Source organism: Nelumbo nucifera, chromosome 7, assembly GCF_055504915.1.
Source record: "Nelumbo nucifera cultivar China Antique chromosome 7, China Antique-T2T, whole genome shotgun sequence".
Lineage (NCBI taxonomy): Eukaryota > Viridiplantae > Streptophyta > Magnoliopsida > Proteales > Nelumbonaceae > Nelumbo > Nelumbo nucifera.
This window is the reverse complement of record NC_142655.1, coordinates 48715930-48838565: the sequence shown is the minus strand read 5'-3', so window position 1 is coordinate 48838565 and position 122636 is coordinate 48715930. Positions and strand designations below refer to the sequence as shown.

Genomic DNA, 122636 nt, shown 5'->3' with positions numbered 1-122636 from the left:
AGCCAAGGAATCATACTTCTCTCTGTGTAATAATGCCTAGATTTCAGACTCCAAAGCGACTAATCATCTTACAAATGACCTGAATCGACTCAATGTTAACTCAGAATATCAGGCTGCTGATCAAATTTCCATAGGTGATGGGTCAGGTTTGGGTATTTCTCACACTGGACATTCTTGTATTATCTCTTCTATTTGATCTCTATTAATATTGTGTGACATCTTACAAGTTCCTTCCACACATAAGCACTTGGTCTTTGTTTCAAAATTCACCAAGGATAATAATTGCTTCTTTGAATTTAACCTTGATTATTTCCTTGTGAAGGATTGACGAACGGGACAAATAATGCTTGGCGACATGAATGAGCATGGCCTATATATATCAACTACGAGACTCACCGTGATCTGCCTTTATTGGAGAATGAGCTTCCCTTGATGTTTGGCACAAACGCCTGGATTATCCCTCTACAACCCTTGTTAAGCATATTGTTAATGAGAATAAATTATTAGTTTCTACAAACAAATTCCCTCTCCTTCCCCCTTACCTATGGCAACTGTTAACACACATCCTGTGATCATTCATGCCAAAGCCGGAATCGTTAAACCAAACCCCAAGCATGCTCTCACGGTCTAAGCCGGCGGTCTGTATGACCGCCACTATAGTGATACCTGAAGAGGCGGTCTATGTACATTGGGTTCGGGAACAGACGTGGCGGAGGGCGGTTTTAAAATTAAACCGGTCTAATACAATCACGCGGACGCGAGGAGTCCAAATTTTTTCCCCGCGCAAAGGCAATCTGGTTCTAGCTAAGTTTTTGACGAAGAATCTTATAGAGGGAGAAACATTGATCAAATGGGGAATGAGAAGGAAATCTAGGTTATAAGTGCCATACGACTCTAAACTAGCATTTACCTTTGTTCATTGTTCACCTGAGAAGGGGAAGATTTCTTTTGATTTGGAGATATTCAAGCCAGCATCGGCCCTTCTTCGTTCGAGCAAGAGAAGAGAAGGTACTTCTATATAAACCCATGATGGCTAATTGTATTTTGGAAGTAGGAGGTCGACAGGTATAAGGGATTCTGAATAGGAAGGTCGAACGGTTTTGGAGAGGCAAACCATTTAACTACTTTTTGCTTTCCTGCGTGCAATGCATATTTGTGCTTAAATTAGTTTTTTTTTTTGGCATTCTTAGGGTTTTAGAACTCTGCGTTGTGTGGTTTCTGCAAATCATATATTTTCTTTCATGGTTGATAGTGGCCTGGCATAATGTCTCAAGTCTATGTTGGGAACTTAGATCCCAGAGTTACCGAAGGAGAACTCAAAGATGAATTTCGAGATTATGGTGTTATTAGGAGGTATGGTTTTTATTTTTAAAGGTTTAATATGTTATTATGATAAAGATGATCGTTTCTTGCTTATTTTTAAAGGTTCTACTCATGTAGAACATGATTCATCAGTATCGGTTTTAAAAACCATGCTTAATTGTTTCTATCAAGGTTTTTGAACTGTCGTTGACCCAAACGGTTGGACCGTTCAGCCCGGAAACCGTTCAGGCAACTAGTTCCGTTTTACTTAAAACCCGCTTTTGGTAAAAAATATTGAAAAAGTCAACAAACTGTTGAACCGAGCGGTCGAACTAGGCGGTCAAATCTTTGAACAAGCAATCGATTCATAATTTTTGGATTTTTAATTAATTTTTGATGTTTTTCGATTATTATTCAATATTTTTTGATTGGCACGCCCTACTAGATCATGATTAGGAGGAGTTAGGGTATATCCATCAATTGATGAGAAGGGAGGGGAAGTTCAATATTAAAGTTAAAATTAAAAATGATCAATCGGGGATAAAATTTATCCTCCATCCCTGATCCCCTACGGGGATGGGTTCCTCATTCATTGTTATTCAGTATTTTTTGCAATAAAATATAATTAATTTGTTTTTTTATTATTTTTAGTATTTTAATTAAGCTTTAGGTTTTTCAGAATTTTTTGATTTTTAATTAATTATTGATGTTTTTTCATTATTGTTTAGTAATTTTTGCATATGAATATTTTCCAATAATTTTTGATTGGCACGCCTTACTAGATCATGATTAGGGGGTGCAAGTTAGGGTTGTCAATTGGGTCTAGTTGGAATCGAAATCAACTCGATAAGAAAATTTAAGAACCTATAATTGAATTGGGCTTGACAAGCTTTGTAATTTTTAGACCTATAACCGAACTTATCGGTTCTTGGGACAATTGGCTCTAATAATGTATTAGGACTTGAAACCAACCCAAATCGATTTTTTGTCCATCGGGTTGTACTTGACCCATTGACAGCCCTAATGCAAGTTAGGCTAGGTTATGTCAAGTATAGATAAACCAAACCCAACCTGGGTTGTGAAACACTCAACCATAACATTAACCCAACTCGAAAGCTTCAAATTAGGTTAGGTTCCTACTTTTTAACTCTAACTTTAACTTAAATATTAGCCTAATGGCCCTACTCCAACCCTTCTCAATTTTTTCAAGTTGCAGGCCTAGTCATGCACCTAAATTGAACACTCACCCCTAATGAACAAACTAGTTAATTAATTAATAATTACCAATAAAATAAAAATTATAACATAATAGAAAACATTATTAATTAATTAATTAAAATAATATTTAACATTTAATTAATTAATAATTGTTATTGTTGCTTTATCTACTATTTTTCTTCTTTTTTATAACCAACCAATCAAATGTAAATATTTCCACCTATTTATTTATCTATCATTACTACAATTAATGTATAAGTATTTTAATTATAATTAATTATAATATGGATATATTTAAAATTTTTAATATTCAAAATAATTTTAACTAAAATGAGAGTATACTTAATATTTGAATATAAATTTCTAATATTAATGAATAAACTAATAAAATAAATAATTAATTATTTCAAAAACATTAGTTATACTTTAGTCGAAGTAATAAAAAAGGCAAGCAAGAAAAATCTTATGCGGCGAGGCGCCGACCTACTTGGAGGACTTAATTCGGCCTCCACAAGCATCTTTTCAAACAAATATTCCTCCGTAGACAACTAGAGATCGACCAAGAAATATATCTCCTCTCGCTGCTCCGAGCTGAGCTTGTCCACAGGGTCCTTAATACAGGTCCTCCAATGAGTAGGAAAAGGCTACCCCTCTTTGGCAGAGACAGTAAAATACCTCCTTTTTCAAGTCGAGACCTTGTTCGGGTAATCGTGGAGGATTTTGTACCCAAATCGGAAGGAGATATAATAACTCCACTTGTCCTCTTGGAAGAGGGCAACGGAATTCTTCTTGATCCCGCAAAGCGAATTGAAGACGTCTAATTCTAAAGGCAAGCCAAAGTTGTGGAAGACTGAGATGGTTCCTATGATGGTTCGAATAAAGTTTGGGTGCAACTGATCTCCGGTGACGATGAAAACTTAATGACCTCAACAAAGAAACGATGAAGCGGGAGACGAAGCCCAGCCACGAGCTGCTCCTCAAAGATAGTGATCTCATTGTGGTCGTGCTGCCAAGGATGTTGCCCCAAGGGAATTGAGTAACCAAGGTTCTCGGGAAGATTGTATTTGAGGACCAAGGCCTGAAGTCTTTCGGGAGATAGAGTTGAAGGGTCGAACTTGTCTGGACCCCAGGATTTCTTGGCACTTTTCTCTAGCCTAGACGATTTTTTAAGTGGCCTGGAAGAAGACGCCTTCCCACTAGATTGCATTCTCGAAGGGCCACCTCGATCGGACTGGGATCAGTAGGACGCACCAAGGAAGTCACCTCGGTGGTGCCGACCTCATGTTCCTGGGCTGAGGTGGTAACCTTGGCCAGACCGGACTTGTGCTCACTAGCCGAGGAAGAGCTAGCTGAAGAGGTTTCCTCGGTTTAAGTAGACTCACTATCACTAAGGGAAAAACTAAAATCACTCATGTTGAAACAAAGGAGCAGACTGAAGCAAGGAGAACTTACCCCAAAGAGAAAGCAACCCCATGGAGAAAAGAAAGTGACTTTAGACACAAAGGTGGACACCACTGAACTAGACACCAAGGTGCGAGCTCGAGACACAACAACTCCAAGTACAAGCAACAAAATGGGACCTCCAAGGCCCCTATTTATAATCGGAATAACCGATATTGGACGGTCCAGATCTGAAGCATCCAACGGTTCTCGTTCAAAACCGGTTGCGCACACCTCAAGATGAAAATAGTTGAGTGCGTGTTTTGACGTCCGCGGAGTTTTGGAATTTGCATGACGTCCGCACATTCCTAACACGCGATCTACGCTTACAGTCGGACCGGGTGGGTCGCTTACAGTTGCACCATTATATTGATATTTTAAGCATTGCATTTACAGTTGAAACATCATATTTAAGTATCAAATATAACAATTTGTATTGAGAAGCTCAAACATTTCAGTTAGAAAAAATCTCTCACATGAAAATAATAATTTTACCAAATACAACAGTTTTTTTTTTGTCAATTAACAAATACAACATAAATAAATAAGGAAAAGTTTCCGACTAGTACTCTGTACTTTGGGCCTAGTGCTAATTTGGTACTTAAACTTTAAAATGCGATAATTTAGTATCCGAACTTTCAAAATATGTCAATTTAGTACTTATCGTTAACCAGCCGCTAAGTGACATTTAAAAATATACAAATGCCCTTTGAGTGTCATTTAATTTTCTTTATCAACCATCCAAACAATGATAAAAAAAAAAGAACAGTCCCAAATCCTTTCATCTTCTATTCAAGAAAGTTGGGGTTACCAAAATGATGTAACCCCAACTTTCTTGAATAGAAGAGACAAGTATTTGGGATTGTTAATTTTTTGTCAATGTTTAGATGGTTGATAAAGAGAATTAGATGATACTTGAAGGTATTTCTATCTTTTCAAATGCCACGGCTAATTAACAATTGGTTAATGATAAGTACTGAATTAACACGTTTTGGAAGTTTGAGTACTAAATTGTCACATTTTAAAGTTTGGGAAACAAAGTGATTTGTAGTGGCCACGAGTCGAGGTTCTCACGAGCTATTCGACTCGTCTCGTGAAAAGCTCAACTTGGCTTGATTTAAATTGAGCTTCGAGTCAAGCTCGAGCCTGTTATATAGGCTCGTTTGTTAATCGAGCTGAGCTTGAGCCCAGCAAAGCTCAACTCATGAGGCTTGCGAGCCTAATATAATAAATAAATAATTTTTTATTATATACATACATATATACATATACATATACATATACATATACATATACATATACATATACATATACATATATATATATATAGAATAAATAATTTTTATTATATAGTAATATTTTATATATAATATTTTTATTTTTAAGTATAATGGTAATCACTTGAACTAAGCCGAACTCAAACTTACGATCTTTAAACCGAATTAAACTCGAGCTCAAATCTCTAATTCGAATCTAACTCGAAATCGAACTCAAACCTAACACAGTTTCTACGAGCCGAGCTAGCCAAATATTCGGCTCGGCTCGAATCCACGCCAGTAGTGTAGTGTGAGGTTAGTAATCGGGAATTATCATAAGCGATTTTGCTATTTTACATTTGTTTGGAAACCAATGTTTAGGTAATCTGTGTATAAATATCCAGGGGAGCTTCCGTTTGGGCAACACAGGGGAGAGCGAGAGATGTGGGTGGGCGAGGGCGAGGCGGGCGACGAAAGAAAAGGAGTGAGCGAAGGGGCTCGAAGCGGCAAAAGAGAACATGTGGAGAAGAAAACAGAGGCTTTTCACAGTCTCTCTGAGGGGATCGTGATGGTGATTTTATAGTTTTCAATCTGAATCAAAGAATCGATTGCTGCTCGTCCCTTGCACTTCTTATTTTTTCCTCTCTCTTTCTCTCTGCTCTTTCTTTCTCGCTCTCCTCCGGCCTGATGATGATTTGAACTCCGTTTCTGAAGGTCAACTGGTAGATATCTAATTTCTTTTCCTTGTTCCGTTTCAAATCGTTTTGGATATTTCTCTCTATTTGCATTTTGCCTTTTCTTTCTTCTTTATATGGATTTATTGCGAGATTTGCATAATAGAAACCATGATTTTTCGGTTCTTCAAACCCTAGTTTGCTTACTCGATGTCAATGGGTTTTCGTTTGTGTTTTGATAAATACAAGGGCAAAAGAAGGGCAGTTTGTAAGGCAAACAATTTTCTTTGTAAGAGATTGATTAAAAATAATAAAATACAACCCGCAAAAAGTCACTATCTGTTGAGCCTGGGACTTGGCCAAATAATTAGTATAACCAATCGGATTTTTTTTGTATCTAACCAATCAGTTCAGGTTTATTAATACAATTTCTATCGATTAGCATAAATGCAAGCATTGAAACCATTAAGTTTGTTGATTCAAAGAATTTGATTCCAACATTTCAAGAGGAAGTAGCCAACTGCACCAAGGTCTCTCTGCTGCCATCAAAGTTGGGGGTTTGCATGGATTATCGATGGTAATTTTATCGGAAATTTGGGGTACCCAACCTATATCAACCCTAATAGAACCTGGTTATCAAGACCTTAAAGTTTGGGACTTCAACTAAAGTAAGTGTTTCAAAACCGGATTGGACTTTATCAAAACCATGTCTCATGCATGGTTAATTTGTTGCTTTTAACCTCAATTGTCTAGGATTCAGGTTTTGCAAAAACAAAAGGTGGATTAATGGTAATAAGCTAATCTAGTCTGATAAGTTTTTGTATATAAGCCTACATCACTATGAAATCTATCAAGCTTTAGTACATAGTTAAATTCTAAAAAATCTATACAACTAGACGGGTTCCATATTTTTATCATTTTATTTCATAAGCTTGAATACTAGAACAACCAAGCATACTCATACCCAAATAATGTTACTATTATTTGGTTGTGGTTGCACAACTAACGAAGAACGGTGTTGTCTTTGGGGCATTCCTACCCGGTGTTGGGTATCCCCCATTGTATTGGTCTACCCATATAAAAGCGCTCATCTGATCCCCTCTCAGTGGACAACGGAAAAACCACCGTCCATAGTTATTTTTAGTCATGACCATATGCAATGGCATTTCTCCCTTTTCACATGAGCATATTGGCAAAAAAACTCCCTCCATATAGTTTTATATGGCAATTGTAAAAACAAGTATCATGAATAAACTAAAGGGTAACATAAAAGTGGAATGAACAATTGCAATGTGTACAAGTCCTACAATGTAAGCTAATGTCTTGTTATCAAATTAGACCAGTGCATAATAAACGTACGAAATAAAAACAAATTGAACACAATCCACACTAGACTGTAAATATGCTAGTGTGGCATTTGATATCTCTTCCATAGCTCATTGACAATCTGATCTCGCACTAAGTTGATTTGTGAGTTGCTACTAGAAGCATGTTCACTATTGTGCCAACCATCACCACCATTTACTTCATCATCTTCATTGTCGACTATTTGTTCCCTGGCCCATATGTTTAGATGTACATCCTTATGTGCCTTTCTCCTGATGAAGTTATAAGTAATGAATAGAGGATATAATATATAGAATATATTTTTATATTTTTAAATACAATTATATAAAATTTATATATTAAAATTAATAAATACTATAATAATTGGTTTCATATTTTAATCGAATCAGATGGGGTCAAATTTGAATCCAATCCGACTATTCTTTTGATGTAGATTGTAACATCCGAATCATTTGAGTCTGAGATAATCAGATCGGATGTTAGATCAAGCCTTGGATTTTCAAGTATTACTGACAAACCTAATTTGAACTACTCGTGACTCCTCCTCCGACCACTGTTGCATCACATTATCAATAGTAACTAGTAAGTATTCATCCTTTGTTTATTCTCATGCTATATTACTCTTCTCTATTTGAACCACTGGCCACTGCTACTCATGTTTATTAATTAATATTAATATTATTTTATTAATTATTAAGTTTTAAATATTATTTTTATTAATATTAATTGTTATTGATATTATTAATTATTATTTAAATATTATTAAAATTGTTGTTAATATTATCAATTATCATTAATATTACTACTTGTTTTTAATTAATATTAATATCATTATTTGTTATTTAATATTATTAATTATTACTAATATTATTTTTATTAACTATTAAAATCCTTAGCAATTTACTAATATTTTTCTATTGTGTATATTACAAAAAATAATATATTGTTTTTTAATGATTAACGACATAGATTATCTCAAGTGTTGTAGTTGAGATGCATGGAATCAAATGCAATGTGCATACTGAAATATGCCACACCTTGTAGAACACTCATGGAAGTGTGGTGTGGATCAATCCACACATTTTTGTCCATGGTGTAGAACAACTACCTTGTTGGAGTGTGGTTTGTTTTCATCTACACTACACCCATGGTGTAGATGAAAACACACTAACCAATTTCTCATCTACGCTATAGAACATCCCCTAAGTGGATTAGGTTTCTGGTGTCCTGCTCTTTGAAAGATCAAATGGAGATGAGAGAATTTTTTTTGTTTCAAACATTTTTTATTTTTAGATTGCATTAACTGATTAATGGGATTGATTTAATGAGTTAATGTCCTTCCCATTATAGTCACCAATGTTTTCAAACCGTAGTTGACCCAAACGGTTGGATATGCATAATTAAAAAGAGAACACGAGAAAACCATGGCCGGACTGAGTCGATACTAAGAACTTACAAGAGTTTGTTTGGAAAATCAGCTCTGTTGGTTCCTTCCCTTCCAAATTCCAAGCTCAACAAAGGAAAAGAAAAACTACAAACTAATTACAGTGTGAAGTATAACCGGACTTACCTGAAGATATATCGGCCTAGACGTTGACGCAATGAGACACAACTTTCGATCATAGATTCTATTGAGCCTTATCGTATGAACCAGCCTTATCGCATGAGCCTTATCGTATATGAGCTGTATTTTAGGAGTCAGTGATTAGGTTCCTAATTGTAATTGTAATTCTTCCTAATGGTTAGCCGACTTCCTCGCAAGGGAACTTCATATATATGTATCTTGTAATCGTTGGGTGTAATACAGAAGCAGAGAAGGGTTCTCCATTATCTTTCTCCTTCGTCTGAAAGTTTTGCACATGGTATCAGAGCCCGGTTCAGGCTCTGGTTGATTGATAATGGCGGATGGAAAAGAGAAGAAGAATGAAGGTGAGGGCGGAAGCAAGAAGGTAGTTTCACCATACTACTTGACTGCCAACGACAACCCGGGTAATATAATTACCCAACTTCAACTGAAAGGAGACAATTACGAAGAATGGGCTCGAGCAATGCGGATGGTGCTTCGAGTCAAGAAGAAGATTGGCTTTATCGATGGGTCTATATCTCAGCCCGTAGATGATTCACCAGAATTGGAAGACTGGTGGACTGTAAACTCCATGCTGGTTTCATGGATCCTCAACACGTTAGAGCCAACCTGTGTTCTACAATCACGTATATGGAGGTTGTGAAAGACCTGTGGGATGACATCAAAGAGCGGTTTTTAGTGGGCAATGGGCCGAGAATACAGCAACTCAAAGCAGATCTTGCGAACAGCAAATAGGCTGGTCTCCCAATCGTGACTTATTATGGCAAACTGAAACAAATATGGGAAGAACTCGCTAATTATGAACAAATTCCGACATGCATTTGTGCAGGCTGCAACTACAACATCGCTGCGAAGCTGGGGAGGAGACAAGAAGAAGAAAGAGACCATCAATTTCTGATGGGCTTGGACGACGCAGTATATGGAACAATGCGTTCCAATATTCTGGGCACCGATCCGCTGCCAAACTTGAACAAAGCCTATGCCATGGTGATACAAGAAGAGCGCCTAAGAGCCATGACCCGTGGCAAAGAAGAAAAAAGGGAGGCGATGAGTTTTGCTGTGCAGACGCAAGTTGGAACAAAAAGAACGGGACATGACACAAAAGAAAAATTTGGAGTGTGCACGAACTGCGGACGAATAGGACATGAAGCTGAGAGTTGTTTTCAACTCATCGGCTACCCGGACTGGTGGGGAGACCAGCCGAGATCTACTGGAGGTGGGAAAACACGAGGCTGAGGAACACAAGGCAAAATTGGTCGTGGATGTGGAGGCGTACAAAGGGCAAATGCTGCACAAGCGGTAGGGCAAACTTTTGAACCAATCCACGTGATAGAGGGAGATCGTGCAACATTCAGTGGATTGACTAATGAACAATGGTCCACTTTTCTTAATCTCTTGAATTCTTGCAAACCCAGCACAAATGAGAATTTGACAGGTATGAATTGGATAATTGACACAGGAGCTTCACACCATATGACCGGGAACTTGAACCACCTGCATGATACCGAGACCGTGACTGGTTGTCCGGTTGGATTGCCCGATGGAAAGTGTGTCATGGCAATAAAGAAAGGGACAGTCATTTTAAATAAGCACATGAAGCTTACTAATGTGCTTTACGTTCCTCGTTTGAATTGTAACCTGATATCTGTGTCGCAATTACTAGAGGAGTCAAATTGTAACATCCAATTCAATAATAAGTTTTGTGTTGTACAGGACCGCACTTCGAGGATGGTGATTGGTGTGGGTGAACTACGCAGAGGGCTCTACTACTTCAAGGGTGCGTGCTCAAGCAAGGTTCACAAGGCAAAGGTTGAAGCTTCATATGAGTTATGGCACAAGAGAATGGGTCATCCCTCCGAAAAAGTAATTAAATTTCTTCCTGATTTGAACATTAGATGTGGTAGTGGAAATAGGATTTGTGGTGTTTGTTCAAAAGCCAAACAGACAAGAGGTACGTTCGATTCTAGTGAAAATAATGCTAAAGGAATTTTCAACTTGATTCATTGTGATTTATGGTGTCCGTACTCAGTACGGGCGTTTTGTGGTGCCACGTATTTTTTGACTATTGTTGATGACTTCTCAAGAGCCGTTTGGATTTTCTTACTTAATGACAAAAGTGAAGTGGGCAAAACTTTGCGAAATTTCTTCGCTATGGTTAAACGCCAATATGATAAATTGGTAAAGATAGTTAGAAGTGACAATGGTATTGAGTTTATATGCTTGAAAGAATATTTTTCTGAGCAATGTATAATACATCAGACCTCATGTGTTGAAACACCGCAATAGAATGGACGTGTCGAGAGAAAACATAGACATATACTGAATGTTGCCAGAGCTCTTAGATTTCAGGCTAATCTCCCTATTGAGTTTTGGGGAGAGTGTGTTATGGCGGTCGGTTATCTGATCAACAGGACCCCTTCCACTCTTCTTTTGGGAAAATCACTGTATGAGATGTTATATGGGCAGAAACCTAGCTACAAGCATATATGAACGCTTGGGTGTTTGTGTTATGCACAGAGCCTAAATCGTACCAGGGATAAGGTTTGCTAGTAGAGCCAGACGTTGTGTCTTTGTGGGATACCCCTTTGGCAAGAAGGGGTGGAGAGTTTATAACTTGGAGAAAAATGAATACTTTGTTTCTAGGGATGTGGTGTTTTCAGAAACTGAATTTCCATATGTTGTTGATGGAGAAAAAGTCGAACACAATGATAGTCACCTTGATTATACCCAGGTGGAGACTGAAGTGTATGACGAGGAAGATTGTGAAAGTAAAAGAGGAAGGGGTGATAGTACTAATGAGGTCATGGATAGCAATGGGGACAGTTGTGAAAATGATGTAAGGGGGGGTTCCATGGTAGAAACGAATGCAGGGAGTGAGCAACTTGGACGAGGTCATAGAGTGAAGCATCCTTCCACTAGTCTCAAGGATTACGTCATACACACAACATGGTGTTCGAACCAAAGTCTGAGCTCTTCTGCTAGTTCATCTCACCAATCTCACTCCTCAGGTACTCCCTATCCTATAACATGTTATGTGAATTGTGATAAATTTTCTTTGACATCGCTCTTTCTTAGTAGCTGTCACAGCTAGTCATGAGCCACAGGGTTATTTAGAGGCTGTCAAGGACTCTCGTTGGAGAGAGGCAATGAGAAAGAAAATTGAAGCTTTAGAAAATAATAGAACCTAGACAGTGGAGGACTTGCCACCAGGGAAAAAGGCTCATACGATAAGGCTGGTTCATACGATAAGGCTGGCTCATACGATAAGGTTGGTTCATACGATAAGGCTCAATAGATTCCGAGTTCGAATGGTGGAGTTGGGCACACTTTATCTTGAGAAGCTGGAGAACAAAGATAGGAGATCTCAAGGCAAACTTTGATCTCGGATTATTCATCCTCAGATAATAGCTGCCTTGGAATAGTTCCGACGGGAGGTTGACGGAGGTAGGACAAGTTTCTAGTCACAAGGATAGCAACTCAAGTGATGACTACAACGACTCTGCCCTATCTGGCCGGTGGAAACAATGACAAGTAGGGCAACTATGTCCGGTGGTGACAAAGTGCGAGAGGTCAAATAGTGAGAGAAATAATAGGCGAGAGGGGGAATGAAAAAGAGGATAGAGAAGAAGGAGAGAGAGGGAGAGGAAGAATGACATCACTACCATTGGTTCGGTGGTGACAGAGAGGGTGACAACTATGGGAAGGAGCGAAAGGAGAAAAAAAAATGAATAATAAAAGATAGAAGGGAGAGAGAGGGAGAGAGGTCGGTGGTGGGTTCCCTACCACTTCCGGTTTTGTATGCGGATGAGATCTGCCGCTTCTTGCAGCTAGGGGTGAATTCGAGCCAAGCCTAGCTGAATAGTACGATGCTCGAGCTCAGCTCGCCAAGTTCGAGCTAGAACCTTAAGTGTAAGCTAGAGCTCGGCTCAAGTTCGAGCTCGACTTGAGAAAAATATTTTATAAAAATAAAAATTATATATAAAAAATATTTCATTTGATATTAAAAAAATTAAGAATATAATTATAATATTTTTATTATATATTATTTTCTATAATTTTATTTTATGTATATATATATATATATATATATATATATATTCGAGCTCGATTCCCGAGCCTCACGAGTCAAGCTCTATTAGGCTCAAGCTCGGCTCGTGGCCACCCCTACGTTGCAACAACAATGATGAAAACAAGAACAAGAGGGGAAATGGTGGAAAGAGAAGAAGAAAAAGAAGGAAGAGAGATCGGCGATAAGAGGTCGGAGAGGAGATCGTCGTTAAGTTCAAGGCGGAAATGGAACAAAGAAAGGGAAAAGGGTGAAGAAGAGCAAATAGGGGAATCTAGGGTTGAAACTTTATGGGAGGGTATTTTGATGTATCCGGAGTTTAATGTCTGATTGGTTCGAATGTGTTAAGATGAAGGGGATTTGGGTTTCGAGTGTTTAGGCTAACAAGAGGCAACAAAATGGAACCTTTACTTAACGAGGGAATTTTGGGTTGAAATTTCATGGGTAGGTGTTTTGAGAGGTCTTGGGTCTAATGGTTGTGTCTGATCTAATGGTTGAGGTGTAAGTGGGGGTTGATCAGGGCCATCAGATAGGTATCAAACAAGTTTAGCGATGGATCTGAGGGCTCTTGGGGTGAAATTTGGGTTTTTTGGATTTTTGGGGTGTTTTGGGGAGATTGGAAGGGTCTGATCAGACGTTTGGGTGAGTTAAAGGTTAGGCGGGGAATTGAGCAAAAATCGGGTACTGACATCCGATCCTATAATCAACTTTTTATGCCAAGAAAAAGGCAATTCATTCAAAAGTTAGTTCAGTGTACAATCCTAGAGAAATGAAGTAAGAAATTAGGAACTATGGACCAGGTATAAAAAAAATGAAATGTTAAAAGCTTTCTTGGCCATGGTGTCTGCCACTTGGTTTCCCAAATGCTTGATTTAAGGCCAAATCTTCTATCTCCACAGATGAACAAAGAGGGAAGGCGATGGAACGAGCTACGATGAGTGAACCCCAATGATCTCTTGCTATTAGACCAACCCTGGATTTGGTAGAAGATGTTGCTCCATCAAAATTTATCTTAATATGTAGGGAAGAGGTCATACCTAGATCTAAAGAGAAGGAGACAAACCAACATCTGTACTAGGGGTTTGGTCTTGAGCCTCAAATTCAAATTGTTTTCAAGATCTAAAAATGAAGAGAGAAGGTTGTTTGCAATGGTAAACAGATTGAGAGATTTTTTGTTGAAGATCACCTCACACTATGCTTTCTAGATTTGCCAGTAGGGTTGGCAATCTTGACCCTAACCCATTTGACCCACCCAACCCACCCAATCTATTGGTGGGTCAATATGGGTTAAGTAACCCATTAGGGTCAGTAGAAAAGGGTTAGGGTGGGTTGGGTTGAGGGTACCCATTAGGGTCATGATGGGTTGGGTCGCACAGGTTGGGTCAAAGTCAACTCTATCTATACTCACCAAATCTAAAAAATTATAAGTTGTAGTGATTCAATTTCAAACTCGTGCCTCCTACCATGGCCTCATCTCATTAGACTTCCAAATCACCATGCCACATTTCATTTTGAGATTAAAAGTGAAATTAAATAGATTTTATTCTTTCGTGTTCACATGCAATTTGACAAAAAGTACTTTTACATAAAAACACTTTTACAAAAGTACATTTACGAAAGTACTTTTCCAAAAATAGTTTTACACGAATGCATTTTACGAGAGTACTTTCCGAGAACACTTTTATGAAGGCATAAAAGTGCTTTTACAAAAGTACTTTTACACAAAAGCACTTTTATTAAAGTACTGAAAGCATAAAAGAACTTTTATAAAAGTACTTTTACGAATGCACTTTTATGAAAGTACAAAAGCACTTTTATAAAAGTTTTTTTTGAAAGTACTTTTATGAAAGCATTTTTATAGAAGTATTTTTGTAGAAGTACTTTCATAAAAATACTTTTGCGAGAGCACTTTTATAAAAGTCTTGCATTTTTTGCATTTTATGTATTTTCTACACTTTTTTTGCAAATTTTTTGTATTGTTCTGCATTTTTTACAATTTTTTGGTGTTTTTCTACATAATTTTTGCATTCTTTGGTGTTTTTCATGCATTCCCTACAATTTTCTTGTATTTTTTGCATATTTTCTGATTTTTTTCTACAGAAGTTCTGAATTTTATGTAATTGTTTTAGTTTTTTTGTATTTTTTTGTGTTTTTCTACATTTTTTAGGTTTTTTTTTTGCATTTTCTGCATTTATCTGCAATTTTTGCATTTTCGAGTATACGGGTTGACCTAACTCATTTTTGTCACATGGCAATCTTGAGAGAGATTATTCTCTCAAAATTTATTATTTTGGGTATATAGGTCATCTCAACCCGTTTTTGTATTTATAAGTGAATGTATGATTTAGTATGGGTGAGGGTGATTAAGGGTCAATATGAATGGAACAGAGTGGGTTAGGGTTAGGGTGGGTTATAACCCTTTAACAATGATTGATGATGGATCATGGTGGGTTGGTGGGTCAATATAGGTAGATTGGTATTCCACCCTAACTCAACCCAATCCAATCCACCCATGCCACCCCTATCTGGATTAGAGAATTTGGGGAAATGACGAATGATAGTCACAAGTCCCACTCACTTTCTTATTGTGAAGAGTGACATTCATGAGAGTTCAATTGAGATAAAACTATAAATGGTGATCGTGTAAAGGGATAGCTATTTCTATTAAGAACCCATTTGAGAATTGGGACGGCTTCAGCTTTGATTGATCTGCACTAATTGAACTAGCAAAACTAATTTCAAGGGAGTTATTAGATGAATTATCACATATTGAACTCATTGCCGTAATAGCCATTACTGAGAATATGAGAACGGTCGGCGTATCTGCATTTCTTCTTGGGACTATCATTCACGAACCCATCAGAGCAATTGGATGTGCTGGCTTCCTCTGCAGATTCATCAAGGTCGAAAGCATGTCGAGGGACGGCCTTATTGCTAGGAATCTTGTTGGATCCTGTCCCGAATTTGTAGAAGAGCTCGCACTGAGGATGCAGCATCGAGGTTTTTGCAGCTGGAGATTTTCACATCAACCAGTGTTTTTCGAAGCATGCCAGCCGCAAATTCCTCATTCCCATCTCTGTGATGTTATTGCATCCTTGAACCTCGAATTTGGCCAGCCTTGGGCAGCCATGAGAGATGGCCAGCAAACCAGAGTCAGTGTAATCACTGGTGTTCTTCAAGGAACAAAGACTCCAGCCCAGTACGGAGTGCAATGCCGTCATAGACCGATCAAGCCGATTGATCAGTAAGCAAGAGATTGAAAGGCTAACGCAGGCAGAAGAAAGAGCGAGAAGCAGAGAAGGTTGGTTTGATGTTGAGTGAGCAATCCAAGTGTACGCGTCAAGTTCCCCCGACCCCGACGGCGACGATTACACTTTCACTTCAGTTCTCGAGGCCTGTACCAGTCTCGTTGGTGTAGTAGATGGCTGTAAAATGCATGCCGTGGTTGCCAAAGCTGCGTTTCAATTCAAAGCTAGTTCAGACTTGTCGGAGGGCATTTGAATGGTTGATAAAGAAAACTAGATGATAGACATTTGTGTCTTTTGGTCTATTTAATGACCGGTCAACGGTAGGTACTAAGTTGGCTCGCTTTGAAAGTTTAGGTACTGGATTGACATCTTATGAGTCATGACTGAACCAAAGTGCGATTAGGTCCAAAGCACAGGGTACTAATATGTAATTTTCCTTACATATAAAATATTAAAATAATAAAATCCTAAAATTCAGAAAAAAAAATTAAATACTGCTTACTCGGTTGCCAATTCGGTATCCAACTTGATTTCAATTAATGAAACTTCTAAACCTCTCAAATTGTTAACTTGAAACTCTTGAGCAAATCAAATTGTTAACTTGAAACACTTGGCAAATCTTCTCCGTGTTGACACTTTAAATAAAGAAAATTAGGGACTATGAATTAAGAAACTAAGAGAGTAGGAGAAAATATGTGAGTATATGTGGAGTATGAGAGTTTATGCAATGAGAATTAGGAATGTAAGAGTATTTATAAGAGTTGTAAATTCAATTAATCAAAAGTTACTTTGGTCTTTCAAAAGTTAATTAATCACTTTACCAATATGTCCTCCCAAACTAATTGCTATATAGTTGTTTTTTTCTTGCAGTTGTTATATAATTGTTGGGAGAACATTCAAGTCATTTTTTGCCCCAAGGTAAAGTACACAAATAGTTTATAACTATTGGGGGTTATTTTTGTAAATTTTCCCTAAAAGTTGAAAATAGCCATTAGGGTCCCCAATGGCTATATTCCTCAGGTAGGATGACACGTGTAGGTTTCATGCCAACTTGGCATGCGAGCAGTACTGTGCTAGCCCGACATGGGCTAATTTCCAGTGGCGTGTCATGCAGGCCCATTGGCCTCAAAACTCAACACCCAGCATGGCCCAATGTTTTGGATAGCAGTGGCAATTGGGTGGGTTGAGTTGGGTTGAGTTTGGTTTGGGCTGAGCTTCAACCCAACCCATCTAACCTGCCAACCTATGAAAAGCTTACATGTTTACTCTGGTACTATGAAAAAATCAAAATGAGAAAATATTTAATAATGTCACTTCCCCCTATTATTCTTAGAAAGAGGTTGGAATACGTTTTTCTTTGGAAGAACCCATGCTTGGATGCTATATTGATTAATTTGATGCCTCTTGTATTAATGGTTTATGTTCTGTTCATATGGGGTTCGATTATGATATGGAAAAGATATTGTATAGGAAAAACAATTGATCAATAAATTGAAATCATAAATATGGTAGCAAATAAGGTGTTATTTATCAAAATTCATGGGTGGATTTTGATCGGTCAAAACTCTTTCCATATCATATCTTTTCTGCATCATAGATTTTTTGGTTTATCTGTTGCTTGTGTGGCTAGGGACCACGAGTCAAATTCATGACTTGAAAATATATAATATTGGTACAACTACGGAGATCAGATTGGCACCCCACATGCACATCTCAATGTGCATTGAGAACATCTCCCATATTTGTCATTGGGAGATGATGAAGGGGAATTTGGCCTGACCTCGCAATCACCCGACGCGTGGCGAAAACAAGTAACTCGGGACAGTAGAGCACCCGAAGCGAGCACCGAAAGCAAGTCCAAGCTCACTACTGAGCCCGAACTCCACCAGACCGCTCTAAAAGGAGCCCGAGCTCCCTACCAAGAGTCCGAGCTCCCTACGGGGAGTCCGAGCTCCCTATTAAGAACCCAAGCTCCCTATTGAGAATCCGAGCTCCCTACTGAACCCGAGCTCCCTGCAAGGAGCACGAACTATATTAGGCCCCAAGCCTCACAAAGTTGACCCGAGCTGGCCCATGGCAGCTCGGAACTCCCCAAACCGAACTCAAGACATCTCGCTCGCCACTCCAACACTTCGCTTCCGAAACACCAGGCTGACCAAACGTACTTGACACCAAGGACGTCCGTATCCAAGGGCGACGCACCTAACTGATTTGGGATCTGACGCCTGACAGCCGCACTTCAAACGGCCTCCTGCTACCGCCACCTGCCACCGTCGTTACTAGCCGCAGAGACGGCTCCGACAAAAGGAACAGTGGCGGTTCTGTCCGGCCAGAGGAAATGACATCCGAACTGGCAGGAGTTCAGAAGTAATCATGCCCAATCTGACGGAAGCCTGGAAGTGAGTGCGCGAGGTGGTTATAAAAGGCTCATACCGCCCAGGAACGAGGTATGCTAACTTTTGCACTATCTGGTCTATCTTGCCTTTGAAAGACTCTAACTTGAGCTTCAGAGCCCTTACGCCGGGTTCTCCCCGGAGCTTCTCTTCTCCCTCCGTTTCAGGTCCCTACCACCCAGTTCAGAGGCAAGATCGTTGACAGCTAAGATCGGCCAGATTGTGCATCATCAAGAGATGTTCCTATTACACGGCTGGGAAGTGTTGTGGGGCACCAATCTGATTTCACAACTACGATCGTTTTAACTGAAGCCTAAGTCACCTGGGTAGCCACAATCTTACTTTGAATTTCAGTAATAAATACACTACCATCAAAGGTGACTCTAAGCTGGTGATTGACTATTTAGACCCCCACGCAAGGTTTAAAATTTCGTAATATATCAACCCGTATCAGCCGATACGTATCGTTTCCATAAGAAACCGATACACGGAACATGTAAAATTCATGTGTTCCATTTCTTTTTGTATGTATTGGCCGGTACAGGCCCGTATCGGGCTGTTTCGGATCTGTACCGGTCGATACGGGCCCGTATTGGGCCGTATTGGATCTGTACCCACCGATACAATCCCAAAACAGGCCGATACAAACCTTGTTAGTGTAAAAACTACAAATATTAACAATAGCAAGACTCAAACCTTGGTCACCAGATTTTAATGCACATAATTTCACCACTAAACCAATCCAATTTGTTTGTTGTAATTACATGCATTTTTAGTTTTAAGTCGATTGTTTTTCTTTTCTTAGTGGTGCTTATTAATAAATACTGAAATTAATTATTAAAATTTATATATTAAGTTAATTATATCAATCATTTGAAAATTGATGTATATACATTCATATTTTAGTTTTTTTGTTTTTTTTCACATTTTAGTTATTTCATCATTTTTCAATGACTACTAATTATGTATCGATATCACATTTTATATAAAGGTTAAATTATGATTTTTTACATTTAAATGATTTATTTACAATTATATAAAACTTATAAGCATTGTTAATAACATATTTTTTATGATTTATTTGAATTTCTTAACATATTTATGTGTGTATATTGATTTTTCGTCTATATCTATGTGTATCCAAAATGTATCCCGATACATCTATTAAAACTGTCTTTCTGATACTTTAAACTTTGCCACCACAGAGATTCAAGCCGATTATTGATAACTGTAGAGCCTTATTCGAAATGATGGAGGGTGATGACTGATGAGTACCGTCATGTCTATCTTGAAGCCAACAAGGCTATGGATGGTAAGCTAATAGTGCCAACTCCTGTTGATGTTACTAACCTCCCTTAGACCCTTAAACTCTTAAAAAAGCTTGCGTGTTTACAAGTTCAGCTCTCAGAAGGACGTTTGCATATTTCCTGGAATGAGCGAAGATGAACTACAGTTTCCTTTGACTTATTAGAGAAGACAAATCCATTAGTAAACAAGAATTTGATAGAACCATATATAGCAAATGTAATAAACCAAAGTGGGAATTTTGTTCATTCAGTTTAAAATTAAATCAAATTGAGGCACTACTAGCATTCTAACAAAGCTTAAATATCATGTATCTTGTCTTATCTCATCGATTGACAGGGGAGGCTAGTATCTTTCACCTTTTTTGGGTGATAGTGATAGGTAATAGGTGGAGATCATCAAGAACAAATTTGAAATAGTAGCTATATTTGTTTCAAACCTTCCCTGCAAAATGACCATAAATTTTCTCAAAACAAAATGTTTCACAACTGATTCTAGTACCATGGGCTTATGGAAGAGCTTTGTATCTATCTACACCTGCCATGTGCCATGTTGCAACCTAAAACAAAAAGGCATCTGTGCCATTTCATAATTCATTACTTAACACTTTAAGTTAAAGATACATGCCATGCAGAGCGTGGATAAAAATTCCTGCTATAGCTTATAAGTAGAACTAGACTACTATAGATATTGCATGCATCAGGTGTCTAAAATTCAATTAATGAAGTCTTTTTAAGGAGCAACCTAACCATGGGTCTTGGCCTTCTGAATGTTCAACATGCAGCCAGGTATGGGGTCACATCTTAAATCGGGTTTTAAAATTCCCTTGAATAAAATAGAAATGAATGATGACGGTTCATTCATTAAGAAAGCAACTACTGTCTTACCCAAGAATATATTTGATCCATTTACCCAAAAAAAAAAGAATATATTTGATCCGGCCAATACCATGCAAGTAAAAAGATTCGAAAAGCATTGATGAATGATGAACACTGAAATTAGAACGTTGGATGCTAATTAACCCATAGAATAATAATAATCCATATTAAGAGGGTAGCACAGAGCTTGGTGACAAATGACAACTGACACATACTCTCTAGCCCGATCCCGATGTCAAGGTGGAAACAAATTTTACCCCTAATCCAAATCATGTATCCTTATATAGCCTTCAACAATTTCCAATTGTTGTACGTCGGCTCTCTTTTCTCCTTTTTCTCATACATTGCAAATAAGCTGTGTATGTTGCTGGATTTGCAGCAGCCCATGAAATGTGTAAGCAATGAGGTAAAAGATATTTATACCAGCAGGGCTCAAGGCTCATTCCTTAATTGGAGTTCTTCATTAGATACGCTACAATACATCCCAAAGTCGCACCGGCAGCAACCTGTAACCATATAAAGAGAAGTAAGATCTCCTCAACTGAAAAAGAACCACCAGAGTGGAAAATATTGGCATTGTATTCAGGAACTCAGAGAGGCAGGAATAGGAGGGGTAATCAGGAACTCAGAAAGGAAGATGATGGCATTGTATCCAGGACAGGTTGGCATGGGAAATTCTCTTATGGCTGAACTGTTGGCCTTGCTGCAGGGGCTCAGATTAGCTAAACAGTTGGGCCTTTGATCGATTGAGGTACAAGGGGATTCAAAAGTAGTTATCTCTTGGGCAAATACAAACAAGCATATCCCATGGATTTGCTGACTCTCTTGCTAAGCAAGGAGTTACAAGACAACACCTGTTTTGGGCTTCTATGTAACATGGGTATAAGGAAAGGGTTTGTCTACTTTATATTCATGTTGTACTAAGCCCCACTGTCACTATTTTTTATTTAATGAATTAGAATTAAATTTCTGCTGATCCAAAAAAAAAGAACCACCAGAGAGTGATGCCATCTTTCTTGCATATATGTTCCTGCTGGTGTAAATGAAATGAAGTGGTGCCCAACCTCTGAACATGGATTCCCAGAGTAAAGACATGGAGGGACATTTATATTCCCCTAATTGGAGTTTGAGTCTGAGAGCAGCCACTCGGTGCAAAAAAATGTCTAAGGTTAGGGCAGTATCCAGTCTACCCCTTCCAAGATGATAGCTGGGATTGACATTGGATAATGGCCTACACACACAAATAGTATGGCTGTATGCATGTATATGTATATGGGTAAATCTGGGTATGATACCGGAAGAGCTTTGATGAACCAACAAGAATTGGATGTTTGAAATCTTCTGTGTTAATGCTAATTGGATGTAATATATAATGTTCATTTAGACTATAAGAAACATGGAAACAACAATAATTGAAAAAGAAGTGACATCTGAAAACAATGAGTTAGGAAAATATTAAATCTGTGTGTGTGTCTGTGTCTGAGTCTATCTTAGTTGCAAGAATGATTTTTTACACACTGAAGGGGCTAGAAGAGCTAAGGGTAGACCAAAAAGGCACATGGGTACAAGTAAGAAATGATTTAAGCACTAATAAATTTAACAGTGGATGCGGCTTTAAATAGAATGGATTGTTGAAACAGGATTCATGTAGCCAACCCCATATAGTTGGGACGATGTTTATTATGAGCAACTCAGCCCAACCATGAGCATTCATATGCCAAATTTAACCAAAGAAACAGATATTATCAAGTTGGAAAATTCTGAAATTTGGTTATCAAAAATCTATGCATTAAATAGCTGATTGGAGAAAACATATGCAACATCTGAAGGTAAATGAGAAGAAGAATTCATACAAATGAATATTCAATTATCTGAAAATAGCACATATAATCAAATGCAAATCTGTGCCACTAACCTGAAGTGGAGTATGACCAAGTGAATCACGCAAAGGCCTAGCATTAGACAATGGGTGTTCAGGAGGAAATTCACACACTATTTGGTTCAGCAACTGCAATGAGCACCAAATACAACAAAAAGATGAAAGAATATACAAGTGCATAAATTCAAATTACCATGTTAGTTTAGCTATAGTTAATTCAGTAACATCCACTGAACATGTTTCAGCCCACAACTCAAAACAAAAGATGTCCAAACACAATTTAACCACAAACTGGGCAACCACCTAAAGATTGCAATGAATATTGATATTCCAACCACATATCATGAATGGCAAAGCTTTTTTTCTTTTTTTTTTTGAGAAATAGTAAACAAATTTCATTAAATAAAAAATAGGAACATGAGTGGATGTACAACACAGAGGGGAATCCCCAAAAGCTTACACAAAACCTCCAAAAGAGCACCAAATTTAGTTAAGCCATATGCAATAGGATTTAGCTCCCTCAGAATCCAGATCAGGTTTGCATTTAAACAATCCAGAGAGTCCCTAGCCTCTGCCAAAAAAATGACTCAATCTCCATGGTGCACCCTCCTTGTCCCTTGGCCATTTTATGGTATTTGCTGAATCCCCTGCAATAGTTAAGTTCTGAAAACCCAAGTTTCTCACTACTCTAATTCCTGTTAGAGAAGCCAACACTTCGGTCTTCGTAGAGTCAGCAAAGCCTATTGGACCCATAGTTGTCAAGGTGACGCCTAGGCAACAAGGCACCCTTGGAGGCTCGCCTCGCCCAATCGCCAAGCAGTTTTGCAATACTGTGTAATAAAATACTTTTATATTGTTATTTTTTTGAGATTATAATTAACCAATAGGTAAGGGAAGAACATAAAATTTTGTCTAATCAACACATTTCTTCTTCTTCTTCTTCTTCTTCTTCTTATGAAAATTATGGATGTTATTAAAGAAAGTTGGTTACGGAACCTAGTGAACTACCCTAGGATATGTCATTTTTACTTCAAAAAATCCATCGCCTAGGCGACAAGGCGCCCCCCTGTCGCCTAGCCTCGCCTTGGGCCCTTGGCACCTTGAAAACTATGATTAGACCACTGTAAACCCAGCAGACATTACCCCTTTCATCCCTTATAATGCCTCCAATGCCAGCAGCCAACTACTGCTAAATCAGGATTACCTGAAGCGCTTCCATCAAAGTTTAGAGTTGCCATTCCTTCACAGCTAAATACTGGCCCTCTCAAGACAGTTTGAGAAAGTGTGGGAGGAACAGAAAAGTATGAGCACTTCTGCTAAGGCCATTAACTGAGAAACCTCTGAACAAATCAAAATTAACATCCCATAGATTGCAAAGGTAAGTAATATAAGAAATTAACTCTTCAAGGAGCGGGTCTTGTTGTCAAGAAGGTGCTTATTTCTTTCCTCCCAAATTCCCCACATCATTGCATGCAAAACAGTTTTCCGGTAAATTTTACCTCTTTTTCTTAAGCCTCTTCCTTGCTACTGTTGTATAAAATCCAGAATATGCTCTGGAACAACCCAACTGTAACTCCTACCAAAATTGGAGCTTTTTGTTGAGAGGTGTACAATGGGAAGATCAACACTGTGGACATACTACAGAAAAGGAGACCCCCCCCCATTATGCTTATCCCCACGCTGGTGCTGGTGTACTCTATGTAAATCCAATGAAGAGAATTGTTACCACTTACTAACATCCTGTCCTTTTGCTGCAGATATATGGGATTGGCTTTTCTCTTTGTTAGGTTGCAGGTGGTCCTTGCTAATGGAGGTAGGCAAGCTTTTTGACCTTTCTACCTTTGCCAATGGAGGTCCTTGCCAATGGCAAAGTTTTATCTTTTACACTTTCAACTAACATGGTTGAGCCATAAACATAATACTTTAACCAATGGTATCAGATTCTGATTTTGCATTGCATATGCCAGAGATGTTTATCGTTACATGAATGCTATGAAGGCAATGGTTGACATGAGAAATTGCTAAAACCTATGTTGACCATATGCAGTTCAGCAAAATAGATAAAGAAGAAAACAGTCAGAAATTAATGAAGAAACCAAAAATAATGATATTGTTCAGAACTTCAGATTGAATGTCGAACCAATACTGCACCACTCTATACAATTTTTAAGTACAGTAAATGACCTTTCTTTTTTATCAGCACAGTATATGACCTTTTCGCCTAGAAAAAACAACCATCAGCCTGATAACAAGTCAAAAAGGTTATATAGAGGGTCCCAAGATAAGGGCATGTTTCAAACTAGTTGCATGGAACCATGTTTAGGTCATTTATCAATGACCCTAGGAGCAAACTGTGAGAATAAGCAGCAGACCTCCAGCAGACACTTAAACAACCTCAGCAACAGCAGTGGCTGGATTCCAACCTTGCTTCCAGGATTTAATGGTACCTTATTAGATTCTGTTGCCCCACCATTACATGGTGTGATTGTAAAATATCAGGCTGTCAAGTGTGAGGACGTGGGTTCAAGTCTGAGAGTGGTCACTTTGTGCAAAAAAAAAAAAAATGGCAAAGGTTAAGACCATAAATCCCATATCCAGTCCACCCCTCCCAAGACCCAAGATAGCTGGGACCCACATTGGGTAATAGCCATTTTTTAATGAGGTTTCGTTGTCTCCACCAGATCCAACAGAGTCCAACCTTGCTTCAAGGATTTAATATAAGTAATACCCCAATTAAATTGTGTTCTCCCTACCAAATAAGCAAGCACATATAACATAGGATCCCAAGCCCCCAACCCCTCAAATCTTAGTCCCCTCTCATCCCAAACCAATCATTTAAGACTTATGTTATATTCTAACATAAGCTTTTATACCAAGAAAATTCAGGGTGGAACCATCTTATTTTTGGAAGAGAGTAGACAAAGTGGAAGAGAACATCATAGTTCACCTATAGAAATTCCATAATAGGACATCTGTTGGGGTACCAACTAACCCACAATACATGTCATCCCTTAAAAAAAATAAAAATTTGGTTTTACTAAAGCCACATAAGATGGTCAGTTCAGGTTAAAGGATAATAATCTTCACTCCAGGCGATAAAACAATGAAGAATAGAAATATCTTTGTCACATCATCTTCTTATCCCCAGCCTATGGTTACAAAGAAATCCATAATTTGAGATGCATGGCTATGTGGACCAGATGAACTTGAGATTAAATAGTTCTGTCCTGTATTTTCATGTTAAATACTGAATCTAGGGGTGCAATTTGTGTCGGGTTAGGGTGGGAACTTGTTAAATTTTCAATGGGCCCAAACCCTAACTCAAGCCTGATGTAAAGGAAATTCCTCAAGTCAAGCAACCTGACTTGCAGCCCTAATTGAACCATTTGGTTAAACAGTGGGCAAACTTCTTGTGGAAGGTGGTTACTATTATAACTCAAAAAAAAGGTAGTTACTATTATACAACTTTTAATACTACTAAATTCTTAAAAAGTTTCAGCTACAACAATACTGACTAATGACTTGTAGACATATTTAGGTACATTTAATTAAACAGTGGGCAATCTCTGAACAAGAAACTTAAAAGAAAATATTCATAATATTAAAACAAGACACGTTTTACAATTGATAACAGGTGAAAAATTTTATTTAATAAGGAAAAACAAACTAAACTTTAAAGAAAAAGAGCGAGCGAAAAGGATGGCTAGCTCACCTGTAATGTTTTAAAAAGAAGAGCAGATTGAGTGGTTGAAAGAGGTTCAACCAAAACTGAACCTCTTCCTGGTCCAGTATAGATGAATTGAACCTTGTAAACCAGAGTTGAGAACTGTTAGAGCCAGAGTGGTTGAATTTTCAGTTAACTGACCAGCACAGTTTGTAAAACATTTTTCACCCAAAACAAAACCCTGAATCATTCAATTGAATGTTTTCAAACCGCTGTTGACCCAGACGGTCGGACTGTTTGGCTCGGGAACTGTCTAGGCAACCAGTTACGTTTTACCCCAAACTCGGTCCCTGGCTAAAAACCGTTGAATTGGTCAATGACCCATTGACCCGGGCAGTCGAACCGTCAACCCGTTCAATGGTTTTTGGCCTTTTATTTTAATTTTTTTGTCAGAATGGGCCGTCCATTTGAACTGGACGGTTGAACCATCAGCCCAGAAACCAGTGGCCAAAACAGTTCCGGTTCCGGGTTGTTTTTTAAAACATTGATTCAATTACATGATTTAGATCTTGTTGGTTAGACAGGTGCTTAACCAAGGTTCATCTATCAAAAAGAGGTGGCCAAGGCTTAGAGGATAGTAACTATCCGTTTCTTCACTGCTCTATCTCGGCTAAGATCTGGAACCACTACTTTTCAGCTCTGGGTCTTGCCTGGGTTATGCCCGTTTCTGTGAAGGAGTTGTTGAGGTGTTGGGACTTGGGAGTTACATGGTCTGTCAAAGCTTGCTAGAAGTCTGTGGGGGTCTATTCCAGCTGCTGTGATCAGTACTATTTGGGTAGAAAGAAATAAAGACTTTTCCACAGCATTTCCAGAGATCCAGAAGAACTTATTGCCTTTTCTTTTGGAAAATTGCTCTCTTGGGTCTCGACTGTAAAGGGAATTTAGATCTCTCATCTTGGAGTTGTAAATCAACATTGGGTATATAATTAAGTAGGTTGTTTCTGTTTCTTCCCTCCCTCTCTACAAAATAAAGGAAACCGAGGATTGGTTTGACTTAGAACAGGGGACAAACTTGACTCTGAAAGGTTGGAAGCTCAGCTACTCTGCAAAAAGAGGAAACCGCGATTTCACTCTTCAGGCATTCAAGTTTCTTTCGAGATGATCAATCCCACACTCCCAGTTAAGGCATTGAGGTTACTCCAAGATGGTATATTGTACCCATCCTAACAACCCCAAACCGCTCAAGCTAAAACTAAAGGACAAACAGTGTTTCCGCAACCAAAGAGGCTGTGGAAGACTGGAGGCACAGAAAGCAGGTAATCATTACAATATGCTCTACATTTCAGCTGTTATTGGCTTCTCATTGCAAATATTTTGGTTAGAGTTGGTTAAAAGAAGACATTGAGGTCTACAGTGACCTAACAACCAGATGCGAGCATAATCCTATGATATCACAAACTGCAACTGGGTATGTTGCCTCATTAAATATCATTCTGGTAGAAGCTTCAATAAGAATATTGTTGTTAATTTGCTACCAATCAAATCACTGGTCGTTTCACTTGCTAATGTTCTGGATAGGGATTCTTGTACATCGATTTTCCTTATATATAAGTGCCATCTTGCCGATATTTGGAAACAGGACCAGGATGAATGGTTGGGCTTAGTTGAAACTTTGGTGGCTCTGTAACATGCTGGTTATAAGAAATTAATTGCTTTAAACTGTACTGGATTGGACTCAAGTTACCATGTTTCATGCAAGGGAAACCCTATAACTAACGATTGGATTCCTGTTTCCCTTTTTGCTTCCTAATGTCATTTATCAGGCTGCTTCAAATACAGCACATAAAAATATTCCCCCAGCCTCAACTCATCCCATCATGTGTAGGTCTCGTCCTCAGCTTCTCTGTCATCTTCTACTATGAAGTTATGAATTCCCCAAAATGGTAATTCTAGATTTCTGGTTTAATCTATTAAGAGAGTTTAGGCATTTACATTGTTTTGTTATTTAAGGCTTCTTAATTGTATTGTCTTTTGTCCTTTGGACTCATCCATTGGGTTTATTTATATTATAGAAGGTGAAGTTTAGAGGAAAAGTTTTATTTTGGATAATATCCTTATTCTTCTTAGAATTGTACCTATGCTTTTTCCTGGCCTGTTGGGTTCTGTTGTTTTTTGGAAACATAAGGGGAGCTTAGAAGAGAGTTTCTTTTTAGTTAGAAATTAATCTAATATGGATGAAGCTAATATAATATGATATTTGATACAAAATTTATGTTTTCTGTTTGGCTTTTAATCATCTCCAAAAACTATCAGGCCCCTAAGTATCTCTAGATTCAATGTTCTTTTTTGGTATTAGGTGCTACACATTAGAGTGGAAGAGGTGGCCAGATCAAAGTAGGTTGCATATGAGACCCACTAGCCAGTGAGAGCTTGTAGTTCCACAGATTTGATCCCGTGCCTACTAGGAGGTGCCAAGTGACCATCTGGATGATTGAATCATTGGTTCCTTTCACTATTCAAATGAATACATTTTTGTTAGTTCCATCACTGACGTTCTATTTGTGTTAGACAGTTTTGTATGCCCTTAGCTTCAATCAGAATGATGTACTTTATGAGTTTATTGTAAATGAATAAAAGTGCATATTTGATTCATGTTCCCTTGGTATGTTTCTGTGTAATACCCTTAAACTGGACACTTAATGAGACTCGTGTTAGTTTAGAATGTTCACAGCCAGTGGATCGGTCTAGGGAGACTCATCCTGACAAGGCTGACACTGTGATGCCACCAAGTCGGTTGGGGTGGCCTGTCTCAGCTGCCAGGGTGAGACCTTAGGCACATACAGTGTAGGATTAATTGAATCTATGAACTGGACCAGATTTCCAGTATTGCCCTGGACCTTGGAGATTGATGGGCAAAACTGGAAAGTTACACCCGACTCCTAGACTCAATTATGATACTGCACTAGGTGTCGGATTGGGCTGTCTTTGATGTACCAATCAATGAGATCCTTAGAGGGGTCAAAACCTGGGTATGTTGGGACAGTCCGAGAATTCATCTAAGTGGGTGATCATAGTGACAGGATCAGCCCCTTTGTCGGACAAAGGTAATGATCGGGGATGCACTCTCACTGATGGAAACCAAGACTGCCGGCAGCCGATTTCAACCGTTGAGATTTGTTTTGCAAAGTATATTTTATATGAGATATAAAAGTATATACATTATGGTTTCTAAATTGTTTGCATGAAGGTTTTAATTCCCGGGATCCATATAAGCAGAGAGTGCAACACTGTTCCTTGCAGCCGAGGGAGAGGTCCTCTCTTGTCGAGCAGTGTATGATCATTATGGGTTGAGAGGTTAAGTGTAAGACCATTGAGGATAATGCCTGATGGGCTAATCTTGCATCTGCCCACAGTCCCTGGGTGTTACAAGGTGGCTTGGCCCAGGGACCACTTAGGGTAAGTGTTGGGCCCATAGAGCCCATTTGATGGGTTTCAGGGGGTGCACTGTCCTTAACAGTGTATTCGGCCAGGCCTTGTAACAAAGGCTGGGCCGAACCCATGTGGCTGATGTGTAGATCAATGCTTGGGTCCCACGCCATACAAGGAAGCCCAACTGGGCAACAGTTAGGAAGGTTAAATGAGCACATAAGCTTAATGGGCCTAAGCCTAAAGCCCATTTCGAACTGGGCTATTTATTTAGTTAATAATGGGGCGAATTCTGAGATGGATTAGCAAATAGGATAGGGTAAGACCCTATCCACTCAGAGAATCCAGATCTAAATGTGATTCAGATCTAGAAACCTCCTAATGAGATTAGGAGAAAGTTAATCTAATCTGCAGATAAGATAAGGGTTTATCCTTATCACCTGAAGAGAAGGCTGATCCAAATATGATTTGGATAAGCAGCTCCTAATGGGATTAGGAGCTGATCCTTTAGGTTAACAAAAAGAGGGGGTGGCAGCCTTTAGATGGATGAGATATTCAGATTCTCTTCAGTGCTGAAATCAAGAAGGAAGAATTAAGCATCCTTGCAGAATTCTTTCTTGTCGCCTCCCTGTTCTTGCCGCCCTGTTTTGCCAGTTCGATCTCCAGTTGTGGGAGAAGTCAAGATTTGATCTTGACATCAGTTCTTGGAGGAAGAATTGATAGGAAGTTGTGCTCACGTGCCATCCTGCTGTTTCTTGCGAATGACAGAGTTCTTGGAGAAGAACACTACTGATTCTGCTCCATCCTGCACTGCGCCATCTTCGGTGTGAGCAGTCTTTGGATCCTTCCTTGGGCGTGAACACATTCGTTGGGGGATACCGTTTCTCCGTATCAGGTATAATCCTCTCCTACTTTTGGTTCAGATCTGGTTCAGTTTATGGTTCAAGAATGATCATTGAAAATATGATTTTCTAAATAGGGAATGCGATTCCCAGTTAAAGGGAGAGAAAAATTTTTGAAATTCACCCCCTTATTCCGCAATCTTTGGGCGTCCATACGATGGATCTCTCATCCCTTTAGTGGTATCAAAGCCATGGTTCAAATCTTGAACCAATTTGTTTCAGATCTGAACCTGCGCAAATGGGCAGAAGGTGTTCTACCCGATTTGCACAGATATGGGTTTTGGGAAATTTGTTCCCAAAATTAATGGGCGAATAATCTGAAATTAATTTTACATAAATCTTATTATTATTTAGAACTGTTCTTTATGATTTTCTTGATTTATGGGTTGTTCGTACAAGAGGAGATCGAATTCTTGGTTTGCGCAGGGAACCTGCGATTTTGCAGTTCTTGAATTGTTTTGTTACATTTGGTCTGTAAATAATTTTTTTTATTTTCTAGACTCAATGTATAGGTATTCGATCTGATGTAATTATTAATAGAAATAGGATTTCTATTTATTTTATTTTGGATCAAAGATGGCGGCACAGAAAAGGAGATTTCGCAAATGGGAGAACTGCAATCTATTTGCAGTTTGTGAAACTGCAAACTGTGATCTAACCTCTGTTTTGCAGGGTGGATTGTGCGAACAACCCTGATTGACTGATTCTTGATTTTATTTTATCAGTATTTAATTTCAAATTATTTTCTTGAATTAAAGATTTAATTAAAGATCAAACCCTAGACCCATTCGAACCAAGATTGGTTCAAATTGTTTGGACCGAATCTAGGGTTTAATCAAGGCTGAAAGTCAGCCCTAATTTTCCCACTAATGGGCCTGAGGATTGATGTTTAATTAAATGGTTAATTCGGCCCAACCTGTAAAGGCCCAGTTTTAAAAGGTTAAAACTGCTAAAAGCCCACTTAACATTTAAAGCTATATGGGCTGAACCATTCGACCCATATACCTAGATAATATTAATGGTTAATATTATGGATTTAAAATGGGCTTCAAATGGGCCTTACAGATGATTAATTGATTGGATCAATTTATCCCTGCATGTGATGTATGGATGGATGTGTGATGTGCTACGTACATGGGCCATAAGCACTTGGCCCATGCTCAATCGACAGTGGCTCTTGCGCACACCATGGCTGAATGCACAGCATTGCCATGGTGTCCTTTTTGGTCATTGGATGACCTCCCTCAGTGGTGGGCCCCACACCTCATCAAGAGGTTACGTGCGGAACCCTAGCCGATTTAGGCCCACCGAAATCTGGCTTTATGAAAGTCGGTGGGAGCCACTTTGGTTTGACCTAAAATTAGAACTAGGGCGTAATTAACTGTTCCCTCCAGCTAATACGAGTGCATGTGATAGGGAGATTCATATGATGAACTTTCTAAAGGCCTTCCATCATTAGCATGAGGATGGGTCCTTCAGTAACGAGGAAACGCACCAAAAATGGGCTATCCATTTGCTGTTGGGCTTGTCTAAATGTTTCATAAGATGATAGGGGCGTCATAGAACGATGCGGGAGGGGCTTCACCAGAAAATGGGAACTCTCTCACGGTACCTTGGCGTTCACGAATATGATGGGTAAGCACTCACTGGACAGAAAGGTTTACCTGAGAATGGCTCTGAACCTTGTCTGATAGAGGCCAAAGGGAAAACTCATATGATGAGTGGATATGATCCTTCACAAAAAGGTGGTGGGGTTTTGCAGTTGAAACAGTTGACTCCACGCACCCTATGTGATTTCCCACATTTCCAGAGACGACCCGTAGTCTCCGTCACTGAGAAAGGAGGGAAATCTCATAGATGAATAAATGGAAATGGAACGTAAATTAAAATCCATATCTATGAAATGAACATGAATCAAATTAGGTTGTGGACTGATGTTTGCTCTTTTATCAAAAAATGGCAAACGGATAATTTGCAAAATTGCTTGATGACAAGAAGTTGAAGGGCCCAAACTATGCCGACTGGTACAGGAACCTTATGCTGGTCCTAGCTTCTGAAAAGCTAGACAAAGTGGCAAAGAATCCTGCCCCGGAGCGTCCGGGTGATAGGGCTTCTGAGGCCCGAAGGAGAGACTATCAGGAATGGGAGGAGAAAAACTCCCTTGCCTGGTGTTACATCATTGCCTCCTTAGACAACCCAATACAAAGGCAGTTCGATCAGATCGAACTTGCCAATGACATATTGGACAGTCTCAAGACAATGTATGAAGAGCAGAATCGTTCTACTCAGTTCATGACCGCACAAATGTCCAAGGGCCAACAAGTTCACGACCATTGTCTTCGGATGATGGGTTACATCAACGAACTGGAGGCTCTTGGATTCGGGCTGGACCTTGCAACCTAGATAGATGCTATCCTTAATTCTTTGCCTCCTTCCTTTAATCCGTTCATTATGAACTATAACATGAACAAGCTGAATGTCAGCTTGCAAGAGCTCAGCAATATGTTGCAAAGAGCTGAAGAACTTATTAGAAAGGATGGGCCTGTAGCTATGCTTGTTGAAGCTAGCAAGACAAGCAAGAGAAAGAGGAAGGCAAAGAAGCCTCAGAAGAAAGCCACCAAGGGCAAGAAGCAGAAGAAAGACAAAATATCGAATGCCTGTCACTTCTGCAAGAAGACCAGCCACTGGAAAAGGAACTGTCCTACCTACCTGGAATCCAAGAAAGGTAATTTTGAAACTTGTGTTATAGAAACCAATTTATTGGTAGTTTCTGCGTCCTGGTGTATTGACTCCGGGGCTTCAACTCGTGCATGTAACTCACTGCAGGGGTTCAAGGTAAGCAGAAGGCTGAGTGAAGGAGAAGTCATACTCTACTTGGGGACTAATGCAACTGTTGCAGTCGCAGCCATAGGAACCGTAGAGTTATTTTTTAGAGAAGGAACGATTGTACTGAAAGATTGTCTTTATGTACAAAATTTAAGGAGAAATTTGATTTCTGTTTCAAAACTGTGTGCAGATGGTTATTCTGTCTTCTTTAGTAATACGATTACTATTAAAAGAAACAACTGATTCATCGCATACGGGGAACTGGAGAACGGTCTCTATGTTCTACATCCTTCTCTAGAAACTAACATAACCGAAACTATGTCGGCTGAAATCCCCAAGAAGAAAGCCCGTGATACAGTCAATCTCACGTGTCTGTGGCATTACCGACTTGGCCACATCGATGTTGACCGAATCACAAGGTTGGTAAAGGATGGTCCTTTGGATTTTCTAACTATAGAAGATCTTCCCACCTGTGAGCCTTGCCTACAAGGTAAGATGACGAAACGGCCATTTAACGGTAAGCCTGAAAGATGTACAGGCACACTTGACCTAATACATACTGATGTATGTGGTCCCCTGAGTGTTAGGACACGGAACCAACACGTGTATTTCATCACCTTCACAGATGGTTTTTCACGATATGGTTACGTGTACCTAATGAGACACAAGTCTGAATCCTTTGAAAAGTTTAAAGAGTTTAGACAAGAGGTCGAGAAACAGTTAGGGAGAGAAATTAAAGCCCTTCGATCAGATCGAGGTGGCGAGTATCTCTCTGACGAATTCAGGGACTACTTAAAGGACAATGGGATAGTATCACAATTAGCTCCTCCTGCTACACCACAACTTAACGGTGTTTCAGAGAGGAGGAATAGGACCTTATTGGATATGGTCCGGTCACTTCTCATACACTCAGAGTTACCCACATCCTTTTGGGGTTACGCATTAGAGACTGCGATCTACGTGTTGAATCGGGTTCCAACCAAATCGGTTCCGAATACTCCATATGAACTTTGGACCGGAAAGAAACTAAGTGTTAGACACTTGAAGATTTGGGGTTGTCCAGCACACGTTAAAAGAACGAGTGCAAACAAGTTGGAATCCAAGACCAGTTGTTGCCTATTTGTAGGCTACTCAAAAGGCTCTGTAGGTTACCTACTCTATGACCCAAGTGAGCAGAAAGTGTTTTGCAGTCGAAATGCACAATTCTTGGAAACCGATTATATCCTGGACACCCATCGTCAGGAAGTTGTTCTTGATGAGGAGAGCTCAGGAGTAGTGGGAGATGTCCCACAAGTTCCAGGTAGTGACCAACCTAGAAGATTCACTCGGGTATCCAGGCCACCAGTCCGTTATGGTTATGACTAGGATAGTTACCTGGTGGAAACCTTGACTAGTGAGGAGGATCACGTGACTAATGCGGAAGCTATGTTGGACATAGATTCCCAGAAGTGGGTGGAGGCCATGAGAGCAGAGATGGACTCAATGGAGACCAATGGAGTCTGGACTCTAATAGATCCGCCCTCCGGGGTAAAAGCAATCGGTTGCAAATGGATTTACAAGAGGAAGAAGGGCCCCGATGGTAAGGTTGAGACCTTCAAAGCTCGTCTGATGGCGAAAGGGTACACTCAGAAAGAGGGCATCGATTATGAGGAAACCTTTTCGCCTGTGGCCATGCTTAAATCCATTAGGATCCTGCTAGCTATAGCAGCATACCATGATTATGAGATTTGGCAAATGGATGTCAAAACTGCATTCCTGAATGAAGATCTTACTGAAGATATCTATATGCAGCAGCCGCAAGGCTTCATTGCTGCAGGTCAGGAAAACATTGTATGTAAACTTAACAGATCCATTTATGGACTTAAAGCAAGCTTCTAGAAGTTGGAACATCCGTTTTGACTTTGTTGTCAAATCGTTTGACTTCGAGCAGAATCCGGATGAACCCTGTGTCTACAGGAAGTACAGTGGAGATAAGGTTACCTTCTTGGTTCTGTATGTAGATGACATTCTCCTCATTGGGAATGATGTAAGAATGTTAACTACGGTGAAAGTATGGCTTTCACAGCAATTCTCCATGAAAGATCTTGGAGAAGCCTCCTATATACTGGGTCTTCAACTCTATAGAGATAGATCGAAACGGATAATAGGATTATCCCAATCTGCTACAAAATAGTCAAAAGATACAGCATGGAAAACTCCAAGAAAGGAAACGTTCCTTTTAGGCACGAAGTCACTCTCTCCAAGAAGATGTCTCCCAAGATTTCTGAGGAGATTGATGGCATGAAAGACGTCCCTTATGCCTCTGCCGTAGGGAGCATCATGTATGCCATGCTGTGCACTCGTCCTGACATTGCTCAAGCAGTGAGTGTAGTAAGCAGATTTCAGGCCAACCCAAGGCAGGAGCATTGGACTGCTGTGAAAAACATACTTAAGTACCTTCGAAGGACAAAAGAGTTTTGTCTAGTATTCAATGGTAGCTCACTACAGATCCAAGGGTATACAGATGTCGATTTCCAGTTGGATCCAAATGATAGAAAGTCTACATCTGGATATGTTTTCACGATAGGATCGCGTGTTGTTTGCTAGAAAAGCAACAAACAGGGGTCCACTGCAGACTCCACGACCGAGGCCGAGTACATTGCCGCAAGTGAGGCTGCCAAAGAAGCCGTGTGGATGAAGTTCGTTCACGAGCTGGGAGTAGTTCCGTCCAACACATCACCCATCCCATTGTTGTGTGACAACAATGGAACCATTGCTCAGGCTAAGGAGCCACGAGCCCACTCGAAGTCGAAGCACATCGAGAGGAAATACCACGTACTGCGAGAGATTGTTGGTAGAGGGGACATCCTGATTCAGAAAGTAGCGTCAGCGGAAAATGTAGCAGACCCATTGACAAAGCCACTATCACAGAAAGTGTTTGAGAAACATGTGAAAAGCATGGGACTCCGGCTAGTACCTGATTGGACCTAAGTGCAAGTTGGAGCTGTTAGACAGTTTTGTATGCCCTTAGCTTCAATCAAAATGATGTACTTTATGAGTTTATTGTAAATGAATAAAAGTGCATATTTGATTCATGTTCCCTTGGTATGTTTCTGTGTAATACCCTTAAACTGGACACTTAATGAGACTCGTGTTAGTTTAGAATGTTCACAGCCAGTGGATCGGTCTGGAGAGACCCATCCTGACAAGGCTAACACTATGGTGCCACCAAGTCGGTTGGGGTGGCTTGTCTCAGCTGCCAGGGTGAGACCCTAAGCACATATAGTGTAGAATTAATTGAATCTATGAACTGGACCAGATTTCCAGTATTGCCCTGGACCTTGGAGATTGATGGGCAAAACTGGAAAGTTACACCCGACTCCTAGACTCAATTATGATACTGCACTAGGTGTCGGATTGGGCTATCTTTGATGTACCAATCAGTGAGATCCTTAGCGGGGGTCAAAACCTGGGTATGTTGGGACAGTCCGAGAATTCATCTGAGTGGGTGATCATAGTGACAGGATCAGCCCCTTTGTCGGACAAAGGTAATGATCGGGGATGCACTCTCACTGATGGAAACCAAGACTGCCAGCAACCGATTTCAACCGTTGAGATTTGTTTTGCAAAGTATATTTTATATGAGATATAAAAGTATATACATTATGGTTACTAAATTGTTTGCATGAAGGTTTTAATTCCCGGGATCCATATAAGCAGAGAATGCAACATTGTTCCTTGCAGCCGAGGGAGAGGTCATCTCTTGTCGAGCAGTGTATGATCATTATGGGTTGAGAGGTTAAGTGTAAGACCATTGAGAATAATGCCTGATGGGCTAATCTTGCATCTGCCCACAGTCCCTGGGTGTTACAAGGTGGCTTGGCCCAGAGACCACTTAGGGTAAGTGTTGGGCGCATAGAACCCATTTGATGGGTTTCAGGGGGTGCACTGTCCTTAACAGTGTATTCGGCCAGGCCTTGTAACAAAGGCTGGGCCGAACCCATGTGGCTGATGTATAGATCAATGCTTGGGTCCCACGCCATACAAGGAAGCCCAACTGGGCAACATAAGCTTAATGGGCCTAAGCCTAAAGCCCATTTCGAACTGGGCTATTTATTTAGTTAATAATGGGGCGAATTCTGAGATGGATTAGCAAATAGGATAGGGTAAGACCCTATCCACTCAGAGAGTCCAGATCTAATGTGATTCAGATCTAAAAACCTCCTAATGAGATTAAGAGAAAGCTAATCTAATCTGTAGATAAGATAAGGGTTTATCCTTATCACCTGAAGAGAAGGCTGATCCAAATATGATTTGAATAAGCAGCTCCTAATGGGATTAGGAGCTGATCCTTTAGGTTAACAAAAGGAGGGGGCGGCAGCCTTTAGATGGATGAGATATTCAGATCCTCTTCAGTGCTGAAATCAAGAAGGAAGAATTAAGCATCCTTGCAGAATTCTTTCTTGCCGCCTCCCTGTTCTTGCCGCCCTGTTTGAAATCAAGATTTGATCTTGACATCAGTTCTTGGAGGAAGAATTGATAGGAAGTTGTGCTCACGTGCCATCCTGCTATTTTTTGCGAAGGACAGAGTTCTTCGAGAAGAACACTGTTGATTCTGCTCCATCCTGCACTGCGCCATCTCAGTGGGAGCAGTCTTTGGATCCTTCCTTGGGCGTGAACACCTTCGTTGGGGGATACCGTTTCTCCGTATCAGGTATAATCATCTCCTACTCCTTTTGGTTCAGATCTGGTTCAATTTATGGTTCAAGAATGATCCTTGAAAATATGATTTTCTAAATAGGGAATGCGATTCCTAGTTGAAGGGAGAGAAAAATTTTTGAAATTCGCCCCCTTATTCCGCAATCTTTGGGCGTCCATACAATGGATCTCTCATCCCTTCAATTTGTCCACTCTATGCCAATCTATGGGATTATTTTTTTTTAGATGCGTCATCTATGGGATTACTTTTTCCCTCCTTGCTTTGTTTGCAAGTCTATGAGATATTGGTATTGTTCTTTCCATTTACACATATGATATTACCATAATTTTGAGGCTGCTGAAGTATTGTATCTAACGAAGACTTTTCATACAAGCATACTTCCTGTTGATTGTATGGGGCTTGCATGCTGCATGAAGGTGATGTATTACTGCACTTTCAGCACCTTGAGTTACTTTGGTATTGATCTTGTTATCTTGCTACAAATATTTTCTTTGATGATTCAAGTATGAGGCTTTGCTATTCATCTCACTTTTCTTGCTTTGTATTATTCTTATTTAGATTTAGATTTTGGATATATATACATATCCCCAAAAATGTCTTTAGCTGAGTAATTATTGAATAAGTATTAAAGAACAAAATTTGTAATAAATGAGTTTGGTAAATAATGAGAATAGCTACTAATTGTAGCTATTTTGCAACAATTGAATAAGTGTTACTAAAACTAAATGCACTCACAAAAAATCAGTGAGTGCATTTAGTTGAAATTTGTGTGTATTGTGTGTAGATCTCAACTTCTCAAGTGGGATTTGTTGTGTTATTCCTTGTAATAAATGGATATAATTTTGGAAATATCTTTTACAATCCTTTGTAAAACTTAGTTGAGGATCTAAATCTTTGAGGTTCTACTATAGTTTTTGGCAGTTGATTCTCAAAGCTGGCCTTTTCCACTCATAATTTTTGTTTATGTATATTTTGTGAAATAAATGAAAAGAAGATTACAGTTCTTGCAAACCTAAAGTTTCCATTTATAGGTGTTATGTTTTTATTTTCTGATAGCTAGTTTTTTCCATTTATAATTTTTGTTTATTTACTTTGAACAAAATCCAAAGATGCTTTTAGTTCTTGCAACCAGAGAAGAAGCTCCTTACTTTTTGTCATTATTCTTATTCTTCAATATTTCCTTTTAAATTTTCTATAATGTTCTTACTACTGAAATTTGCGTAACCATTATTTTAATTTACTTTTTTCTTAAGGGATATTTCCAATAACAGGATTAGTGACTCCATCCTTTCTTCCCTTGGTGACTTGAAGTATTTTGTAAACCTACGAGTTCCGCCAGTACTCTATGATCTAGAATATTCTTATTCTACCTCAGGAATTTGCTTAACGATCATCTTGTTTTACATTTTTTCTTCAGGGATATTAGTGGTTCCATTCCTTCTTCTATTGGTGATTTTGAATATCTACTAAAACTGTGAGTTCTACCATATGGTGAATCTCTTTCTGCAAAAAATAAATAAATGCTTTATATAATATCGGCTTTTTCCCTGAAAAGAAATTTAAGCAAGATTCATTTATCTAGATTCATCCCCATTTCAATCAAATTGTCCTGTATTTAGTTGAGATTTTTCATATATCTTAAAAGTAAATTATAGTGGCCATTTGAGTGATGCATAGGCTGAGTGAACTTAAATTAAGTTCAATGAGTGTTCCCTTGAGGATAGTTTCAGGTGTTGAAGGCATTGTTAGGTTGTTCCACAAACAATTAGTTGTTTCCCTTTATGGCTACAAAAAACTTAATGTGAAAAAATCAGTCGGGAGAAAGTTCTGACAGTAGTATGGAGACTTTCAGGATCAAATGTGTCAGTTGTCCAAACAACACTGAATCAAAGCTTAATCCAAAATGCACATGAGAAGATAGATTTATTTTGTATTTTTTTTGTTTGATCAATAATAGATTTATTTTGTATTATTTGATGCATAGGATAAATTGATGAATCCAAAATTGTTATGTGAGATCAAAATAAAATGTAATTACCCAGTGAAGAACCTAAAACGGTGTGGTTTTGAATCTACCCATGGACCCAATGTATGGTGCATACTATCTCAACATTGCATGAAGATATGAATTTGATTTGGAGAACTGAAAACCCCCTCCCCCAAACATAAGGAAAAAGAAAGTATAAGTAATAATGGTAGAAATAATTATTACAATGATGACAACAACAAAATTCACAAATAAAAGTAAAGATTCTTTAGAACGAAAAATCAAGAAGCATATCTCTAAAATTTACACCGAATGAGTGTATGACTGTATGTAAAACTAAAAATTAGGTTCTCAACCTCAATGTGTATTATGTATTTTGTAGGTTTTCAAGACTGAATAGCAGTCTTGACCACTAAGAGATTTCAGGTTCGATGAAAAGAGAAAGTGAAGAAGAAGTAGAAGAAAGAGTGGTGAAAGAGCAGTAGAACACAGATTTTGAGGAGAAGAACAGAATGTCAATATTCTGCCGCCGCCAATTTAAGTTAATATATATATATAGGTTATGCTAATTACATGAAAGGACATATCTGCCCTTGGTGTTTACATCACAACTGCTAACAAATAACAAACAATATAAAACTGAAACTAGAAATAACAGAATAGCAAAATAACCACAGCTGTGACTAAATACATTCTACCCTACGAACAGAGTGGGACCACAGCTGTAGGGCCCACATCAATGTTCTCTACATATTTACTTGGAACTAGGTAAGTTATTCAAAACTCTTATTATTTATTTCTGAAAGTCAGATGCAAGTTGCTATAGTCACTTTTTCCATATTTTTCTTTTTTGAGAAAATGGTAACTTTCATAGAAGAAAAAAAGGGAAGGATGTAAAAATCAGAAAGGCTAGACAACAGAAGAACAAAAGCCCTTTCAAGAAATAGGTAGTCTTACTTCAGCTTGCCGACCAGCATGAAGTCTAACTCCAGTCGCATCATACATCACCTGTAGAAATTCCACAACAATTTTAATCCTGAAAAGATATCTAAGATATCTTTTATCAATCAAAAAAGAAAACATATCTAAGATAAATGCATAATTACAATAGAAGATGCTTATCCAAGAAAGGAATTAAAATCAGAGATAGCAGAAACAATTTTTTTTATATCTTTGGAAGGTCTACACAACGGGGGTAATCCATCCTCCAACCCAGGTGCAGGCGGGATTCAATCCCAAGTCTCCGCTACGACCAATAGGAGACCTTACCAACCTGCTGGTTGGCACCTCGCAAGATAGCAGAAACAAATTATGAGATCATAAAGGGAGTAAAGGTATTTAGAAATTACAATCACATAATGAATGTAATAAAGCAATTGCTTTATGGAATAGATCAGACATGAATCCAATCCATAAGTACTTTTTCTGTTGGCATTGTTGTATTCCTAGTACTAATTAGAAATAGAAGTTCATTGATCAAAATTGTTGGAAAAAGGCTCTAAATGCACTAGATTAAATATGGATTGAGCAAAAGAAGGAAATGTCTTTTTTTTTATAAATGAGTAAGATTTTATTAAACCAGCAAATAAGAGTTACCGGCAACCCATGGAAAGGCACGAGGTGCAACCTTTCCTTTAAAACTAGTTACAGAATTATAAAAGAAATTTCCTATACTTAATTACCAAAGTATAGGAAATTTCCAAGGTTTAATTGTTAATAAATGGTTAAAATAGTTTCAAAACCTTAACAAAATCCATGAAAAAAGATTGCAAACAACATCAATAAGAAAATGGAAAAGAAAATATTAGAAAACAAGAATTCATTTGAAATTGACCTAAACTTAATTACTTATTTTAATGAACTTGTTTTTTTAAAAAAAAAAGGATTCTAAATGCACTTGTGACAGGGAAATAGGCAATAATCAATAAAACAACAATCATATCCAAATAAAAGAATGAAGAAAACCCAATTAATAGGTACATACAACAGATGCCAAAACCACTGCAATAGCAAATGCTGATCCTCCTGTCCCGTCCTGTAAAGCAATAGCCATTGCAAGAGCTGTCACAGTTGCTGAGTGTGATGATGGCATTCCACCTGACCCAAGCAATCTTCTAGAATCCCACCTCTTCTCCTTGAACCTGCACATCTAGGTGAAATGTTTTGGAAAAATTAAGCCAGTAATTCATAAAGAAATATAGTATACTAGGAAATTCTTACAAGTTTTCACACAATAGACAAGCAGATCACTTTCTAAAAAAGAAATTTATGTTTTTCTATCCATGAAAGAAAGAAACTAAAGACCAAGCGGCATAATAACAATCTAACTGACTGCATTTTTTATGATTGACAAGCACTATTTACTCAAGATTCCAAACTTTCCAGCCATGCTTTCATCTTTCACTTTCTCCCTTCAACATTCTAATACAGGCTTTCCTTCAATAAAAAGCAACAAGTACAGACAAATGGTTATAGCTCATTAACATAGGATGATACAAGGAACTGCTTCTTCTTAAGAATTAAGACCAACTTCGGATGCATAATATAATGAACTTAGAATATCCATGATTCAGAAGAAAAAATCCCATAACCAAGGCTTTTTTGTCATACTTTCTCATTGATTGAAACACAACAACAGTGACACCAAGCATTCCCTTTGGTATAGGTCCAATTAACCATACAACCTAAAAACTAGATGGTAAGGAAACACAAGCATAGATTTAAATAAAAATTAAAAAATCAAAAAATAATAGAGATAGGGTTAATTATGAAAGATAATACAAACCAGGTGGTGAAAAGCTTCAGAAATTGGGCAAGAGCGAAGGCTAACAATGCAGAGAGGAGTGGAAGATTCGAGGGGAGAAGAGAAGGTGGAGATGTCACCGACCGGGAGTTGGATGACGCATCGGCGGCGGTGATCACCTCATCCATATCCGCCACTAGCAAATCAATCAAAAGGATTCAAACAATTGATCATTACTCACTAAGAAGAAGAAAAACAACTTTGTACAAATGAAAAATAGACCTTGTGAAGTCTTTAATATGATTGGTTAAAATTTTGATTACTGTGAGTATCGGGAAATAGCTCACTTGGGCTGATAAAGAGTCGCCACCCATCATTGAATTGAGTTGGAGGTGATGGGCCCTCCGGAGATTATAGAAAATTCATTTGGTCCAATAGCAACTCCATATGCAAGGCACTGGTTTATCCAATCTGAGTAAGACTTGGATGAGAGATGGAAAGGGTTAGGCACCCCTCTCCCATTTCAAATAGGTGGGGTCCATAGGGGAGGCTCCCAAAGCAAATAAGCACGCAATGATGGAAATTACCAAACACGAATATTGCATAATTAGATAACAGAGATCATTTAACAGAAGATAAAAAATAAAGTCTAATTAATGTTAAGAGAACATATAAGAACAAGAATTATTTCATTTAAACTAAAAAGGAAAAAAAAACACATAATGATAATGATACATGCAAATTAAAGCTAGGAACCATTAGCTAAAAAAATAGATTACTAACAGCACTACATAACCATTATTGAATGGCAGGACAGATCATCCCGAAGCCTACGAAATAGGTTATCTAAAAGCACATAAGAAACTCTTTATGAGAGAGAACAGAACAGATAAATGAATTACTTACTAACATGAATCGAGATTACCACAATAAATTTCGATGATAAACACCAAATCAAGGTTATTTGGTGATATGGGAGAACAACAACTAATAGCCTGATACGAACTGCTTAATGATCTAAGGAAGAAAAATCTTTGACTGATACTAAGATGATAACATGAAGCCTTTTATTTGAAGAGAATGAAGAGGAAAAAGAAAAAAAAAAAAAAAAAAAAAAAGAACAAAACAAGCTTACTAACATAGATTAAAATCAACTAAAAGATAAGTTGAAGAGCGTCCTAAAAAGTGAAACCTAGATGGTGTCATGAAACAAATAAGATGAGCAGGAATACTTTGATTTAAACATAATTATCATAAGAAATGACACTCTAGAATGATTCTACAAGACAATATTAGAATTCCAGCATTATTTTAACAGATGAGGATTAATACCCTAGACACCTCATGCGATAGAAACAGGGTCCATAGGGTCAGAACTCAGAAACATCCTAGAACGTAAAATGCATGCAGCAAGCTTACCTTTCAGACCAATAGGCCATATAACAGCACAGCATAACCAGGGGAAATGACACACTGAACCACTCAATTCCAGAAAATGTCAGGTTCAAATCACTTGACAGAGCAATACAAAGACAGATAAATGATCAAATATCAGAAGAAAGCAAAAAATCATCACACAGCCTGTATAACAGGATTCATTTTGCAATACGAAAATGGTTGAACACCCTTGGCATTAGCATTGATGGATATTACAATTTAAGAAAATCATGGCATAACGCAACAACCATGGTAAGATGAGGATTCGTGGCATGGACATGATACAATAAACAAAGCAAAAAAAAGACAAAAAAAAATAAAAAAGAATTAATAGAGACATCAATTAACTAAGCGACCCAATCATTCTTCTTACCTCCACCAATTCGAAATATGAATTGGTAACTTAAACAGAAACTAAAACGTTAAGCAAGAACAAATTGCCGTAACCAAACATTACAAAGAAAACCGAGGCAACGATATCACGACGACCCGAACTAAGATCATAGCAAGGACAGCACAATAACTCAAAGGAGGAGCATACCTCCTTATTATGTAACCTTGGAATCAATGGCTGAGTGTAGATGGTAATATGAGCACAGTGAACCGAGCTAATGAAGATTATCGAAGAGATTACCGTCGCTGATGTATCCTACCAGGAACTCCCAAAATTCAGGTCTCGTTTCAAAGGAAGAGCCAAGAAGAGAGGATTCGAACCGTCCAATTGGTGGCGATAGTGCGGACTCAGTTCAGCAATGGCGAAGATGCTCTGTTTTCACACTTATTGCATCAGCAAGTAGGGAGGAGAGCGAAAAGAAAAGGAGGGCAAAACGAGGAAAGAGAAGGTGAGGGAGGAATAGAGAGAGGAAAGGAGGGTGACGATTCAGATCTGGTTTGTGGAAAAGAAACAGGGAATGGGGATTTGAAGAAGAGAATAAAGATTGAAGGAAAGAATAAAAATGGGAAAGCAGAAAAAAAAAAAAAAACGAAGGAAAAGGAGGGAGAAAAGGTCAGGTTTTAGGGGATTTCCGCCGCTGCTGGTCGTATCCGGACAATGAAATGAAGAAGACGCTACCGTGATGGGTTTTTTATTCCACCCAATTCATTACAATGTGGGCCTATCAGAAAAAAAAATTATTACATCGGGAGGAATTAATTAATCGGGGCGGGTTTGGGATAAATCCGGCATTGTCGAGGCCGCCTTGAATATATATATATTAATTATGAAATGTTAGATTGATTCATTTGACCTATAAAGTTAAAATGGTTTCATTTCTTAAAGTTTGTATTTTATTTATATCATTCATAAAAATAACTCTTATTTATTTTAATTATTTTTTAAGATATGTGAAAAATTGTTCTATAATTTATTTGACTATTTGACTAAAAAGGTTAAACCACTAAGCCACCCCTTAATTGTATATTCAAAATTCATCATTAATAAAATTACATATATTTTATCATATATATATTTTTTAATATGACAGGTATATGATAGATATATAATAGGGAAAATTTCCAATTAGTACCATGTACTTTGGGTTTAGTGCCACTTTGGTCCTCGAACTTTAAAACGATGACAATTCAATATCTAAACTTTCAAAATGTGCCAATTTAATACCTATCGTTAACTAATATGTTAACTAACTCTTAAAGTGGCATTTGAAAAGGCACAAATGTCCTTCGAGTATCATCTAATTTTCTTTATCAACCATTAAAACGTTGATAAAAAATAGTCAATCCCAAATATTTGTCTCTTCTATTCAAGAAAGTTGAGGTCACCAGAATGCCCATTAAGATGTGACCCCAACTTTCTTGAATAGAAGATGTATTAATTTGGGATTATTCATTTTTTTGTCAACAATGGTTGATAAAGAGGATTAGATGACACTCGAAGGGCATTTGTCCTTTTTAAATGCCACTTAATGGCTAGTTAACAGGTTGATTAACAATAGGTACTAGATTGGCACATTTTGAAAGTATGGGTACTGAATTATTCCGTTTTAAAGTTTGGAGACCAAAATGGAACTAGACCCAAAGTACAAGTACTAATTGGGAATTTTCCCTATATAATAATAAAATGTGTCTAATTTTGTTACCAATTTCTTTTATTTCTATATTTTTTGTATCTTTTATATTTCTAAATGTTTATTATTTATTTATGACATCCTGAAATTATCCATTTGATCCATATGGTTGAACTGCTTACCCACCACCTAGATAGAACATATGGTTTCATTTCTAGGTTTATTTTAAAAATATAAAATTCCATTTCTATTGATGTTATTGTGTATAGATTTATTAATGGAATTTATTGATGAAAAAGAGGTTTTCAAAAAAATGATAAGAAATAAAAGTAACTTAAATGTTGAATTCAATGAGATGGAGAATGAGATTTATTCAATGCCTTAAATATGAGACTTAGAGGTAATTGAATGTACATAATAGTATTATTTTAAGGGTAAATTGTAGATTAGTACCCTATACTCTGGGGCTAGTCTCACTTTAGTACTCAAAATTTAAAACATGACAATGCAATACCTGAACTCCTAAAAACTACTAGTTAGGCCCCACCATAAGCATTTTGTCAATATCTAACGCACATGATATCACATGTTATTTGGAACATTTTAAAAATCCAAAATTACCCCTTAAAAGAAGACACTATTCATTGTATTCTTCCTTGAGATTAAACCAGAGCAATGATGAACAAAGTCCCAAATAGGGGTGGATTTGAGCCGAGATCAGCCAAATATTTGGCTATCAACCTCAATTCGCCAAAAAGCCATGAGGCTCGAGCTCTATTTCAATTCAAGCTAGAGAGTCGAGCTTCTTATAAAATTAAAAAATTATAAATATAAAAATATTTTTTTATTATATATATATATATATATGCTCGATTAGGCTTGTGAGCTTTACAAGCAGAGCTATATTAGAAAATGACTTTATATGTTGAACTTGAGTTTGGCTTAAAGCTCGGTTTATACCAAGTCAGATCGAGCTTTTTTCATGAGTTGATCAAAAATAGCTCGTGAAAGGCTCAATTTGTTTCCACCCTTAGTCCCAAATCCACCATTGGTTAGAACCATTACCTGAAATATGTTTTTCCATGGATTTTAATATTCTTTTTTAGCTCTTGTCATTTTCAAATAAATAAATTTATTAAAAAACAAAAAACAGAATTTACTCATAAATCATAAAGACCAATTATAAGGCTCTACTTTTGCAAGAGGAATAAAAAATAAAAAATAAACGCTCAAATAGGCAAAGAACTATCAATCAAGAAGAAGGAAAATATTTAGAATGAGGGAGGGGTTATTTGTTCTTGTAGCTAGAAGGACCGGTGTTGGAAAGAACCTTGTCATTTGCAACATGTTGTTGCAAATGAAATTCTCAAATACCACACAAACTGTTGGAATGATCAATAGTGGTGCAGCTCAGAGGGAAGAAGCAGAAAGCCCCATGAAAGGAGTAAATCTGTTAATAGCTACCCCTGGGAGGCTTCTTGACCATCTTCAAAATACCAAAGTATACCATCAACGTATACCATTTCTAATTGAGGTTTGTCCCAATTGGAATAACCATTATTCTAATTTACTAATTTTACTTATTTACTTAAAATAGTAACTTTATTAGTAAATTATTAAATAATTTTACTAACTTTCTATTTCTATTCTAGTAATTTAAGTAATTTATGATAACTTTATTAGTTTACTAATTTTCTAACTTAGTAATTTATAGTAACCTTACTGATTTATTAATGTTCTAATTTACTAATTTAATAATGTACTATTTACCATAAATTTTACTAATTATTAACATTTTACTAATATACTAACTTCTAGCAATTTAAGTAATTATTAATGTTATTGTTAACTAACTTTACTAAGTAATTAATTTTAAGAAATTCACTAGTTTAAGTAATTTTCTAATTCAATAATTTAAGTAGATTAAGTAATTTAGTAATTTAAGTAATTTTCTAATTTAAACTTTATTGGTTCACTTACGTCAAACAAATTTATATATCTAATACATTAAGCTTAATGTATCAATCCGAGTAATTAAGAAATTTACTAATTATAATTAATAAATGTTCACCTTTGTTATTTAAGTAAATCAATGATTAGCTAAATTTAGTAGTTCATATATATCTAAATTATTTAATTTCTAGCAGAGTTTTTCTTTTCCTCCACCTTCACGTACCTGGGTTTTAGGTAAGTTTCCCTTCCAGATCAGGATTTGCGTGGAGAGAGAGAGAGAGATTTAGTTTAGAAAAACTTTTAGTTGGTGAGAAAGTCTGAAACGTGAGTGGTTTAATGTAGGTATTATGTGACTTTTTGATTTGAAGTGAAGCAAACTTTGAGGATGACATGAGGCGGATTATTAAAATCCTACCAAAGAGTAAATCATAGGAGGGACATCATTAATAAACTTCAGATTGGAATCTACATAACATCTATAGCTCCTCTTGTAAATGTGTTCATCTAAACCGATCTAATGGTTAAAAGAGGCAATTCGTGTGAATGTCCTTGGAATTTCATATGTTGGATGTATGGGCCTAAAGGAAGAAGGAATTGCCTAGTTTGCAAAAGGTTGGATTCATCAACGAAGCAATCACCTGATAAGGACAAAAATAGATGAATATTCCCCGCACCAAGGAAGGAAGGAAGGAAAGAATAGGTGGGTGCAAGGGTAAAGCAGATTCATACGATGAATCACGAATCATGGATCATTCCCATGTGCAACCGATTTTCAATTAAGAGCTTTGGTGGGTCCCATAACTTTAACTTCTTTTAATTCTGTGGATGTCAGAACGACTATATGCTACCATTCCGATCAGGTGGGGTTATAAGAAGTTTAATGGTAGTAAGAAAATGAGCTAAAGTTCTGAAACCATGTTTTGTGCGATGGATTCTATGCATGAAATCAAACAAAAACAAATGGAAAGATTTGATACCAAAAATGCTTCAAAACGAGTTCAACCATGATACTTGTACCTGAACGACATGATACTGAATATTAGTCAAAGCCCTTTTGATATCATGTCTTTTCGACAGCATAGTTTTCCTTGAAACAAAAGGCTGTAATCAGCAAAACCAAGTGTAAAGCAAATAAAGAAATAAATAACTTCAATTAGTGATAAAACAATACATCAGTATTAAAAATAGACTGATTCACCTTGTAAAATATAAAATATGATTGAATGAAAAATAAACCTTGTGAAGTTTTTAACGTGATTAGATTACAATGCATCAAGTATTCAAAATATACCATAGTTTTGAAAAACAAAATCATATATATTGGCGATCATCCCTCAGACACTCCGTTTTCTAACACTTTCCCTCTGTTTTGGTAGGTAAGATGGAAACCAGTCCAACAATCAAACTGTAATCACATGACTGCACTTGCAAGTTGCAACTACAAGTAACGTTCAGTTAAGTTGGAAGATCAATCCCAATTTCACATGTACACTTGAAGAAGCAAGTATCATTACCCGCCACTGATTGTGAAAAGCTTGAAAACCGTATTGAATTTTGTACTGCAACATCGCAACAGTAATATCATTCATATCGTTTTCCCAATTTCATTGATGTGTGCTGTACATGCTAATTTGGCCCAATACACTGTTCAATGATCTATTTCCTCCACACTTGAAAAGAATACACAAGCTCGCCTCAAAAGTCAAAACCAGTGAGGTAAGGGCAAGGTTACCTGCTCCCTACCTTAACATTTTGCTTGTCTAGGATAACATTCAAGATTCTACCTGGAACATATATTCTCTTTTTGATTGTCTTTTCAACCAAATATTTAGAGAGCTTCTCATCTAATGATGCCAATCTGAAAGCTTCCTCTTCCGAACATCCCTCCTCAACCTTTATGGTACCCCTTGTCTTGCCATTTATCTGAACTGGTAGGACTATTGTTGATTCCTTCAAGTATTCAGGGTTGGCCTGTGATTCAGACGATTTAATCAGAAGGTTGTAAAGAATTCCCCAGGAGAATAAAGACTTTTGCAGGTAAATCTCCCAGTCATGGAATGTCAACGAAGCAAGCAACAGAATTTCAGAATAACTCCAATTTAGAATACTCGTCAAGCTTCAAATTAGGCATTCAAAATATGAAAGAATAATACGTAGGAAGGAATAATAGAATGAACTAGCAGTAACACATGTTTTACATTACACTGAAGATTCAACTGGAAGCCAAAATTATCGGAAAAAAATAAGCAACATCTGGACCCCAAGTAATTCCTCCATTCTCATATATCTAATCATCTAACTAGATGACATTCCACCTCATCTTTAAAAGAAACCTAAATACTACCAAGATCCCAGTTTTAACAGCTAGAGTGTATAATGGAACACAACACAATATTTTTTAATGAAATTCAGATACATGCAACAGCTCATAGCATAAATACCCTAGTTATCAGAATCAAAAGGATCTACATTAGTTAACACAAAATACCCTGTTCTTTTTTCCCCCCAAGTACCCAATCCACAGAAACTTTTGATCATGAATAACAGGAAAATATATTAGTGCTTAACTACATTCTCTGGTCATGTTCAAAGACACTAGTTTTTAACCCACCAAGCTCATCCAATGCAAATGTGAACAATCATACCTCAATTATATTCCAGCATAACTCACAGAATAACTTGAAAAGGAAAAATAATACTTAATCTTTCATCTAGTTAATAGAAAAATTTATAATTCACAAATAAGACACTAGAAATATATATATAGTATCCATTTATTCTGCATGTGTGAATGATTCAATTAACACTAGTTCAGTCCTAGGTCTGAGATAAGTAAGAAGGAAAGAAAGAAAGAAGAAGAAGAAGAAGAAGAAGAAGAAGAAGAAGAAGAGAGAAGAGAGGAGAAAATGAAAGGGTTCGGTCTGAGAAGAGGAAAAGTCCATCCCTCCCAGCTCCCACCTTATATTTATACTCTTTGCATTAGACTACAAAAGACAAATCTTTCCCTCATTAAATATGGGACACAACTTAAACCCAGACAAAATAGACAACTCATCCTTAATTAAATAGACAAATGACCAAACTACCCTTGTATTGTCGATTCTAACACTCCCCCTCGAGCTGGAGAGTATATATCATATAGTCCCAACTTGTTACATATGTAATCCACTCTTCCCCGACTCAACCCTTTTGTAAACAAATCTGCCCACTAGTTTCCTAAACTCACATGAACTGTATTTATCACTCCACTGATCACTTTTTCTCTTACAAAATGGCAGTCAACTTCAATATGCTTTGTTCTCTCGTGAAAGATTGGATTAGAAGAAATGTGGATTGCAGCTTGGTTATTACAATACAACCTCATAGGTCTGTCAATTGAGAACCCCATCTCCTGCAAAAGATTTTTCAGCCACTAGTTCACATGTAGTATGAGCCATGGCCCTGAATTCAGCTTCAACACTACTTCTGGCTACTGCAGTTTGTTTCTTGCTTTTCCAAGTCACTAGATTGCCACCAATGAAAGTACAATGCCCTGTAGTGGATCTCTTGCCGGACACAAATCCTGTCCAATCAGGCATTTGCGTACCCCTCTATCTCAAGAGTTCCTCCACTCTTGTATAACAGTCCACGACCTGGAGCTCCCTTTAAGTACAAAACAATTCTTGGAACTGCCTCCCAATGTGGACCTCGAGAATGTTGCATAAACTGACTCACCATACTTATTGAAAATGATATATTTGGCCAAGTAATAATCAAGTAGTTCAATTTACCCACCAACCTCCTGTACCTTCTAGGATCATCAAACTCTTCACTTGCATCAATGCTCAACTTGACATTTGGTTCCATGGGTGTTTCAGCTGGTTTGGCACCCAACAACATTGTTTCTTCAAGTAAATCAAGGACATACTTTCTTTGACACAAGTTAACACTATGTCTTGACCTTGCAACTTTTTTTGTTTGATAGATAAGATTCAATTGATTTCATTAGAAGCAAATGATAAATAGTTCGTTGCAAGCATCCCAATATGAGGTGCAAGGTGTAGCCTCACTCATTGATACAAAAACAACATAAAGTTACAATTGGGCCCAGTACAATTGTTCCCTAGTTACCCCTTGTTTAGCTAGAGAATCAACAAAAGCATTTGCCTCCCTCCCCACCCACTGTATTGTTACCTCCATCTGCTGAGTTAACCATTTGAATTTCTTCAGTTCATTTCTGTAAGCCTAGATCACTGAATCCGGGTTTTTTTAGCCAACACACCACCACCTTGGAGTCCCCTTCTATTACCAAATTTTCCAATCCTAACTCTCTTGCAATCTGTACACCTTGTAGGGCTGTGCACAATTCTGCCTTTAAGGAGTCTCCATTCCCCACTGGTCCTGAGAAGAGTGCTCTTAAGTTTCCTTCATTGTCTCTGATAACCCCTCCTATTCTAGCTGGGCCAGGGTTGCCTTGACTACTCCCATCAAAGTTTAATTTGAGAAATCCTTCGATGGGAGGAGCCCATGCCAACCTTGCCTTAATCTTCTGCATTGAGCTAGAAGCCACTAAAGGTCAATTCCTCCAAATATCATCAAATGTGAAATTTTTGAATAGTTCCATTATTTGTAGCTAGTGTATGTCCCTAGTCATTACACACTCCACAATTTGTCATTTGCTCCTTTCTTTCTCTTGGAAGATTCTGGCATTTCTCTCTTCCCACAAGGTCCACACCACTGCTACTCTAGTGTACCTCCACATTACTCTTCCCCTCTTCTTCGGTAACACAAAGGTAGATAGGTCAAACAGCATTTTTATCTCCATTGGCATATTCCACCTACATCCAAACAAAGAGAAAAACCAATCCCATATATCTGTAGCAAATGAACAGGAAATTGGTAAATGGTAACAAGATTCACCATCAGATTCGCAATAGAGTGCACCAATTTGGGGAAATACACAGAAAAGGCCTCTTCTTTTGCAAATAATCCTGAGTGTTAATTTTCCCAAGAGCCACTTCCCAATAGAAGGCTTGAATTTTAGGGGGAATCAATAGAAACCAGACTTCTTTCCAAGGAAAGGGCAAAGAGGAAGAGGATTGACAAAGAGCTTTAAAAAAGGAGGAACAAGAAAAGGAACCTTTAGAGCTTGAGAACCAAATTCTTCTATTTAGACAAGAAAGCTCTAAGCAAACACTATCAAGGAGAAGGAGAAGCTCTGACAAACAAGTTGCTTCCTCATCCCTCAAACCCCTACAAAATCCGAGATCCCAATTAAGACTCAAAGGCAAAGAAGGAAGAACCAAAAAATTTGAAATGACCTTATTTTTATACAACGAAATAGAATACAAAGAAGGAAAAACCTCCTTTAAAGGCCGATCACCAAACTAAGTGTCTTCCCAGAAACGAATTAAATTCCCTGAGCCAACATCATACCTGATGTACCTGAGAAACTAAGGGAGGAGTCTATGAATTGCTTTCCAAGGTGCTATCAAGGTAGCCCTACGCGATACACCAGCGTCCCAGCCATTCTCCAATCTACCATGTATACTTGCCACTACTTCAACCCACAAATTCTCTCTCAAGAGGATATCTCCATAACCATTTCCCTAACAGAACTATATTCTTCTTCCTTACATTCCTTAGACCTAAACCACCTTCTTCCTTTCTTTTACACACGACCTCCCATTTTATTAAGTGGTCCTTTCTAGTCTCTCCTGGCTCTCAAAGGAAATCCCTCATAATTTTTTCTAATTTCTTTTCTTCTCTTGGTGGAATCCTAAAGATAGAGAGAAAGTAGATGGGTAGGTTAGCCAGAGTTGATTTTATCAGCGTGATCCTACCTCCCAAAGAGATGTAACTTCTCTTCCAAGCAGCCAATCTCCTTTTACATCTTTCTATAATTGGGTTCCAAAACCTACTTTCCTTCGGGTTAACACCTAGGGCTCAATTTTTACTCCCAAAAAATATTTCTATTTGCCCAAATCTTTTGTTTAGAAGTGACCATGTAGAAAGTTCTTCAACCTGTCAATCTCATTGCTATCACTACCAGTTATGACAATTTCATCCACATACACCACTAACAAAATCTTCCCAGCTTCTGATTCATAACTAAACACAGAATGGTCTACCTGGCACTGTTTCATGCCAAAGTTCTTCACTACTTCACTGAATCTACCAAACCACGCACGTGAATATTGTTTTAACCCATAAATCACCTTCTTAAGTCTGCAAACTTTATCATCCTCCCCCTTAGCAACAAATCTTGGTGGTTGCTCCATATATACCTCCCCAACAAGATTACCATGTAAGAAGGCATTCTTGATGTCAAGCTGAAGAGGGGCCAATCATACATTGTTGCTAAAGAAATCAACACCGTACTAAACCAATCTTAGCCACAGGAGAGAATGTCTCCATATAGTCAACAACATACAACTGAGAATAGCCTTTGGCCACTAACCTGACTTTCAACTGTTCCACACTGCCAATGTTTTAAAAGGCTAAAGGCGTAGTTGAGGCATAATGGCCCAAAAAGGTGAGGCATAAGCCTCAAGGCATTACAAGGCGTAACCCTCAAAGTTTAAGAGATTGATGAAAATAACATATAATATGCCAAATTAAAATGATAGAAAATACACATATCCATAAACTATAAGTTTATAACCAATAAGTTTCAACATTTAAGCATCAAATAAAATATTAACTAATCAACTTACAATTATAAACATTTCACACATATCCATATTATTAATATTAATATTATTATTAAAAAGAAAAAAATCCATTAGTAGAAGAAATATGAAAAATAACAAACTTGGGACATTACATTTAGTTGACAAACAAAAGTTAAAACTAGGTTTAGAAGAGAGAAAGCAAGAGGAGAAGTGTCGAGATGTGTGTTCTTGTTATTATTCACACCCTCGGAAAGAGTACAAGGAAGAGAAAAAGTTCCAAAAACACCCCTATCTAAGCAATCTCAACACTCCCCCTCAAGCTGAGCATATATGTCAATCATGCCCAACTTGTCAGTTCTTAGCAAACTTTGGATGGTGGACACCTTTAGTAAGGCAATCAGCCAGTTGGCCTTCCAACCTTACAAAAGGAAGGCAAATCTCTCCGCTAGCAACATTTTCTTTAATGAAGAGTCTATCTACCTCAATATGCTTCGTATGATCATGTTGGACAGGATTGTGAGCAATATTTATGGCTGCTTGATTGTCACAATATAGTCTCATTGGGATATTTGCTTGGATGCCCATCTCGGTCAATAAGGTCTTCAACCAGAGTAATTCAAACACTCCATGAGCCATTGCCCTGTACCCTGCCTCAACACTAGAACGAGCAACCATAGATTGTTTCTTACTTCTCCATGAAACCACATTGCCTCCTTATAAGGTACAATAACCAGATGTAGATCTTTTATCATCAATATACCCTGCCCAATCAGCATCTGTGTAAGCCTCAATCTTTAGATGGACGTGATTGGAATACAACATCCCTTTACCAAGGCATCCTTTCAGGTAGGCTAAAATTCTGTTAATTGCCTGCATATGAGATGTCCTAGGTTCATGCATATATTGGCTAACCACTCCAACAACATAGGATATGTTAAGTCTAGTCAAGCAGAGACACAGAAGGCGGCCTACCAATCTCTGATATATCCCCTTGTTTGGAAGAACTTCTCCTTCATTGGAACTCAACTTGTGGTTAGGATCAATTGGAGTTTTTGTAGGCTTACATCCTAATTTCCCAACTTCATGAAGCAAATCAAATACATACTTCCTTTGTGACAAAAAAATTCCCTTCTTGGATCTTGCAACTTCGATGCCAAGAAAATATCGGAGATCACCAAGGTCCTTAATCTCAAATTCAGAAGTGAGGAAGAACTTTAATTGAGAGATACCTGTGATATCATCACCTATCACAACAATGTCATCAAAATATACTATCAACATTGTTACTCTACCATCAACTATTCTAATGAATAAGGTGTGGTTAGCCTGAGATTGAGCAAACCTAATTTTTAAGATAGCATTTCTAAACTTGTCAAACCAAGCTCTCGGGGACTGTTTGAGCCCATACAAGGACTTCTTCAGGCGGCAGACTTTTTCATCACTACTAGGAAAGCTTACCCCATGTGGTAAGTCCATACACTTCCTCTTGTAAGTCCCCATTAAGGAAGGCATTCTTTACATCAATTTGATATAAAGGCCAAGAGTAATGGGCAATAAGAAACAGGATCACATGAATAGAGCTCATTTTAGCAACTGAAACAAAGGTTTCTAGATAATTAATGCCATAAGTTTGAGTGTATCTTTTGGCTACAAGTCGAGCTTTGTACCTCTCAATCGAGCCATCTGCCTTGTACTTAATAGTATAAACCCACTTACACCCAACAAGAATCTTATCTTTAGGGCAAGGAACAACCTTCCAAGTCTAGTTCTTTATTAGGGCCTTCATTTCTTGGTTCATAGCTTCCTTCCAATGAGGGGACTGCATTGCCTCTGTAAAACTACGAGCGATGGAAACAATAGAGATTGAAGAAATGTACGCACAATAGGAAGGTGAGAAAACATCATAAGACACATAGTTAGTAATAGGATACTTGCTACATGTCCTCATCCCTTTTTGAATGGCAATAGGAAGATCAAGGTCAGAATCAATAATAGTTGTCAGGAGCTTCAAGATTACCTAAGTCTGGGGAATCAAATTGTGATGGGCATTTTGCTTCAGGAGCCACCCTCTTACTACGCCTAATGAAAAAACTGTTGCCAGGACCGAGGTCGACACACAAGAGTAGGAGGAGGAGGAGGAGAAGGAGAAGGAATACCATCGCTACAAGGAAGAGAGGGAGGAATAAAGGTAGAAACAGGAAGGGAGAAGGGAGTCCGATGTTCACTCGCATTCTCCCCCTGAAGAGAAGGACGGGATGACTGGAAAAAGGAAGAGGACTCCAAAAAGGTAATATCTTTAGAGACATCTCTTGCCAAATAAAGCATTAAAGCATCTATAGCCTTTTTGGACTGGTGAGTAACCAAGGAATACACATTTAACTGATTTAGGATCAAACTTACGCTGGAAGGGACTCATATATGAACAAAACAAACACAACAAAAGATCTTGAGAGGTAGATTAAAAGGAGGTTCATCGGGGAAGAGAAGTTGATGAGGAGAATGAAGGTTTAGGACCCTTGACCGGAGTCTGTTAATAAGATACACAGCTGTCTCAACAACATCACCCCAGAAACGAGTGGGAACATGAGTTTGAAACAGTAGACCATGAGAAACTTCAACGGCATGCCTGTTCTTCCTTTCACCCACCCCATTTTGTTGTGGAGTATGACTACATGAACTGTGGTGAATAATACACCCATCTTCAAAAAATCTATGCAACTGATGTTCAAAGTATTCTTTGGCATTGTTAGATCTTATAATCTTCATTCTTTTATCAAACTGTATCTCTACCATATTCATGAAGTTTTGAACAATCATAGGAACTTCATCCCGACTTTTCATCAAGTAGAGCCATGTATACCGATTGTAGTCATCAATGAAGAGGATGAAATATTTACACCCACCCATGCAAGGGATAGTATATGGGCTCCAAACATCGGTATGGATCAAATGTAAAGTAACATTATTTCTTTTACTGCTTGCAAAATATGCGGTTCTACATTGTTTAGACAGATGACAAACTTCACATTCAAAATTCAACTTGGGCACAGAGTCAAACAAGTTTGGAAACAAAAGTTTTATCAAATTGAAAGACATGACCAAGATGACAATGCCATAATTTCAAAAGATTCATTTTTCCATTTGAACAAAACTCAGTCTGGCTTGACAATCCATGCTCGGAAGGTCCATTAAAGAGGTAGACTCCATTAACTTCATGCCCACTTCCAATCATCTTCCCCATGCTCAAGTCCTGAAAAACACAATGGGTAGGAAAAAGTCACTAAGCAATTATGGGATTTCGTGAGAGAACTAATAGACAACAAATTTTTATGTAGTTGGGGCACATGAAGAACAAATCCAAGAGAAAGGTTATGAGTAAGTTTGACTTCGCCCTGACTCGAGATAGGGGTCTGAGATCCATCAGCAACAACAATCTTGTCCTTTCCTGGGGTTAACTTATATGAGATAAAATGTGAGGGTATACCAGTCATATGGGCACTGGCCCCAGAGTCTACAATCCATGGGCTAAAAGATGTGGAACAAGCAAATGCAGTACCTGGTTTGGCATATGAACTAGATGGATTACTAGGTCCAGAACCAGATGAGGAGGATGTACCACCATTTTCCAACTACAACAATATGTTCCTAAGTTCGTCCATTACATCAGAGGAGTCAAGCACATCAAAAGGTTGAGCACCATTACCAATTGTAGCTAAGTGAGCATTGCCCTTCTTCCCGGTTTTGTACTTTTCCGGCCTTTAAATGAGGATTGAGTTTCCAACACCTTTTCTTAGTGTATCTTGGCTTCTTGCAATAATTACAAATAACATCCTCAACTTTCTCAGTAATAAGGTGTTTGCTATTATTTTGCTTGGGTCATGATGACATAAAAGCAGAGTGATCAATCATAGGAGGTTGCATCATGGTGATCCTTCGACTTTCTTCCCCTTGTTCAAGGGAGTAAGCGGAAGCAAGAGAGACAATGCCAACACTAAGAATGTGTTGCCTGGTAAAATCAAACTCTGGATTTAAGCCAACTAAGAAACCAAACTCTATTCTCCTCTATGTACTTCCGATATTGCTCACCATCTTCAAGGTCCTTCCATACGAGCGCTTTCAAGTGATCCATTTCTTCCCAAATAGATTGTAGAGAAGAGAAATACATAGCCACAGATCACTCCCCTTGATGCATACTACAAGCTTCCCTCCAAAGCTGGTACACTCTAGCTGTATTGTTAACTTGGGAATAAGTGGCAACAACTCTATCCCAAATATCCTTGGTCATTGGAAGAAACTTATAGTTTCGGGCAATATGAGGTTGCATTGAGCAAATCAGCCATGACATAACAAGGGAGTTATCCTATTCCCACTTTGCAAATTTCGGGTCTTCAAGATTTGGCTTTGCCTCCTTTCCTGTAATGAATCCCAGTTTACCTCTCTCAGTAATGGTAAGTTTAGCAGATTGAGACCACTCTAAAAAATTGGTTCCATCAAGTTTAATTGTAGTTATCATCCCACTAGCAATATCTGCACTTCCCGGTGACACACTAGAAACCATTTGAACATCCTTAGATGATTCCATATTCCTATTCCCACTTTGCAAATTTCGGGTTTTCAAGATTTGGCCTCACCTCCTTCCCTGTGATGAATCCCAATTTACCTCATGGAATCTTCGAATGAGGGCAAGAGTCATACCAAAATTCCTCTAAAATCAAGGCGAATGAAACCATGTAAGTTTCATTGACTACCGTCGACACCTATACGGACTACTGACGTCATCCGACGGTGATCTAACGTCGGCAGTTCATCTCGTGAGAGAGGATTAGCAAGAGAGGTACTCCCAAGTTCCCTTACCTGCTCTAATACCAAGTTGACAGACAATAGTTAAAACTAGGGTTTAGAAGAGAGAAAGCAAGAGGAGAAAAATCTTTATACTTTGAAAATAGTAAATTACAAGGAAGCCCCTACTTGGGCGCCCAAATACAAAAAGAATACAAGGAAGAGAAAAAGTTCCAAAAAACCCCTATCTAAGCAATCTCAACACATTTAGAATAATAAGAAAATCCTCGATTTATCCAAAAGAAACTAAGAACTTGATTAGTCCTTTTTGCACTGAACTCTCTTAAAGCACTAAAAAAAGCTAATAGAATTTGGTTTGTCATATTAGTTTTTCCTTTTTTTACTTTTTTATTTGGCCTATAATTATTGAAGTGTTTTTTCTATATGTTTAAATTATAAAATGTATATATTTTTTGCATTAAATCACTCATATTTGAGGCTTGCGCCTTTTTACGCCTCAAGCTACAACCTCACACCTTGAGACCACTCTTCCGTTCATCCATGGCATTTTGTTGTGAGTTATAAAAACAAGAAGTTTAATGAATTACCCCGAGGTGCTCTAAATATTGCTGAAATGGTGTTGAGGTGTATTCTTTTGCATTATCCAAGTGAAAAATCTTAACATGAATAACAAATTGGGTATGAATTTCAGCATAAAACTTTTGGAAAATAGAGAACAATTGACTTCTGTCTTTCATAAGATAAATCTTAACATGAACACCAAGTTGGGTACAAATTTCAGCATAAAACTTTTGGAAAATAGAGGACAATTGACTTCTGTCTTTCATAAGATAAATCTTAATGTGAACACCAAATTGGCTACGTATGACATTACTTTATTTGGACCCGAAACACCTGAATGAACAAATGAAAAATGACTCAAAACATGACTATCAACTCTAGGACTAAAAGGGGCTCTATGGTGTTTCCTAATCTGACACGACTCACAATCCAACGATGAAAGATGGCTTAAAGACGGAATTAGTAACTTCAGGGCCTTGAGCGACAGATGACCAAAGGGACTCTATGGTGCCACTAGAGAGCAGTAAGAGATGACTAAAAGAGCTACTTTCAGACCACCATCATCAAGGTAATACAATCCACCTACCTCATGCCCTCCACCAATCTTCATCCTCATCTTGAGATCCTAAAACATAGAAGAAGAGGGATAAAAGGTTATAGAACAATTAAATGACTTGGTTAATCTACTAATAGACATGAGGTTAAAGGGAAATTTGGGTACATATAAGATAGAGGATAAAGATAAAGAGGTGAGATCAACATCACCAATACCACAAATGAGAGAGGTAGAACCATTACTAAGGGTAATTGTTTGGGACGTGGAAGACTGAGAAAGAGAAGAAAACACACATGGAGTCCCAATCATATGATCAGAGGCTCTAGAGTCAATGATCAGAGGCTTTAGATGCCAAGCAAGCCATACCTGAATGTACAAGAGTAATTGTGTTATGTTGAGAGGATGTCTGAAAAAACTTCTCATACTCCTCATGTGGGACACTCACCATTTCCTTCCCATAAGCACTTGTAGATGTGGAGGGTGTCTGATCAGCCTGTTGGTTCTCACTAACTATACCACCACCACTAGTCATAGCATGATTGGCCCAAGTGTTGGATGGACCATGTAAGTCGTAACAGAAGTTAACAGTATGCCCCTCTAATCCACAATATGTTCACCTCCTAGGACCAGTATTCCATCCTCTACCACGATCTCCATTGCGACCACCAGTACGATTGAACATAGGACCACCTCGGATCACTGGAAATCCAAGGCCACCTCCACCACCTCTATTTCCACGACCTCCCCCTCTCGCTACCGCAAAACTAGACCTGTTCGAGAGAGTGGAATGCTCCATAGGTTCAATAGAAATCCTTCAAAGACAGGCAAACACCTTGTCAAGAGAGGGAAGAGTAGATTTGCCTAATATTTGTGCTCGAACAGGTTCATATTCAGATTTTAAACCCACTAAAAACCTTGTCACAACAAGTTGTTCTCGTTGTTACTGCTGAATTTTGACATCCAGAGTCAAAAGGTGATATACATTAAGCTCATTATGGAGATTTCTCATGTTTGCATAGTACTCTTCTAAACTCTGATTTCCCTGTTTTAGGTTAAAGTACTCCTGATAAAGTTGGTACACTGTAGTGTTATCTTGGGCAAAATAAAGTTTCTTAGAATGATCCCAGATCTCCTTAGTTGTATCTAAGAACATAAAATTCACACTAATTTTAGGCTCCATGCTATTCCACAACTATGTTGCAATTTGTGCATCCTCTTATTCCCACACACTAAACCCTGGAGAGTCAGAAGAGGGTTTCTCCTCCCTTACATATTTCACCATCTTCTTGGCTCTTGTTAACAGCTGTTATATTTCTTATGTATAGTACCGCAGGGGTACTATTGTACTTTTACTCTTTTATTTTAGTTGTTGTCGCCCTAGTATATATATTAAAAAAGCTGCGCCGCCAGCAGTATCTTTTGCTCTCAGTTCTCTGTTCTCTCTTCTCTCTCTCTCTTCTCTCTTCTTCCATTCTTCTCTCCTGCATAACATGGTATCAGAGCGGGACTATCAGATTTTTTTTTTCTGGTCGTGTGCCAAGGTAGAACCTGTACTAGGTCTTCCGATTGGATGTGAGGTGATCAACACCTCTTTCTTTCCTTTTTTGTGGGGTCAACTGATCCCTATGAAACTGTAGGTCGTGAGGACTTTTTTGTGTGTTGCAACAACTTTTATGGTGAACTGAGGGTCAGAAAGTGACCAATACCTCTTGTGTGCCGCAACAACAGCTTTTATGGTGAACTGAAGGTCAGAAAGTGACCAGTACTTGCTGTAACAGCAGTCCTGTTGATGCGTAGGTCAAGACATGACATGTATGTACTGTGGAAACACTTGTGTTGAGCTTGTAAGTCAAGGGATGACCTGTTAGTGCTGTAACAACACCTGTGTTTTTACAAAAGGTGTGTTTCTAAAGATTTTTTTTTTTTTTCGTTCCCCCTTAGTGTTGAATTTCTTTAAGGCTGTGTACCCCATTTAAGAGTTGTTTTTGAATCTGAAATCATGAGTGGTGAAGATTCTGCTACATCCGGTGTTTCCTCAATGCTGAATGGAATGAGTGGGGGTGTGGACCTATCCTTTCCCATGGCTGTTATTCCTCTTGATGGTTTAAATTATTTAGAGTAGTGGTCAAGAGGGATCAAGCTGTACATCACTGCAAGGGGAAAGATAGGTTATATTAATGGGAGAATCAAAGAACCACATTTTGGGAGTGTTGAATATGACAGATGGAACCAGGAAAACAGCATGGTCATGTCTTGGCGTTTAGTTTCTATGCAACCTCAAATAAGAAGGAATTTCATGTGGGCTGAAACGGCAAATGAGATCTGGGAACAAGCAAAATCAACATATTCGGAACTGCAACACTATGCAAAAATCTACCAGCTATAGACAAAATCGTCTACTTGTAAACAGGGGGAGAGGTGTCTATCTATGTACTACTCAGACTTGAGCTCTGTCTGGAAGGAGTTAGATCATTATCAGAGTGTGGATTGGAAGTGTGATGAAGATGCAAAACTGTACAAAAAACTCGTCTCCCAACAGAGTGTTTGCTTTCTTACATGGTTTGAACCCTACATATGAATCTATTAGAGTCCAGATCCTACGTAGCAAGGATCTTCCATCAGTTCAGGAAGTTTATGCTCTTGTACAATCAAAAGAAAGCAGAAGGAATTTGATGAACAGTTCTAGAGGAGATGCAGTTGTGTTGGCAGCAAAAGGGAGTGTTACTACCGGTGGGGAAAATACTTCTAAGAAGGGGGATCTTCAGAAAAAGATGGATGACAAGGACAAATTGTGATGTACTCATTGCCAAAAACCCCGACACACCCGAGACACATGCTGGGATCTTCATGGGAAGCTGAAATGGGCTCAAAATCTGAATAAGATGCAAGATTCAGATATGAATAAAAAGTCAGGACAACAAGGTACAAGAAAACACACTATGACAAACATGGCTACTTAGGATAATTAGCCCCCCATTCATACTGTGACTCAGACACATCCATCTGGATCTGACCCAAGGGAGGATATTATAAATTCCTTCCGTGTTCATTTAGAGCTCTATGGTAGAGCAATTAGTCAGATGGATGCTCCTCCCCCAACTTCATTTGCGTCTACATCAGGTAACTCTGCCACAACTTTCCATGTTGCTTCTCATAACCCTGACACTCCCTGGATCATTGATTCCGGAGCGTCAAAACACATGACTAGTACGTCCTCTTACTTTTAAACCTTTCACCTTCTTTCTGGAAGAGACAAGGTGAGACTAGCTGAAGGATCATACACTACCATAGCTGGTCAAGGAACCATTTCTCTCCCTCTCGACCTTACCATCTCTGATGTTTTACATGTTCCAAAATTTCCCATTAATTTGTTCTCTGTTAGTAGTATTACTAATTCCTTAAACTGCTCAGTGACCTTTTTCCCTTCTTACCGTGTGATTCAGGATCTGGCCTCGGGGAGGACGATTGGTAGAGTATGTATGGTTGATGGACTTTACATGCTAGAGAATAAGGCTGGTCTTCAAGTCACAGAGTCTAAGAGTCAGTCCTGTAAGAGTCAAGTTTATTTATGGCATTGTCGTCATGGTCATATATCTTTTGAATCTTTGAAAGTGGTGTTTCCAGAATTGTTTAAGTCAGTGCCCGTTTCAGATTTCTCTTATCAAATTTGTCAATTGAGTAAGCAGTGTAGAACTCATTTTCTTTCAAAAAATAATAAATCTGAATTTCCTTTTCACATTGTTCATTCTGATGTGTGGGGCCCTGTTACTTTACCATCTAAGAGTGGCTACAAGTATTTTATTACCATTATCGATGATTATTCTAGATATACATGGGTATATCCCATGCAGACCAGGGATGAAGTACCAAAAATTATCCAAGATTTTCAGCAGATGGTCTTCACCCAATTTCAAACTGAAATCCAAATTTTTCAGTCAGATAATGCCAAAGAGTATTTTCATAGTGATCTCACGGAATTTTTTGCTTCAGGTGGTTCACTTCACCGTAACTCTTGTACCCGAACACCACAACAAAATAGTGTTGCTGAAAGAAAGAACCAACACCTCCTTGAAGTGGCTCGAGGTTTACTACTCCATATGAATGTCCCAAAACGCTTTTGGCTTGAGGTTGTCCTTTGTGCTACCTACCTCATCAACCGTATGCCCTCTCGTTGGTTAGAGTGCAAAACCCCACATCAGCTTCACTTTCCTAAGGCCCCCCTTCTTCCCATTCCTCCTCGTGTGTTTGGTTATCGTTGCTTTGTCCAAAATTTGTCACCCACTCAAGGAAAATTGGACCCTCGTGCTATTCCTTGCATATTCCTTGGGTACTCCTTTACTTAGAAGGGATACGGTTGTTTGTATCCTATTTCTTGGAAATTCTATGTTTCCATGGATGTCTCTTTCTTTGAGAGTGAGCCTTTTTTCCCTGTTTCTCCTTAGGGGGAGAGTAGGAATGAGGAGAAACTGGTTCAGCTCCCTCCTCTTCCTGATCCTCCTTTTCGTGTCTTCTTCCGTCGTCACAAAGGCCAACCAAATTCAAGAGCTGTGGAGAATCCAGAAGCTGTACCTCTAATGCCATTAAACACTTCAAGGGCGGATCATACTCACTCAGGTATCTTGGTTCCCATTGATGTCCCTGACCCCATTGCAATTGATACCTCTGTTGCTAATGACCTTGACCTTCCTATTACTCACAGGAAAGGTGTTAGATCGTGCACCACTAAACACCCCATTTCCCACTTTGTTTCCTATGAAAACATTTCACCCTCTTTTCGAGCCTTCCTCACATCCATTGACAGTGTCCCTATCCCTAAGAATGTGGCAGAAGCTCTTTCAGTACCTGAATGGACAGATGCTATGAAGGAAGAAATTAATGCCCTTCATAAAAATGGCACATGGGAACTTGTAGATCTTCCTAAGGGAAAGGATCCAGTTGGATGTAAATGGGTGTTCATGGTCAAACATAGGGCTGATGGCACGGTGGGGAGGTATAAAGCTCGTTTAGTGGCAAAGGGGTTTACACAAGTGTACGAAGTTGATTATGCAGAGACTTTTGCACCCATTGCCAAGATGAACTCCACTAGAGTTTTATTCTCTCTTGCTGCTAATGTTGACTGGGATCTACATCAGCTTGATATCAAGAATGCATTCTTAAATGGTGACCTTGAAGAGGAAGTTTACATGATACAACCCCCTGGTTTTCAGGATCGAGGCAATGAACAAAAGGTGTGTAGGTTGAAGAAGTCTTTATACGGGCTGAAACAATCATCGAGAGCCTGTTTCAACAGATTCCATGCAGCGGTTCAGCAGAAAGGATACAAGCAATGCCAATCTGATCACACATTGTTTGTGAAAAGAGGAGAAGGTAAAATTGTTGCTTTGATGGTATATGTTTATGATATAATTATCACTGGCGACTGGAAGGATGAAATCTAAAAGTTGAAGAGTTTTCTTGCCACACAGTTTGAAGTAAAGGATCTAGGTCCTCTAAGATACTTCCTAGGAATTGAAGTTGCCCGCTCAAAAAGAGGTATCTTCATTTCCCAAATGAAGTATGTCCTAGATTTACTCCAGGATACAGGAAAAATGGGAGTGAAGCCAGTTGATTCCCCTATTGATCCTAACCATAAATTAGGTGACAGCCAAGGTGAACCTATCAAGGATGTGAAACAGTTTCAGAGACTTATAGGGAGATTGTTATATCTTTCTATGACCTGCCCAGACATTGCTTATGCAGTTGGTGTCCTTAGCTAGTTCATGCATGCCCCTATGACCACTTATCTTGAAGTAGCAGAAAGAATCCTCCGATACCTTAAAAGGTTTCCAGGTGCTGGCTTGTTGTTTCAAAGGCACGGACATTTGAAAGTTGAAGTGTATACTGATGCAGATTGGGCAGGATCCCTAAATTACAGAAAGTCAACTAGTAGCTACTGTACCTTCATAGGAGGAAATCTAGTTACCTGGAGAAGCAAAAAGCAAAGTGTGGTAGCTAGATCCAGTGCTGAAGCTGAATATGTGGATAAAGAATCTGTTGAGTGAGTTGGGTTTTCCAGTGGACAGACCTATGACCCTATTATGTGATAACAAAGCAGCCATAAACATTGTTGCTAACCCTGTGCTACATGACAGAACTAAACACATCGAAGTCGACAAACATTTTATCAGATAGAAGGTTATCACAGGGGAAGTGTGTACTCCCTATGTCAACTCTGAGGATCAACTTGCAGACATCTTTACAAAATGACTACACCACTCACGACATCATGATTTATGTGACAAGTTGGGCATGATTGACATCTATGTCCCAACTTGAGGGGGAGTGTTAACAGCTGTTATTTTTCCTATGTATAGTACCACAGGGGTACTATTGTACTTTTACTCTTTTTATTTTAGTTGTTGTCACCCTAGGATATGTATTAAAAAAGTTGCACCGCCAGCAGTATCTTTTTCTCTCAGTTCTCTCTTTTCTCTTCTCTCTTCTTCTCTCTCTCTCTTTTCTCTCTTCTTCCATTCTTCTCTCCTGCATAACAGCTCTCAAGAACACTTCCACTGATTTAGGCCATGGCACATAGTTCTCATCATTTAATTTGATAGAGGTCATTTGAACATTCAGGTAATCGGGGGAAATGATAACACTGGTTTTATTATCACTACCCTTTTCAGTTGTTGCCAATATAACAAAATCACCACACACCAAAAGAAGATTCAACTACAAGAGACAAGGTCACCCTTCACTATTCAGCACTAGACCACACACCACACAATAAAACACTGTTGTTACAACACTGCTGCTGTCATAGGTTCAGCACCAGAAACCCTACTGTTACCACACATATTCAGACATAAAAAGAGAGAAAAACAGTCCATACGCATACCTATCAATCAGCACTGCCACTTGGATGAAATCCAGTCCAAAAGAGGGAGAACACACTACATTATCAGTTGACTAGAGAGTTCTGTCCACACCTGTCCACAACCAGCCCTCTTCGAGTCATCGATTAGAGGGTTTCTAGCAAACCACCACCACAGCAATTGGAGGCATAATTACCTCCAAGAAGGAAAAGCGACCACTCCTTTTTGGTCCCTTATTGATCCTCCAATTAGTTTGGGAGTTATTTCAACAGGAAGTTCTGATATGGTGATCCAAGGATGAAGGAAAGAAATTAAGTTCTAGACTGATTTTCTAGTGCTCTAATACCATGTGAAAGATTCAATTAACACTAGTTCAGTCCTAGGTCTGAGATAAGAAGAAGAAGAAGAAGAAGAAGAAGAAGAAGAAGAAGAAGAAGAAGAAGAAAGGGTTCGGTCTGAGAAGAGGAAAAGTCCATCCCTTTCAACTGACCCACCTTATATTTATACTCCTTGCATTAGACTACAAAAGACAAATATGCCCCTCATTAAGTATGGGACACACAATTTAAACCCAGACAAAATAGACAACTCATCCTTAATTAAATAGACAAATGACCAAACTACCCTTCTACTGTTGATTCTAACAGCATGCATGCCACATACCTCAGGAAAACCTTCATACACCAATGAGTTCAAGTGTCCAAGCCGAAACCAAAGCTCCTCTGCCATGTGTGGCGCATAAGGTGAAAGCAACAAAACAAATGCTTCAATTATTGACTTTGGATGCTTATCCCACTAGAAACATTAAACATAGAAGGTTTGGTTAGATAATATGCCAAGAACAACTCAAGTTGGATACAGAAATAATAGTAAACAAAAAAAATACCATCTAGGCCAGACTAATGCAATAATGTACAAAAATAACATCACATTAAGAAAAACACAGCAAAAAATAAAAAGAAAAACCTAATGGCAACTTATAAGAGACAAAAAAGTGGGAGCTCTTTTTCTTGGTGGCTTTTTTTTATTGGGGGGGGGGGGGGAAGGATTAGAAAACATAAGAGAAAATCCCAACTGCCAAAACCTCAACCAGTAGAAACCAAAACTTCAAATGGGTATTCACAACACCATTGCTTGATAAACCAAAACATCATAGGAGATTACATCCCTATGGCATCAGAGATGAGATTCTGTGATGCCTTAAACAGATAAATAACACAGTTAATCTGTTTATATGGGTATATGCATGTATGATGGGACTGTTACATTATCGAGCTTGGGTTAGGGTGGTTGCTTAACTCCTCAACTCAGGCATCATCAACTCCTCAGCCAGATGTTTATCTCTTTGGTCAAGCAGATCCTAGTATCAAAAAAAGCGAGCAATACCCATCCTTGAAGTCAGGATGGGTCAGTTATTTGGTACAAGTTGAGCCAACATGAGTAGCAAGTGAAGCTCCCTAGAAATCATAACATGTACAGCCAGGTAGCAAGCTCTTAAGGTTGTGAAGGAAGACCTTATATGCTGCATTAATGAATTCCATCATTGCAGAAATTCCAGTGTTGAATCTCATTCCTTCAATTTCATCTGTTACCTGCAAATAAAATTAGGTCATTAAGAAAGATAGTTACAATGCTCCTAAGAAAATATAAAAACAAGACACGCAGGAATAACTGCAACACATATATACACAAAACACATTATATGAGGATAGCCTTTTTTTTCTTTTCTTTTCATTCATTCTTTTTTTTTTCCACTGGTAACTGGTAAATAGTAGCCATTGACTTTGACCTGACAGAATCCAAAGGACCAAAACCTGCCACCCAAAAGAGCCCATCCTATACAAAAGGACCAAGATATACCCCTACTTGCTGACAGACCTTAAAACAAAAATTTTGACAACATTACCACAGATACTACTAACCATCAAGAAGAAGCATGGCCACCATCAACCATGAAATCTCAACCTGTTCCTTTCTCAAGTAAAAACCCCTAAATTACATTTCAATAGACCTAGAACCCCAACCAAAAAGCATTAACAATTTAACATGGAACAATTTTCTTATTATTCTGCTATAAAAAAATCCTACCACTAGAACCCACACCTTTCCCCTTTCCCCCACAGAACAGTCCTTGTTGATTTTACACTGAGGAACAAACCTGATAAGTAGTGATTTTATCCTATCTACCTGCCAAACCCAGGTCCCTTCACCATAGACTTATTCACCTCCTCCTCCAACAATCTATTCCAAACAAATGAAGAAATCATAACATGCTAACCACAAAGGGCCCACCACAAAGAAGGAGAGCATAGTATATGATGCTATAGGTCTAGCAGCACTGCTTTGAGAACGAATATTATCACTAACAAAAAAAATTGAGTTGGCATTAAGATAATGAAAGAAAACTAACACCAATAACTACATCAAGTTCAGAAAAGAGTAACCTTCTCAATGCATTTGTTGAGAGTGCGAAGCTGTTCCAAAGTAGGTTCATCATCAGTTGCCACCGTTCCATCTCGGAATGATCCATCAGGCAAAGGTGAACCAACAACTAACCTCCAAGTCCTCCCTAGAAATCGATGGACACCTTCAATACCACTGGTACTCCATGTTTTTGAATCTCTACAAAAGCGAATGTGTCAGAGAGCCATAAGAGAAAACAGATCCAATTTGTGCTCTAACTCTGAAATCTCCAGAGAGAAGAGCTAAAAGGTGCAAATGATCAGCGAAATAAGTACATGATGAAATGTAAACCTCAATTTCACTACCTTAGTGGTCCCATAAACATTTCATATAAGCGAAGAGAATCTGCACCATATTCAGCAACAACATCATCGGGATTGATGACATTTCCCCTACTTTTGCTCATTTTGTGAGCCCGTGCAATCAGACGAATGTTTGGGTTATCTTTCAGCACAAAGTAATCACCAGACTTCATTACCTACAAAAGGGGAAACGGTGTCTCTTAAGCAAATAAATAACATGATACTGTCATAGAAAAGTATGATTTATCCTATTTCAAGAGTTGAAGGGACTATTGCAGAAACAAATGACATACTATGCAGGTAGGCAAACAAACCTTGTCTTCTGGAACTCTTTCTTGCTGAAGCTCACCTAGAACATCAGTAGAGTCTGCAGATATTAGCTTCCCTTCTAGGTCTCTGTATGCTGTGTACTCAACCTGTTAATTTAGATCATCAGAATTTTTCTTATGGATCTTATGGATTACATCACTTCACATGGGAAAGAAACTCTACTTACTTCCCCAAGTATTAGCCCCTGATTTATGAGGCACTGGAAGGGTTCTTTCGTTGAAACAACACCAATGTCATAAAGCACCTGAAACCGAAAAAGGCCAATAAAGTCTTAAAAGAATTACACAAGCAAATATCAAGATTCAATATCCAGTTAATTAATACAAAAGCTTTTGTCATATCCTAGAAAAGGAAAGATTAGATGACTAATTAGGTATGACAACAAGAATAGTGGATCAAGATCAATTATTAAGCATCCTGATTTCTCAAAAGAAACCAAAATAAACTATTGGACAAAAGAAGAGAATCAAACAGAAAAGAGAATTAAAAGAGAAGCAGATTATAATTAGTTTATCAAGAAGCACTAGGTTGTAGTATGGAATAGTTCTTATAAAGATAATATTGTGCTAGGTTCTGAATATTTCTAACCAAAATGGAACAATTTGAGCTTGGGTTGAGGAATCACCAGCAATATATAATTCTCTATGAGATTGTGAGTTCCTGTCAATAGTGCATTCCCATGTACCATGCTTCTACATGACCAAATAACTGTTTCTTGGAGAATTAATTACACAACATTGTTTAAAGTTGCTTATGAATCATAAAAGGCAATGCATATGACTACTTTTTTTTATGGGAAACTATTGAGCTTTATTTGATTATGTATAAATATTTAAACTGATATAACTACTGAAGCTCATCATCATCATCCATGCCTTATCCCAACTATATGGGGTCGGCTACATGAATCCAGTTTTGCCAATCCGTTCATTTTCTAGCAAGAAGATGTTAAGAGCGGGGAAAGGCTTAGAACATTCAGCATGCATCTAAAACACCCATGATTTATGTTGCGTAAAAACCTAGAAATACGGATTTGGATAGTGCAAAGAAAATGAAGTAAAAGAGAGATAAAGAGAACCAAAACAGAGCACACACACATTTACGTGGTTCGGCTTATTGCCTATGTCCATTGGCGATGGAGGAGCAGAATCAACTAAAGAAAACTGACAATGGAGGATACAATAGTTGAGCAACTTCTTCTCTCTCAGAAAATCCTAAACCCCAATACACCTATGCTCTCACTCTCTAACTTGCTCAGTTGTTCTCTATCTTCTTTTTTCTTTTTTTTTTTTGGATCAATAACTGAAATTCATTAATTCATTAATAAATCATAAAAAGAAGATGCAAATAAGGAGGAGATAAACTCTCTTAACTCCCCCAGAGTGAAGCAAGAAAATGGATTACAATATAGCCCAGAGATTAGTTTTTCTTCCCACCCCTTGTTTAGCTAAAGCAACAGTCATGGAGTTGGAATCCCTCTTTACTCAATTCAGCTTGATATCCATTCCTTGTGTCAAATGTCTAAATTTCCTTTTTTTATTGATGTAACCCCACCGTCCCCTCTCCTCCTCTTTTTGAAGCCAGCCAATAACCAGCTTAGAATCCCCTTCAATTAGTAACTTAGAAAGGTTAAGCTCTTTGGCTCTCTTGGCTCCTTCCAACACTGCAAGGATTTCTGCCCTTAACGAGACCCCAACACCAATGGGCGCAGAGAAAAGAGCCATGATATTGCCATCCTCATCCCTGAACACACCTCAATACCTGAGGGCCGGGGGTTTCCTACACTACTACCATCAAAATTTAGCTTGATGAATCTATTACTAGGGGGAGACCAAGTAGGCATAACTAACTCCTTAAATGGCTCAGAATCAGCCACTTCTCTCCACTTCCTTCTCAAATCAACCACTGGAATTCCATAAAAAATTTTCAAAGTTTTCACCCAATGGATCACCCTAACTAACTCCTTGCTCTCTATCTTCTTGTGCAAGACAAAAATTACATAATAAAGAAAGCCCTAACAACATAACGTATTCGGGATGGACCCATAAACTGAAAATGGATCGGGTCCATACCGCCAGTTGTCTCCACTTCCACCACAGACCACTATGAAATTTTGCCTCAGGGTTTTTCCCCACAAATGCAGGTTGGGCCATGGAGCAGGCTGCAACAAGAATTCAAGGCATGACTCAACAATTTATCATATTGCCTTATATCTAGTAAGTGAAAGGACCAGAGGATAATTATTAGGAATGAGCTTGAGGAGTGGCATGAATGTAAATGAATTTTATATCTTCTTCTCAAAATTCTAATCCTGCAGAGACTATGAGGGGAAAAGTTCCATTCTCTATTTTTTCTAGTGTATGCAAGTATGGTATTGAAATCTGGACACTAATATTACACACTTGTAGTGCCTACCTATACGCTAATGATCTCAGTGGCAAAATCACAAAAGACATAAGTAATCAAGATAAATACTATGTCCTAGCCCCTGAACATAAGCCAAGATGGATTTATAAAACAAACCTTGTGCCAGAACCTCGCATAAAGTAAGTGAAGGACAGAGTGTTCAGCACCGCCAACATAAACATCAACTGGGCTCCAATACCTGCATATGAAAATAATAATGAAATGGTTTACACATCAATATAATAGGATGTGCTTCTACTTCAAATATTTGACAAACAGAACACCATGTTGACCATTCAAGGAAAATAATACAATAATGGAATGTGTGAGTAATAGTTAGTCTTACTTTTCTTTTGTCTTATCAACCAATGCGTCAGAATTCTTTGGATCCATAAATCTCAAATAGTACCTGAAAGCATATATATAAAAATGTAAAACTTCACAAGGCACTTCATGGCTCAGCATTCTACATTTAACGAACATCAAAGAAGAATAAATCTTATATCACTATAGGATGTGAAAATTTTGAATAGTACCTGAAAGCATTCTACATTTAATGAACAAGCATCAGAACATAAAAAATAAGGTAAAGTTACTCTTGCAAGTATGACCAAGAAACACATAGTGCGAGACTATGTTAGCCGGATACAGAAAGAACACAGCTGGATATATTACTGAAAAAATTGAAGCATTCAACATGATAAAGCATCCCTGTATAGGTATCTGGGTATCATATGAAGATGTTAGTTGTGTGGGAAAAGAATTGCTTAATGACAAAAAAAAAAAAGATCCAATTGGTCACAAAAGAGAGAAGACAGAGGAAGGAGAAAATGTTGTCAGGCTCAATTTGGAAGGCTCAAAAAATCTGTGGGCATGATCAAAATACATGGGCTGAGCCCTTCCACTGTGCTCAACTTTTAAGCTCATGAAATCTAGCAAGCAATGTGGCACTGATATCTCCAAGGTCCTTTCCACAGGAATCCCAAGTAATTGCATTATCAAAGTCTCCTTCCAAAAACTAGGCTCATCATGATGCCTAGCAAATGATGAGAGCAAGTTCTTCATCTTTGTTAATATTCATCTAGATCTTCAAAGAAATTATAATTTTTCTTCATTATCTTCGAAGTAATTCACATGGACCCAAGTCAAGCAGATTTCACATTCAGTTCAACAATATTCCCATTGCATATCACTATCATCACCATTTGCACGTGCAGTTATGACAGCAACCAGATCCAATTTCACAATAAAGATGGGAAAAGATTGCATGGAAACAACAAAGATAGGACATTCCAATATATGGTAGATAATGTGAACAAGCTTCTTGACAGTATGGCCGGCCAGAAATAAGAGGAAGAGAAGAGAAGAGAAGAAGAAGAGAGAAGGGAGAAGAGAAGAGAAGGGATTTGCAATGTAACAGTGCTGGCAGCGCCAGCTTTTATTATAATATATATAGGGCGGCAGAAATAAGAAGGGAAAAGACCCTTGTGCCCCTACTATAAGTGAGTACAATAACAGACATAACAGAAGTGAAAAAATAGAAATAAAAAACACTTTAACTAGCCAAACAGACCCTAACACCAACAACTAAATTATTTCAACACTCCCCCTCAAGTTGGAGCATAGATGTCAATCATGCCCAACTTGTCACACAAATCTTTGTGCCGCACATGATGAAGACCTTTGGTGAAGATATCTGCAAGTTGTTCTTCTGAGCTGACATATGGAGTACACACTTCTCCAATTTCAAGTTTCTCTCTAATAAAATGCTTATCCACTTCAATGTGTTTCGTCCTATCATGCAGGACTGGATTAGCAGCAATATTGATGGCAGCTTTATTGTCACAGTAGAGTGACATAGGATTGCTCACTACAAAACCCAGTTCACCTAACAGATTTCTTATCCACATGATTTCAGCAACCCCATGAGCCATCGCTCTATACTCTGCTTCAACACTAGATTTAGCCACCACACTTTGTTTTTTACTTCTCCATGTGACCAGGTTTCCTCCTACAAAGGCACAATACCCACTGGTAGACTTTCGGTCATTGGCTGCTCCTGCCCAATCTGCATCAGTATATACTTCCACCTTTAAGTGACCATGTTTCTAGAACAACAAACCAGCTCCGGGAAACTTCTTGAGGTATCTCAAGATCATCTCTGCAGCTTCAAAGTGAGTTGTCCTAGGGTTGTGCATGAATTGACTAAGGACACCCATTGCATAGGCAATATCAGGCCTGGTCATAGACAAATACAAAAGTCTCCCCACGAGTCTCTGGAACTTCTTCACATCTTTCAAAAACTCTCCCTGACTGTCTCCCAGATGATGATTAGATTCAATTGGTGAATCAATTGGTTTTACCCCCAACTTGCCTATATCTTCTAGTAGATCTAGTACATATTTCTGTTTGGGAAATAAAGATGCCCTTGTGAAAGCGGGCAACTTCAATTCCAAGGAAATAACGTAAGGGGCCTAGATCTTTCACCTCAAATTGAGTGGCTAAGAATTTTTTTAGTCTCCGTATTTCAGCCTCCCAATCTCCTGTGATCACTATGTCATCCACATACACAATAAGAGCTGCAATTCTCCCTTCACCTCTTTTCACAAATAGAGTGTGATCTGACTGGCATTGTTTGAACCCCATCTGTTGAACTGCTAAATGGAACTTACTAAACCAAGCCCGAGGTGATTGTTTCAACCCATATAAAGATTCTTTTAACCTGCACACCTTTTGTTCACTGCCTTTGGCACAGAACCCTGGAGGTTGGGTCATGTACACTTCCTCTTCCAAGTCACATTCAAGAAAGCATTTTTTATGTCCAATTGGTGAAGTTCCCAGTCAAGATTTGCTACCAATGAAAGAAGAATCCTGATAAAGTTCATCTTGGCTACTGGAGCAAAAATCTCTGCATAGTCCACTCCATATACCTATGTAAAACCTCTTGCTACCAGTCTAGCCTTGTATCTTTCAACGGTTCCATCAGCCTTGTGCTTCACTGTGAACACCCACTTGCAACCCACTGGTTCCTTCCCTTCAAGAAGATCCACCAACTCCCAAGTGCCATTTTTGTGTAAAGCATCAATTTCTTCCTGCATTGCATTTGTCCATTCAGGTTTAGACAAAGCTTCTGCTACATTCTTAGGGACGGGGACACTGTCCACAGAAGAGAGGAATGCACGGTATGAAGGTGAAACATGATCATAGGACACAAAATTAAAGATAGGATGATTAGTGGTACAAGACCTAACACCCTTTCTCTTAGCAATAGGAATATTAAGATCATTGATGACAGGTGAATCAACATTTAGAGGAACAGACACATCAATAGGAGCAAGTGTACCTAGCTGATGAGACGGATCTGCCTCAGGTGAATCCAATGATGTTGGTTGCATAGTGTTAGGTTCCACGGCTCTTGAACTTTGCTGGCTTTTATGGCGATGATGAAAAACCCGGAATGGAGGAGGATTGGGTAAAGGAGGTAGTTGAGTTTGAGTCACCTGTTTCTCCTCAACCCTACTCTCCCCCTAAGGAGAAACCGAGAAAAAAGGTTGATTCTCAAAGAATGAGACATCAATGGAGACATAGTACTTGCGAGAGGTAGGATCATAGCAACGATACCCCTTTTGAGATAAAGGGTAACCAAGAAAAACACAAGGAATAGCCCGAGGATCGAGCTTACCTCGAGTAGGGGACAGGTTATGGACAAAACAACGACACCCAAAAACACGCATCGGAATGGTGGACAACAGAGCTGTAGGAAACAAAAGCTGATGTAGGGCCTTATACTCTAGTAGCCGAGAGGGCATGCGATTGATGATATATGTAGCACACAAGACTGCATTCATCCAAAAACGTTTTGGTACATTCATATGAATTAATAAGCCGAGAGCTACTTCGAGAAGGTGGCGGTTCTTCCGTTCAGCCACACCATTTTGTTGGGGTGTCTTGGCACAAGAGCTTCGCTGAAGTGACCCACTCAAAGCAAAAAACTCCGTAAGATCACTATGGAAGTATTCCTTCGCATTATCTGACTGGAAGATATGGATTTTTGTTTGGAACTGAGTGAACACCATGCGTTGAAAATCTTTCACAATTTTTGGCACTTCATCTCGAGATCGCATAGGGTAAACCCAGGTGTATCTAGAATAATCATCAATCAAGGTAATGAAGTACTTATAGCCAACCTCAGTAGGTAGAGTAACAGGGCCCCAAACATCAGAATAAACAATATGAAATGGAAATTCAGATCTTTTATTTCGCAAAGGTAAAGAACTTCTACAATGCTTACTCAATTGACATGTCTGACACTATAACTGACTCACTGACAAGGACTCAAACAACTTTGGAAACATAACTTTTAATGACTCAAAAGACAGATGACCTAGACGACTATGCCATAAATAGGCTTGACTCTCACTTGACAGAGTCATGGACTCTATAGCCACAAGACCAGCTTTATTCTCCAACACGTAGAGACCATCCACCATGCTTCCTTTACCAATCGTTTTCCCTGAGGCCAAATCCTGAAACACACATGAAGACGGAAAAAAAGTGACCGAGCAGTTCAAGGAGTGAGTTAGACTACTAATGGACAGCAAATTAATAGGTAATTCCGGAACATGTAGTACATTAGGAAGGGTAAGGCCAAGTGGGAGAGGTATGGTACCTCGGCCAACTATGGTAGAAAAAGAACCATTAGCTAGTCTTACCTTATCTCTCCCAGAGAGAAGATTATATGTTTGAAACAAATTTGACTTACCGGTCATGTGGTTTGAGGCTCCGGAATCAATAATCCAAGGAGAATCAGTGGTATGAGATGACAGATGGAAGGCAGTGGCAGCATTACCTGATGTAGACGCAAACGAGGTAGAGGGAGTAGGACCAGAATCCATCTGGCGGAGAGTCCTACCATACAATTCCAAATGTTCACGAAAGGAGTTGATAATATCTTCCTTAGGGTCAGAACTGGGATGCCTCTCCTGAGTTACCAAAGGACTAGTCTCTGTCGACGCCATATTAGCTGAGTTATACTTTTTCTGATTCTGCTGGCCTGGTTTCTTGTCCTGATCAGGTGTTGACTTCTTACCCAAATCCTGTGCCCACTTAGGTTTTCCATGGAGATCTCAACATGTATCTCTCGTGTGTCGTATCTTCTAGCAGTGAGTGCACCAAAGTTTGGTCTTATCATCTGTTTTTTTTCTGAGAGTCGCCCTTTTTAAAACCACCTCCGACATTTGTATCTGAATTTCCCCGGATAGCTAGGGCAACCAACTCCCCTTCTACACCATTCATCACACTTCTACTCTCTTCTGACTGCACCAAGGCATACACCTCCTGAACTGACGACAAGTCTTTACTACCCAAGATTTGCACCCTGATGGACTCATACGAAGGATTCAGCCCTAGGAGGAAGGCAAAGACTCGTTGCTGAGATACAAGTGACTTATATACCTTTGCATCTTCATCACACTTCCAGTTCACATTCTGATAGTGATCAAGCTCTTTCCATATCGATGTCAAATCAGAATAGTACATCAAGAGACTCCTCTCCCCCTGCTTGCAAGTAGAGGATTCAGCTTGCAGTTGATATATCTTGGCATAGTGTCTCTGCTCTGAATAGGTGGACTTCGCTTGTTCCCATATCTCACAAGCAGTTTCAGCCCACATAAAAGTCTTTCTTACTTGTGGTAGCATGGAAACCAAGAGCCAAGACATCATCATACTATTCTCTTGGTTCCACCTATCATATTCAGCACTTCCGTACTTTGGTTCCTTCACTCTCCCATTGATGTATCCTATTTTCCCCCTAGCAGTGATGTAGAGTTTTATTCCCCTAGACCACTCAATGTAGTTCAGACCATCAAAGGGAATAACAACCATGGGAAAACTCATATCCATTCCCCACTCACTCCATTGTGGCTCCCTAAAATCTCTGAAATAGCAGAATTCTCAGACGACATGGTCAAAACAGATAATCAATCCCAAACACCAGACTTAGGACCCCTCCTTACTCCACAAAAAAAATGCTCCACTCAGTCCACACCCACACACTTGGTTTTGAAAACAGGCTGAGCACAAACAGTACCAATTTCAGGACAAAATAGAGGCAATATTCGGCAGATTTCAGACCTTTACGGTTTTAACAGTCCCAACCTACCAGCCTTCCAGAATGTCTAAAACCATTAATCAGCAAGAGAGATCCTTATCACTTATAATCAAGTCAAACTATTGAGATGACAGGTCATCCTTGACCTACAGTCGTCTTAACACATGAACAGGATCACACGATCCAAAGATAACAGAGGTATAAAGATCCGACAGCATTCAGCAGCCCAGGTTCATTTGGGTTTTTACTTGGTACACGACCAAGGAGGGTAAAGAAGAGAAAACGGAAGAACTGTACCAGTTGTAGAGTTGTTTTCCTCAGTCCAGACTCAGATCTCTGTTCCGCCCAGATTCAGCAAGTCTGTTCGATCTGCTCTCTCAGTCAGTATTCCTGCTCTGATACCATCTTGACAGTATGGCCGGCCAGAAATAAGAGGAAGAGAAGAGAAGAGAAGAAGAAGAGAGAAGGGAGAAGAGAAGAGAAGGGATTTGCAATGTAACAGTGCTGGCGGCGCCAGATTTTATTATAATATATATAGGGCGGCAGAAATAAGAAGGGAAAAGACCCTTGTGCCCCTGCTATAAGTGAGCACAATAACAGACATAACAGAAGCGAAAAAAATAGAAATAAAAAACACTTTAACTAGCCAAAAAGACCCTAACACCAACAACTAAATTATTTCAACAAAGCTCATACAAGAAATAACAAAAAAATCTTTGCTGAAGAAGATGCTTTACAACTTACAAATAGCTTTAAACATATAATAGTGTACACGAAGTAAGAAACATGCATAGAATATGTGATCAAAGTTATTTTAATAGCTATTTTTCATTTCAGTTCACCTTATCCAAGTGTCGACTTAGGGGCTATTCACCAATATTAATGATTTTGTAGTGTTACATGGACTCTTCTAAATGAATATGTCCACATCAAACATGTGTCAGATTCTGAAACTACATGGATTCTTGTGGGAAATGTTTTAAAAATCGACATGGAACAGAATCTCTTTGGCCTCTAGTTTCTGGGTCATCAGTTCAATTGTTTGGGTCAGACAGTTCAACCCATTGCATCTTAAATAAGGTGATAAAAATATATATTTAAAAAGATAAAGTAGCTGAACTGACAGAAGGTATGATTCCTTATTTCTTTTTGATTATTAAAGACACTGAGGTTTCAAACATTTCTCAAAGACAATGAAAGTAAATCAAGGTTTGAAAAGTTTGAAGATCGTTTGCAGTTGTTTTTGAACATCATTCCTGGTGGTCAACCTTCAGTTCTTGCTGGTTATTTTTTTTTCTGATCAGCAAGGAAAGATTAATTTTATTAATTAAAGATAGAAATGGATACAGAACACAAAAAACAGAAAAACACAATCAATATTGCAGAATGTGTTACAATAATGCCCAGAAAAGTTGCTTCCTGCCCTTGTTTATCTAGCAAGTCAGCCATCCCATTTGCAGTCCCCTTCTGATCCATGTGAAAGAAGCATTTGGTTCCCTTGCTAAGCTTTCAATCTCTCGCAGGGAATGTCTATAAATCCAAGGAACATTACCCGTGGCGTTAGACCAAGAGATCACCAGATTTGAGTACCCTTCAACCTCAGAGTTTTTAAAATCTGCTTGTTTGTGTAGTTTTAACCCCTGAAGAAGTGCTAGTAGCTCAGCCTTTATTGAGTCGCCAACCCCTATAGGCCTTGAATGCATTGCCAACACTTTGTTTGCTGAGTCTCTGAACACACCGCCCATGCCTGCCAATCCCAGGTTTCCTATGGAACTCCCATCAAAATTCAGCTTTAATTTGTTTGGAGCTGGGGGCTTCCATTCCATCCCCATCTTTTCTTGCTGGTTGTTCTCCAAGAAGAAGACATGTAGAGTTGCAAATTTGCATTTGCATGTTGTTAGTCGCCAATAGCGGCTATTTTTTGGTCACTGAAGCCAAAGAGATTGTTGCCATAGCATAAGGTAAGAATCTCTATTCCCGTCACTCCGTCAGGCTGTCTCGACCTCTAAGTTGCAGGGTTGCAGATGTAGGCGACTGACAAACGGATGTAGCCCGTAGGTCACTTCTAGAGTTGGGGATGTAGCCATAGTTGTCAAGGTGACGCCTAGGCGACATGGCGCCCTTGGAGGGTCGCCTCACCCAGTCACCAAGCAGTTTTCTGCACTGTGTTATAAAATACTTTTAATATTTTTAATTTTTTGACATTATAATTATAAAATAGACATTATTAAACTAGAATATTCATTTTGTGTTTATATACTAATTTCTTTTTATTATTTTCTTATTTGTTAGGGTTTAACCAACACAAACATTGCTAACTTCTGTATTGAACCCATGGTTCAAAGTATCTGTGTATCGGCAGAGGTGTATCAGTACTTATAACGATACTCCCACTATTTTTTTATTTCTTTGGTTTTCAATTTCATTTTTAAATATATATATATATATATATATATATTATTTTAAAAAGGGTCCCTGAAAACACCTGTAAACAGGTGTATCGGGACCCCAAAGATACAATACAATACACCCAATACGGGGTGTATCATATCAAAATTTTGGTCCTTGATTGAACCCTCAAAGATTTCAAAACCTGAACCAATAAGCAAGGGAAGAACTTAAAATTTTGTCTAATCAACACATTTTCTTCTTCCACATCTTCTTCCACCTTTTCTTTCTTCTTTTCCTATAACAAAAGTAGGGGTTCAGCCCCTATATTTTTTATTTTCTTTCCTTTGTTCTTTTTCTTCTCATAAAATGTTGATTTTCTAGACTTAAACATGAAATTTATACTTCTCTTATGAAAATTATGGATAGCTATTAAGGAAAAGATGGTTATGGAACCAAGGTAACTACCCTAGGATATATGGTTTTACTTAAAAAAAATCCATCGCCTAGGCAACTAGTGCCCCCCTGTCGCCTAGCCTCACCTTGGAACCTTGAAAACTGGATGTAGGTGTTGCATAGAAGAGTTACAGAAGCAGGCCTCTTGCAGCCACTCAAGAGTCAAGAAAGAAAAAAACGAATACCAAAAAACCTTATTTCTATATAGACAATTTAGTTTAGGACATAAGTGTCATTTTCTGTATTTATTTTAAATTATATTAAAGTCGGCCCGTAATCGTTACCCGGGTTGAACAGTTTGACAGTTCAACTGTCTGGGTCAGCAATTCGCTGACTAGTTCAACATTTTTCTTCAAATAACAGTTCATAGGGTAAATGGGAACAGAATAGTACCTGTTTCCGAGTCAAACAGTTCAACCGTCCGGGTCAACGACAGTTTTAAAATATTTCTTGAGGGACACTTCTACATAACATTTCCTTTTTATCCCCTAGCTAATTTAACATAAATGAACAACTAATGTACAAGATTAATGTCATTTTCATATTAAACATTACTTATTAACAAAGGCAACACTTTAAACCCATTTTTTGTAGTTGTATGGTGTTAGAATTCCAAAAAAAAGGAACCATTTCAATAGTTTATGCTTTCATATAAACATGAAAATAATGCATATTGGTGAGCACCCCTTAGTGAACAAATAGGTTTTCAGGTTTAACATGCCAGCAATGGATATTGATTTTCCAAATAGCTATCAGCTATCAGAGAAGATTATTCAAGCATACATGGTCCTCTTCAATTTCATTAACAATTGAAAATTTTATATATATACTGAAAGTAATAAAGAAACATATTACCAGCAGGAACCTGCCCATTGTGGCATGGTACTTGTTTCTCGTGTTGCAGACTTTCCAGATATAGGATCTATGGTTCTAACCTGGAAAGGAGAAAAACAGTTACAAGAGAGCAAGCAAGTGATAAAATGATGGAGTCAAAGGAGACAGAATGATAACTTTGTTGTAAGTCTCAATGTTGTTTGGGCTGGCTGTACTTGTTTCAGTTTTTTCTTATTGGGTTTGTTGGACCTTAGTTACTCTACACTTAAAGTCGGTTTATGTACAGCCCGCCTAATGAGGGGCAATCTTGTACTTTTCATGTCTTTTAAGTTTCACTTAAATGCTATCTTGGACTGGAAAGAACCAATGCTGCTGCCCATTTTTCTCATTTACTTCATTTCTTGTTTTCACTTTTTTCTCTTCTTCTCTTCTTCTCTTGCTCAAAATACTTCATGGTATCAGAGCATTAGAAGTTCTCCTAATATGTTCAGGGACCACTAAGGAATAATCTTACCTTATTCTTAGGGTTTCTTCCTGCAGAAGAAACCCAGTGAACCATAAGCAGCTTTGGTTAGTCCTACTAGGGTATGAAGAAGAAGAAGTATTTTGAGCAGTCTATGAACTGCCAGAGAGACCTGAGTTTCAGGTCTAGTTCCTGTACAGCAGAAGGAGAGGCATTGGTGGATGCTGGATTGTGAGGTTCTGCTTCAGAGGCCTACTAGGGAGTGAAGAAACTCTATGTTTTTTGTTATTTTTGCACCCAGAATTTGTATGAGATGATTCCTGGGCTGTTCACAGGTGTTATTTGGGATTTTTTTTTTTTCGGACTGTCAACAATTGTTCTGGACTCCTGAACTTATTACTGTATCAGTTTCTTGCTTCCTTAGGTGGGCGGTAGGGTGTCGTTTTGAGCTGCTGGTGTTTTTGGGTGATTGTGTTCTATTTTAAGTTTTTAACAATGTCTACCAAGGCTGAAGGAGATCCTTTCTCTCTCTCTCTCTCTCTCTCTTTTTTCCGAGTTTCTCCAGCAAATACCCTAGTCTCTCAAGTGGTTAACAGCTGCAAACCATTGGAGATACAATCAGTCCATTGGAGTGAAAATCAGCAAGGTTCGATTCTCACAAAGTTAACCTACATCGAATTCTTGAATTGGGTTGTGCCATCTTCAGCTTGGAGCTCGAGTTTGGCTGATTTCTTCAGTGTGTTACACCATCTTGGGTGGAGAAAGGAGCTTGGGAGAAGAATGCGATTTTATCATCTGCCAAAAAACTCACTGATTGGGAAGAATTGCGAAGGTGGTTGAAGAGAGTTTCAATTTGAAAGGCCGTGTGAACATTAAACCTTTCGACGATTCGAAGGCTGTATTAGTCGCAGATGGTGAAGTAGTAGTGATTCACATCACTGAATTGGTGGATTCTCCTGATGGTGGAATAAAGGCAGCGAGATGGTACATGTCTTGTAATCAGTTGTTTATTTCTGAAGGAATTCTTGAGCTTCAGCTTGTGGGACTTCTGTTTAATCTCTGGACTGAGGAATTCCTTGAAAAATTAATTCAAACTATGGGTGGAATTATGGTAGCGTTTAATCTTCAAGATCTTCACATAACAAAAGTCAGAACCTAAGGCCTGAATCCTGAAGATGTTCCTAGATGCATTAATCTGTTTGCAGACGGTCCCTGACCTGGCTAAAGGTTTGGGTTTGCCTGGAATTTGAAGCATCACTGTGGACGAAATACTCTAAGGAAGAAGATGATGATAGCAGTGAAGGATGGATTACACGTGGAAAAGAAAGAATGGAGCAAGGGGAGAAAGCGAGTGGACAAATGTCGAAGGAAACTGAACAGACGTCACATGGGTTAGACGGAAAGACTTCGGAAATTAAATTCTGCAGACCAAAAGTTTTGAAAATGAAGAGCGAGGTTTAAGCGAAAAAACTTTAGTGGAGACTATTAGGGGTGGAGCCACATCACACAATAAGTTGGGACCACAGAAGAATTTGAAATTAAATCAGATTCAGGCCCCTTAGAGGCAAATCCGGATTTAGGATCTGGATGGGTAAGCAGGAGCTAGGCAGGTGATCACTTAAGCAACCATGTGACACGGGTGATGAGGCCAGCATTTAGCTCGATTGGAGGAGATTTATCTCCTCTTACATTACAAGAAAGGATCCCTGAAGTTTTCAGAGCAAGTGGATTCGTTGAAACCCCCATGAGGGCATGAGAGAGATCTTTCGAACTGTGATGCTCGAACCATCATCGTCCTCCTCTGTTCAGGGTTTTGGCACAAGACTTTGCCAAGCCCAAGCAGAATTTCAGTTGATGTTGAATATCTCAATGTAGAGGTGCGGTTTGGCATGAAGGAAAAGCAGCTTAGGAAAAGGAAAGGCGGTAACAGTAAGTCCTTAGAGATTAACAGACCAATCTTCAAAAGAAAAGGAAATTTTAGGAAGGAACGTCTCGATCAAGACTATAGAAGGAAAGGGAGAAAGATGGATCTAGGTGATCACCAAAGTATGAAAAAAGCAGCAAAAAGTTGATCGTTGGTGAAACAGGTGCAAATCTTGACAAATGCCCTTATTCTCCAGTGTTCGATGATACTGGACAATTTGCTCAGGCCAGTAGAGATTCCATTGAGACTCGTGCTTCATCCGAGCACAGGGTTGATGTCTCTGTGTCGCTAGTAGCTAGTGAATTGGAAATTCCAGACTTTCTGGCTCTGGTAGAGTGCGCCTCGGGGGGGGGGGGGAAGAAGGAAATTGGGAAATGGAGCGATAGCATCAAAATTGAATTGGAAAATGTAGGTGAGATCAGAGGTAAGGAAGTCTCAGATGTAGATGATTTCTCTGGAGCTCAGGCTGTAAATCACATCAAAGATTGTTTGCAATATGTGGAAGTGAAGGTTGGATGCTTGGGCATTGATTTGGGCTGAAAAAGCAAACCTGAAGAAAAGGAAGAGGAGCAAAGTCAAGAAATCGCATAATGCACGAAACCATAGTACTGTGCATATGACAGATTTTTTCAAGATTAAAACTTGACCTACCAGGGGTTGGACCTACTAAAAGATACAATGGATGTACAGGAGGGAAAAAAACAAGAGGAAACGAGACACAAGGTACTGATCATAGGGAGGAACTGATGCAAATTCAGTCATCAGTCCCTCTTTCGATGAAGAGTCAACAGGAAAATAAGTTGAGGGGGTAGAATCTAATTCTGATGCAATCTAGTTGCCGCAAAATAAGGAGGTTATCGACGGAGATTCAGGAGGGGTGACTATCCAGAAATTAGTGGATAGAGAGGTCACGATTGGGAAAAGCCTGGGTCTGATGTTCTGAGGTGGTGAGGAGTTTGCTAGAAGAGCCTTTGAGGAGTTTGAAAGAAGAGAAAGCGTAGAGAAATTGAAGAAGAAAGTCCTTCGGGAAGGGAGAAAGGAATGGATGAGGATGACTCAATCCAGGAGGATAGTCTCATCGATGAGGGGGGGTTCTGCTTTTGGATAATCGTTGGGCTGTTGGTTGCTGTATAATTGGAAGTCATCGGGCCTGTTTTGAGCATCTCTCAGAATCGTTTGGGTGTAGCTTTTGTTTGTTAGCTGTGGGTTTAATGGGGTTTTTGGGCTTTCCGAGCTGCTCTTCCCTTTTATTTTTAACATTTTTTTTCTTTATTCTTCAAAAAAAAAAAAAGATATCTATTCTCAACTTGAGGGGAGAGTGTTCTAAGTTTTAATGTTGTTTGGGCTGGGATGTTACTTTTTTCAGTTTATTTCTTACTGGGTCTGTTGGGCCTAAGTTATTTAATCTTAAAGTCAGTTTATGTACTGCCCGTCTAATAAGGAGCAATCTTGTACTTTTCATGTCTTTTAAGCTTCATTTAATGCTATCTTGGGCTGTATAGAACCTAAGCAGCCACCCATTTTTCTCATTCACCTCTCCTCTTGTATTCTTTCTTTTCTTTTCTTTTCTTCTCTTCTCTTCTCCTCTTCTTCTCTTTCTCAAAATACTTCAAACTTAAACAAGCTAGGGCTATTAGATAAAAGAGTGCCAAAATGATAGAAGCAGCTTGTAGAATTCATGTATGCAGAAGAAGACCAGATTTCTCATAAAGGTTCATAGAATACATGTCCCACATGCTGGTTTTAGGCCTAGTTATCAGAACTGAATTCAGCAGTGGAACATCTCAAAAAGGCATTTTTGCAAGGGTGGAAATCCTGTGGCATGAATATGATCAGTTGCAGGGAAAAACAGCTGAAGAATAGATTGCATAGTAGCCTCTTGAATATGCAAAGAAAAACAAAATTTCAGTTAGGGTTGAACATAAGATACTAGTTTAGGCAAAGAGTTCAGGAGCAGGTACACTGGGGAAATATTTCAACAAGATATTTCTCTATAGTTTATAAAGTCCCACAGTTTCAATCTGACCAGTTATAAAGATGTACCAGTTAATGTACAGACTATGCAGATTAAAGGTTCTCCTCAAATGGTTTGCCTAAAGAAATCATCATTGTCAGTTTGTTTTCCAGAAGAGCACATGACTATTTGGCAAGCCTTGGTTACCTCTGTAGAGAACACTGATGTGGGCCCCACTGCAGTGGTCCCCACTGTGTTCGTAGGGCAGCAGTGTAGTTATTTGTTTCAGTTATAGTAGTGTCAGTTTGAGTCAGTTTGTTAATTCAGTTGCCATTTATTTCAGTTTTATTTACTTTATTTATTATGCAAGTACTAAGGGCAGATGTGTCCTTTCCATTATGTACTAAACATAACCTATAAATATTAAGAGAGTGGCGGCGGCAGATTAGTTTCAGAATCTGTCCCTCCTTTCAACAACTTGTGTTCTCTTGTTTCTCTTCTATTCTCTCTCCTTTCTCTCACCTTTCTTCTGTTTTGCAAACCTAAAACCTATTAGGATTCAAGACTGATTACAGTCTTGATCTTCTGCTTGGTATCAGAGCCTATCTAGGGCTTTTCATGTGTGTCTAGTCCAGCCGACCACATGAGGACTAGCTAGGGCTGGAAGCTTTGAAGAAGGTTTCGGTGGCTGAATCTTGGAGATTACCAGAAGGGGTTCGCAGCAGTTGAAGACTTGCCGTGGCTTGCAGAGAGTTGGTAATCAGGAAGAGGCAGCGAAGGTTAGGGTTCAGGTAACCCTAGAAGACAGTAAACCGAAGTACATAAGTAAGTCTTTTTTTTTACTGAGTTTCAGAGCCTGCAATCAGTCGAGATAGGTTGGACCTATCTAGAAAGAGGGGCTGAACTGTGTTCAAGTTTGTTTCTAGGGTTTGGCTTGCCAAACTGTGTTTAAGTTTGTTTCTAGGGTTTGACTGTTGGGCCGAACCCCCCTCTTTAAAGGTGATTAATTTTTAGGGTTTCATATTGCCCAACGACAAGTCCCACTTGTGCGGACTGCTTGGAGAGTGCAGCTGAGCACTTACTTCAGACCTACAGTTGAAACCCTAATTTTGCTCTCGCAGCAGTGGGCCCCACAGTAGTGATTTCAGAAAATAGCATCTCAAATTGATAGGCTGCCTGGTACTGTGCATGCCGATTGATTTCAGATCAGATTTGAATTGATTTCTTGCATATACTGTGATGGGCGATTGATTTCAGATCAGATTTGGGTTGGTTTCAGATCGGATCAGATCAGATTTGTGTTGGTTTCGGATCAGATTCCAGACTTGCTTGTTTGACTCTGTTTTCTTGTATAGTGGCTCTAACAATTTGTAGCCACTGAATCTTGATCAAAGATGGAGTTTAAGGGTCAGGGAGAAAGTAGTTTTGGAAACCACAGTTATGGTAGTGTATCTGAAACCGGGTTTCAGATTACAACTATGAGATTTGATGGGTCAAATTATTTGGAGTGGGCTCAATCAGCCATGATGGCTATTGGAGGAAGGGGAAAACTGGGTTACCTCTTGGGAGATGTGAAAGAACCTTCCAAGGAGGACCCAACATACACCAAGTGGGTTCAAGAAAACTATTTGGTTATGGCATGGCTGTGTAATTCTATGCAGCCACATATCAGCCGAAATTACTTGTGGGCAAAGACAGCCAAAGAGATATGGGATGTTGTGAAAGAAAACCTATTCCCAACCCCTTAATGTTGCCAGAGCCTATGAACTGAAGTGTGAGGTGAACAGCCTTAAATAAGGAGAGAAGCCAGTTTCTGTCTACTTCTCTACCTTGAAATCCTTGTGGCATGAGATTGACCATCTAGAGACCCTTGAGTGGGAGAGTCCCAAAGATGCACAGACTCACAGAAAGCAAGTCGAGACGAATAGGGTATTTGAGTTTCTGGCTGGTTTGAATTCAGAATATGACATTGTGCGACAACAGATATTGACAAGAAATAGTGTGACCCTTTCTCAAGCATACTCCCTGGTGCATAGTGAAGAGACCAGGAGGAAAGTCATGCTGCAGCCTCAGCCCTCTTTCCCAGCCTTGACAGCTATTAAACCTAAGCCAGGGGGTGACTCAAAAAGGGACCGGAAGAAGGAAGATAAACGGGATCTGGTATGTGAACATTGCAAGAAACCCAAGCACACAAAAGATACTTGTTGGAAGCTACATCCTCACTTGGTCCCAGCAAAACTAAGAAATAAGAAGGGCTCATATGGCAGTGAACATTGATTCAACATCCTTATCAGGCACATCCCTAGAGACTTTAGCTGTTGTTCGAGCTGCCCTCATACAGTTGGAAAAGGAAGTTGGGAGTTCAGCTCATCCATCTCAGTCACCATCAGCTCCTGCCACATCTGCATTTGCACATTCAGGTACTCAAGCCTCAGCTTACCATGCTTCAGCTCCAGGTAATACTGATCACTGCTGGGTAATAGATTCAGGTGCATCTGACCATATGACTAGCTTGCCATCTTTGTTCACTTCTTATCACTTGTCCTCTGACCGAGATAGAGTATCCATTGCTGATGGCTCTCTTGTTCCCATTTCGGGCAAGGGGGACATCAAGCTATCGGATACTATCTCTTTATCTTTTGTCTTGCATGTTCCTAAGCTTGATACTAACCTGCTTTCAGTTAGTAGTATTACCAAACACATGAACTGTTCAGTAACCTTTTTCCCTGACCGATGTGTTTTTCAGGATTTGGAGACGAGAAAGGTGATTGGGACTGGCCGTGAGACGAACGAGATCTATCTGTTTGGAGAGAGTTCTCGTCAGGAGGAGTCAGTGGATAAGAAGTCTTTTGTTTCCCAGTCTGTGAGTTCGGTTATGCTTTGGCATAACCGATTAGGTCATTTGTCTTTTAAGTCTTTGAAGAGTCTGTTTCCTGCTTTATTTGAGTCTGTTGAGTTATCAAAGTTGAGGTGTGAGAGTTGTGAGTTTGCCAAACATTGTAGAACCTCTTATTTTTTAAGTAATAAAAGGAGTAATTCCTCTTTTGATATTGTGCATACTGATGTTTGGGGGCCATATCATATCTCTTCTATGGGTGGGTACAGATATTTTCTACTGTTTGTTGATGACCATACCCGTTTTTCTTAGGTCTATCTTATGCGTTCTCGAGATGAGGTTCCTGCTTTGACCCAAAACTTCCATCAGATGGTTCTCACTCAGTTTGGGACCAAAATCAAAGTCCTTAGATCTGATAATGCAAAGGAATACTTTGCTCAGCCATTGACCTCCTACCTTCTTAGCCATGGAGTTATTCACCAGAGTACTTGCCCTTATACACCACAGCAGAACGGCGTTGCCGAAAGGAAGAATAGGCATATCTTGGAGGTGGCTAGAAGCATTATGTTTACCTCCAATGTACCTATTCGCTTCTGGGGTGATGCTATCCTCACGGTAGTTTATCTCATTAATGGAGTTCCTTCCCGGGTCCTTGATATGAGAACCCCCTTTTCCCTTCTATACCCAGACGAGGAGTTGTTCATTGTTCCCCTTAAAACCTTTGGTTGTACCTGTTTCGTTCAGCTTCTCGGGCCTCATCATTCCAAGTTTGAACCTAAGGCCTCCAAATGCATTTTCCTTGGTTATGCACAAACTCAAAAGGGTTATTGCTGCTATGATCCGGTTTCAGGGAAACGTTTTGTCTCCATGGATGTCACCTTCTTTGAGGAGACACCCTATTATCCTAGGGTTTCTCCTCAGGGGGAGAGCATTGAAAGTGGAAGTGGGGCTGTTTTGAGTTTCTTTCCTCAGGGGGAGAGCAATGAAAGTGGAAGTGGGGCTGGTAGAAGTGGGGCTGTTCCTTTACCTATTCCACTGGGTAATGAAGGTTGTAGTGGTGAGGGTGGTCAGAGGGAGCCGGAGTTGAGAGTCTATCACAGGCGATGCAGGCAGGTTGATCCTAGTCTTCGGCAGTCCCGTCCAGCTGCAGTTTCTTCTGCGGCTCCAGATCCAGAGCCTACTGAGATACCTCTCACTGTTGCCACTTCCCCTCCTGTGGATGACCTTGATCTCCCTATTGCCATTCGCAAAGGGAAACAACATTGCACCACTTCTACAGCTCACAGCATCTCACAGTTCTTATCCTATGATCGTCTGTCACCATCTTACCGGTCTTATCTCACTTCCATTGCCGATGTCCCTATTCCAAGAACAGTGCAAGAAGCCTTATCAGTTCCAGAATGGAAAGATGCAATGCAAGTCGAAATGGATGCCCTGTTGAAGAATAATACTTAGGCACTAGTTAACCCACCAAAAGGAAAGAAACCGGTGGGATGCAGATGGGTGTTCACTGTGAAGCATAATGCTGATGGCTCTATTGAAAGGTACAAAGCCCGGCTGGTTGCAAAGGGGTTCACTCAGACTTATGGTATAGACTACTTGGAGACCTTTGCCCCAATAGCCAAGATGACCACCATCCGAGTTCTGTTATCCCTTGCAGCAAATCATTCTTGGCCCCTGTTTCAGATGGATGTTAAAAATGTCTTTCTGAATGGAGACTTACAAGAAGAGGTTTACATGCAGTTGCCTCCTGGATTCTATGATACAGAGACAGGTAAGAAGGTTTGCCGACTGAACAAGGCATTGTATGGTTTGAAGCAGTCACCTAGAGCCTGTTTTGATAGGTTCAGATTAGCCCTTGGAAAGTTTGGTTATGTACAGGCCCAGTCAGATCATACACTATTCATCAAGAGGGTGGAGTCCTCTCTGACACTACTAGCAGTATATGTTGATGATATTGTGGTGACAGGAAATGGCAGTCATGAGATTGAGTCCCTCAAACAGCTCCTTCATCAAGAGTTTGAGGTGAAAGATCTTGGTGCACTACGGTACTTTTTGGGTATTGAGGTTGCTAGATCCAAGTAGGGGATTTTTATCTCTTAGAGAAAATATGTTCTAGATCTGTTGGCGGAAACTGGAAAGTTGGGCGTTAAGCTGGCTGATACACCCATCGAACAAAATCACAAGATTAGTGCAGAGGGTGGGGAGCCTCTTGAAGACAAAGTTATGTTCCAATGGTTGGTTGGAAAGCTTCTATATCTCTGCCTCACTCGGCCAGATATCAGCTATGCAGTTAGTGTTGTTAGCCAGTACATGCACTCCCCTAGAGCTTCTCATCTTCTTGCAGCAGAGAGAATATTAGCATACTTGAAGAGATGCCCGGGTAGAGGTATATTGCTCAAGAACAATAATCACACGAGGGTGGAAGTCTATACAGATGCCGATTGGGCTGGAAGTGTTGATGACAGAAGGTCTACCTCTAGATATTGTGCCCTGGTGGGAGGTAACCTTGTCTCTTGGAGGAGTAAGAAGCAGAGTGTTGTTTCCCGCTCCAGTGCTGAAGCGGAATACAGGTCAATGGCTAATGGAGTTGCTGAAATCTTATGGCTGAGGTCACTATTTGAAGAGTTGGGTATTGACTATGAAAAGCCCTTAATGCTGTATTGTGATAATCAGGCAGCTATTAATATAGCCCACAACCCAGTGCAGCATGACAGAACTAAACATATCGAAGTTGATTGACATTTTGTGCGAGAAAGGGTCACATCACAAGAAGTGTGTCTTCCGTACATCACATCTAATATGCAGTTCGCGGATATTCTCACCAAGGAAGAAGTTAGAGACAGACCTATCCAAGTTGGTAATGATAGATATCTACTCCCAACTTGAGGGGGAGTGTAGAGAACACTGATGTGGGCCCCACTACAGTGGTCCCCACTGTGTTCATAGGACAGCAGTGTAGTTATTTGTTTCAGTTATAGTAGTGTCAGTTTGAGTCAGTTTGTTAATTCAGTTGCTATTTATTTCAGTTTTATTTACTTTATTTATTATGTAAGTACTAAGGGCAGATGTGTCATTTCCATTATGTACTAAACATAACCTATAAATATTAAGAGAGTGGCGGCGGCAGATTAGTTTCAGAATCTGTCCCTCCTTGCAACAACTTGTGTTCTCTTGTTTCTCTTCTATTCTCTCTCCTTTCTCTCAGCTTTCTTCTGTTTTGCAAACCTAAAACCTATTATGATTCAAGACTGATTACAGTCTTGATCTTCTACTACCTCCAAGATACATTCAACCAGTTGATGGCCACTTGGCCCTCAAAAGGCTTTAGTAGAAGGGCAAGCTCCTACAGGCTCTTCTACCTTTATCCATATGTTTAAGAGAAACAGGAGCACCTTTGAATGGAAAGGATCCAATATAGAGGCTGTAATGGGGTGGGTGGAAAGGGATACTATTAGATTGGGTTTGCCTTCATAAAGAACTCAAATGTTTTAAATGGCAAGACTTTAGAAATAACTGGAGTCAAATCATTTGGGTCAATAACTTTGCCTTGGGTTTTTGAAGCTATGTGTATACAAATCTATACAAACAAAGAGAGAGGTCAGTCGTTGATACATGCATGTATGTAAATGTCATGTCCCTTAATGGGGTGTATTTGCTTTTTAGGTTACCTGCTATACTTGATACAAATTACTTATTTTTCCCATAAAAAAGTGAAAGGAGTATAGATAAGATGCTAAAAGCAGACAAGGAAGGTTATATTTGCCACAGAATCTGCAAAGAGTGAATTAAAAACAAATTGAGTACAGTACGTTAGCAGATCATACCCAAGATACAGCTTTTGCCAATGGTGGCTCCCCTGTTCCAGTTGGAGTGAAATCATCTAATTCAGGCAGTGTAAGAGGCAGATCACTTTCAAGAAGTGGGACAATTTCACCAGTATCATCTAAGAAGATAACTGGGAAAGGCTCTCCCCAGTAACGTTGCCGAGCAAAAAGCCAGTCTCGCAGCTTGTAGTTTACCTAGAGGAAGAGAAGTATGTTAACATGAAGCTTTAAGTAACTCCATGCCCCACATCTCCTAAGCTGAGAAATATACCTTTCTTATCCCATGCCCAGTACTCTCAGCCCAATCTATGACTTTGGAAGCAGCTTCTTTGCTACGCAAACCATTGATATTAAGCCCAGATGCCAAATTTGATGAGTTTATAATGATACCTTCTCCTGAATATGATCCTTCAGAATCATTGTAGCATTTATCCTCTGGGTTCACAACCCAGGAAACTGGAATATCATATTTCAAAGCAAACTCATAGTCACGAGAATCATGTGCAGGTACAGCCATTATTGCCCCAGTACCATAACTGCAACATAACAAAGTTCACATGTTCTGGTCATACTTCACAATGATTTCTTAAATATTTATCTAGGATCTAACAAGAAAAGTAACATCATGTGTCATGTGGTCCAACCATATAACTTAAGAAATAGAACTTTTAGTGTATAATATGTCTGGAGCCAGTAACACATGCCAACAGTAAACCACATTTGGAAGTAAGATGAAAGAAAAATAAGAACTCTATAACCTCCCCAAAACATAATCTGCCACCCATATGGGAATTGCTTCCCCATTTGCTGGATTTCTGGCATATGAACCACTGAAGACACCAGTTTTCTCCTTCTGAAGCTCTGTCCTTTCAAGATCACTCTTTCTTGATGCTATCTCTCTGTATTCTTCCACCTGCGTTCAAATATCAGTCCTCTGATATTTATCCAAAATCAAGGCATTCTGTATTTTGGAAACCACAATGAATGAACGTACACATTCTCTTTGGGCATTAGATACCAATGATGACAACAGGTGATGTTCAGGTGCCACGACTAGATATCTGCAGGCACAGAGTGAATGCAATAAATGCACATTCAATTCCATATAAAATGGTTGTATTTTTTGTGTCTAAATGTATGGATTCTACTAATTATGGGCAATCAAAAGGAAGTTCACGATGAATACGTTGCTCCAAAGATGGTGTCTGGTCTTGTTGTATACACGGTAAGCTTTATGTCCCGTTCATGTCCATCTTGATCAAGTACAGAGAATTCCATCTCCGCCCCTTCTGACCTGCCTATCCAGTTCCGCTGCATTTCCTTTATGCTTTCAGGCCAATCAAGATCATCCAAATCTTCAAGAAGGCGATCAGCATATGCAGTAATCTTGAGAATCCATTGGCGCATTGGCTGCTTGGTGATAAAAGGATGTTACTGTAAAATTTCTATAAACTGGAAGAGAGACAAAGAGAGGGAGATCTCAAAAACTCATTTGGTATAATAGGACGAAGATTGATAGGAAAGTGCTACTAAGTGCATAATTGATCCACCTTTCTTATGACTGGATAACCACCTCGCTCACTAACACCATCCACTACCTCTTCATTTGCCAAAACAGTGCCAAGAGCTGGACACCAGTTCACTGGTACCTCAGCCTGAAAACGCAAACCATGGACCATGAGATGCTGATATTCAGTGCAAACTAAAAGGAAAACTTAACATGAAGAAGAAACAATGTGGACCTGATATGCCAATCCTTTCTTGAAAAGCTGAAGAAATATCCATTGCGTCCATTTATAATATTCTGGTTCAGTGGTAGAAATTTCACGGTCCCAATCATATGAGAAACCCAGTGACTTAAGCTGAAAAAAAGAAGATAATAAATGAATAAAACTAACTAGGAACCAAACGGTATGACATAGTAAAGTGTTCATATAAGAGAATAATTGGCCACAAACAGAAAATATGGAATCACATTATTTTTAGTTTGCTCCTGTTATACTAGCAATTACCCAGAGTTCTAGCGATTCAAAACAGTCCAGCACTTGCTCGTTTACCAGGCAAATAAAATGAAAACATACTTGCCTTAAATTACATCACGGATGAAAGGTATCAAGATAAATAGACATCATATGACCTGTGAGCGGAAGCGTTCGATATTTCTCGCTGTTGTAATCTTTGGATGGGTTCCCGTCTGTTCACAGAAAGAAAAGAATAGAAAAGAAAAGAAAAACAATAATAGGGAATGACCACAGAGATATCGCGTAAAGCCCACATTACAATTGCAAAATCAAACCTCAATTGCATACTGCTCTGCCGGCAATCCAAATGCATCCCATCCCATTGGATGCAAAACGTTAAAACCTTTCATGCGCTTGTATCTGGCAAGAATGTCAGTGGCAGTATATCCAAGAGGATGACCGACATGTAACCCAGCTCCACTGCAAAAAATACTCAAACCGTGAACATCATAGGTCTTCAGAAAATTAGCATCAAAATGGAATCGAGACACCGAGAAATAAGATATTTCGGTAAGCTCCCTAACAATGCTTATTGCTTATATGCAAAAGTTATCGCTATGAAACTTGATGAAATTCACAAATTTATCGATAATTTGTACAAGCTAGAACTCTGACCTTGGTGCATGTTCCTGTTTGATGTGATTGAAGTTCAATAATAAAATTGAGTAAATTCAGTAAGAGAAGTGCAGAAGCGATGAAACACCTGGGATAGGGGAACATATCGAGTATGTAGAACTTGGGTTTTGAGGTATCGACTTCGTCTGGGGTCCTGAAAGTACGATTCTCCTCCCAGTAGCGCTGCCAACGCGGCTCAATTTCGTGAAATGGGTAAGCCCTAGTTCTCGGTTGCTGAAGCTTCTGCTGCTCTTCTTTATTGTACTCCTCCTTGAGTGTGCTTTGGCTACTGATACTGCTGTTGCTGACACCATTCGAGACTCGAAGACGATAAGAGGTTGCAGTGGTAGTGGTAGTGATCCAAAGATACGGCCGTCTATGAAAGGAGAAGAAAGTGTTTCGATGGTGGAAAGAAGAGGGAAGAAGCATTTGCATCTGCATTTGCGTTTGCATTTTCGAAAGAGCAGTAAGGCGGAGGAGGACTGGACTGGTTTAAGCGTGGAAGAGCTTGGTGGGAGTGGACGGGAATGGAACAAGAAGATAACGCTCAACCTCAACGCGGTAAAACTAATTCTAAGGTTCTTTATACTGCGGGGCCGTTTGATAACGGCTGAATTTGTTTAACTCAAGGGATATTATATAAAAAAATTCACCACGAGTTTTTCACATTTTTCTTAAACTCTCTAAACTTTTCAAAACCTAAAACAACTCCTGATAACAATTTTTTATTATCCGAAACTCACCTTCCATTATACATCGTTATCAGCAATAAATTCCACTTTAGTATCAACTTTGGGATAGTGTCAAGTTATTATCCGAAAAAGTGTTTAATTGGTCTTTAATTGGTTTCTGTCATTAATCGATTGTCCGTTATTTATTTAAATTGTCAAACCTACCCTTCCCTTCAAAAAGAAATTATTTATTGTCTTCAGCTTTAAGACTGAACCGTTTATCTTAAAAGAAAAAGAGAAAAAAAAACATGAAATATAATAGAGAGACAATAACTGAAAGTAAAAAAATAACTAGACAAGAATATGTTTCAGGTCTAAAGGTAAAAGATAATGACTTCATTAGTTCAGAATCTCAAACGCCTCAATTGGTTTATTTTCAAGGTAGAAGACAATAAACAATGTCTTCTTTTGAAGGTAGTTTTCACATTATCAATAGATAAATGACAATCAGTTAACGACAAGGACCAACTTAACACTTTTTGAAAGTTTAGGTACTGTAGTGACACGTTTGAAAGTTTAGGTACTAGTGTAGTACGGAAACAAAACACGTTGAGAAAAGCTTCAAAGAAAAGAGTAAAACTTGAACTATCAGAAAAAATAATTCTTTACTGAATAATTAAGAGAAAATTCAATATCAAAAAACTATCTTAGCCTTCCCCTAACTACTCTTTATATCAGCATTTTCTGCAATGTCTTGTTCGTGGCTTCCGCCTGACCGTTGCCCTAGGGGTAGTATGTTGTTAACGTCCTCAGTCTTGCCCCGTACTGCCCCAAAAGGTCTCGAACCTCTTGGTTTTTGATTGGCAAACTGTTATCTGTTAGTATCCATATCGGCACCCCAAACTTGTGGACGATGTTCTGTTGCAAGAAGTTTGCTATGTTGTCATCGCAAATACACCGTAAGGGAATGGCTTTTGCCCATTTAGTGAAGTAATCCGTCGTGACAATGATGAAACAATACCCTTTGGACGGTGGGTGTATTTTTCCTATAAGATCTACCCCCCAAGTATGAAAGGGCCATGGTGTAATAATAGGGTGCAGGGTATTGGTCGGTTTGTGAATCTTGTCTCTGTGAATCTGGCACTTATAACACCAGTGCACGTGTCGCTATGTGTCCTCCATCATAGTTGGCCAGTAGAACCCGAGATGCAAGATATGGTTGTGTAAGGCGAGCTAACCCTGATGAATCGTGGGTTTGGAATTATGGGCCACCTCCAAGATATCGTCAAATTCCTCGCTAGCCAAACATCACAAAGGTCTACATGTGTGCAATCTCTTGTACAACATGTCATCTTGGAGGTAAAATCTCTTGATCTTAGACAGTAATTTTCTCCTTACATTAATGTCGATCGGAAGTATGCGCTTTTGTAGGTATTCTATGTATACCTCTCTCTAGTCTTCATCACAGACCACCAAGCATTCTTTGCTATCTATCAGTGGGATGCACTTGTTGCACTCCCGTTGTGATTTATTTGAATCATATTTCATCATAAGCCAATAGTATCCCAATCACTATAATTTTCGAAACAAGGGACCTGTAGCTACCCCACACGTGGCTTCATAGACTTTGTCGAGCGTGGCTTTCGCTTCCTTCTTCCCTAAACACCGTGTCCTCACGCCGTTTGACTCTCGATGGTATAATACCCCTTGCACCAGCTGAAAACTTCGCGATCAACCCTATGTCTTGGGTCTCCATGATCTGCCCTTTTAGTTTCTATATCACTTCATGCCTTCAATCGTTGACCATTATCTGCTCGTCATCCTCCACTTAATCTTACAGGGTGATAGTTGAATGTTCGTCGATGGCTTGGACAGTGATCTCTATAGGCTCGGGGCTAGTTTGTATCTTGGATCCTAGCATGGCCAGAGCATCAGCGAACCTATTCTTGGCTCTATTTCGATGTTTGAAGCATACGTCGAGACCATGAATCAACTTTTGTATCAAGGTCCTATACGACAGGATGGTAAGCTCTTTTACCGTTGTGCTTCCGTCGAGCTGCCCGATCACCAACTTTACATCACCAAACACCCATATCTTCTTCGCGCTAGATTCCATTGTTTTCATCAGACCGAGAACCAATGCCTCGTATTCCGCTATATTATGTGAGCACAAAAACTAGAGTTTAAATGAAAAGGCTGTCGTTTATCCGTCAGGTAAAGTTAGCATCACTCCAGCACTGGTAGAGGTGCTTGTACTGCTTCCGTCGAAGGTTAGGATCCACTCACTATCTCCTATCAGAGCGACCATGGGCAAATCTCTAGGGATTTCTTTCGATATGGGAAAATCGAAGGTAGACGGGAAAATGGCCAAGAGGTCGGCAACGGTTTGACACTTAATGGCTTTAGGCTACGTATACTCTATGTTGTATTCGTTAAGCTGCATCATCCACTTCACAAGCCTTCCAAACAAGGGAGGTTTGTCCATAAAAAACTTGATCGGATCATTTCATGCGATGAGCCTCACCTTCTACCCGAGGATATAATGCCTAAATTTCTGCGTGGCGAAGACTAGGGCTAGACATTATTTCTCCATGCGAGAATAGTTCTTCTCCACCATCTTGAGGGTTCTACTGGCGTAATAGATGGGGATTTCTAGTTTATCATCGCCTTCCTGTGCCAACAGACACCCTATCGCTTCCGGCCCCGTTGCGATGTACATCCTGAACTCTCGTCCATCCTTAGGAGGTTGCACCGAAGGTGCTTTGGCCAGTGCTCTTTTTAGCTATTTGAAAGCGTCTTCGTGTTCGTTGGCCCATTTGAATCTGACGACTTTCTGAACTAATTTCATTAGTGGCAGGGCCAAGTGAGCAAGGCCATGAATGAATCTTCTTCAGTAGGAGACTTTCCCGAGGAAGGTCTTCAGCTGGGACTGATTCACTGGCTGCGGTAAGTCTAGAATGGCTCGTGCCTTGCTTTCATCCAGATATATCTTGTTTTGGTCTACTCGGTAACCCAGGAACTTACCCAATTGCACTCCGAACGCGCATTTTAGTGGGTTTAGTCTCAGTTTGAATTCTCGGCATCTAGTGAAGATTTTCCTTAAGATTTCGGGGTGTTCCTCATTCTTCTTGGCCTTCACTACTATATCGTCTATGTAACATTCTATCTCTCGATGGAAGATACTAGTCATCTATTAGACAGTGTATGCCCTTAGCACCAATAAGAACGACGTACCTTTATGTCATTTAATGTAAATGAATAGAGTGCATATTTGATTCATTTTATTATGGTGTGTTTCTGTGTAATACCCTTAAATTGGACACATATGAGACTCGTGTTAATTTAGAATGTTCACAATCATTGGATAAGTCTGGGGAGATTTATCCTACCAAGGCTGACACTGATGTGCCGCTAAGTGTTGGGGTAGCCTGTCTCAGCTGCCAGGGTGAGACCCAAGGTACATGCAGTGTAGGTTTACTTGAAACTCTGAACTGGACCAGATTTCTAGTATTGCCCTGGACCTTGGAGATTGATGAGCACTAGGTGTCGAATTGGGCTGTCTTTGATATGCCAATCAGTGAGATCCTTAGAGGGGTCAAAACCTGGGTATGTTGGGACAGTCCGAGAATTCATCTGAGTGGGTGATCATAGTGACAGGATTAACCCCATTGTCGGACAAAGGTAAAGATCGGGGATGCACTCCCTCTGATGGAAACCAAGACTATCGGCAGCCGATTTCAATCGTTGAAATTCGTTTTGCAAAATATATTTATATACGGATATACATATATATTTTATGGTTTCAAAATATTTGCAAAAAATTTTAATTCCCGGGATCCATGTGAGTAGAGAGTGCAGCATTGTTCCTTGCAGCCGAGGGAGAGGTCCTCGCTTGTCGGGCAGTGTTTGATCATTATGGGCTGAAAGGTTAAGTGTAAGACCATTGAGGGTAATACCTGATGGGCTAATTTTGCATCTGCCCACAGTCCCTGGGTTTTTATAAGGTGGCTTGGCCCAGAGACCACTTAGTGTAAGTGTTGGGCCCATTAAGAGCCCATGTGATGGGCTTAGGGGGTTCACTGTCCATAATAGTGTATTTGGCCAGACCTTGTAACAAAGGCTGGGCTGTGATGTGTAGATCAATGTTTGGGTTCCATGCCATACAAAGAAGCCCAACTAGGTAGCAGTTTGGAAGGCCACTGAGCACATAAGACTTATTGGGCTTAAAGCCCATTTCGAACTGGTTTAGTTAGACTAATTAAAGAGGGGTGGATCTGGGATTTGGATCAGCACATAGGATAGGGTCTTACCCTATCCACTCAGAAAGTCTAGATCCAAATAGAGATTTGGATATGGAAACCTCCTAATGAGACTAGGAGAGAGTTGATCTAATCTGTAGATAAGATAAGGATTTATCCTTATCACTTGAAGAGAGTCTATATTCAAATAAGGATTTGAATCAGGAAATTCCTAATGGGATTAGGAGCTGATCTCTTTAAGTCTATAAAAGGAGGAGGGAACGAACCATTCAGTTCATCCAAAATCCTAGAGATCAGATCTCAGATCACACAGAGAGAAGACAACAACAGTGTGACTGTGCCATCTTCTCCCTATGTTCTCCTCCAGTTGCCACCTATTGCCAGTTTGATCCCCAGTTTTGTAGGAGCGATCAAGAATAGTTCTTGATATCAGTCTTTGGAGAAAGGCTGATCTGAAGTCGTGCTCACAGTCACATGTGGGAATCACATTCCCTGTTTTAGAAAAAACTGCATTTTTAAGGATCAATCTTGAACCAAGAACCGAACCAGATCTGAACCAAAATAGTAGGAAAGGGATATACCTGATATGAAGATGCAATACTCCCAACGAAGGTGTTCACGCCCAAAGAAAGACTCCAAAGATTGCTCCCAGTGAAGATGACACAGTGAATGGTGGAGCAGAATTAGCAGGGTCCGTCCAACGAACCGAATTCTTCAGTAAGAATCCAATGGAGGCAGTGAGCACAACTTCAGTTCAGCCTTTCTCCAAAGACTGATATCAAGACACTTTTTGATCGCTCCTACAAAGCATGGAGATCAAACTGGCTGTGGTGGCAACTGGAGGAAATCGCAGGGAGAAGATGGCACAGTCACACTGTTGTCGTCTTCTCTCTGGGTCATCTGAGATCTGATCCCTGAGATTTCTGGGATGGTTAGGATGAACTGAATGGTTCACCCCCTCCTTTTATAGCCTTAAAGAAAGCTCCTAATCTCATTAGGAGTTTCCTAATCCAAATCTGTATTTGTATAAGGAGTCATCTTTAAGAGATAAGGATAAACCTTTATCTTATCTGCAAATTAGATCAGCTCTCTCCTAATCTTATTAGGAAGTTTCCATATCAGAATTCAGATCTGGACTCTCTGAGTGGATAGGGTAAGACGCTATCCTATTTGCTGATTTAATCCCATATCCGCCCCCTTATTTAACTAATCAAATTTGGCCAGTTCGAAATGGGCTTTAGGCCCAATAAGTCTAAGTGCTCAAACTGCTTCTAAACCGCTACCCAGTTGGGCTTCTTTGTATGGCGTGGGATCTACACATCAGCCACATGGGTTCGGTCCAGCCTCTGTTACAAGGCCTGACCGAATTCACTGAAAATACAGTGAACCCCCTGAAGCCCATCACATGGACTCCTAATGGGCCCAACACTTACACTAAGTGGTCCTTGGGCCAAGCCATCTTATAAAACCCAGGGATTGTGGGCAGATGCAAAATTAGCCCATCAGGTATTACCCTCAATGGTCTTACACTTAACCTCTTAGCCCATAATGATCATACATTGCCCGACAAGAGATGACCTCTCCCTCGGCTGCAAGGAACAGTGTTGCGTTCTCTGCTCACATGGATCCCGGGAATTAAAACCTTTTGCAAACATTTTGAAACTATAATATATATATTTCTATCTGTATATAAAATATATTTTGCAAAACAAATTTCAACGGTTGAAATCGGCTGCCGGTAGTCTTGGTTTCTATTAGAGAGAGTGCATCCCCGATCATTACCTTTATCAAACAAAGGGGCTGATCCTGTCACCCACTTAGATGAATTCTTAGACTGTCCCAACATACCCAGGTTTTGACCCCCGCTAAGGATCTCACTGACTGGTATATCAAAAACAGCCTAATCCAACACCTAGTGCAGTATGATAATCGAGTCTAGGGGTTAGGTGTAACGTTCTAATTTTGCCCACTAATCACCAAGGTCCAGGGCAATACTGGAAATCTGGTCCGGTTTAGGGTTTCAAGTAAACCTACACTTAATGTACCTCGGGTCTCACCCTGGCAACTGAGACAGGCCACCCCAACACTTGGCAGCACAATAGTGTCAGCCTTACCAGGATAAATCTCCCTAGACTTATCCAACGGCTGTGAACATTCTAAACTAACACGAGTCTCATAAGTGTCCAATTTAAGGGTATTACACAGAAACACATCATAATAACATGAATCAAATATGTACTTTATTTATTTACAATAAATGTCATAATGTACATCAATTTGATTGGAGCTAAGGGCATACACTGTCCAATAGCTCCCATTTGCACTTAGGTCCAATCTGGGATAAGCCGGAGTCCCAGATTTTCCACGTGTTTCTCAAACACTTTCTGTGTGAGTGGCTTAGTCAATGGGTCTGCTACATTTTTTGTTGACGTTACCTTCTGAATCAGGATGTCTCCTCAACCAACAATCTCCCGCTGTACGTGGTATTTCCTCTCGATGTGCTTTGACTTCGAGTGGGTTCATGGTTCCTTAGCCTGAGCGATAGCTCCATTGTTGTCACACAACAACGGGATGGGTGATGTGCTGGACGGAACTACTCCCAATTTGTGAATGAACTTTTTCAACCACACGACTTCTTTAGCAGCTTCACTTGCGGTAATGTATTCGACTTTGGTTGTGGAGTCTGCCGTGGACCCCTGTTTGCTGCTTTTTCAGCCAACAACACACAATCTTATCGTGAAAACATACCTAGATGTAGACTTTCTATCATTTGGATCCGACTAGAAATCGGCATCAGTATACCCCTAGATTTGTAGTGAGCTACCATCGAATATCAAACAAAACTTTTTTGTCCTTCGAAGGTACTTAAGTATATTTTTCACAGCAGTCCAGTGCTCCTGCCCTGTGTTGGCCTTGAATCTGCTTACCACACTCACTACCTGAGCAATGTCAGGACGAGTGCACAGCATGACATACATGATGCTCCCTACGACTGAGGCATAGGGAACGTCATTCATATCCTCAATCTCCTCAGAAGTCTTGGGAGACATATTCTTGGAGAGAGTGACTCTGTGTCTGAAATGAACATTTCCCTTCTTGGAGTTCTCCATGCTGTATCTCTTGACAATTTTGTCAATGTAAGAAGATTGGGATAATCCTATTATCCGCTTCGATCTATATTTATAGAGTCGAAGACCTAATATATAGGAGGCTTCTCCAAGATCTTTCATGGAGAATTGCTGTGAAAGCCATACTTTCACCGTAGTCAACATTCCTACATCATTCCCAATGAGTAGAATGTCGTCTACATACAGAACCAGAAACGTAACCTTATCCCCACTAGACTTCCTGTAAACACAGGGATCATCCGGATTCTGCTCAAAGTCAAACTTTCAGATCTGGTCCGATTCTTGGTTCAAGATTGATCCTTGAAAATGCAGATTTTCTAAAACAAGGAATGTGATTCCCAGGTGGGAGAGAGAGAAATTTTTGAAATTTTGCCCTACCTTCCTGTAGGGTTCGACCATCCATATGATGGATCTCTCATCCCCTCATCATCGTCATCTGGTATGTGGCCCCGGCTTTCTTTAGCCCAAAGGGCATCATCTTGTAGTAAAAATTTCCTAAATCCATGAAGACTTGATTATACTCGCTATAGGCAACTAGAAAGGAAAAGAGTTCGTGCCCCATTGTCGAGTCTATTAATACCTCCATATTGGGGAGAGGGAACTCGTCTTTTGTACAGGCTTTGTTCAAATCTCTAAAGTCAACGCAACATCTTAGTTGTCCCTCCTTTTTCTTCACCAGAACTATGTTAGCCAACCATTGGGGATGCGCTATGGGCTTGGTGAAACCTACCTTCAAAAGCTGTTCTATTTCTTCTTTGATTTTCAGTGTCACTTCCGGCTTGAAGATCCTTTGTGGTTGTTTCACCGGCTGATTCTTTGGATCTATGCACAGGCAGTGGCGGACTAATTCTAGGTTGAGTCATGGCATTTGGTCGTATGACTAGGCAAACACATCCTAAAACTCTTCTAAGAGCGCCACCAATTGCTCTCTATCTCTTATTGACAATTTGGCAGAAATGTACAAGGGTTTCTTGTCGGACCCATCGGTCACCATGTTAATTTCTGTTAATGACTCTTCAACTGTGTCAATGGAGTTCATCATGCTTTTGAAGGTGCTCTAACTTCATCGCAATATTCTAGCATTTCTCCTTCCAACTCCTGGGGTTATTTTTTTAACTGTTATTCTTCCGGCTCTCTCTCTCTCTCTTTATATATATATATATATATGTATGTATTTTTTTAACTCTTACGCGTGTATGATACGGATGTTATACCTTCGTGCTCAATTCAAAATTTGATCCATTGCTTGGTGACGTGGTCATAACAACTCCGCTTTGAGGTATGATGAAATAGTTCTGGTTGAAACATCACTTGAAATCTTTCGGTCAAAAGAACACAACGGTTCTCTTTTCTTATAAATATGCTTTTTTGAAAACATGTATACTGCGATTAGGCTACGTTTAACCAGCTATGCATAAAAATGAAATCGTTCTCATACCTCAGGGATGACCTTCTTGGTCGTGGGCGGTCCATCGCTCTCGTGCTCATTGACATTAGTTTAGTATTCTTTTCCATCATCCCCCGTCATCTGCACGCACCTGCTCCTCTTCTGTCACTCTAGCGTCCCTACGAGTTCGTCTCTAGGCGGCTGAGGCAGCTTCGTCCATTCAACTTTTGCTATCCGGGTCTCATCGTCATCTGCTAGATCTATGAAGTAAATAGCGTCTTGAAGATGTGTTTCGGATTTGCCAAACGGAGCCCTAGGGGCCAGAATCCTTATCAACCTCCCACGATACCTCGTCTTGATGCATTAATGGTACGTCAAAGGAACGAGGGCCAGGTCATTTATCAATGGTCATCCCAGGAGCGCATGGTAGGAGGTTCTTCCTTGAACCACTTGGAATTCCTGCATTATCCTGAACGGCCCGATCACAACTTGCCCCCTCGGTGGTCGAGGGGGTTCCATTGAAGTCTGTTATTTCCAGTGGGAGCCCCTTGACGTCCTCCTTCTAGATGCCCATGAGCTCCAGCGTGTGGATTGGCATAAGGTTTACGGAACTCTCAGGATCAACCATGGATCTGTGAACTCCATGTTATTGTGATCGTAGCTACATGGCTGTAGGGGGTGTCGAAAGACTTCCGCTAGTGCCTTGATGGCTAATCTCTACGTCGCCGAGTTGGCCCCTTGCTTGGCGAAGAATTGGCATAGTTCCTCGCTTCTCTCTAGCCTTTCCATCAGGGCATCTGCCTGGTGCTGTCCTACAGCCCCGACTACGTTGACACTACATCCTCGAGCATGTACTGGCAAAGGATTAACCTCTACACGAGTTGGTTCTTTGGTCACGTACTGATCCAGCTTTACCTTCTGTGCAAATATCCTTCTGAGGGAGAAACAATCCATCAATTCGCGGTGAGGTGTTTGATGGTACTCACACCACCTACCACCGTGCTTGCCTTTTTCTGGGTTTACTCTTGGGGGTGGTGGCAGCAAGGCGATGGCCCCATCTTCCACCAACTTGTTCATAATCATGACCACCTCCTCCCTAGTGCACGGAAAGGGGGGAGGCGTCGGCATGTCTCTTCTTCCTTGGGTGTAGTTTCTTTGGTACGGCCCTGATCTGGCCATACCATGGTTCCGGGGCCTCCTATCGACCCACATATGTCTCTTCCCTAGCATGCGGGTTTGTGCCCTTGACTGTCCACGCCGTCCTTTCTGCACATTTCTAGAGCTAGTTAAAGGTCTCTGCTTTGACCTTTTCAATGCCGATGCGATATGCTGGACGCATTCCTTGAATGCACTGTTCGATGAAGTTCCTCTCAGTGGCGTGTTTGTTGAAAACATAATGGGTAAACTTCTGAAACCTCAAGACATAGGCCAGTAGATCCTCCCTTGGCCCCTGCTCTACATTCCAAAGACCCACCATTGTCAGCTTCCTTTCTAGTGTGAACCATTTCGATAAGAATTTCCTCGCTAACTCCCCCTACGAATCGATGCTCCTAGGGATGAGGCTTACGAACTTTGAGAACTCTGGTCCCGTTAACGATTTTGAGAACTCTCGCACTTTGAGGTCCCCATCTAGAGCGAAGGGCCCTAGAGAATCTTCAAACTTGCTTATGTGTTCTTGTAGGTTGCCTCTTTGTTCGTCATACTGGGGCCATTGTTGAGGGGAGGTGTACCTGACAGGATACGACTTGTATATGATGCAATTGGAATAAGGCTTTTGCAAAACCGCTGAATCCTGCGCCCGACCACGGCTCTCGATCACCAGCCCCTGGGCGTATTCCTTCTATTCATCCCTGCTAAGGGGAATTTCAGATGGTGAGTTAGCACCGAATGAAGTGCTGGGATGGTAGGCAGGTGCGATCTCGCTTAGGACAGGCCAGGTTGTTGTTCGGGCACGCCGAGGAAAGTGGGCGTGACATTAGGGGCGAGCCAGTTGGGGTTGGTATTTGGGACGCCAGGGATAGTGGCGGCGGGTGTTTGCTTCGCATGGGCTGAGCGACTCAGCAGTATTTGGAGGGTACTTCTTGTCTCCTCCATGCTTTGTTCCATCGTTTTGAAGCGCTCCTCAAGGAGCGGAAGAGAAGCTTCGAACCCGTAGGTCTTTCTTGACAGGATCTCGATATCAACCTGAATGGTTGTCTCTGTTTTTGATTGGTTCTCGACTCCGAGGATGACATTTTCTAGGATGTTGTTTTGTTCTTCAGGGATGGTAGTGAGGTTAATTTTCCTTGTGGCCATCCTTCGTGATCGAAGGCAGAACCAGAGATTCTACTGTAAGGAGTAGGGGAGAGCGGTCTCTCTCTTTGAAGGACGAAGGAAGGTCTGTGAGAGAGAAGTAGGCTCGAAGGGGAATGAGAGAGTTGTGTGTCTAAAGATGCCTGTAGTGAGCTACTTAAGATTTCTTTGTCCCCTAACCACGAAGACGACTTTTGTATTTATGGAGGGAGTGCTGGGACCCCAAAAGGTAGAAGATGAGGACATTCGCTCTATATCAGGAAAGGAAATATACTACTTGCTGGCCATTATTGGATACACTACTTGGTGTCGCCACGTGTTTCATTAGATATCCTTGGGGATCAGCTTTCCTTATCCTCAAGATCTTCATTACTCATGAGGGCTACTACCTTTTTCGCACACTATCACTAATCCTACGTGGAGATATTGACATCACCGTCCGAAAGTCGATGTTCATTGGTGTCACGTGATGATTTGCGAGGCATTTCTTTGTAACGGTTCTGTGTGTTTAGGTACACGCTTGGGTCTCGCCGTGGGTTTGGTTCGTTGTCCTCCCGATCCGTTGTGGGTATGACCTCATCTTATAGTCAAGCGTGCTCATGTTTTTTGTGGGCGAATCTTTCTGGGGTCCGTTTAGCATGCTATGGGTTTATCACAACGATTGTGATTAGAATGTAAGTTAATCACAACACGGGTTGGTTGTTGATTCTTTGCAAGTATTTCAATGGTGGTGTTCTTAGTGTGTGAGTATTATTTGAGGGTCTACACCCGTATTTATAAGTTATTATTTACGGGTGATTTTCCCAATACACGGTGGATGTAATTGTGAGCCGCCCATGTGTGAGAAGCAGATCCCGTTCCAGTGATTGCAACCTGACTTCACGTGACTTCCAGAAATTCAATTAAAATTTCTTTTAAGGTAATGCTTCCCACGTAATTCACGTGACTTCCAGAATTCAATTCTAATGCCTTTCATTTTTGTCCTTACAATTCCATTTTTTTCATTCATGCCCAACATAATTAGTTTATATCCACTCATGCCCTTGATGCACTTATCATTTTAGGCGGGATGAATGATTGAACGAGGATATTCTGGTGATTTGAAGTCTGGAAATCTATATCTTCTTGCTGTTTGGTTGAAAATTTGTAGTCTCAGAAGATGCAAAATGCAAAATGCAAAATACAAAAAGAAAGAGGGTTGAGTTCGAATTTATCAAAATGTAAGGGTACAAGAGGAAAAATTCCCAAAGAACGCGTGTTCTTAGATGCCTGTATCTCTGTGACCGAATTCTGGAAACCAGTATAAGAACCTGAGGCCTTTAGCTCATACCCCATCCTTATTTGCTTTGAGCTTTCTATTGAGTTTCAGTTTCATTCTCAGTGAAGAAAACAATGGTGGTCAAGGTACACGGCCCAGCCTACGCTTCCTGTTCAAGGAGAGTCCTCGCTTGTCTGGTAGAGAAGGAGATTGAGTTCGATATCGTTCCAGTCGACCTGCTCAAAGGAGAGCAGAAGAGCCCTGAATTCCTCGAATTGCAGGTAATTAGCCAATCTTCCTCAAAAAGATTATTGACTTGGTTGGCTTTATGTAAGCTATTAACCACTGGTTTAATTTATTAATTGCAGCCCTTTGGCGTAGTTCCTGTGATACAAGACGGTGATTACACACTTTACGGTAGGCACAGCACAATACTGCAGGCCCTAATTAATTCACTTAAGTTGCTTGTCAAAAGTTCTAAATGGCGTTGAATCTGATTTGCAGAGTCTCGTGCAATTATAAGGTTCTATGCGGAGAAGTACAGGACTCAAGGAACTGATTTGCTGGGGAAGACAGTGGAGGAGAGAGGCGTTGTGGAACAGTGGCTAGAGGTTGAAGGGCAGAACTACCACCCACCCATTTACACACTGGTGGTGCAGCTTCTGTTCCACCCCAAATTGGGTCTCCCTGTGGACCAGAAGATTGTTCAGGAGTGTGAAGAGAAGCTTGGAAAGGTATTGGATGTCTATGAGGAGAGGCTCTCAAAGAGCAAGTATTTGGCTGGGGATTTCTTTAGCCTTGCTGACCTTACACACCTGCCCTTCACACATTATTTGGTAAATGATATTGGGAAGGAGCACTTGGTAAGGGATAGGAAGCATGTCTCTGCATGGTGGGATGATATTAGTAGCAGGCCATCTTGGAAGAAAGTCCTCCAGCTCTAGGATTCTTGGGTCGGTATTTGGAAAATGTTGGGGGAGGAGGTGTTTGTTTCTCTGCAATTGTCTTACTGTCTTTTGCTTAAGATTATCAATCTCTTGGTTGTAAGGCTTAGTCCTTGTGGAGAGAAGGAAAGAGAAATAAATAAGGTTGTGTTCTGATCAGCTTCAGTATTTGTGCTTTTAAAGCCCAAATTTTTTTAAGCCTCAATTTAAGCTTTTGTGTTTTGGAGAAGAAAGTTTTGGCATGGAGAGTGTCCTATCTTACTCCCAGAAGAACTTGTGTAAGATGAATTGTTGGCAATTTAGAATACTCCATGGATCAACTGGTTACCTATTGGTGGGATCCATTGCTGTATCCCCAATAGGAATTCACCTCTGTATTTGATGACTGAAGGTGCATCCTTTGGGGATATTGCAATGGATCCTGCTAATAGGGCTGCAACAGTATCTCTTCGTCCCAATTCTAATTTGAATTCAAATCCATCAAGACAGATCTGAATTCACTCCGTTTATAATCGGATTGAACATGAATTCACCCCTATCCGATTTGATCAAATTCGATTTAAATGCTCATATTTGTATTACTTCGTAAAGTTAGTTTGAATGTTGTGTCATGCGTGTAAGTTTTATCCAAGTTATTTTTTGTTCATTTTATTCATGAAATACAATATAAAAGCCATTATTAGTTCATTTTATTAATAATATATAATATTTTGATCATTCTTAACTTAGTTTATTAACACTATTAATCAATATCCAATTGCAATTCGGATTCAATTAAAATGCAATATAGATGGATATGATCCAATTCAAATTCGAATATAGATGAATCAGATTTGGATCTATCTATATCTTTTTCGAATCAATCCGTTTGCAGCCCTATCTGCAAATAGGTAAACCAGCAGTTAAGCATGTTAATAGAAAATGTAATTGGCTCATCATCATAAAAGTTTTTTGAGGGAGAAATTCTGGTGGAATCGTCCCATTTGGTTGCTAATACTTTAAAATTGTGATGCATCTATTGCTGTTAAATTATGTAATTTCATTTTATATATAAAAATAAATGAAAATTATAGTACCCCACACAAATATTTATTTATTTTTTATTTTATTTTGCAAAACCCACATCTGTCACCCACCTATCTCCTTTGAATTGTGTCAGTTTCCCCATCTATCACTGTTACAAACAGTGGCAATTTAACGTACAATAAGTGTTGTGGGATTTCTCAAGCCCATCTTTGATGATGGCTAGTCTAATAAGGTTGGGCTTGTTAGAGTCCAACGTCATAGGCTGCGCCTGGACTAACCTCGGCAATCAGCCCACCATAATATATACATTTTGGACAGCACATCTTCTGCAACCGTGGTTGCATGCAAACCCCAGTGAAATATGGATACATCAGTGTATGAAATGAAAATAAGTTGACGTGATATCTTGAATTTATTGCAAACCTGATGTGTTTTTATTTTATTGAAAGGTCGCAAGGCATGGTCACAGTAGTTGAGCGCTTAACATTTTGATATAGTATATGTTTGGTGTGGCTTCCATTTATTAAATAAAGGTTTGTATTTGATTTGTCTTTATAATTGAGAAAAAGTGGTTGATAAATGTTTTTTTTTTTGGGGATTTGTTGACAATTAGACGTCATTAAGCGCCATATCACTGAAAAAGTGAATAAACGCTTAACTGTTGGTGTGCACATAAATCAAGACCAACTTTTATCAATACCTATGCATACGAATCAGCATGATAGGATAAATGCTGATTTGGCGATAACATGGCACCATTTATCAAATAAATGGAAGCTATACCAAACACCACCATAATTATGGTCCTTGGTCCACTGGCAAGGGGCACTCGTGCTGAGCACTGGCATGTACCTAGAAAATTACTTAATTTAATTAATTTTATACAAATATAAAATTAAAATGTCTCCTAAATATGACATAAGGTCCCATTGGGTCCCACAGAATCTCCCACTTTTTCACTTCACCTCTCTCTCTCTCTCTTGTCCGTTTCTGGCTAGATTCTCCATTATGACACCGAGTCCCATACAATCCTTCTTATTTGTCACATAATATCTCTCTCTCTTTCTCCCCCAACCCTCTAGTATTTCCAAGCATTTACCCATCATGACAGAGTCCCACACAACCCTCCTTATTTTGTCACTTTCTCTCTCTCTCTCTCTCTCTCCAACTCCCTCTGTATTGCCTAGTGTTTCCCCATTCCACATGTACAATGAAAACACCGATATTAATATATATTTCATGTATAAGTCCAGACATAAAAAAGTGGAGACAAATTCAAATAAAATTATTTTTCTTATATTTATGAAATAAATGGGATACAAACTCTTTATATTTGAGCTCTTTTACAAAAGAGACAAAACTTTTGATTCTCTCTTTATAAAATACTTGTTGCAACTTGAAGATTTGTATTGGAGTTGAAGTTGAGAGTCGAATGATGTGTTTCCATACTTCAATGAATGGTAGAGATTACTCCCTTCAATTGGGTTTTGAAAGCTTGATCAAAAGAGGGAATCAATGAGACTATATCTTTGCTCCTCAAAAGATGGTGTGTGTGTTTTCTCCTTCTCCATGAGCCTTTTTACTTCATTTAGTTTATGACCGAAAGATCTCTTTCGTCTTGATGAGAGCTTCTATTTATAGATTTCTTGGTTTAATCTCATCCTCCCCTTGGTTGATGATTTGATTGATTATTCTTATCCTTTCTAGAGAGTAAAATATTGTAATTATTATCATTCTTGGAGAGAATGATTTATCATCCATTATCTCTCTTTAATCATTGATTAATTTCTATCTATAGGAAAATATGTTGACTAGAGATTTGAGTAGCTCTAGTTACCACTTATAGACAAGAAGGTTGACAAATTGCACTTCATGGAGAGAATAATTTTCCTTATTCTTTCTTCAATCATTGGATAAATTTCTATATACATCTTAATTGACTATAGATTTGATTATCTCTACTTACCTATTGAGGAGGAGGTTGGCAAATTGCTATTTATAGAGAGGATAATTTTTAATCAATTATTTTCTTTTCAATCATTGACTAGGTTTCCATTTTAGGACATGAGATCTACTTTAGTTGGATTTATTTCCATAAACCATCAAGACTTGCATTTTGAATTTAAGTTTAAATTTGAATTTGAATTTAACTTTAGAATGAGTTCCACATGGACCCTCTTCTTATATGAATTGGACTTGTAAAAGCAAGGCCCAAAATGGAATTATAGATTTGAGTATATGGCACATGGCTTAAATAGAAATGATCTACACTAAGGCCCATGAATGATAACACTCCTTAATAGAATCCTACTTAAATTCCTAAAAAAGAAAGTCCTAATTAAACAAAAATTTGGAATTCACGATCTAACGCTAACTTGGTAATTATTAACTAAGACAGAAATTCCACACTAATGCTAACTTAGTAAATTTGAACTAAGATAGAAATTCCATATTGACGCTAACTTGGTAATTGATTATTTGGTTGGATCAGTAACATCATCCCAACATTTTACGTGTCTTGGAGTGGTCTCAACTTGCATAGAACTTATTGGCCTTCTCTTGTTTTGCATTATCCTTCCCGGGTTGGAGAGAATCCGACCTTGGACTCAAGTGATCATTTGAATGATCACCAATACACGATACCAAGTGTTTGACATTGAAGACATCATATGGCTGGGTAGCTTTAGTCTATAGGCATTCTCATTAATAACTTTAACTATCTTCGACGGTCCATTCGGTAGATGGTCCTCTATTAAAATGGCCCAAACATAATCTCCCGCATCAAATACTACTCTCCTTCTCTTTTCACCAAAATGTTGTTTGTACTTAGCATTGGCTACCTCTAGCTTGTTGTGGATTTCTTTCTAAAGGTTCTTAAGCTTCTACACCATATCATCAACCTTGCCATGAATTTGGCATGGCCAAGTATTGGTAGCAAGATCAAGGTTGTTACGGGGATTGGCCCCATATACTACCTCAAATGGCATGTATCCTATGCTCCTATTTTTGGATCTATTGTAGACGAATTTGGCTTGCACTAATAAGAGATCCCGCAATCGTTCATGGCTAGCTGCAAAGGTTCTCAAAAGATTTTCCAAACTCCTATTGACTACTTCTATTTGACCATCCGTTTGAGGATGATATGAACTATTGAATTGTAATGGAGTATCCATTAGCCTCCAAAGACTTCTTCAAAAGTGTGATATGAACTTGGAGTCTTTATCTGAAGTAATCAAAAAGTCATGGAGTTTGACAATCTCTTTAAGGAATAAACTGGCAATAAGTGAGGCATCCATTGTCTTCCTACAAGCCACAAAGTGAGCCTTTTTCGAAAAATGGTCTACGATCACCATTATAGAATCTACTTGTCGCTGGGTACATGCAACCCGAGAACAAAATGCATAGATATATTTACCCAAGGTCTTTTAGGAACTTGGAAGGGCATGTATAATCCAACATTGGTTTCTATTCCCTTAGAAACTTGGCATATGTGATAATACTCCACAAACCTCGTAGTGTCTCTTGTCATCTTGGGCCAAAAGTAACTTGTTAAGATGAGATAAATTGTTTTGTCTCACCTAAAATGTCATTCATTATTAAGCTCTTTGACAATTTTTAGTTGTCATGAGCAATCAGATACACATAGGTAGGCTTCCTTGAATAGAAAGCCATCATATACCACAAAGTTTGTCCTGCTACCTACTTGCACATCTTCCATGAGACCAGCAAAATAAGGGTTAGTGAAAGATAATTCATGGAAAGTATTAAACTTAGGTACCTGTGCTCATAATGTGGATAGCATGGCTCTCCTTTAGTTAAGCGCATCTACAACTTGATTGTGTACACCCAACTTGTGTTTTAACACAAATGAATATTCTTGGAGGTATGCTACCCATTTAGGATACTTTGCATTCAAATTATGTTGCCCTCAATATACTTTAGTGCCTCATGATCTGAATATAAGACAAACTCTTTATAGATGAGATAATGTCACCAACACTAGAGCGCTTGCACCACTATATAGAATTCTACATCATAAGTTGAGTAGTTGACGCGTGATCCACTCAAATTTTCACTATAGTAGGCTATGGGTCTACCACCTTGGTTAAGAACAACATCGATTCCAACCTTAGAGGCATCACAATCAAACTCAAAGGGTTACACGAAGTTGGGAAGTGCTAGCATGGGCACAACTATCAATCACACCTTAATCTTAATGAAAGCCTTTTTTACTTCAATGGTGAACACAAAATTGGTATTGGTCTTCACACAATTGGTGTATGGTGCCATAACAGTGCTGAAGTTTCTAATGAATTACCGATAAAAGCTTGCAAGACTATGGAAATTTCGTGCTTTAGTAAGTGTTTTTGGGGTGGGCCACTCAACAATGTAACATACCTTCTCTGGGTCTACAAAAACTCATTCTCTTGAGATAGCATGCCCAAGGAATAAGACACGATCTGTGGCAATGATACACTTCTTCATAATTGCATAAAGTTGCTCCTTATGCAAAGTCATAAGTATATCTTAAAGATACAACAAATGAGAGTTCATATTAGTGTTATATGTGAGAATATCATCAAAGTATACCACGACACACTGACCAATAGAAAGCTTGAGAACCTAGTCCATGATCCTCATGAATGTGTTTGGTGCATTAGACAAACCAAATGGCATCACTATCCATTCATACAAGTCATCCCGTGTTTTGAATGCTATTTTCCACTCATCACCAAGACAAATTCTAATTTGATGGTGGCCTGATTCAAGTCCAAACTCATGGTGGTGGAAATGTGTGATGCAATTGAAAGACGACCTAGATGAATGCTAGTGAAGATTGGTTAAGGCACTACTATTGATGCTCTCTAGGACCCTTGGATACCATGGACAATAAACAATTGGACTTCCCTCAACACAACTTTTGCTCATTAGGCCCAACCTTCAAATATATGGGTACATGATCTCATGCATCCAAATGGATATTGGAATGTAGAGCTTATTGCTTTTATGTTTGATGAGACCATAGCGGAGGAAATCACCAACACCCCATTAAATCTAGGTGCAATGGAAGATACATTGCTTTGGAAATATACAAGAAATGACGAATTCTTTCTTCGCTCAACCTATGAAACCTTTTAACCACTACGAATTCTTTCTTTCAGTATTATATATAGATGAACATGAAGTGGAAGTATCTTGCTTTGTCAACACCATTTTTTGGCCAAGAAATCAATACATTTATTTCCTTCTCTTAACATGTGAGAGAACTAAACTATCATGGAAGAGAGCAAGGTTTTTATCCTTCTAATGATATAAATTAATTACTGCCCAAGGGATGTTGAGACTACCTTTCATTATGTTGACAACAATTTTGTTGTCACTTGAACTTCAATCTCCAATATGCCTTGATCAAAACAACATTTTAGACCATCAAAGAGATCCATGAATTCAATAAGCATGACAGTTTTTGGCCATGGCAGTTATGGAAAGCTAAAAGGAAGTCACCATCACATTTCTAACCACAGCTCCACCTCTATTATGCCCATGATTGCTTCTTCTAGCCACATCCATGTTTTATTATAGAGGAAAGAATGCTGGTTCTTCCAAGAGACCTATATAGGTGTTTTAAAGTAAACATTTTTTATAGGAATATTCAGCAAAGGAGAATCATGGAGTTTTTCCGATGATGGCATCAATGTCCTTCAACCACTTGCTAACTTTGTAAAAAACAAAAAAAAAAGAAGTGGTAGGTTTTCTTTTTTCTTTCATAAATGTGCTTATGCCTTTCATTCCAAAAAACCCATGAAATAATTGGAGTGGTACAAATAGCTTGGACATAGTGGATTGATTGTTGTATTTATATTGTTTACAAGATAATTCATGTTTATCTGTACAAATGTGTTTTGTTAGAGTAATGATCGATTAAAACTTTTAGTCATGAGATACAGAGAGTTATAAGAGATGGAGTTTATATGGATGAGTGTTAGACTTGATGGAATTTGGTGTTAGCTCAGCCAAGTTGCACGGGTCATTGCATAGGTGGTGCATGGTTGGATCATGTGGCTCTCTATCATCCCCCCTCAAGTTGGATGGAGTGGGACCAATGTGTAGATTGCCTAGCAGATCATGAAAGCAACAATATGCGAACTTTTAGTAAACAAATTAGCATTTTGGGATTGAGATGGTACATAGTTATCATCAAGAAGCTTTCTGGCAACCTGCTTCTAGACAAAATGATAATCCACCTTGATGTATTTGGAACAATGCAATGACAAAGATGTTGTCACACTAGATAATGGGGGTAGAGCGAATGGCAACATGAAGTCCTCTGAACAAGAAACATCATGGTTTTAAAAAATGACCTGGAAATAGAATCGTTCTGGCCACCGGTTTCTGAGTCGACGATTTGATCGTCCAATTTGAATGAACGGTCCGTTCTATCAATAAAAATTAAAAAATAAAAAAATGGCCAAAAGCCATTGAATAGGTCAACGGTTTGATCACTCAAGTCAATGGATCGTTAACCAATTCAACAGTTTTTGGCCAGAGACTGAGTTTAGAGTAAAACAGAACCAGTTGCCTGGACGATTCCCGAGCCAGATGATCCGACCGTCTGAATGAAAAACCATGACATAGGTAAGAGATTTCAGTTATAGTGTAGGCAAGATATTTGTCCTCAGCCTTTATGGATGCATGAGCTATCGTCAGTTACTTGGCGCACTAAGAGATTGGATTGGGCCCAAAAAAGATACCAAAGTCATTTGGAGTATTGATCCGATGGGCAACTGGACTAGTCAACATCATAGAAGGCAGTTAGATGGATTGGGCCTAGTTTGAAATGCAGCCCAAGAGGTGATACTTCCCCTTAAATAGCATAGAATACGCTTAACAACAATGACATTGGCTTCAATTGGGTATTGGAGATGCTAGCAAGCTTGATTAACATGGAAGGTGATGTCGGGCCTGGTTAGGGTCATGTATTGCAACACTCCAACTAAATTGTATTAAGTAGTGAGGTGCTTCAGTGGTGGACTTGAGGTGAACCAAACTTTGTAGAGGAGGTTGGAGTGCGAGTAGGTTTGTAGCCACCCATGTCATCCCAAAATGTACTTGGATTGGAGGATAAAGATACCAGCACTAGTGTTGGACTTAAAGCTTAAGAAAAGTATGATAATGGACCTAAGTCTTTTATCTTTAGAGACCAGCTAAGTTGCTGAATCAAGGCTGAAATGGAGGAGGGGCTATTGCTTATGAGAAATATGTCAACATACAGTATTAGTAAAACATGAGTGTGGCCATGATGATATCTAAATTTATCATACTAGGCATGAGTAGGGGCATCAATTGGACTGAATTTGGTCCAATCCGATCCAGTCCAATGTGAGTCCATTATAAATGGACCAGGTCTAATCCAATCCAATGAATATTTTGGACCAATTTGGACTGGTCCAATTCAATGTCTGACTGTCCAATCTGTTCAAATTCATTTTGATTTAGATTAGCTCCAACCCAAACCCGGTCCATTGACACATATATTCTTATCTTATGTCAATGGACAAGATATTGGCTTAATCCAACCTAATCCAATATAAATTTGTTACGGATGGACCAGGTCAAATCCAATCTAATAAATATTTTGGACTGGATTGATCCAATTCAATATGTCTTGTTGGTCTGTCCAGTCCGTCCAAATTGATTTTGGACTGGATAGGGTCCAATCCAAAACCGGTCCATTGACACCCTTAGGCATGAGGGGCCCAATGGAGCCCATAAATGGATTTCTGCATATGATAAACGTGATTGGAGAGTGTGGAATCCAAATAGCTAGGTGGTGAGTCCATATAAACCTCCTCTTGAAAGTCACCATGCAAGAACACACACTCGATGTTCAATTGATAGAGTGGCCATCCATAAGTTGCTACTAGTGAGAGTACAAAATGAACCATGGTATGCTTCACTACTGGACTGATGGTCTCACTGAGGTCGATGAGCAGTTGCTAGTGAAACCCCTTTTTGATGAGACATACTAAATTTATTAATGGAGTTGTTGAGGTTGTGTTTAACGTGGTACACTCATTTGCAACCTACTACATTCATTTCAGGTCAGTATGGGACAAGAGCCCATGCTTGTTTCTAGTGAAGAGATTCTAGTTCTTGGTCCTTGGCATTCGGCATTCAAGGTGTTGGGATGCTTTGGCATAGGTGTGAGGTTCCACAATGGTGGAGACTGGAGGTAGTGAGGGCAGTTGATAGGGAGTATTTAGTGGTGTAAACTCTAGGCTTAAAGATCCCATATTGGGATCAGGTGATCATGGTATGAGTCCAATGAGTGTTGGGGGGTCGGCTGGGTGCGAGTGGGCCAGGTGGGCTGTTGGTAGTAGTGGGAGGAGGAGGAGGAGGCTAACGGTGGAGACAGGTTAGGCTTCATTAGGCGGGTCTATTGACGAGCAAGGAAGGGATATGGTCTCGGATGTGAGCCTGGGTTAGTTGCTGTAATCTCTGATCACCTAAGTAGGAAAACATCCTAGAAGGTATGTACACCTAAACCTGTTCATGGGCCGGGTATCTTGATGGACAGACCTAGTCCAATTCGTTCTTAGTTGGTCTTGGACATGAATTTAGGCTCACAGGCTCAGGCTTAGGCCCAAAACACTAGGCCCCAGCTTGAGCTCAACCTGATAATATATTATATAAAAAATATATCATATATATGCATGTGTTTGTATATATATATATGTTGTTTTCTTTGTTCCTGTTCTCTTTTCTCAAGCCACAGTGAGACTTTTCATTAGTTTTGGGTTTTGAGGTCTTTTAATATAAATGAATTAATTTTATTATTGAGTAAAGAAAAGAATAAATATTTTTTCCCAATTCCTTGGCTAGGCTTCGAGCTCAGGCCTAGGATTAATTTAAGCTTTACATGAGGGTTGGGCTTAGGGTCAAGATCTAGGCCTGATGGTTGAGCTAGACTTGGGCTCGGGCTGAATGTAGGAAGAACCAATGTCAAAATACTAGGTTGCATTATCAAGATTATCATGAGTTGGTGGCATGGTTCTGCCACTGCAACGAGCTTCTCAGGTAGTTGTCAACCTTGATAAGATAGGTTTAGCGTTTGGAAACAATCAATGGCTATGTGACAAACTTTGTTGCAGATCTAGTAGGTTGGTCTCGGTCTTGTTGGATGGATGATTGTTGGGAGCAGATTGACTTCATCCTTGCTGCTCTTTCTGTTTGCTATATATCATTCTATTCTATATATATATATTGAGTCGGTTGCCCATGGGGCTTAGTAGCAGCTAATGTAGTTAAGATGATGGGTAGGTTCTTTTTTACAACATCTCTTTACATATAAGTAGGTTGTGGGTCTTTGAGGGTTATAGCTGCAATCCAAATATGTCTATGTATAGTTGTATAGTCAAGGCAAATATGTGGTAAGAGGGTGGGCAACGCATTGAGATTATAGATTAGCAGCTTATCATCTAACGAGAGCGGATCTGCTCCTCACACCGACCTTACAGGTACATTCTACCGTGCATTAGGAACATCTTTTATACTTATATGTTATTATTTACAGGAGATGTTCCCAATGCATGGTGAGATGTGCCTGTGAGGTCGTTGTGAGGCACCCTATATAAGGAGCAGATTCCAATTCTCATTTAACATAGATGAACCGTATGCTGCGAATTAGTGATTGATGATCTTAGCTTGTTGAAGATAGTCATTCATGATAAGGGTGCCTTTCTTCCAAAAATGAAACTGTCTATGAAGAGAGGTGGCGTGTATGGGGGTGGAGAACACATAGTGAATCTCCAAAATGTCCCACACTTCCTTAGAAGATCTGATGCATGTTGACCATGAATGGAAGAGCCAAGGTGAACAAGGTGGCTTGAATCCATGATAGTAACATTTTATCATTTCCATACCAAGTAGAGTATGATGGATCATCCTTGTTTTGGGCAGGACTAGATCTATCAATGATGGACATGAAGCGGTGTCTTTTGAGTATAGGCTTGAACAAAGATTTCAGGTCAAATAATTTGTGCTATCTAGTTTGATAGGCACGAGACTAGAGATGTTGGGAGATCACTAAGATGGAGTAGATGCAATTGAGGATGGCAATGCAGTCAATTGGTGGAGCAATAGGATTGACCAAAGGAAGTTTTTTAGGTGGCTATGATACCATAAAGAAGTTTAGAGTCAACCAAAGAGAATAAGTTGAAGCAAAAGGATCACTTATTCTTCTTGGGTTGATTGAGTGTTGTATTTATATTGTTTACATGATAATGTTTATCTGTACAAACATGTTAGGTTAGAGTAGTGATCGATTACAATTGTTAGTCATGAGATATAGACTTATGAGGGATGGTGTCTTTGTAGATGAGTGTTAGATTCGATTGACTCTAGTGTTCGTTCAGTCAGTGAATTAGTTGCATGGGACAAATCGCATGGCTCTCTATCAGGTTTTCTAGTAGATTTTGCAAATTTTGCACTTGATAACTTTGAATTTTCCAGGCAAAATGTATGTTTGTAGAAACATCTTGAAGCTTACTTTCCAATGCATCAAACAAATTCGGATTTGGAGTTTCCCATGCAAAGATATATTCAATTTACTAAAGGGGTGCAGAGTTGACCATGAAGATTAATTGCAAATATGCTAATTCCGAGTTTTGAGTCTGAATTTAATTATGAAGTTTCATTTTTTATTTAATGTTGATTTATAAAAAATAATTTTTATTAATTGAATATGAACATAAATTATAAAGACACCCCCTGTACTTTATTTTGCGACAAAGACCCTCCTGTACTATGACCGTGAGACAAAAACCCCCTTCCGTTAATTTTTCGTTAAAATCTGCCGTTACAACATTTCTTAATCCTCATACTACCCTTATAGACAATTAAGAGAAAAACACTGTTCATCTTCTCCAGCCTCACGATACAGCAGTGGCGGTAATCCACATTTTTCTCTCTCCTCGATCTCTCTTCTTCCTCTTTCATTTGTTCTTTTTTTTCCCTTACTTTATCTTGTTTTCCTTTTTCTTTTTGCTGGAATTGGGAGATAGACCG

General features: G+C 39.2%; 3 protein-coding genes across 5 annotated transcripts; 1 reads left to right on the top strand and 2 right to left on the bottom strand.

The window, feature by feature from the left end:
* Nucleotides 1–20830: 20830 nt before the first annotated feature.
* Nucleotides 20831–45333, bottom strand: LOC104608093 (Acid phosphatase/vanadium-dependent haloperoxidase-related protein). 3 transcript variants are annotated; one of them, XM_088890982.1, is made up of 7 exons: nucleotides 44817–45330; nucleotides 43186–43309; nucleotides 42881–43034; nucleotides 42080–42236; nucleotides 41053–41103; nucleotides 22628–22720; nucleotides 20831–21218 (listed from the first exon to the last, which is right to left on the bottom strand). In XM_088890982.1, coding segments are annotated over exons 2-7 (516 nt in total). In that variant the 5' UTR covers nucleotides 43187–43309; nucleotides 44817–45330; the 3' UTR covers nucleotides 20831–21158. The 3 variants fall into 3 exon arrangements, with proteins under 3 accessions (XP_088747108.1, XP_088747109.1, XP_010272273.1); XM_088890983.1 differs by lacking the exon at nucleotides 43186–43309 and adding an exon at nucleotides 44258–44311 and having other exon boundaries at nucleotides 44817–44921; XM_010273971.2 differs by lacking the exon at nucleotides 43186–43309 and having other exon boundaries at nucleotides 44817–45333.
* A 4112-nt stretch (nucleotides 45334–49445) lies between these two features.
* Nucleotides 49446–97177, bottom strand: EMB2369 (tRNA synthetase class I (I, L, M and V) family protein). The gene is made up of 20 exons (XM_010273970.3): nucleotides 96693–97177; nucleotides 96265–96409; nucleotides 96106–96162; nucleotides 95711–95830; nucleotides 95519–95623; nucleotides 95155–95378; nucleotides 94963–95029; nucleotides 94727–94881; nucleotides 94240–94504; nucleotides 93969–94163; nucleotides 82986–83065; nucleotides 73524–73586; nucleotides 73295–73376; nucleotides 70938–71015; nucleotides 70756–70857; nucleotides 70445–70617; nucleotides 70121–70298; nucleotides 69191–69268; nucleotides 68340–68471; nucleotides 49446–50223 (listed from the first exon to the last, which is right to left on the bottom strand). The coding sequence occupies exons 1-20, from the start codon at nucleotides 97055–97057 to the stop codon at nucleotides 49981–49983; spliced, it is 2907 nt and encodes a 968-aa protein (XP_010272272.1). The 5' UTR covers nucleotides 97058–97177; the 3' UTR covers nucleotides 49446–49980.
* Nucleotides 97178–109665: 12488 nt separating this feature from the next.
* LOC104608091 (glutathione S-transferase F10-like) lies at nucleotides 109666–110702 on the top strand. Its single transcript, XM_010273969.3, has 3 exons — nucleotides 109666–109880; nucleotides 109968–110016; nucleotides 110104–110702. The coding sequence occupies exons 1-3, from the start codon at nucleotides 109734–109736 to the stop codon at nucleotides 110541–110543; spliced, it is 636 nt and encodes a 211-aa protein (XP_010272271.1). The 5' UTR covers nucleotides 109666–109733; the 3' UTR covers nucleotides 110544–110702.
* The last annotated feature ends 11934 nt before the right edge of the window (nucleotides 110703–122636 follow it).

Excerpts from the sequence above, each read along its gene's own strand:
- LOC104608093 (XM_088890982.1), bottom strand. Across the intron at positions 42,237-42,880 it reads CTGAAGCTTTTCACCACCTG|GTTCAAGGAGAAGAGGTGGG; the intron begins GTTTGTATTATC and ends CTAGATGTGCAG. Across the intron at positions 21,219-22,627 it reads TTGGTCATACTCCACTTCAG|GTTGCTGCCGGTGCGACTTT; the intron begins GTTAGTGGCACA and ends ATATGGTTACAG.
- EMB2369 (XM_010273970.3), bottom strand. The coding sequence starts at position 97,057 with ATGCAAACGCAAATGCAGATGCAAATGCTTCTTCCCTCTTCTTTCCAC. Across the intron at positions 94,164-94,239 it reads CTGGGCATGGGATAAGAAAG|GTAAACTACAAGCTGCGAGA; the intron begins GTATATTTCTCA and ends CTCTTCCTCTAG. Across the intron at positions 70,618-70,755 it reads AAAGAGTTCCAGAAGACAAG|GTAATGAAGTCTGGTGATTA; the intron begins GTTTGTTTGCCT and ends CCCCTTTTGTAG.
- LOC104608091 (XM_010273969.3), top strand. The coding sequence starts at position 109,734 with ATGGTGGTCAAGGTACACGGCCCAGCCTACGCTTCCTGTTCAAGGAGA. Across the intron at positions 109,881-109,967 it reads CTGAATTCCTCGAATTGCAG|CCCTTTGGCGTAGTTCCTGT; the intron begins GTAATTAGCCAA and ends TATTAATTGCAG. Across the intron at positions 110,017-110,103 it reads CGGTGATTACACACTTTACG|AGTCTCGTGCAATTATAAGG; the intron begins GTAGGCACAGCA and ends TCTGATTTGCAG.